The sequence below is a fragment of the Oryctolagus cuniculus genome, chromosome 15 (genome assembly GCF_964237555.1).
Source record: "Oryctolagus cuniculus chromosome 15, mOryCun1.1, whole genome shotgun sequence".
Classification (NCBI taxonomy): domain Eukaryota; kingdom Metazoa; phylum Chordata; class Mammalia; order Lagomorpha; family Leporidae; genus Oryctolagus; species Oryctolagus cuniculus.
The window spans coordinates 60,446,200-60,590,378 of NC_091446.1; the positions used below are offsets into that span (position 1 = coordinate 60,446,200).

The 144,179-nt window shown below is 43.3% G+C and overlaps 2 protein-coding genes across 10 annotated transcripts in view; both read left to right on the plus strand.

Moving 5' to 3' along the window:
* Positions 1 to 6,359: 6,359 nt before the first annotated feature.
* Positions 6,360 to 119,647, plus strand: TET1 (tet methylcytosine dioxygenase 1). Of its 9 annotated transcripts, XM_008270043.4 has the most exons (13): positions 6,360 to 6,770; positions 15,057 to 17,074; positions 49,192 to 49,245; positions 83,895 to 86,187; positions 89,111 to 89,201; positions 89,736 to 89,829; positions 100,375 to 100,586; positions 103,051 to 103,201; positions 103,517 to 103,603; positions 105,629 to 105,718; positions 107,455 to 107,592; positions 108,024 to 108,351; positions 113,127 to 119,647. In XM_008270043.4, the coding sequence occupies exons 2-13, from the start codon at positions 15,176 to 15,178 to the stop codon at positions 114,020 to 114,022; spliced, it is 6,333 nt and encodes a 2,110-aa protein (XP_008268265.3). In that variant the 5' UTR covers positions 6,360 to 6,770; positions 15,057 to 15,175; the 3' UTR covers positions 114,023 to 119,647. The 9 variants fall into 9 exon arrangements, with proteins under 9 accessions (XP_008268265.3, XP_017204227.3, XP_051679191.2 ...); XM_017348738.3 differs by lacking the exon at positions 103,517 to 103,603; XM_051823231.2 differs by lacking the exons at positions 6,360 to 6,770; positions 15,057 to 17,074 and adding an exon at positions 48,261 to 48,653.
* A 14,492-nt stretch (positions 119,648 to 134,139) lies between these two features.
* Positions 134,140 to 144,179, plus strand: part of CCAR1 (cell division cycle and apoptosis regulator 1) — a 51,811-nt gene continuing 41,771 nt past the window's right edge. The window contains exons 1-2 of the mRNA XM_017348736.3: positions 134,140 to 134,279; positions 135,301 to 135,422. Of these exons, the coding sequence (XP_017204225.1) occupies positions 135,350 to 135,422 (73 nt within the window). The 5' untranslated portion in view covers positions 134,140 to 134,279; positions 135,301 to 135,349. The remainder of the gene's footprint in view (positions 134,280 to 135,300; positions 135,423 to 144,179) is intronic.

Genomic DNA, 144,179 nt, shown 5'->3' on the forward strand with positions numbered 1-144,179 from the left:
GTTTCACGGTACCAAAGCCAGGAGGATTTGGTTCTCCCGGCAGCTGATTATGAAATCAAAGATTGTGCTCTCATACTCTAAAATAACTAAAAACATGGTAATTCCCCTTCCTTTCAAAATCAACTTTTTTCTTCCTCAAATTGATAATTAAGGGAGGCTGTGGTGCCACAGATAAGCCACCACGTCTGCATACTTTATCAGAGTTGGGGTTCAAATCCTGGCTACGCCCACTTCCGATCCAGCTTCCTGCTAATGTGCCTGGGAGGCAGCAGATGGTGGCGCAAGTGCTTGGGTTTCTACCACCCACGTAGGAGACCCAGACAGGGTCCTGGCTCCTGGCTCTGGCCTGCAGCAGCCTTAGCTGTTACAGCATTTTGGGGTAAACCAGCAGATGGAAGATTTCTCTCTGTGTGTGTCTCTTCCTATCTCTGTCACTCTGCCTCTCAAATAAAATTAAAAGAAAATTTTAGTAAGAATTTTGACAAATTATAAATTGGATTGCCCTTTTTTTCTCAGCTTTTGTTGTGTGTAGTGTGTAGTGTGTACCCTGTGTATTCTCAACGCTCTTCCAATTCATTTTGGACTTGAGTGAGAAAAAAGTTTAGGTTTGTGTCTGTGTAGTGTCCTATGAAATATTGTGTTTGCCCCCAGCTCCAGTCACAGAACTCCGAAAGCTCTAGGAATTTCCTGAGTGATAGGAATGCCTTTAGTTATTCAGAACAAAGCCCTTTATCTCCTTGGAGTTTGTTAATGAGGTGAATTAGGGTGGGGCCTGCGAGGCAGCCTCAGAATCCAGCTGGTTACCTGTAAGACCAAGTGATTAGAGGTTGCAACTCCCAGCCCATTCACCAACCTCCAGGTAGGGGGAAGGGGCTGGAGACCATGGTCTATAAAAACTTTCAACTCTGAGATCTGATGTACAGGATTGCTGGAGGCGTGGAAGTTCTGAGAGGCTGCTGGGTCCAGAGCGGGTATGGAAGCCCTTGGGCCTCCCATGCCCCCAGCCTTGCTGATCATCCTGTGTGATGTACTGGCTAATGTAAGTAAAGCATTTCCCTGGGTTCTGTGAGCCATCCTGGCAAATCATCATGCCAGAGGATGGGAGGTTTGGGAACTTCTCCTTTTTTTAAAAGATTTATTTTATTTACTTGAAAGAATTACAGAGAGAGAGAGAGGGAGAGACAGAGAGGGAGACCTTTCATCTGCTGGTTCACTCCCAAAATTGCTGCAACAGCTGGGGCTGGTTGTAACCAGGAGTGAGGAGCTTCATCCGGGTCTCCCATGTGGGTGCAGGGGCCCAAGCACTTGGGTTGTCCTCGCCTGCTTTTCCAGGTGCATTCTCAGGAATCTGGATTAGAAGTGGAACAGCCTAGCGGCGCCGGCACACCGGGTTCTAGTCCCGGTCGGGGCGCCGGATTCTGTCCCGGTTGCCCCTCTTCCAGGCCAGCTCTCTGCTGTGGCCAGGGAGTGCAGTGGAGGATGGCCCAGGTGCTTGGGCCCTGCACCCCATGGGAGACCAGGATAAGTACCTGGCTTCTGCTATCAGATCAGCGTGGTGCGCCGGCCGCGGCGGCCATTGGAGGGTGAACCAATGGCAAAGGAAGACCTTTCTCTCTGTCTCTCTCTCTCACTGTCCACTCTGCCTGTCAAAAAATAAAAAAATAAAAAATAATAAAAAAAGTGGAACAGCTGGGACTCAGACAGGTGCCCATATGGGATGTTAGTGTTACAGGTTGTGGCTTGACCCACTACACCACAATGCAGGGCCTGTGGTTTGAGAACTTCTGTCTACAGCTGGTAGGAAACAGGGACATAGCTAAGGTTTCAAGTGGGGGCGATCTTGTGGGACTCAGTCCTCAACCTGTGGTACCTGAGGCTCTTGCTAGGTAGATTGTGTCAGAATTGCACTGAGTTACACTGGTTCCCCTTTACCTAAGTGAGACAGTTCCTGGACCCCCAGTGGGTGTCTGAAAGCACCATATACCAAACCCCTGTAAGTGCTGTTGTGTCTGTACATGGATGCCTGAGATAAGATTCAACTGATAAATTAGGCACAGTAAAAGAAAAACAATCTCTAATAATAAAGAAGTTATTTACAACTTAACGACTTGTTTAATTCTGGAATTTTCCATTTTATGTTTTTGGGCTGTGATCCACCATAGGTAACTGAAGCTGTGAAAATTGCAACTATGTGTGGTCAGTCTCTGGATCTGTGGATAACCTCAGAAGATTCAACCAATTATGGAATTGAAAATAGTTTAAAAAATAACATCTGGGCCGGCGCCGCGGCTCACTAGGCTAATCCTCCGCCTTGCGGCACCAGCACACCGGGTTCTAGTCCCGGTCGGGGCGCCGGATTCTGTCCCGGTTGCCCCTCTTCCAGGCCAGCTCTCTGCTGTGGCCAGGGAGTGCAGTGGAGGATGGCCCAAGTGCTTGGTCCCTGCACCCCATGGGAGACCAGGAGAAGCACCTGGCTCCTGCCTTCAGATCAGCACGGTGCGCCGGCCGTGGCAGCCATTGGAGGGTGAACCAACGGCAAAGGAAGACCTTTTTCTCTGTCTCTCTCTCTCACTGTCCACTCTGCCTGTCAAAAAAAATAATAATAATAACATCTGTACTGAACATGTACAAACTTTTTTCTTACCATCATTGTCTAAGCAATACAGTATTGCTGTATTAGGTACTTGAAGTAATCTAGAGATTAGTCATAATATAAGGGAGGGGTCTGGTGCTGTGGCTTAGCCAGTAAAGCCGCCGCCTGCAGTGCTGGCATCCCATATGGCTGCTCCACTTCTGATCCAGCTCTCTGCTGTGGCCTGGGAAAGCAGCAGAAGATGACCCAAATCCTTACACCCCTGCCACTCAGACTGGAGACCCGGAAGAAGCTCCCGGCTCCCTGCTTCGGATCGGCACAGCTACGGTCCTTGCAGCCATTTGGGGAGTGAACCAGCAGATGGAAGATTCTCTCTCTCTCTCTCTGTCTCCCTCTCTCTGTAACTGTTTCAAATAAATAAATCTACAAAAATATAAGGGAGGACTGCAGCTGGGTGTGCTCAGGTTATCTGCAAATACTAAGCTATTTACACCGGGGTCTTGAGCCTAGTTCTGGGGTCATAGAATTGTGGAAACCCCATGAGTATTCCCTGCAGAACTGCTTGGCGTAAAGGGAGAAATTGCCTTACATTCTGTCACAATTGTCCCAGACTTGGCTTCACCTGCTTCTCCTCCCCCTTTTGGTAAGATTTATTTGCTTATTTATTTGTAAGCTAGAGTGAGAAAATATTTGAAAGCCAAGTGAGAGTGAGAGATCTTCCTCCCACTGGTTCACTCTGCAAATGGCCGTAACAGCCAGGATCCTGGAACTCCATTTGGGATTTGCATGTGGGTGGCAGGGGCCTAAGTGCTTGGGCCATCACCTGCTGCCTTTAGTCACATTAACAGGGAGCTAGCTGGATCTGAAGCAGAGCAACTGAGTTGCCTCTAATATGGTTTGGCTGTGCAAGCTGTGGCTTACCCACTGCACCACAACATTTGCACCTACCCATCCTTTTTGATGGACATTTAGTTAGCTTCCAATTTTTCACTACTGTGAAACACAGTGAAACTGTAATGTCACACAAGGTGGCCTTAGGGCTTTTCACTGGTTCTTTCTGGCTGTTCCCTCACCTGTTGGGATCTATTCAATGAAGTCTTCCTTGATTGCTAAATGTAAAATTGTAACCCTGCCCAACACTGTGTCTGCTTCTCTGTTTTTTCTCCTCCCTTTCACTCCTCACCACCCGACAAAGCATTACCTTGTTGATTTTCTGCTCCCCTCATCCCATGGTGGAGTGCAAGCTCCATAAAGGCAGCAGTTATGCCTTGCTCCCAGTTGAGAACTGCCTGGCACACAGTAGTCTCAAGGAGAACATCTGTGGAATGAAGAGAACGTGTGTTACTGTGGCATCCTCCTACATCATCCTATGATTTCCCATTTAAGTATATTTTTAAATGTTTATTATTTATTTTTCATCTAATTGAATGGCAGAAAAACAGGCAGAGACAGAGATTCCATTTGTTGGCTCACTCCCCAGATAGCCTCAACAGCCAGGGTGGGCCAGGCACTTGACCTGCCTCCCATGAGGTATTAGCAGTAAGCTGGGTGGGAAGCAGAGTAGCCTGACTCATTCCAATGCTCTGTTTAGAACAATGAGCCAAGATGCCCTCACCTTCCATACATTTTAAACAATAAGATGAGTTGACAACGGCCAGGGTATTTCTACTTCATGATAATCTTTTTGTTGTTGTTGTTCTTTATGAAAATAAATTTTTGAGTCAAACTCTCCCAACCTTCCTCTTTTTATCTAGGTCCAAGGAGAATGTTTCTGACAAGGTCTTAACAAGTAGGCTGGGAAGGGCTTGTGGTGCAGAGCTGGTTAAGTTGCCACATGGGATGGCTGCATCCCATATTAAAGTATGAGTGAATCCTGGCTATTCTATTTCCAATCCAAGTTCCTGCTGGTGCTGGGAATGCCACCCATGTAGGAGTTCCTGGTTCTTGGCTTCAGCCTGGCCTGGCCCCAGCCATTGTAGCCATTTGGGGAGTGAACAGCAAATTAAAGATTCTCTCTCTCTCTCTCACTCTGACTCTGGTTTTCAAATAAATAAGTTGAATTTTTTTTTTAAAGTAGGCTTTTGGAAGCATTGTGATTGAGAATAAGAGTCTTTGTTTTAATTTTTTAAGAAGAATTTATTTGAAAGGCAGAGTTACAGAAATAGAGGGAGAGACAGAGATTCTTCGTCCACTGGTTCACTCCCCAGTTGGCTGCAATGGCCAGGGCTGGGCCAGACCAGAGCCAGGAGCCTCTTCTGGGTCTCCCACATGGGTGCACAGGCCCCAGAATTTGGGCCATCTTGCCCTGCTTTCTCAAGCCCTAAACAGGGAGCTGGATTGGAAGGAGCAGACAGGACTGGAACTGCACACCCATCTGGGATGCTAGTATGGCAGGCATTGGCTTACCTGCTACACCACAGCGCCATCCCTTTCGTTTTCTTTAAAAGGTCAGAGAGACAATAAGGACAGAGGCCATGATTCATTGGTTCATTCTACAAATGCTCATGACAGCCAGTGCTTGGCTATGACAAACCCAGGAACTAGCATCTTAATGTGGGTCTCCCATGTGGGTGATGGGACCCAGGTACTGGAGATATATCCTGCTGCCTCTTGGGGGTGCACAGGAGCAGGAAGCTGGATCAAAAGCAGAGTAGCTGGGACTCTGAGTAGCCAGGCACTCTGATGTGGAATTCAAGCAGTGACAACCACTGTGACCCACCCCCACCCTACCTAGAGAGCCTACTTGGGCTGTAAGGTTTATTCCACATGCCACATTTGACTTTTTCTTGTCTGATTGTAGCATTGAAAGCAGTCCTGGGTTTACTCCACCTGCCAACTTGGAATTGCTCCATAATGGGTGGGAGGCAAATTTTGTTCTTTGGAACCCTAGAGCCTAGCTTTGTTCTTTATGAGCCTATAGAGCCTAGAGAATACATTTGAATGAATCAGTGTGGAAGGTTGAACGTTTAGGCATCTTTCTCAAAAGAACAATCCAGGTTAAATTTATAACATGTGCATAACAAAGAAACTGCAGTGCAGAAGGGGGGGTGGCACAGCTAGGAGAGACTGAATCTTTTCCATTGAAGTTGCACCTGGAAGGAATGAGGATTGCACCAACCGAGCCTTGCTTACCTCCATGACCCCATTAAAGCCCTGGATTCCCTCGCCTGAGTAATGACTGAGCCCTGGAAGAGGCAGCAGCCATCCAACATGTAGGGAGCCTTCATTTTGGAACAGGGCCACCTGCCCTTCTTCCCAATGCCGAAAGCCGATCTTTTCCCTCGCCTTCATTTCTTCATCCCCAAAGTGAATGTGGCCATCCTCGAGGTCCAGGGCCAAATAACTAACAGAAATATTATGATGACCTTTGCAGGCATCACGCGCCCTGCCAAGGAACACAGCCCTCATCTGGTTTCTCTCTTTGGTGTTGAGGGAGGTTTTCCATCGCTGGAGAGGCAGATGTTGCCCAATGGTGCCGGCTATGACCCGGCATCTATAAACATTCCCTTGAGCAATCCCAAAAAACTTTCTCTCCCTGCCTGAGAATACGTCGGGGGGAAAAAGATTCATGGCATGTCTCTCTCTCCAATACTTTCCTTTGACCTCCAAAAAAGAACGGAACTGGACAGGATATTGGGAGAGAGGAGGTCGAGGGGGACAGGGGGAGGGGTCGAGGGGGAGTCCAGCTCCAGTTTGGGGAAATCCAGCTCGCGTTTTGCCTGTCGCTCAGCGGTGCAGGGTCCAGCGGAGGCAGAGCCCCAGCTTCACTCCCTGAGGTCTGTCCTGGGGAGACACTGCTGCTCCGGGGGGCTGACCTGGCGGGGAGTGGCCGCGCAGTCCGCTCCGGCGCGGCTTTGTGCGCGCAGCCGCTGGCCCCTCTGCTCCCGGGTCTGCCCCCCGGGACGCCCCCCACCCCCTGGCCGCCCCAGTCATGCGGCTCTACCTGCCTCTCTGCCGCGGACCTTTGGCAAGCAGCCGCCCACCCCGGGGGCCCGGGCCCTGACCGTGCCGGGAGCTGCTAGGTGTCCACCGTGGGCCCGCCCGCCCCCTCGCGCCCGCCAGGGCCCGGGGCTCCAAAGTTGTGGGCAAGAGCGCCAGTTGCAAAGTTTGCCCGAGGGCTGGTGCAGGCTTGGAACCGGGGGACGTGCGCTGCCCTGCAATCGGGAGCCGGCCGGTGGTGAGTTGGGGCTGGGGCAGATGGCAGGGGTGCCGGGCGTCAGCCCTCGGACGCCGAGGCCCAAGGAGTTGCGGGGGCCCACGCTCGCCTTGGGTTGGACGCGGCCGATGCTCGGCATCCGCTGCTCCCGGGCGGCCACAGGGGTGGGCCCGCTCCCCGCCGCGACCCCTACCCCGGGCCGCTCGGGGCGCTTTTGTGGTGGGTGGTAAACAATGCCCCCGGCAGGGGAATCGCGCAGCCCGCTCGGAGGCCCCGCCGCGGCGCGGGTGGGGGAGCTGGGGTCCGGCCTGGGGGAGGTCCCTGAGCTGACCAGAGATTTCGCAGCCTTCGGGGGTCCAGGCGCCGCGGGCGGGGGAGACAAGGATGGCCGCAAGCCGCGGAGGGGAGCCTCGGTGTCGCCCCCTTCCCCGGTCCAGGAAAGCCCCCTGCATGCTCCCTCCCTCCCTCCGCCGCGACTTCCAGAGCCACCCGGCCCGGGGCGGGAGAGCCCGGGGGAGGGAGTTTGCAGGGGCGAAAGTTTCGTGGCGGAGGAGGTAGGGGCGTCTGCAAGGGTGGACTGGCGGGGCGCGGGTCTCGGGGAAGGGAGTGTAGGGGTGCAAGTCGTGTTCTGTCAAAGTGACTTCAGACGCTGTTTTACGAGCGCTCGGGCTGTCCGCCCGCGCTGGCCCCGCGTTGGCCTGCGTCCCGTTCCGGCGGGCCCTGGGGCGGGAGGTGCGCGGGGCCGGCAGCCTGGACCCGGCCGTGCCGCACGTGAGCGCCGTCCCGCCAGGGTGCAGGGCTGCGGCCGGCAGGGCAGGGCTCTCCGCAGAGCTCTCCCCCTCTCCCGCGGTCCCTGCCTCCTCGCCGGCCTCCCCACCCCGTGTCCTATCTCCTCCTCTTGAGGAACTCTGCAGTCCGTGCTTCTCCCTGAACTGGCCCACGCCAGGAACCTTGCCACGGGCACGGGGGAACCCACGCGAGGGCACTAAGGACCCAGGAGAGGAATTCGTGGGACTTCCAGAGAACAGTGAGAGCTCCAGCTAGGAGCCCCCAACCCCACCCCCACGCGTCTTCCTCTCAAATTAACCAACCATTACGCATCGGTCACTTGGCGGCCTCTTCCCCTCCTCCCGGGCTCCACGCTCAGGCTCTCTAAGAGCTGCACCAGGCATCGCGGTAATGACCGGCTAATGCACAAGTGCTGGCGAGGCCATCAGGACCTCCGTTCTAGGGAACCGCGAGCCTCAGAGCGGCGCGGGGAGCTGCGCGCTGCGCCCTGCGCCCTGGACGCCGCCTCGCGCCCTCTGCCTCCCAAGCCCGGTCCAAAGCAAACGGAAAGCGTCGCTTCATTAGGCCTGGTGGATGTTTATGTGGCATACATATCTGGAAAGGTGGCCTCTGTACCAGCAAGGGTTGTTTAGAGCACGCGAGGAATTTACGACTACAATTGAAGGGGGGGGGGGGTATGGAAGCGGGGCGAGGTTTCTTTCCAAGAACGAAAAGACTGAGGTGGGGATATTTTTGGTGTTGGTTACACGGGTTCAAACCCAAGCCTCCTCCTTCTCCCATAAAAGAATCTCCATTAGGTTGTCAACCTCTCTCTGTCCTTCAAGCCAAGTTGTGGTTTCCATTAAACTTAGGAATGAAGATTTACGGGAAGTGGCACGCAGTGTCGCTTTCTCTCCGCACGGATTCGGAGCCCAGACGCAGAAGCCTGGGACTCCCACTTGCTGCTTTAATGAGTAAACCATTGCTGCCCGCGCCGGCCAGAGGTGTGGGTCTTCATGGTCCTGCCCCTTTGTCTCCCCTCTTTCTCCAGTCTTCTTTATCTGCGTGTCCCTCCCCTCCCCCACTTTCTTTTCTACGTGTCTCCTTCCCTGCACGTCTAATTTCTCCTTCTCGTCCTTGGAGTTTCTACCTTTGGTCTTCAGCTGTTTGATCCCCGTTGTCTTTTTTGTATTCTAGCTTTATTGCTATAGATTTATTCCCCTTCCTCAGTGTTTGGGCTTTTTGTTTTTATTTTTCCTTTTTGGACATTTTCTTCCTTCTTAAGCCTTTTCCTTTTCTTCCTCCACAAGTGTTTTATGCCTTTCTTGGAAGGTCCGGGGCCATCCCCTCTCCATTTTAACTTCTTCCTTCCCCTTTCTTGGCCCTTTTTTTTTTTTTCTTGCTCTCTGCAGGGCAGCAGGCTATTTTACATATGGAAGGAGGCTTTGGCTAAATCTGCTGGCATTCTAGTGAGTTTCCCTGAACAGCCTTTCCCCTGGTGAGGGCTCTCACACTTCCTGTGTTAGAAAACTATCTAGGAACAGCAAGCAGTCCTTGGTCTCTCCCTTCAGATGTAGAGCCTAGTGCCGGGGGACACTGCCAGGTGTACCTTTTAAAGAGAAATGTGTTAAGCCTTGTTTTTTCTCAGTCAAGTGCGAGAGGCTTTAAGTTCTGCAGAGCTGAATGCAGGGACAGTGAAGCCAGAATCTTGCCACTAGCTTTCTGTTTGCAGATGATCATTTTTTGGGGGCCCCTACTGGTAGCAGAAAGGATTCTAATGTAATTTAAGATTGACTGTGGGCTGGATGGCTACCCCGGTTCAGCCACTTCCTGCTCAGGGGATTTGGGGAGATAGCCAGCTGAGGAGGGATGGAGGTAGGAGAGAATTTTCTGACAGGGTGCTGTCAGTATTGTAGGGGTAGTTTAGGATGCCAGCTTTTCACTTTCTGGGGAAGATGATTGTTTTTGCTCATTGTATTAAGAAAAAAGTTCTTAGGCAAGATTGTCATCAATGGCTTCGTAAGCTCAAGTAATATTGAAGCAGAAATTCTGAACCTGTTGGCCGATTGCATATTGAGCAGACCTTATACAAAGCATGATCAGCAGTGCTCACTCTGAGAGCTGCTCTTGCTGCTCAGTGCTCCATCTGCAACCTTTTATTCCCTGCTGGCTTTTTGTGCCTCAGATCATGCATAGGCCTCTTAATCTCTTGGCCTATAATTTTAAATTTCATAAGCTTTAGTTGCCTATGTTGTAGGACATTTGGTGGGGGGACATTCTGTTGTTGATGAAAAGATCTGTTAACTGAGCATGTTTTGCATCTCAGAGTTGATTTCCTACCCCCCTTCTAGGACAAGAATTCACAGGATGGTGTCAATTAATTGCACATGGTTCCCCCTCCTGGGCTCACCATGTATACTTAATAACAGTCAACAGTCTTGTTTTTTGGCTCAGACTGTTATCCTGTAGCCATTCCTGTAGCACTGAGAGTCTTGAAGATTTGGGTTAGAACAAAACTGTGAGAAATAGACAGTCCTCAGAAATGAAAGATGGGAGTGGAATTAGGGAAGAGAGTACAAAGGGAGATTTAACTGTTTTGAATGTGGCAGTTCATCGGAGTTGGAGGAGAGTATTCATTTGTAAAATACCTTTTTGTATAAGTGAAACTCTTTATAATCAAACACTCAGATTGGAAGTGGAGCATTTAATAATGTTTATAAATTAAAAAGGAAAATTACTCTCAGGAATCTTTGGCAATTCCCACATTTAAAAGTGGACCTGTTTAATAGGCTGGGCCTCATCTTTTCCCCCATACAGTCTAAGAAAAGCCTGCTGCTTCTACTCCAAGAGTTCTGCAGCCCTTGGGATGCTTAGTTTCTCACAAAAGGTTACATTTCATCAGTAAAGCCAGGGCTGATAAAATTAGGGTCTTTTGGGAGCTCTTATTTTCTCATTGTCCCCGATTCTTTGACTGGGTGGTACCCAGCAGTTTTTTCTCCTGCAGTTGGGTTTTTCAAGGGTCATTGGCCTCTTTCAGGAACTCATAAAAAGGCTGTTACCATTTAAAGAGTCCACATCTTCCCAATCCACGTTGCTCATACGTCTTCCATTTCTCCAGCAGGCTCCTTTTTTTAGTAGATAAGGTTTGCATGGTAAACATTATCTTAATTACAAGTCTGAATTTCTAAAGCACTTCAATTTAAAAATGTAAAAGAATATAGAAGAGACAGATCCATTTATATACTACTTTCAAAAGCAGATCCCATGACACCCTCTGGTATATCCAGATTACTTGCCTACATATATGAATTTTAATTTTCATGGCTGATTGTAATACTTAGATTGTGTGCTCTTAATACTTTTTCTAGTAATACAATCTTGATAAAAGATAGAAAGCACACTTATCCTGGTATTGTTAAATTTCTATCAATTGAAATGAGTTGCTTTCATAATGAAAAAGCATTCTTACAAAGATAATTGTTGATTTTTCTGGAGATTAGAATTGGAATGACTTTTGTTTTCTAAAAAAGCAGTGGTCTTTGGAGAAAATAGCCTACAATTTTTTAACAGCCAAAGAGTTACTAATGGAAGCCAAGACATTTTTGGCTTTTTTTAGAAAAATGGGAGAGCAGTAAGCATAGATGCCAAGAATTCAAGTGAAATATTCTCTGTTTGTATTTAGTACAGATTCATCAAAATGTTTGTCATGCAGTTAATGTTATCATTAATGTCTATTTAAAAATTCTTTTAAAGTGCTTAAAATTTATTTGTTTGAAAGGGAGACAGAGAAGCAGAGAGAAAGAGCCCCCTTTTTTTCCTCCTATTTCCTTCCCCAGATGCCCATAGTGCCTGGGGCTGGGCAGGACCTCACTTAAGCAATCTGGATCTCAGTCTGGATCTCCCCCATGGATGGCAGAAACACAAAAAGTGAACCAGGTCTGCATTAGCAGGAAACTGGAGTCAGGAGCTAGATCCAGAGCTGGGTCCTGGGACTGAACACAGGCACTCCCAGTTGGATGTGGTATCCGGAATCTTAACTACCAGGCCAAACCCCTGCTCTAAAACTCTTAGAGGCACAGCGCCGCGACTCAGGTGTGCTCTGAGAGCTCTCACTGTAGTGTATCACTTCTTGTGTGTGACTGGGAACAAAAGCTCTGTAGGATATGGCTGACCATGGGTTACATTGGTCCCATGATATTGGTAACCAGCACTTGCCTTGATTCCACCTGCTCTTTTTTTTTCTTTTTGCTCCTATTTATGAAGCCTTTTATGTATGTGCCTGTGCTAAGCCTCTACCTATACCTCATTTTATTCTCATAACCTAATGAGGTCCATACAATTAGGCTTCCTAGTCTGTTGCACATATGGGAGCTGAAGAGAGCAAGGAATTCGTCAGAAACACTGGTTAGGGATGTTTCTTTCTTTTTAAAAGATTTTATTTGTTTACTTGAAAGGCAGAGTTACAGAGGGAGAAGGACAGAGAGAGAGCGTACATGAGTGCGCTTCCATCCATTGGTTCACTCCCCAAATGGCCATAACAGCCAGGGCTGGGCCAGGCTGAAGCCAGGAGCTTCATCTGGGTCTCCTACATGGGTGTAGGGGCCCAAGCACTTGGGGCCATCTTCCACTGCTTTCCCAGGCACAACAGCAGGGATCTGGATCGGAAGTGGAGCAGCTGGGACTGGGACTGAACTGGCGCCCATTTGTGATGCTGGCACTGCAGGCTGTGACTTAACCCACTGCACCACAATGCCCGTCCCAGGAATGTTTCTGAACTGCAAACTAAAGTCTGTTTCCAAAGCCCATCTTACTGTGCCACTCACCTCCCCACTTCAACCTCAGATACCACAAGGATGCTCTGTAGGAGCTCATTGAAACCTCAAAACAACTTCATTTCAGATGAGGAAATGTGGGTTCAGATACGTAGTTTGCTGAAAGATGCACAGCTGGTGACCACAGGTTCACACGCAGGGCTTTCTGCTGAGACCATCCTCTGCCAGTAAACCATCAGTGGGGCTCAGGATTTATGTGGATCAGATCAGTAGAACAAAAATAAAATTTGATGATAATAAAAATCTGTCAACATTTTACTTCGCCAAGGAATTACCTACCTTTACACAAAAGAAATTACTTTTTTTAGAAAGATTAATAACTATTTTTAAAAACTTTTATTGTATTTGAAAGGCAGAGAGAGACATGACAAAGGTCTCCCACTTACTGGTTCTCTCCATAAATACCAGAACAGCTGGGACTGGGCCAGGCAGAAGCCAGGTGCCAGGGGCTCTGGGTCTTCCATGTGGGTGGCAAGGTCCCAAGTACTTGAGCCATCATTCTACTGTGGCCATCTGGGGAGTAGACCAGCAGGTGGAAGATTCTCTCATTCTCTCTTTCAAACAAACAAACAAACAAACAAATAAATCTATTTTTTTTTTAAATCCTCAGCTAGTCTGCTGTCATACTTGTGACTCTGATCTTCAGAGACTGTCCCTGTATCTGTATGGTGAGATTTTAGTTTGCTCACTGCTTTGCCTGTTTCGGGTCAGGGTTTTCAAAAGAAAATTGGTGCTGACTTCTGGTCAATGCGCTTTCATTTTCTCTTTTCTTATTTCTCTTTCAAATTAACAGCTGTTTTCCTAGAATGCTTTACTTAGCATTCTGAATATCTATCTCGTTTCTTTTTTAGCACATATAGCGTATAGTTGGTTTTTTCCCCCTAAAGTTATATTTAATTTGTGTGAAAGGCAGAGTTTCAGAGAGAAAGGCCTTCTACCCACTGGTTCACTTTCCAGATGGCTACAATAACCAGGGCTGGGCCAGGCTGAAGCCAGGAGCCAGAAACTCCATCTGGTTCTCCCATGTGAATGGCAGAGGCCCAAGTACTTGGGTCATCTCCTGCTGTTTTCCCAGACACACTAGCAGGGAGCTGAATTGGAATTGGAGCAGCCAGTGTTCATGGGATCCCAGTGTTACAGTGCTGACCCCTTATCTTGAGACATCTGGGACCAATGGTAGAAGAGATATTTAGAACCAGCAGTCTTTAGATTCAGTTGAGTGAAAGAGAAAAGAGAGACATCTTTTTTTGAGTGTGGGCAGTCCCCTTCTTTTACACAGCAGGTTCTCAACAGGTGTTAGACTATGGGTCTTACTTGTAATCTAATCTGCTGATGGTTGCTCTGGAGATTTTGTGCCATTTTTGTGTATTGTGGGTTGTTAGATTGAATGTATTAATATTGGATCTCCAGATGCTGGCATTGTGGTATAGCAGGTAAAAACTGCTGATAGGCACTGCTTCAAGTCCTGGCTGCTTCAGTTCTTTTCTCTTGTTGTTAAGGATTTACTGATTTATTTGAGAGGCAGAGTTACAGAGACAGAGAGAGAGGTCTTCCATCTGCTGGTTCACTCCCCAGATGGCTGAAATGGCCAGAGCTGCACCAATCCAAAGCCAGGAGCTTCTTCTGGGTCTCCCACGTGGCTACAGGGGCCCAAGCTCTTGGGCCATCTTCAGATGCCAACCCCACAGGCAGAGGCTTAGCTTACTACACCACAGTGCCGACCCTTGCTCCACTTCTGATCCAGCTCCCTGCTAATGTGCCTGGAAAAGTAGTGTAAGATGGCCCAAGTGTTTAGGCCCCTGCACCCAAGCAGAAGACCTGGATTTGACTCCTGGCCAGGCCCAGCCCGGGCTTGTTAAGGCCATTGTGGAGTGAGTCAGTGGATGAAAGACCTCTCTCTGTCTTGCTGTAATCCAGACTTTCAAATAAATAAATGAATCTTTTTTTTTTTTTTTTTTTTTTGACAGGCAGAGTGGATAGTGAGAGAGACAGAGAGAAAGGTCTTCCTTTTGCCGTTGGTTCACCCTCCAATGGCCACCACAGCCGGCGCACCGCACTGATCCGATGGCAGGAGCCAGGTGCTTCTGGTCTCCCATGGGGTGCAGGGCCCAAGCACTTGGGCCATCCTCCACTGTACTCCCGGGCTACAGCAGAGAGCTGGCCTGGAAGAGGGGCAACCGGGACAGAATCCAGCGCCCCAACCGGGACTAGAACCCGGTGTGCCGGCGCCGCAAGTCAGAGGATTAGCCTAGTGAGCCGCGGCGCCAGCAATAAATCAATCTTTAATTAAAAAAAAAAAAAAGGTTCTCTAGGGAGTAGAGTTTTGTGGATATGCAGCCCTCTCATTTTCTAGCTTTACCAGCATACCGTCGAACATCAGCCCTGCCTGTGTGGGGATGTGCTCAGGAAATTAGGAAATAATTTTTAAAGCACCCCAATGTGTAAAAGTTCGGATTTAAACTTTGAATCACACAGATATGGCTCCTTACATAGCTGCATACCTTATTTGACAAATTTCCTACTTAGTCGTCATCATAATTAAAGCAACTAAATAGGGAAGCCAAGGTTCAATGGATAGCTTAGTATTTCTTTGTCTATTGTATTTTCTGCTAAACACGTTCTCTAATTATTAATAATAAATGTTCTATTTCAACTTGGAGAATGCATAGGAAACAAGGCTCACTTGCAATGTGTTTTGCTATTTCAGACCAAACCCTTGTGACTGAGCGTGACCACCACTCTCCGGATTCTCCTCAGCAGCGAGCCTTTCCGAAGGACCAATGACTGTGTTTCCCGTGCTCTTTCATTTCTTCCTCCTGCGTAGCCATGTCGCAATCTCGCCATGCCAGGCCTTCCCGCTTAGTCAGGAAGGAAGATCCAAGCAAAAAGAAAAACAGCCAACTAAAGAAGACATCCAAGACAGCCAACAAAAATGCGGCATCGGTCAAGACTCTGAGCCCTGGAAAACTAAAGCAATTAATTCCGGAAAAAGATGTTAAGAAAAAAACAGAAAGCAAACCACCCATGCCAGTCAGAAGCCTTCTGACACGAGCTGGAGCCGCCCGCATGAATTTGGATCGGACTGAGGTTCTTTTTCAGAACCCGGAGTCCTTAACTTGCAATGGGTTTACCATGGCTCTCCGCAGTACCTCTCTCAGCAGGCGACTCTCCCAACCCTCCATGGTAGTCTCAAAACCCAGGAAAATTCCACCTTCTAAAAGTGTAGAAAAGCAGCCTGAATGTGATTATAAGGTACTCACTGACAAGGGAGTGCAGCACCCAGACAGTGATTCAGTCCCAATGCAAGAGGCCCCCATCCCTCCTGATGTAGGGAATCTAATTGGTGTGCAAAATGCATCTTTAGTTAAAAGTGAGAGCCAGGAGACAACCCAGTGTTGGTCCCAAATAGCTGAAGATTCCAAAGTAAATCTCCCTACTCCCAGTGGCCCTGCCCCAGAGATCTTTTCTGGGCAGTTGGAAGGGGCACGTTGTGGGGAAAGACTCTTTTCTGAAGACACATTGAATGATATCAGCAGCTCTCCTAGAGTGTTTGCTCAGGACACTGGGTGTGCTCCTTTGCCCCAAAGAACAGCCCCTGAAGTTACCTCTGAAAGAACCCCCAGTATTCAGTTAGAAGACTTGGGTTCACGAGTAGAATCTCTTAAGCTATCTGATTCATACCTGGATCCCATCAAAAGTGAACACAATTGCTGCCCCACTGCCAGTTTTAATAAGGTGGTACCTGAATTGGACCTGGGAAACTTCTTGTCTCTTGGTGGATCTATATATCCCACTGCATTATTAAAATTCCTCTTGGCACGCTCAGGACTTGGTGCTAACCCAGATTATCAAGAGGCCTTCAAGGCTATCCTAGGTGAAGAGAAAGTTCTTGATGGGACTTCTGTTGTAGGACAAGCCTTTAATACTATCCCACATCAATGGGGATTTCCTGGTGCTAACCCAGTTCATGGTGAGGCCCTGGGCGAAACCCTAGTCCCACCAGAAATTCCTGGTGCTATTCCAGTCCAAGGAGACATCTTTGGTACTGTCCGAGGTCAACAAGAAGCCCTTGATGTCAGTGAAGGTGCTGTCCTGGACCTATCTACCTTCCGTCCTTTTCCTCCAAACCCAAATTCTACCTACTGTGCTCCCCCCGAGAGGCCTGACCCCCTGAGCACAGTCTCACATGGGCCTGAGGTCCAGGGTGCTACACAGATTTTGCCTTTGGGCTCAGGACAAACTCCTCAACCACTCTCAAACTCAGAGTTAAATTCTATACCTCCAGAAATGGCAATCAGCAATGTAGAACATGAGAAGCAGGTTCATACCAGCTTTCCTCCAGCTAACACTCAGGGTTTTGCAAATACCCCTGAGGACGGACTCTACCATGCTTTAAGGGATGCTGTCCAACTCTCCCAGGTTGCTCCCAGCACCTGGGAAGGAGGGAGCCCCCAGGTCAGCATGGCCAGCTCCATCGATGTTGTCCACACTGCTGGAGTGTCAATTCCAGTGTCAGTTGCCAGTGCCTCCTCTTCCTTTACAACCCTGTTACCTACTTTGGAAAAGAAGAAACGAAAGCGCTGTGGGGTGTGTGAGCCCTGCCAACAGAAGACCAACTGTGGTGAGTGTACTTACTGCAAGAACAGGAAGAACAGCCACCAGATCTGTAAGAAGAGGAAGTGCCAGGAGCTGAAAAAGAAGCCATCCGTCCTTGTGCCTGTGGAGGTAAGGACACCGCCGGGCGGCTTGGAGGCACACATGTCACACCTGTGACATGTAGCACAGTGATGCGCAGAGGGACAGTTTGCCGCAGTACCACTGACATCCTTGTTGTTTGGTAAAATGCTGCTCCAAGTTATCTATAGGAATTTGTGGTCTTTCCTGAAGTATGTCTTGTGGAGTGATGCCTTGGCCTATTTTTAGAATTTGCCCCAGAAAACTAGAATATACAGTTTTTCCATTATAGGATTTGATGGAGACATAGTGAAATTGTATGAAGTGTGGTTTTCCAAAGATTTCCACTGTGCCTCAATTTGGCTAGTTGCTTGTCTTTTTTGGAAGTTACAAATTTAAAAAGTAAGAGTAGAACAAATTCATTAACTCCCTTGCAAGCCTGAAAAACCAGAGGAATTAAACTTCTTTCCTTTTGAAGGAACAAAATCATCTGCATCCTTAAACTTGAGACTTTCCGAGAGGCATAACAGCGATAATCTTCCATCGCACCATGTGGCAGGTCCCTTCTACCTACTCTAATTCTTATGGTGTTGGGACCAAGTGAAAATGGTTGTCAACTCCAAAGTCATATGCAAACATTAGTTGTTCTTTCCGTTCGTGAACTGTGGATAGTAAAATGTTATTTTAAAGATTTCATACAGCTTGATCACAACTCCAACTGTTCCTTTTCAAACTTTTGAAACTCTTCTTACCTGGAGTATGATTTGAGATTACTCATGTGAAGTCAAGATTTTTGCATCTACTGTGAATATAGAGTGGAACCCATTGACTTAAAAGTACATAAAAGCAGGTGGGCCATCCTCTACTGCGTTCCCAGGCCATAGCAGAGACCTGGATTGAACGAGGAACAGCCAGGACACAAACTGGTGCCCATGTGGCATGCTGGTGATGCAGCTGGACGTTTAACCTATTATACCACAGTGCCGGCCCCTGTAATCTTTTATTAATTCAACCTTTCCAATTTTGTTCTTGGCTTAATTATGGGTCTCAAAATGCTTGATTTCCTATTTGAGCCACTGCAAACCAGATACCAGGCAGTTAACCAATCATGTATTGATGGACATTGGAGATGTTTCTAAAATATGTTATTACTGCAGTGGATAGTCTTCCTTTACTCGAGTCATTTCACATAGGTGGGAGTAGATTCAACACAGCCAGTTACAGAATGGTTTAGCAACACCTAAAACAGTAGCCCCGTCTCTAACAGATCTAACAGAGAGACCATCACTCTAAGCTACTGGCTGTATCTTTGCTAACTGACTACTTGCCTTAAACACTATCTCCAGTAGGTATAAACACATGTGTTATGTTTCCCCCTTTCATATTGCATATTTGATTCAGTGCTCACCACCTACGTGGTCACAACAGATAGAAAATTCTGTCCTCTTTGATACCTCCCTGTGTCACCCCTCTAGCTTCTCATGTGCTACAATATCTGAGTACTTCTTTCCATTTTATTGGTCATGCTATCTCGGCTGTTATTTCTTACTCGGACATTTTCTGTATTCTATTTTTTAAAAATATTTTTATTTTATTTATTTGAAAAGTAGAGTTACAGAGGAAGAATGAGAGACAAAGAGAGATCTTCTATCTGCTGGTTTACTCTCCAAATTTCTATCCGCTGGTTTACTCTCCAAATGGCCACATTGGCCAGGGCTGGGCTAGGCCAAAGCCTGAAAGCCTGAAACTCCAACCAGGTCTCCATGTGGGTGCAGGAACACAGGCACTTGGATCATGTTCTGCTGCTTTCCCAGGCTCATTAGCAGGGAGCTGGCTCAGAAGTAGAGCAGTTGGGACTCGAACAGGGGCCCATATGGGATGCCAATGTTGCAGGTGGTAGTTTAATCTGCTGCACCAATATGCCAGCCTCAACAAATATTCACTGCACTACTTAGGTTATGCAGTGGGATATAGTCTTGGGCATAACAATTACCAGGAAAGTTGTAAGTTGAGAAATTGGTGCAGTTCTTGTTTTGATTCTCCTACCTAAATACCTTTATAAATGTGATAGTTTTCACTCAAAATAAAACAGATGAAAATAGATCAAAGCTTGCAGTGCCTTCCAGTTATAGATAGATGAACCTTTGATTCATTAGCGTGGAAAGCACACTTGGCCTGTCTTGTGCCTACATGTCTCTTAGAGTTGTGGTTGTAGCAGTGTCCAGCTAGTTACATTTTCCCAGCTCACAGCCCATGTTCTTGCCTCAGTCTCCATGCCTTTGGTGCATTTGACCCTGTTTGACAAAATGCCACTCATTCACTCACCCCTTACTGTGTATGCATGTGTATTCCCCAGATACCGTAGCAAGTGACTTTGTTTCTCTAAGTGCTTGGTTGGATTGACATAATTACAAGTGCTTCATAAATGCTTGTTCATTAAATGAAAAGAGAAGTCAAGGTGTTGTTTTTTTGTTTTGTTTTGTTTTGTTTTTGTTTTTTTTTTAAGAGTTGTTTATTTACTTGATAGAGTTAAACCAAGAGAGAAGGAGAGGCAGAGAGAGAGAGAGAGAGAGAGAGAGAGAGAGAGAGAGAGGTCTTCTACCTGCTGGTTCACTCCCCAGTTGGCTGCAACGGCTGGAGCTGTGTCAATCTGAAGCCAGGAGCCAGGAGCTTCTGGGTCTCCCATGCTGGTACAGGGGCCCAAGGATTTGGGCCGTCTTCCACCTCTTTCCCAGGCCATAGCAGAGACCTGGATCGGAAATGGAGCAGCCAGGACTCAAATTGGCACCCATATGGGATGCCAGCAATGCAGGTGGCCCCTTTACCCACTACACCACAACACCAGCACCAACCCAGTCAAGTTTTTTAAAAATGTTTATTAATTTGAAAGAGTAATAGAGAGAGGGAGAGATGAGAGAAACAGAAATATTCCATTTGCTGGATTGTTCCCCAAAACTGTGCACAACAGCCAGGTCTGAGCTGGGCCAAAGCGAGGAGCCAGGGACTCCATCCTGGTCTGCTGCATTAGTGGCAGCAGCCAACTTCTGTTTTCCCAGGCACCTTAGCAGAAAGCAAAATCAGAAGCAGAGTAGCTGGGACTCCAGCCAGCACTCCAATTCAGGATGCCGATGTCACAAGGAGCTGTTTAATCCGCTGTGCCACCAGGCCCCAAATAATGAGGTTCATAAATTTCAATAGATGTTGGCGTGTGGTTTACATCTGTAACTCTGACAAACAAGTGTGGTCACTGTTGTCAAGTCCCATCAGTGTAGGAAAAACCAATATTTGTTGATGGATGTTGGTCCTAATAACCTAACCATCACATTCTTTATTTTAGAAACATCTCTCATTTTGGCTTAATTTCAGATTTATAAAAAACTGCAGGAGTAGTACTAAGAATTATTTTTCATCCAGATTGCCCCAGTGATGACATTTTGTTGTATTGCTTCATTACTTTATCACATTTTTCCTTTTTTTTTTTTTAATTTATTCATTTTCAATTTGTTTGAAAGGAAGAAAGAAGGGCTGATGCCATGGCTTGGCAAGTTAAGCCACTGCCTGTGGCACAGTCATCCCATATAGGTGCAGGTTCAAGCCCCCACTGCTCCACTTCTGTCCCAGCTCTCTGCTAATATGCCTGGGAAAGCAGCAGAGCATGGCCCCTACACCTACATGGGAGACCAGGAAGAAGGTCCTGGCTCCTGGCTTCAGCTTAGCCCATACTTGGCTCAGCCCCTGCCATTGTGGGAGTGCGCCAGCAGATAGAAGACCTTTCTGCATTTCAAATGAACAAAATAAATCTTAAAAAAAAAAAAGGAAGAAAAATAGGAATAGAGAGATAGAGGGGGATATATCTTCCACTCTACTCCATAAATGCCCACAACAGCCAGGGCTGGGCCAGGCCTAAGACAGGAGCTGGGATCTCAATCTGGTCTCCCATGTGAGTGGCAGGAACCCAACCATTTGAGCCATCATCTGCTGCTTCCTTGGGTATGTGTTAGCTGAAAGTTGGAATTGGAAACAGAACTGGAACTTAAGTCAGGCTCTCCAGTATGGGATGTGGGTGTCCTAAGCAGGGTCTTTTTTTTTTTTTTTAAGATTTATTTATTTATTTGAAAGGCAGAAATATAGAGGAGGGGGGAGAGGGGAAGAAAGGAAGGGAGAGGGGGAGAAAAGAGAGAGAGAGAGAGAGAGAGAGAGAAAGGAAAAGAGTTCTTTTATCCATTGGTTCACTCCCCAAATGGCCACAATAGCCAGGACTGGGCTAGGCCTAAGCCAGGATCTGGAAGCTTCTTCCATGTCTCCCACATGGTTGCAGGAGCCCAAGTTCTCGGGCCTCCTCTGCTGTTTTACCAGGTGCATTAGCAGGGAGCTGGGTCAGAAATAGAGCAGCTGGTACTGTAGGTAGAGGCTTAACTTCCTTCCCCACAGCAGTGGCCCCCCAGCTGGGTCTTAACTGCTATGCCAAAAGCCCACTCCTTCCTTTCTAAATTAATTGAAAGGAGGGCCAGTGTTGTGTCACAGGGATTGGGCTACTGCCTGAAACACCAGCCTCCCAAATGGGCACCAGTTCAAGTCCTGGCTGCTCCATTTTTGATCACTCCTTGCTAATACACTGGGAAAACAGAGGACGATGGCCCCGGGTGCTTGGGTCCTTCCCACCCATGTGGGAGACCCAGATGGAGTTCCAGCTTCCTTGCTTTGGCCTGGTCCAGCCCCAGCAGTTGAGGCCATTTGGAGAGTAAAACAGCAGATGGAAGATCTTCCTCTCTGCCTTTTACTTTCTGTGTAATTCTGCCTTTCAAATAAATAAATAAATTGCAAGTAATTTTACAGACATGCTACTCCATTACCCCTAAATATCAGACAGTGTATTTCCTAAAAACATGAATGTTAGTTATTAATATTATCAAAATTAGAAAATTAACATTATTACCTAATCCATAGAAATTTTTTCATATTTTGCACTTGTTCTGTAAGAAAGTATCTTCTTGGTCTCCTTTAATCTGGAACAGTTCTTCAAAATAATTTTTATTTATTTGAAAGGCAGAGCAACAGAGAGTAAAGGAGCAATATAATTAATATAGAATGAACCACACGATTTGGTGACCATGACGGAAGTATACATCATGTATCCGTTTCCAAAATCAAAGTCCGGTGACTCCGGCATCCCATGTGGACACTGGTTTGAGTCTCTGCTGCTCCACTTCTAATCTGTTAATGGCCTAGGAAAAGCAGCAGAAGATGGCTCAGGTTGTTTAGACCCCCAACACGCACATGGGAGACTGAGATAAAGCTCCTGGCTCCTGGTTTCACTTGGCCCACAACTGGCTATTAAGACCATCTGGGAGGCCGGCGCTGCGGCTCAATAGGCTAATCCTCCGCCTCGTGGCGCCGGCACACTGGGTTCTAGTCCCAGTCAGGGCACCGGATTCTGTCCCGGTTGCCCCTCTTCCAGGCCAGCTCTCTGCTGTGCCCCGGGAGTGCAGTGGAGGATGGCCCAAGTACTTGGGCCCTGCACCTGCATGGGAGACCAGGAGAAGCACCTGGCTCCTGCCATCAGATCAGCGCAGCGCGCTGGCCACAGCACGCCGGCCGCGGCGGCCATTGGAGGGTGAACCAACGGCAAAAGGAAGACCTTTCTCTCTGTCTCTCTCTCTCTCCCTGTCCACTCTGCCTGTCAAAAAAAAAAAAAAAAAAAAAAAAAAAAGACCATCTGGGAATGGAACCAGCAGATTGAAAATCTCTCTCTCTCTCTGGAATTCTGCCTTTCAAGTGAATAAATAATTTTTTTAATAGAGTGTCCTATGCTTTGGCTTAGTAGGTTAAGTCTCTGCTTGAGACACTGGCATACCCTATGGGGGCCAGTTCAAGTCCCCGTTGCTTCTTTTCCAAACCAGCTCTCTGCTGTGGCCTAGAAAGCAGTGGAAGATGGCCCAAGTGCTTGGGCCCCTGCACCCGTGAGGAAGACCAGGAAGAAGCTCCTGGCTCCTAGTTTCAGACTGGGCCAGCTCCAGCCATTATGGCTGTTCAGAGAATGAACCAGTGGATGGAAGACCTCCCCTCTGCCTGTAACTCTACTCTCAAATAAATAAAAATCTTTAAAAAAAAAAAAAAAAAAGCAGCTTGGCTGCAGGTGAGAGGGATCTGTCACCATGAGCAAATCCCAATCCCTGGCTTGTCTTGACCTTATTGCTTTCTTTTTTTTTTTTTCCTTTTTTTTTTTTTTTTTAAGGATTTATTTATTTTTTACTTGAGAGTCAGAGTTATACAGAGAGAGGAGAGGCAGAGAGAAGTCTTCCATCCGATGGTTCACTCCCCAGTTGACTGCAATGGCCGGAACTGCGCCGATCTGAAGCCAGGAGCCAGAAGCTTCTTCTGGGTCTCCCACATGGGTGCAGGAGCCCAAAGATTTGGGCCATCTTCTACTGCTTTCCCAGGCCATAGCAGAGAGCTGGATTGGAAGAGGAGCAGCCAGGACTAGAACCAGCGCCCATATGGGATGCCAGCGCTTCAGGCCAGGGCTTTAACCCGCTCTGCTACAGCGCCGGCCCCAGACGTTATTGCTTGTGTACAACAAAAGATATCAATAACCCTGAGAGTCCATGCCTTGCAAAAGTTTCTTTTTGCTGCTTCTAGTTCCCTCCACCCCCAACATGTGCTTCCACCCTAGGCAAGCACTCTTTTGTATCACGTCAGCTTAGTTGGCATTTCCCATAGTTTAAATAAATAGAATCCTGTAATAGGTACTTTTTCCTGAAAGAGTCCTTCAATTTTTGATTTTTATGTCATTGCTATTTTTGAAAAGTGCAGGTCAGTTGTTTATTTTGTCTCTAAACTTGAATTTATTTCCTTGGATAAGAATAGGTTTGGGAAGTAATTTCTGTGTAGGAATGCCATCATATCAGGAGACAGCGGATGCCGGTTTTATCATTTTGACCACTTGGTTAAGGTAGTGTCTTCCAGCTTTCTCCATTGTAATGTCAGCATTTTTCCTTTTGTTCTTAGTAAGTACCTTGCAGGGTAGATTTTTTACCTGATTGCCAAGTGGCAATTCTATGTCTCCACCATTTGTTCTAACACTTCTTTTTTTTTTTTTTTAAATGTTTATTTTATTTATTTGAAAGAGTTATAGAGAGGCCGGCGTCGCGGCTCAATAGGCTAATCCTCCGCCTTGCGGTGCTGGCACCCTGAGTTCTAGTCTCGGTTGGGGTGCCGGATTCTGTCCCGGTTGCTCCTCTTCCAGTCCAGCTCTCTGCTATGGCCCAGGAGTTCATTGGAGCATGGCCCAAGTCCTTGGGCCCTGCACCTGCATGGGAGACCAGGAGAAGCACCTGGCTCCCGGCTTCGGATCAGCAAGATGCGCCGAGAAGAGAGAGAGAGAGATCTTTGATCTGCTGGGTTACAGGACTGGAGCTGAGCCTATCTGAAGCCAGGAGCCAGGACTTGGGCCCTCTTCTTGCTTTCTCAGGCACATTATGAGGGATCCGGATCAGAAGTGGTGTAGCCGGTACACAACCCTCTTTGCCACAGCACCAGCCCATTCTTTCTTAATTTTTTTAAAAAGCTTTACTTACATATTTGAAAAGCAGAGTTAGAGAGAAACAGCCACAATGGCTGCAACTGGGACTTGGGGAAGCTGCAATGAGATGAAGCCAAGGAGCGTGGAACTGGGAGCTTTTTACTCAATCTAGGTCTCATGGGTAGCAGTGACTCCGCTACCTGGGCCGTCACTACAGCCTCCTAGATCTGTATTAGCAGGCTGGAGTTAGAAGCTGGAGCCAGGACCCGCGCCGCAGCTCACTAGGCTAATCCTTCGCCTGCAGTGCTGGCACCCCGGGTTCTAGTCCCGGTCGGGGCGCCGGATTCTGTCCCGGTTGCCCCTCTTCCAGGCCAGCTCTCTGCTGTAGCCCGGGAGTGCAGTGGAGGATGGCCCAAGTGCTTGGGCCCTGCACCCCATGGGAGACCAGGAGAAGCACTTGGCTCCTGGCTCCTGCCTTCAGATCAGCGCGGTCTGCCGGCTGCAGTGGCCATTAGGGGGTGAACCAACGGCAAAGGAAGACCTTTCTCTCTCTCTCTCTCTCTCACTGTCCACTCTGCCTGTCAATTAAAAAAAAAAAAAAAAAAAAGCTGGAGCCAGATTCTGCAATATAGGACATGGGTATCTTAAAACACCCATCCCCATCATTTCTCCAAAATGTATTAGTATTAAACTCCTTTGTCTTATTTTGTATATTTGTTTTAGTATAAACTTTGATTTTCTTATATTCAACAGATTATGATAATTTATTGTCTGATTTAATTTGATGCTCACATTGTTCCAGAAAAGGCCAGCAGCCATTCTTTGAGGAAACCTTTATTTTCTGGCACAAGTTTTCTAGGCTTATATACTTTCTGTCCTGCATTGTACTTAAAGTCAGCTGTTTATCCAAGGACAATTGGTTCCTTTTAGTGGAGAATTGTGCTTGGGAAACCACAGTCTTGGTGATAGGTGTGATTCTTGTTACTGGCATGTTAGTGTTGTGTTATTTGAATTAGTTCTTTTTCTCTTCTACTTTCTCCTTCCCTTTTCTCCCTTTTCCCCTAAAGAGGTTACTTTTATTACTGACAAAGGTGATTCTGAAGAATGTCTGAAGTTCTTGTACTAAACTCTGGAGCTACCTAGACCAACCTATGCCACGGGTGCGTAGAGAGAAAGCAGAGAGCACAGGCTCTCAGTGGGAAGTTTATTTTGGGAAAGCAAGGAATAGTTGTGTTAATCAGCTTCTTATTACTATAGGAAATACCTGAAGTAATTAACATTGTAAAGAGTCAAAAATTTACTTAGCTTTTCTAAAAAAGTTTTGGAGGTTCAAGTCCAAAGTTGAATGCAACTGTTGGTTTGTCCTCTGTGACTACGTTGGGTAGCCCTGCAGAGGGAGGACCACATAGGAGCCAGGAAGCAGAGAGATCACTGTGCCCAGCTCAGGCTTTTTTTTTTTTTTTTTTTTTTTGGACAGGCAGAGTGGACAGTGAGAGAGAGAGACAGAGAGAAAGGTCTTCCTTTTCCGTTGGTTCACCCTCCAATGGCCGGCGCACCACGCTGATCCGAAGCCAGGAGCCAGGTACTTCTCCTGGTCTCCCATGGGGTGCAGGGCCCAAGCACTTGGGCCATCCTCCACTGCACTCCTGGGCCACAGCAGAGAGCTGGCCTGGAAGAGGGGCAACCGGGACAGAATCCGGCGCCCCGACCAGGACTAGAACCCGGTGTGCTGGCGCCGCAAGGCGGAGGATAAGCCTAGTGAGCCGCGGCGCTGGCCCAGCTCAGGCTTTTTATAATCAACCTTTTCCCAAGAATCACCTTCCAAGGGCAAACCCCCAGAGACTGAAGAACCTCTCATCAGGCTTCCCTCCTAAACACCATAATTCAGTTTGTACTGCAGGTACCGTTGACTTAGAACTTTGGAGTTTAAATCTCTGCCTGATGGGCTCCTGGATTCAAGTTGGCACAACCCTGGCTGTTGTAGGCATTTGGAATGTGAATCAACCAATGGAACATCTCTTCACATTCAAATAAAATGAAAATAAAAATTTGAAAACTCATGGGAAAATAAAATAAAAAGAAAAGCTTATCTAAGAAATAATGTTGGGAGCTGGTGCTGTGGTGCAGCAGTTAAAGACATAAAAAGATTTTTTATTTCAGAGGTAGTGTGGGAGAAGAAAAGACGGAGATCTTATATATGCTAGATGCCTCTCCAGATGGCTACAATGGCCAAGGCTAAACCAGCCTGAAACCAGGAGCCAGGCCCAAGTACTTTGGCCATCATCCTTTGCCATTCTAGGTACATTAGCAGGGAGCTAGATCAGTGGCAGAGCGTCTGGGGCCCAAACTGTTACTCTGACATGGAATACCGGCATGGCAAGCTGCAGCTTAAACAGCTATGTTGCATCACTGGCCCCAACATTTCTCTTGTGTCTTGTTTCTTTTGCTTATCTTTTTAATTATTCATTGTCATTGCAGTATAGTATTCCTTTCTCTCTCTCTGTATAAAATCACAATGTATTTATCCATTTTACTACTGTTGAGCAGCCACACGATTATGAAGATTATCATGCTTGTGTTGGTGAACATATGCATGCATTCTACTGGGTATATTCTAGGAGTAGAATTGTTGGGTCATGAAATAATACGTATGTCCTGCTTTTATAAACATTTCCAAGCAACCCTGGTTGTTCTAATTAAGACTTCCTTCAGGAGTGTATGAGAGTTCTACTTACTTCATGTCCTTGCTGCTAACCCTTAACATATATATTTTTTATTTTTAAAAATATTTATTTATTTATTTGAATGGAAGAGTTATGGAGAAAGAGGGAGAGACATACAGAGAGAGAGAGAGAGAGAGAGACAGATATCTTCCATCCACTGGTTCACTCTCCAAAATGCCACAACAGCTAGGACTCAGACAGACTGAAGCCAGGAGCCAGATGCTTCTTCCAGGTCTCCCACATGGGTGCCAGGGGCCCAGGCATTTGGGCCATCCTCCACTGTTTTCCCAGGCGTAGTATGGTTCACAAGTTCTCTGCTTTATGGCACATTTTTGTGTTTTGTTTAAGAAAATGTTGTAGATTTGTACCAGTTCTAAAGTGATGAAGATGTTCTTTTGTTTTCTTCTAAAAATTATTTTAAAATTATTCTTCAAGTGCAATTGCCTTCTGCTAAGTTTAGTTTAACTTACTGTTCTAAACATTCACAAATACAGATAGGGGCTGGCGTTTGACTTAATGAGTAAACTCTTGGGTTGGGCTGCTGTATCCGCTATATGGGAGTGCCTGGTTTTGAATCCTCACTCCCAGTTCCAACTTCTTGCTAATGTGCACCTTGGAGCTCAGGAGGTGATGGCTCAAGTTGCTGGTTCCCTGCCACCCACATGGGAGACCTGGCTGGAGTTCCTTGCTCCCAGCTTCTTAGTAGACCAGCCCTGGATCTTAAAGGCAGAGGGGAGTGACCCAGCAGATGGGAGAGTTCTGTGTGTCTTTCTAGCTTTCAAAAGAAAAAAAAAATACAATTAACACCACGAACTTTACCATGCAAATAATCATCTAAGAATTTGCTTTCAGCCAGACTGTTTCTCATGTGTATAATAATTTGGTATTTTGAGACATATGTGTTACTCTCTACCATGCTTCTGAGGGTGGGATCTGGAAATCTATGTCTCTAAGCCAGATGATTTTGGTCTAGCATTCTGCAATTAATTAAAAGTAATTGAAAGACTAGACAAGCAGTTTATGAGTTGGTATAGCCAAAGTGGAATAACCTATCTTGCATTTCTTCTGGGTAGTATTAATTTTTCCCCCAAATATTAAAGCATTTGGTTTAGTTTGATTAGAGCACCATAATAGCTAACACCATAAAGTGAGCTATGTTTATTATCATACTGTCATTTTAACTAATGTAGAGTATACCTGGAAAAATAGTACTACCTTTCTAGGTTGTGTTTGCAGTACTGTGCAGTTGTGCCATGTGATTCAAACAGAGCTGTCTTAGGGTGAGTCCTTCCGTGTGATAACAGTCTATTTCCACATGTGCCCTTCCAGGATTGGTTGACACACTCTCATTTTCACTCTTGGTGGGGGTGGGGGAGAATCTTGCCTCACTTAGCCCCTGCTTTTCTTAGTGTATTCATACAGCGGGTTCTCATTTTGGCATGTGTTGCTCAGGACATATGGAATACATTTTTGCTACCAACTCCTTCAATTGAGGGCAGATGTTATATGAGCCTTTGAGGAATCTCTTTGTATTGTGGCTGAGACTTCAGTAGTAGCATACCGCACCACAGAACTGGACACAAGAATACAAACCTTTCATGTCTATCGTACACGCATCTGTAAACTCCAACTGTGTCAGCAGAACTATGTGGATCTTGGTTGATTGTGACCTGTGGGTGCTAATTTCTGGAGTCTTGTCGCTGAGGTTCAGACCTTACCTTGCCATGTTGTGTATGTCCTATCTGGGAGGAAAGGTGTGTGGACCTGGCCAGCATCTTCATCCGGAGTTGGCCCAGATGAAGTTATACTGCTGTATGATGGTGAGCACCAGAGTAGGGTGCACGTTGGGTGCACCCTATGCTCAGATAGGGTGCCTATGCTCAGATAGCTTTTGTCAGTTAACCTCTTTGTATTTTATTCCAAATTAGGGTTTCAAAAGTTGATGGGAGTGGATGTTTGGCCTAGTGGTTAAGAGGCTTCTTGGGGCACATGCATCCCATGTGCGTGTGTCTGGGTTTGAGTCCCTGCTCTCTCTGTTCCCTATTCCAGTGTCCTGCTAATTCTCAGGGACCCTAGGAGGTAGCAGATGATAGCCACCCACAAGGAGACCTTTATTGAGTTAGTTTCCTGTCCTCAGCCTGGCCCAGTCTCTGATATTGCAGGCCTGTTTGGAGTGAACCAGTGAATGAGAGATATTGCTCACTCTCCCTCCCTCTCAAGTTAACAGGAAAAAAAAAGAAAAAAATCTTTTAAAGCAATAGTATCAGAGTTACAAAAGTTATTCTCCCAGGCCAGTCTGCAGTGCCAGCATCCCATGTGGGCACAGGTTCAAGACCTAGCTGCTCACTAAGAATCCAGCTTCCTGCAAATGTGTCTGCGATAGTAGTGGAAGATGGCCCGAGTGCTTGGACCTCTGTACTCACTTGGGAGACCCAAGCCTGGCTCCTGGTTCAACCTAGCCCAGCCCCAGCTGTTGTGGCCACTGGGGAGTGAACCAGCGTATGCAAGGTTTCTCTTTCTGTCACTCTGCCTTTTGAATAAATAAAATAAATCTTGAAAAAAAATTATTCTCCTTTTCATGTTGTCAGCCATTGAGGAACAATGATCAGTGTGTCACAAGGAAAAATGAAAGAATCCTTTTGTTGTTGTTTTGCTTTGAAGACTTATTTATTTATTTGAAAGGCAGAGTTACAGAGAGAGGACAGAGAGAGAGAGAGATCTTCTATCTGCTGGTTCACTCCCCCCATGGCCACAATAACCAGGGCTGGTCCAGGCCAAAGCCAGGAGCTTCTGGATCTCTCATGGGTGCAGGGGCCCAGGAACATAGGCAGGCCATCTTCTGCTGCTTTTCCAGGCGCATTAGCAGGGAGCTGGATCTGAAGTGGAGTAGCAGGGACTTCAACCTGGTGCTCATGGGATGCTGGCACTTCAGGCTGTGGCTTAACTAAGCTGCTACATTCTCTGCTATTATCATACTAAAGTAATATACAACTAGCAAATGGATCAAACTAATCTAAGCAATTAAGGAATTACATTGCTAATGAGACTCTGCTAAATTCTTGAGCATCTAGAAGGTGTTGGCTAATTATCATCAGCTCTCATGTCTGCTGTGATTGCAACAAAAGAGAAATTTTGCTTTCTCTGATTTAATTATGGCCTATTAGTACCACTTCACTGTCTTTAACAGAAAGCCTGGAAGGGCAGCTTTCTGGTTCACTCCCCAAATGCCCTCAACAGCCATGTGATGTGCTGGCTTGAAACCAGGAGCCAGGAGCTTGAGACTATCCTTTTTTTGTTTGTTTGTTTTTAAGATTTGTTTAGTTATTTGAAATGCACAGTTACAGAGAGAGAGAAAAAGAGAGAGAGAGAGATCTGCTGGTTCACTCCCCAAATGGCCACAACAGCTGGAGCTAGAATGATCTGAAGCCAGGAGCCAGGAGCTTCTTCCAGGTCTCCCACACAAGTGCAGGGGCTCAAGGACTTGGGCCATCTTCTTCTTTCCCAGACCATAGCAGAGAACCGGATAAGAGGGTGAGCAGCCAGGACACAAAGGTGCCCATATGGGATGCCAGCACCACGGGTGGAAGCTTAGCCTACAAAGCCACGGTGCAGGCCCCACTTTTCATTTTAAAGTACAAAGATACTAGGATCATGGGGTGTCTATAATAGGCATTCAAGTAGAAGGCTTAAGGAAAAGGTTTTCAGGAAGGTGCAGAGGATTTAGAAATATGTGTTAAAAGCTGTCTGCTTGTTTGAAATTGCTGCCCTAGGCTTTTGTGAGTTATATTAAGATGGTAGGTTTGGGAAACTGAAAGTTTTCATAAGAGGGAAAAGGGACACAAAAACTCAAAATCACGTATTTTCCTAACTGCAAGTGGTATTTTAAAGAAGAATTCTAAAACAAAACCTACCTCACCAAACTGTGGGACCTGTTTACATCTGAGAATTGGATTTTTTGAGGTATATATTAAATATGTTTTAAATATATTTTAAGTATATTAAGTATATTAAATATGTTTTGCTGAAATTTTTCTGTGTAGTTTGGATTTTTACATAATGAGCCTGTGTTACTGTAAAAAATAATAAAACATGCTAAACCAAAATATTGTGATTTGTGTTGTAGAAAACTTAGAAGTAGGAAAATATAAACCATAATTTTACCATTTAGAGGCAACCACCGTGGGTATATTGGCATATTTGCTTCCAGTATTTTTTCTGAGTTTAAAAAACAACATAGTTGAAGTCAAATGAGAGTCTTTTTCACTCAGTATATCATCAGGCTTTTCTCTGGAGATTAGAAGTTTGTAAAATAATTTTTTTTTTTTTTTAATTTTAAAAGTTAGAGATCTTCTATCTGCTGGTTAACTCTCTGTATACCAGCAACAGCCAGGAGTGGGCCAGGCTGAAAGAAGAAGCCCAGAACTCAGACTGGGTCTCCCACAAGGCTGCCAGGGACACACCTACTTGAGCCATCACCTGCTGCCTCTCAGGGTGCACGTTAGTAGGAAGCTGACCCCAGGAGCAAAGCCGTGACTTACACTCAGGGATTCATCCATGGGATACAAAGGTCCCAAAGTGCTGTCCTAACCACTGTGCAAAATGCCTGCCCCAATATATTTTTGTTTTTAAGATTTATTTATTTATTTGAAAGGCAGTGACAGAGAGAGGGTCAGAGGGAGGCACTCTGATGGGATGTGGGTGTTGCAAGCAAGCCGTAGCTTAATTTATTCTACCACAATGCCCAGCACTTGCCCCCATGATTTTTTTAAAATGGCTGTATAATATTCCTCTAGGTGAATTGTTTTCTGTTGCTTCAGTTTATTTTCTTTCTTTTTTTAAAGATGTATTTGTTATTTGAAAAGCAGAAAGAGAGAGAGAGAGAGGGAGAGAGACATCTGCTTGTTCATTCTCCAAATACCTGTAAAGGCTGGAGCTGGGCCAGGCCAAAGCCAGGAGCCAGGAGCTTCTCCCAGATCTCCCACATGGGTGCAGAGGCCCAAGTTCTTGGGCCATCTTCTGCTGCTTTCCCAAGCACACTACTAGCAGGAAGCTAGATGGGAAGTGTGGGGCGGGGACTCACACCAGCCTCCATAAGGGATGCTGTCACCGCAGGTTAAGCCTCTGCCGCAACACTGGCCCCGATATAATCTGGTTTCCCATATGATAGTGAATTTTTTCTGCATAAATTTTGTTTTGCTTTTAAGATTATTTTCTTGCACTGGAACTATTTATTTTGTGTTTCAAGCTAAAAGTTTTAAAACCTTGATATTTTGCTGATGAGTTAATTCCAAAGGATTTCTAAATCTTTACCACTTTTGGAAACTTGAAGTTTGCGCACAATATTTTTTTGAAAATGAGATCCATTTCTCTCCAAATGAGACACTGTAGTTTTTGTTATATTCCTTTCAGTAAATACATCTGAAAGTCCTCTCAAAGATGGTGATTGAGCCAGTTTTTCAGAGAAATCTAATTAATGACTGGATACCAGCCAGATCAGATTAGGAATTTGGTGTATTTTTAGATACCATGGAAAATCAGAATTTTAAAATTACTATTATTATATTAGCGCTTTATTACTGCTAAACTTTCTTGCTGTACAAGAATTTCTAAGGCCAACTAGATCCTAGTGTAAATGATCCCAACACTGGTCATGCATATTATGTTTGGAAATCATAAAAGTACAACTTCCACATCAGAGCTTTTAAAAAAAATTTGACTTGATTATTTAATTTCTTTATTGGAAAGGCAGCAAGGGGAAATAGAATTAGAGGCCCTCCCTCCATTCACTGGTTCACTCCCCAAATGCCTGCAACAGCCAGGGTGGGACAGGCCAAAGCTAGGAGCCAGGAGCTCAATCTGGGTCTCCTACATAGGTGGCAGGGCCCCAAGTTCCCAGGTAATCACTGCTGACTACCAGGGTGTGCATTAGCAGAAAGCTGCAATCTGAAGCTGCAGCAGAGCTCAAGTTCAAACTCAGGCACTGTGCTATGTGACCCCAGCATTCCCGATGGTATCTCCCCAAATGCCTACAAAGGCCAGCTCTGCGCCAGGCTTGAGCCAGGAGCTTTTTTTGGGTCTCCCGTGTGGGTGGCAGGGGCCCAAACACTTGGGGCCATCTTCTGCAGCTTTTCCCTGGCCATTGGCAAGGAGCTGGATTGGAAGTGGAGCATACAGGACATGAGTATGCCGATATGGAATATTGGCATCGTTGGTGGTGGCTTTACCCACTTTGCCACAATGCCAGCCCCCATAGTGGTACTGTAACTGCTGAGCCAAACACCCAGCCCATCTGAGGTTTTTCACCTGGTTGGGCTTCCGTGGTGTGAGATCCCACCCACTCACAGTTACATACAGCATACTGTTCTTATATGCGTTTGAGATGATCCGTAGCTTTTATTAGATTTTAGAGAAATGTAAGTTATGTGTCCCACTGCTCAAAAATAAAAACAAGTAAGAGAATCATGCAGGGTCAGGGAGAAGATGTCATTTTTTTTAAGGCTTTGAACAAATGGAATTTATGACTTGCATTAAGAATTTAGATTCTCTCCATGCGCTCATGATCAGGGTGCGAATGGAGCTAAAATGGAGCTACTTTAGCTATGAGAGAGTGTTGCCTGGAATGTCAGCAGAGCAGAGACGAGGATGCAATGGCTCCGGCACTGGCACTGTGCCTGCTGTATAGACTGTGCATCCTGGGAGAGATTTGCTCATTCATTTCATTACTCTCACCTGCCGGCTCTTTTGCCACTTGGTTCACGCTATTTACAGGAAAGTAACTGAAAGGCCTCAGAAGTAGCTGGTACACACCCTTTCTCAGTATCTGCAAAAGCGTTTTTCCTGCTGGGGGATTAAGATACACTATGAATGAATTGGCCTCACTGTTCCCATGTGATACACAATTATAGTTGTGGTTTCCAGTGAGACAACCATGCCACAGTTATTTTCTTGTCCTTGTATAATGAGAGGGTTTTGGTGTGTCTGCTGGGTTCTAGACATTTACACTCTACAGCTTATTTTCATATCGTATTTCATACGCAACACCAATTTGTGGTGAGTTTTCTGTTAAAGACCAAAAGTAGGATCAAGGCAGGAGGAAGTGGGTGAACAAGATGGTGAAGGCCATGGCTCATCCAAGCCGTGGAATTTTGGATGGAGCCGACAGAGGATAGATTTAGAAAAACGTGTGTGAGAGAGAATTTCTCCTACATTTGCAGGAGTCAGTGAATTCTTTATGAGTTACTACAGAATTACTGGGAGAGATGTCTGCTGGCAACAGAGAAATAAGGTTGCTTTCTTGATTCACCTATCTCCATTTTCTACTGACCCTGTGCATGGTGAGATTTTAGAACAAACAGCATTCAACTTTTTCTAGGCATCAACAACCAGGGGACTGTGTCTTTCATTACTAATTAGGCTCATGAACATTTTAATAAAATTTAAACTTCTCAAAATACAGGAAGGTAGCAAAGGAAGGAGAGAGGAAGGAAGCTAGCACTTGCTGAGGGGCCAGTGTGGGTGAGAGATGGTGATAAAGACGACATGGCCGGAGTGGGCATTGGCCCCACCTGGCACGCCTGCATCCCAGCCCAGGGTGCCTGCTTCTAATCCTGGCTCCTCAGCTTCTGATCCAGCTTGCGGCCAATGCTCATTCTGGGAGGTCGCAGGTGATCCCTTAATTCTTGGGTCCCTACCACCTCTCTGACAGATACAGATGGAGCTCCAGGCTGCTAGCTGCTTTTGCCTGCCCCAGCCCACCCATTGTGACCATTTAGGGAATGAACCAGTCCATGGAAGATGACTGTCTCTCTGCTTCTTTGCTCTTTTTTTTTTTTTTTTTTTTTTTTTTTTTTTTTTTTGATAGGCAGAGTGGACAGTGAGAGAGAGAGACAGAGAGAGAAAGGTCTTCCTTTGCCGTTGGTTCACCCTCCAATGGCCGCCGCTGCAGCCGGCGCACCGCGCTGATCCGATGGCAGGAGCCAGGATCCAGGTGCTTTTCCTGGTCTCCCATGGGGTGCAGGGCCCAAGCACCTGGGCCATCCTCCACTGCACTCCCTGGCCATAGCAGAGAGCTGGCCTGGAAGAGGGGCAACCGGGACAGAATCCGGCGCCCCGACCGGGACTAGAACCCGGTGTGCCGGCGCCGCAAGGTGGAGGATTAGCCTATTGAGCCACGGCGCCGGCTCTGCTTCTTTGCTCTTAAAAGAAAATGAAAATTACTCAATAAAAATTTTTAAAAAGAAGACTATGGTATTGAATCTTGACAGTTACTCATGAGATGATATTTAGATTTGGATTCCCATATTTACATGTCATTTTTTTTAAAAAGAAAAATTTATTTATTTATTTGAAAGTCAGAGGAGAGGCAGAGAGAGAGAGGTCTTCCATCAGATGGTTCACTCCCCAATTGGCCACAATGGCCGGAGCTGTGCTGATCTGAAGCCAGGAGCTAGGAGCTTCTTCCAGGTCTCCCACATAGGTGCGAGAGCCAAGGACTTGGGCCATCTTCTATTGCTTTCCCAGGCCATTGCAGAGAGCTGGATTGAAGGGGAGCAGCTGGGACTCAAACCGGTGACCACATGGGATACCGTCCATGTAGGTGGCAGCTTTACCCATATGCCACAGCGCTGGCCTCATCATTTTTTAAAAAAATATTTATTTGAAAGGCAGAGTTAGAAAGAGGAGAGACATGAGCCGGCGCCGTGGCTCAATAGGCTAATCCTCCACCTTGCGGCGCCGGCACACCGGGTTCTAGTCCCGGTTGGGGCGCCGGATTCTGTCCCGGTTGCCCCTCTTCCAGGCCAGCTCTCTGCTGTGGCCAGGGAGTGCAGTGGAGGATGGCCCAGGTGCTTGGGCCCTGCACCCCATGGGAGACCAGGAAAAGCACCTGGCTCCTGGCTCCTGCCAGGATCAGCGCGGTGCGCCGGCTGCAGCGGCGGCCATTGGAGGGTGAACCAGCGGCAAAGGAAGACCTTTCTCTCTCTGTCTCTCTCTCTCACTGTCCACTCTGCCTGTCAAAAAAAAAAAAAAAAAAAAAAAAAAAAAAAAAAAAAGAGGAGAGACAGAGAATCTTCCATCTTATGGTTCATGCCCCAAATGGCTGTACAGATCAGGGCTGGGCCAGGCCAAAGCCAGGAGCCAGGAGCTTCATCATGGTTTCCCATACGGGTTCAGGGGCCCAAGAAGGTGGGCCATCCTCAGCTGGAGTGGCAGCAGAGCAGCCAGGACTCTGATGCCCACAAGGGATGCTGGTGCTGCAAGTGGCAGCTTAATCCACTGTGCCACAGCGCCAGCCCCATGTCTTTTTTTTTATTTATTTATTTAAGATTTATTTTTATTTATTTGAAAGAGTAACACAGAGAAGATTTTCCATCTGCTGATTTACTCCCCGAATGGACATAACAGCTGGGACTGGGCCTGGCCAGGCCAGGCCTCTAGCCTGGGGCTCAAGTTGTCTGGGTCTCCCATGTGGCTGCAAGGGCCCAATTACTTGAACCATCTTTTGCTGCTTTCCCAGACGTCTTAGCATGGAGCTGGATCTGACTTGAACTAGCACTCTGATATGGGATATGGATATTGCAAATGACGGCTTAACCAACTGCGTCACAATGTCAGCCCCTGGATTCCCAATTTGTATGCTACAAAATAGAAAAACACATTTTGAAAAATCTGTGTAATTGTCCATGACTATCACCATTCTATTAGAATAAAGAACTAAATATTAAATCTTTTTTTATGGTATGTAATTCACATATCAATTTTTAAATGTACTATTTAAGGTGGGAATTTGGTGCACTGGCCATGATCCTGCCTGAGATGCCTGCATCCCATATTGGAGCCTGGGATTGAGTCCTGGCTCCATTTCATTTCTACCTTGTTCCTAGTGTGCACCCTGGGAGGAACCAGCTGATAGTACAAGCACAGTTTATCAGTCTTTTTTCTGTTTTTAAAGATTTATGTATCCTCCGCCTTGCGGCGCCGGCACACCGGGTTCTGGTCCCGGTCGGGGCGCCGGATTCTGTCCCAGTTGCCCCTCTTCCAGTCCAGCTCTCTGCTATGGCCAGGGAATGCAGTGGAGGATGGCCCAAGTACTTGGGCCCTGCACCCCATGGGAGACCAGGAGAAGCACCTGGCTCCTGGCTTCGGATCAGCACGGTGCGCTGGCCGAAGCGTGCCGGCCGCGGCGGCCACTGGAGGGTGAACCAACGGCAAAGGAAGACCTGTCTCTCTGTCTCTCTCTCTCACTGTCCACTCTGTCTGTCAAAAAAAAAAAAATTTATGTATTTGAAAGGCAGAGTTGCAGAAAGAGAGGGTAGGATACACATCTAGGAAGAGAGATCTCCCATCTGCTGGTTTACTTGCCTAAAGACTGCAATGGTTGGGACTGGGCCAGGCTGAAGCTAGAAGCCAGGAACTCCATCCGGGTTCCCCACATGGGTGCAGGAGCCCAGATATTTGGGCCATATTCTGCTGGTTTCCCAGATGCTTTAGCAGAGAGCTGGAATGGAAGTGGAGCTGCCAGGACTCGAACCAGTGCTCATATGGGATATCCGTGTCATGGGCAGCAGGTTAACCCACTACTCCACAACATTAGCACCTGTCCTTCTTCTCTTTTGACTTAAAATATGTTTACCCTCCCTGGACCTGCTTCACCCTTGAATCGTGGTCTGGCAATTCTTCACTGTCCTGGGAATTTTTCCACTCTCCTGTGCCTTCAAGCAGGTGACTGTCCGTTTTGTCCAGCTTCTCTAATTGTCATCAGGGGGAGGGTCATTCCAGATGATCAATTTCATCATTACTAGAAGTGAAAGTTCGATATTCTTTTTAAATTCATAAATGTGAGATGATGCCACCATGGTAGAATAAACATGGATTTAGCATGTCGCAATTCTGTCAGGACCCCCTTTTTTTTTGGAAATTTTTTTTTTTTTTTTGACAGGCAGAGTGGATAGTGAGAGAGAGAGACAGAGAGAAAGGTCTTCCTTTGCCGTTGGTTCAGCCCCCCAATGGCTGCTGCAGCCGGCGCACCGTGCTGATCCAAAGGCAGGAGCCAGGTGCTTCTCCTGGTCTCCCATGGGGTGCAGGGCCCAAGCACTTGGGCCATCCTCCACTGCACTCCCTGGCCACAGCAGAGAGCTGGCCTGGAAGAGGGGCAACTGGGACAGAATCTGGTGTCCCGACTGGGACTAGAACCCAGTGTGCGGGCGCCGCAAGGTGGAGGATTACCCTATTGAGCTGTGGCGCCAGCCCTAGGACTCTTTTTAATGTTAGATTTATCAAGGAGAGCTATGGTATCCTGAAATAATGTCTGTTACCGATGATACATGAGTTTTCATTGCTCATTCCATGTTCACTTGCACATCGTTTCCTTTGTTAGTGACAGCCCTGGTTCTCTGTGGCTGCAATTGCCCTGACTAGAAGTCCGGCCCAGTCATGTTAATAGCATCATTGGGATTTGGAGCCCAACAAGGAAATGCTGATCTTGTATAACATTTTAAGTTAGACAGGCCAGGAGGAAATATAAATTTTCAAAACCTTTCAAGCCATTTTCTTTTGGTGAGCAATCAAGAGAATTGTCAGGTATAGTCACCCTTCATCCCACACCAAAAACATTAATTCATACTCTAATATGCAGCCTAATCCTATAAAAATTATGGGTATAGGGGCCAGGGCTGTGACATAGCGGGTAGGGCTGCTGCCTGTGGTGCCAGCATCGTATATGGGCACAGGTTCGAGTCCTGACTGCTTCCCTTCTATCCAGCTCTCTGCTACGGCCTGGGAAGGCAGTGGAGGATGGCCCAAGTCCTGGGGACCCTGCAACCTTGTGGGAGACCCAGAAGAAGCTCCCAGCTCCTGGCTTCAGATTGGCGCAGCTCCTGCCGTTGTGGCCATCTGGGGAGTCAACCAGCGGATGGAAGACCTCTCGCTCTATGCCTCTCCTTTTCTCTCTATGTAACTGACTTTCCAATAAAATAAATGATTCTTTTATTAAAAAAAAGTATGGGTATGTATTTTAAATCAGACATGAAATCAGTGAATTCCATTGCACTTCTTTTTCAATGACATGCTTGAAAGAATTGATGTTCTGGATAAACAAAAAACAGTTCATGGTTTAGACATAGTGAGAACTATTTATTTATTTTACTGGTTTATTTTACAGGCAGATTACAGAGAGGCAAAGAGAGAGAGAGAGAGAGAGATCTTCTATCCACTGGTTCACTCCCCAGATGGCTGCAAAAGCCAGAGCCGGGCTAATCCAAAGCTTGAATCCAGGAGCTTCTTCCTGGTCCCCCATGCCAGGCAGGGGCCCAAGCACTTGGACCATCTTCTACTGCTTTCCTAGGCTATAACAGAGAGCTGAGTTGGAAATGGAGCAGCCAGGACTTGAACCAGCACCCAAATGGAATGCCAGTACTGTAGACAGCTGCTTTACTTGCCATGCCACAGTGCTGGGCCTATTGATTTTTATTTTAAACATCAAGAATTAACACTCTGGAGTGGGCACAGAGCCTCATGGTTAAGACACCCTTGTGCCATGTCAGAGTACCTCAGTTTGATTTCAAGCCCTGGCTCCGCTTCCTGACTATGACTACCAGTGCAGACCCTGAAGGCAAGGGTGATGGCTCAAATAATTGGATTCCTTCCACCCTTGTGAGAGACTGGCATTGAGTTCCTGACTCCCTGCTCTGGCTTCAGCCGAGCCCTGGCTATTGTGAGCATTTGGGACATGAACTGGTAGATGCGAGCTCTCTCTGTCTCCATATTCCATATAAATGTACAATATTTTAAAAACAGAATTAGTAGGCTCATTGAATAAGCATTTGAAAGTCAGCTAAAAATCAAACATTTTTGGGGAAATGATCACATTTTCTTCATTGTCATTAAGACTGAGTATCTATGGAAACATCAGCGTAATTGTCTGTGCTGTTCCAGATAAGGATAGGCCATGTTTTTTTTTTTTTTTTTTTTTTTTTTTTTCATTTAACTCTGTAGAGTGGGACAGGCATCTATCTGGTACAGCGGTTAAAATGCTGTGGGACACCTGCCTCCCTTATTGGAGTGCCTAAGTCTTGGCTCTGCTTCTGATTCCAGCTTCCTGATAATGGGCACTCTGGGAGCCAGCGGGTGCTGCTGGCTCAAGTGCTTGGGACCCTGGTTCCCCATCTGGGAGACCCAAATTGAGTTCCCAGCTCCTGGCTTTAGCTTGGCCCAGCCCTGGATGCTTGAGGCACTGGAACAGCAATTGGAAGGTCCTTCGGTGTTTGTTTCTCATGCTTGCTCACTCTCTCTCTCAGCTTTCAAGTGAAAATAAATAAAGATAAAATTGTTAATGATGTAAATCTGAAGAGTACCATGATTAGAAGCTTGAGCTCTATCCCTGCTGATTTTGGAGGGGATTGTCTTTTTATTTTATTATTTTCATTTTAATTTAAATAACAAGATGTGATGTGCTTTTTAAGTGTTTGAATATCAGCAAAATGCAATAGACTTTTGAAAAAACTTCAATTCTAGGGATTCTATTATAAATAGTTTGCGTTCAATGGATGCCTTGTTTTGTGGTTCCCTCCGGGGCGGGGGGGGGTGTAATTCTCTGAGTTAAGCTTCATGGAAAAGTTATTAAGTAGATCTCACAGGCATTAAACCATTTCTCAATCATAGTTGACGCCCTATGTTCTATTTCTGGAACGAGCGAGGGGCCAGTCTCTATCCCTTCAGTGGCAGAAGCATCTGCAGAGTTTGGGGTTTTCCAACTGAGGGACTCACCCCCTTTTAGGCTAACAAACCTTGCTTCTCTGTAGATGTTGTGATATTCTAGTAAATGAATTCAAAAGCTAAGCTTAACCTTTTGTGAATAACTGATCTTATCTGAACAAGACTGTCTTGCATATACCCACTCTCTCATTAATTGTACCAGGGTATTTCCTAGCTTAAAAACAATGATTTCCATTTTACAACAAAGTGATCACCTGTTCTCTCTTGAAAAGTTAGTTTAAAAGTTAGTTGTATTGGTCAGTCTATAAGAGGAGGGCCATTGTTAGCTTTTCAAAGGGACAATTATGGAAAATTGAAAGATGGATTAACAACCACCAGCAAAACCCCACCTGCAGTGCTGGCTCACTTCCTATTGAGCTCTCTGCTATGGCCTGGGAAGGCAGTAGAAGATGGCCCAAGTCCTTGTGGCCAATTGGAGAGTGAACTATTGAATGGAAGATTTTCTCTCTCTCTCTCTCTCTATGTAATTCTGACTTTCAAGTAAATAAATGTTAAAAACAAACAAACAAACAAAATAATAGCATTCAAATGAGAATGGCAGAGGTCTAAAAGCTGGTGACATTTCTTTATGCATGCACAATGACTCCTGGTAGTTTATCTGTTTATATGATTATCTCCCAACGTCCCTTCATCATAGTGGAGTGGATCTTTCATTTTTAAAAAAGATTTATGGTCTCTCTCTCTCTCCCCCTCCTTCCAGTTCTCTCTCCCCCTCCATCTTTCACCTCTTCATGAGAAAAAAATATAAAGTAAAAAAAAAAAAATTATTTGTGAGAGTTACAGAGAGGGAGGGGGAGGAGAGAGATACAGACATACACACACAGATCAATATATCTTCCATTCTCTGGTTCACTGCCCAGATGGCTGAAACAACCAGGACTGGAACAGCAGCTGGAGCCAGGAGCTTCTTCCAGGTCTTACATATGGGTGGCAGGGGCCCAAGTATTTGGGCTATCTTATGCTGCCTTTCCCAGGCCATTAGCAGGGAGCTGGATTAGAGTTGGGGTAACCGGGACTTGAACTGGCACTCACATGGGATGCTGCTGTCACAGATGGTCCCACCTGCCACGCCACAGTGCCAGCCCCAATGGAGTGTAACTTTCAGCGATCATAGTGCTCACCGTGTCCTTGCCCATGTTGGGCCCTCTTCCTTGGGCACACATATTTCTTCCTTCCTTGGTATCACCATGCATTACCTGCCAGTATTTAGTGGAAATGTCACTTCCTCTGGAAAGCTGCCTGCGTGTCCTCCAAAGCTTCCTGGGCTCATCTCCACTTTGCATCAGTAAATGATGATTGACGTACTTACTCTCTCATGAAATGGTGGGGTGGCAAGAGTGGTCTCCTCACTGACCCTTGTATGTCCAGCACCGTGCCTATGCAACGGAGGGGGCCAAAGTACAGGAGGTGGGTTTTTTGTTTGTTTTTTGAGAGACTTTGATCATTAACTGGCAGCTGTCTATGTGGCCCTCTGGCACAGTGGCTAAATCAAAATTTGGGGCACCTTCATTCCATATTGAAGTGCCTCATTCCAGTTCCAGCTACTCTGCTTCTGATCCAGCTTTTGGCTAATACCCATTCTTGGAGGCAGCAGATGGTGATGGCTCAAGTGCCTGGGTCCTTGTCACCTACTTGGGACACCTGCATGACAACGATCCCACATATGAATGGTCAGTTCAAGTCCTGGCTGTGCTCCCTGGTTCCAGCTTCCTGCTAATGCAGACCTTGGGAGGCAGCAGCAATGGTTCCAGCTTCCACCTGGCCCTGTGCAGGATGTCCCAGGCACTTGAGGAGTGAAACCAGCAAGTCGGAACTCTGACTGTTTCTGTTTTTCTCCTTCTCTCCCTGCCGCCCACTCAGTGCCTCTCAAATTTTTTAAAATGTTTTCTTTAAAATGTACTAATTCATTTTTTATAATGACATTCTCCATTAAAATCTTTTTTTTTAAATTAATTCATTTTCACTTTGAGAGGCAGATACAGAGATCTTCCATTTGCTGCTTCACTCTCCTAATGTCCACAACAGCCTGCGCTGGGCTAGGTTGAAGCTAGGAGCCTGGAACTCCACCCTGGTTGCCACCTTCCCAGGAGCATTAGCAGGAAGCTGGATGGGAATTCAAATTGGCACTCTGACATGGGATGCAGGCAGCTTGGCCTGCTGCTCCACATGCTGACTCCAGCATGTTTTGTTTTTGTTTTTAAAAGCACTTTTAATGTGATATTGAGGGACTGGTGTTGTGGTGTAGTATGAGTCTGTCACTGCTTGCTGTAATATGGGTATCCCATATCAGGGCACTGGTTCAAGTTCTTGCTGCTGCTTCCAATCCAGCTTCCTGCTAATGTGCCTGGGAAGGCAACAAAAATGGCCCAAATGCTTTGGCCTTTGCCATCCATGTTAGAGACCAGGATGGAGTTCTGGGCTCCTGATTTTGGCCTGGCCAAACTCTAGCCATTGTGACCTTTTGGGGAATGAAGCAGCAAATGAAAGATCTCTTTTCTCTCCTATTATTCCACTCTGCCTTTCAAATGAATGAATGAATAATAAATCTGAGTTCTTATTCTTCTGTTCAAAAAATGATGGCATTTTAATATATATTTTTTATTTAAAAGGAAGATATATAATTTTAAATATATTTATATATTTATTTAAAGGCAGAGGAGGAAAGTTAGATAGAAAGAAATCTTTTCATCTACTGGTTCACTCCCCAAATTGTCTTACAATGGCCAGGAGCCAAGAACTCCATCAGGGTCTCCTACAGGGTGACCGGGACCCAAGCACTTGGCCATCTTCTGTTGCCTTCCCAGGTTCAAAGTAGGGAGCTGGGTTAGGAGCAGAGTAGCTGGGACCCTAAGCAGTGTGCTCCAATAGGGGATTTGATATGGGATGCCAGTGTTGCAAACAAGCAGCACCTTAACCTGCCACAATGCTTCCCCCAACATATGTTGTGTTGTTGTTGTTGTTTTAAAGAATTTCTTTAGTTATTTGAGAGGTAGAATTACAGACAATGAGAGGGAGAGACAGAGAAAGGACTTCCATCCACTGGTTCATTCCCTAAATGGCCACAATGGCCAGAGCTATGCCAAACAGGAGCCAGGTCTCCCAGGTCTCCTACACAGGTACAGGGGTCCAAGGACTTGGGCCATCTTCTGCTTTCCCAGGCCATAGCAGAGTTTGATCGGAAGAGGAGCAGCAGGGACTAACTAGAACCAGTGCCCATATGGGATGCTGGTGCCGCAGGCAGAGGATTAACGTACTGCGCCACAGCACCAACCCACATACGTATTTTTGGAGGACATTTATTTAGGATTATTTTAGTTTATTTACAAATGTGTATTGTTAGATACTAAAAAGAAAAAGGAGTTATAGAGCAAGCAGTGTGAGTGGTTAAGAGCAGTTTCAGAACAAGTTCTAACTCATGTAAACTGAGTTAGATAATTTTTTTCTTTGTTGCCTCAGTTTATGAACTATGGTAGTTAGATTAAATTTTCTCTGATAGTCTCTGGTCTATAATCCTGTGGGGGTTTATTTGTTTTTAAGAGAAAGGAGATAGATACATATCTCCTTTTGTAATATATGAAAACCTTTATATATGTGAGTAAAATTTTTTTAAGATTTTTGTATTTATTTGAAAGGCAGATTTACTGAGGGAGCAGGACAGACACACATACACAGAGATTTGCCATCCACTGGTTTGCTCCCCAAATGACCACAATGGCCCAGGGCTAGGCCAGGACAAAACCAGGAGCCAGGAGCTTCATATGGGTCTTGTCTTCTGTATGGGTTGCAGTGGCCCAAGGACTTGAGTCACATTCAGTTGTTCTCACAGACACAATAGCAGGAAGCTGGATCAGAAGTAGAGCAGCCAGGGCTTGAACCTGCACCCATATGGGATGCGAGTGGTGCCCACCCCTACTTAAGTGATTGCAAAATCAAATAACAGTTCATGCAGTTAGTAGTCCTGATTTATTTCTTTTGAGGAAAAACAGTTAAGTGATAGCAAGTTCTGAATAATTAAGACTCTGATACAAGTTTTCTTGGTTTCTAATCTTGCTTTTCCTGGGACATAGTTATAAGTACTTCAGACTGGCCTCCAGTTTCTCTGCTAGTGATTTCTGTTTTCTCCATGAAAACTGAGTTGAGGCTGTCAAATTACTAAGTTTAGAATTCAAACAGACGTGGGCCAGCGTTGCCACTTGTGATGCTGGCATCCCATGTGGGTGCCAGTTCAAGTTCTAGCTGTTCCACCTTGGTTTTTTTTAATTTAATTTAATTTAATTTTTTTTTTTTTTTGACAGGCAGAGTAGACAGAGAGAGAGAGAGAGACAGAGAAAAAGGTCTTCCTTTTCCGTTGGTTCACCCCACAATGGCCGCTGCGGTCGGCGCGCTACAGCGCGCTGCACAGATCCGAAGCCAGGAGCCAGGTACTTCTCCTGGTCTCCCATGGGGTGCAGGGCCCAAGGACCTGGGCCATCCCCCACTGCCTTCCCGGGCCACAGCAGAGAGCTGGCCTGGAAGAGGGGCAACCGAGACAGAATCCGGCGCCCCAACCGGGACTAGAACCTGGTGTGCCGGCACCGCAGGTGGAGGATTAGCATAGTGAGCTGCGGCGCCTTCTGATCCAGTTCCCTGCTAATGACCTGGGAAAAGCAGTGGAGGTTGGGCCAAGTGCATGGGCACCTGCTACCTTCATGGGAATCCTGGAAGGCAAGCTCCTAGCTCCTGGCTTCAACCTGACTCCAACACTGGCTGTTGCAGCCATCTGGAGAGCAAACTAGCAGATAGACTCTCTCTCCCCTTCTCCCTCTCCCTCCCTCCCTCTCTCTCTCTCTCTCTGAGTTTCAAATAAATTAATCTTTTTTAAATAATTCAGATGGTTATAACCAATGGGTATATGTATGTTCAGACAAGAATGGATCTTCATGTGTAGCACCAGTTTGATATTTAGAGTTAATGCTAGCTCTTGTCATTTTCATTAACCCTCAATTCTAGCTGAGATGAGCTTTGGCTTTATTTATTAATTAACTTTACAGAGTAATGCACACAGACCTTTGCTTCTGCAATGTTGTGTGTCTCCGTGAGGATGCCATGCAGTGACAATCCCTATCCATGGGGCTCTTGAAAATATTCCATACTTGTAACTCCCCAAGACAGGTTGTATTTCACTGATGCAATATATGGAGTACATGACTAATGCATTGATTTAAATGTAAAATTGTATCATGGACCTCTAGTAAATGTTAAGTAATCAACCTGGAAAAAAAGTGTTGATTTTTTTTTATTGAAACATATTCATGTGTTTAGGAGGAGGGGCATACGTTATTCGAATGCAAGGGCTATCCTGTGTGCATGGGTGACAGGAAAGTGCAGCTGCTGTGGAGAAGAGTTTGGTGGTTCCTCAGAAAATTAAACATAAGACTTAGCATGTGATCTACTGATTCCATTCCTAGGTCTATGCATACTCAAAAGAATTGCAGACACTAACTCAAGTGACTGCTTGAATGCAAATATTCTTAGCAGTATTAGTCCCAATAGCCAGCAGGCAGAAGCACCCAGACTGTCAACAGAAAAATGGATAAAATTAATTGTGGTATATACATACAAAGGGACACGATTTGGCCATAAAAAGGAAAGACATTCTGACACATCCTACCACATAGCTGAGTCGTGCAAACATGCTAAGTGAAGTAAACCAGACACAAACGGATAAATACTGCAGGATACCACTTTTAAATGATGTACCTAGAGTAGTCAGATCCACAGACAGAAAGCAGAAGTTTCTTGCAGTTGAGGATAGGTGAATGAAAAATTATTGTTTGAATGATGACAGAGTATATGGGAAGGGGCTGATGTTCAGGAAGCAGAGTGGAGATGGCCACACTACTTGCTGAACGCACTTGATGATGTCACTAAATTGTACACTTAATAGTTGACATGGAACGTCGGTATTTTATGAGAATAAAAAAAATCGCAGAAAGAAGAGAAGTTAGAATCGCTGTAAAGCTAAAAGGTTTTAGACCCATTTCACACCTTAGTGTATTTGTGCTTGTTTCGTGGCTGCTTCATTCTGCACAGACAGCTCTCAGCCACGGCGTGGGCTTCATGGATTTGGAGTTGTGCTGGTGCGTGTGGTTACATCAGAATCCATTGGTTTTGCTACAAGTGTTTAAGGAAGAGTTGAGAACACCACACCCACTAAGGCTTTTTCCTTGATGTGAACTTGTTAAACACTTTGAGGGGTGGTGAGGGAGAGGGCGTTTAAAAGTGGGCAAACAAAACATGTTGGAGTCCCCGTCCCGACAAGGAAAGGCATGCTTTCGTGGCAAACCGAAAACCTAGGAACCAAGGCTGATAAAATGCAGGCCTTCCGGCCCTCACTCTGTTCCCAATTTCTGGTTGTGGGAATCTGTTCTAAATCCAACTGCAAGTGGAAAACCCATCTTTGGCTGAGCAGCCAGGCAGTCCGTCCTGCCAATCCCCCAAATGTGTTGCTGAAATGTTGGCCCTGCAGGGCTGGAGCTGGGGCTGTCTTCCCAAGACTGGAGCGGCTGTCAAGGTGGCTACAATGGGACGGTGACCTGCCCCTGCCCTGTATTTTAGCAGTGACCTTGAGTCCAGCCAGCTCCCGGCAGCTGCCCACTCCTCTGCTGCGCTGTTGTGACGCCGGGGGGCTAATGGGAGGGAAACTCCTCTGGCCCTGCCCTAGCAGTGTCTAGCAGGTGTCAGCCCCGGTGCCAGTTCTCCCCCCACCACTGAGCATGGGGGCCGTCCAGGTATGAGTGGGGAGGCGGTGGCTTGCGGGGGTCTGGGTCCCTGGGCAGTGGTGACTCCGTGTGACCACCAGGCTGCTGTGCAGATGGCTCCACATGGAGACCTGCTTGGCAGCTCTGCACAGAGATGCTCCAGTGACAGCTGATGGTCTTGGGAGAAAGAGGAGCCAAAGGTGTGCTTTTGTCCCAAAGGTACAAGCCCGGGTCCGCCTTCCGGTAGAACAGGGATTTCCTTGGGAAGTGAAGGTCATAGGGAATACCCAGAGAAATCCTGTCTCTTCCAGCTCTGAGAGTGGCAAGTGCATTTTGCAAACTCCTCCCCCTCCCCTTGTCCTCCTCCTGTCCTTTTTCCTTTTAAGTGGCTTCACGGTTATTTTTTAATCCGCCTTTGTCATTGGACATTTATTGACAGAAATCAAATCGCTGTGTTTCTGGGCAAAGCGCCTGCTGCAGAGAGGTGTGGTTCCCAGGAATGAGACACGCAGCCCAACAGCTGAGCCTACACTGTCCTCGCATAACCTCCCTGCCTTAAATATCGCCAATATTTAGCCTTGCCTTATAAAGTAAAAATGCACAATACCTTCCAGAGTTGCTGGAGCCCGAGTGCCCCCCGAGGCTCCCTTATGTCTCCTGTAGGTTGGAGGCAGAGCCATGCACCCCTCCCCCGCGCGGACCTGCCCTGGGAGCCGCCAAGAGGTTACTAATCAGGGAGACTGGGCCATCGATCCGATGGCGGCGACCTGGGGGATTTGTGTGCATTGTTTTTGCGAAGCCTCCTGTGATTTCGGCGCGACCAGATCCTGTGCGGCGAACTCCATGTCGCAGCTTGTGGCTGCCTGTGTCCTGTGGTGAGAGCCGAGCCACACAGGAGATCCTTTGTCTAGGAAGGACTAGGCTGAGAAGATCACTTTGGAGTTGCTAAGCTCTGCATTGCCATTGGCTGCACTCTTTGTGGGGCTGTTTTTGCAAAAGGCATGCCCAGCACGTCTACAGTGCTGGCAGGCCAGGGCTGCCTTTAAACACCATGATAATAATACCAAAAAGCAGTTTGCAGGAGTGCTCCACTGTAGCCGCTTCCTCTGCAGAAGCAAGCAAGATGGCTACCTCGTGGGCTTCGCTGTGAAGAATGCAGAGGCTAATTAAGACAGACTTTAAGGGGAGAAAAGGGTATTTCCCTGCTTCATCTTTATGCGAGGTTTTTTTTCAGTGACTTTGAGAGTATACATTTTACATAAGCTCCTTAGGTGCTGCCTAGCAAACATGGTGATGATTTTAAATGGTATAAGTAGTTTTACAGAGACATAGCCAGAAATTTGGGGGGAGTGGGAGCTATTTTTTTTTTTTTGCTTAAATGGAGGTTCATTTTGCAATTTGATTTTTTTTTAGGTTATAAAAGAAAACAAGAGGCCCCAGAGGGAAAAGAAGCCCAAAGTTTTAAAGGTAATCAGCTGTTGATTAAATAATATTTAATTTTTTTCCATTTCATATAATATTTTTCTGTCACTTGGGTGAATTTGAAGTATAGTGGATGTGGATACTCCCAGATTTTCAGTAGATAAATGAATTTTCACCCAACTAAAGTGTTTTCTCTCCTGTTTTTTTTTTTTTTATGTGCTGCATAGTGTGCATATTAGCATCCTTTATTTTCAACTCCACACAAGTCTGCAGAAGGAAAAGTTTATATGCAAAGTATTGTGAATAAAATTCATTTTTCTTTGCAGCATCTGCATTTGTTGTGTTGCACCAGTGTGTAAACTTAAGCTCTTTAGGAGAATGGCACTATTTGAAGTTGACAGCTATGATCGATTGTGATTTTAATAGACCTTACATTAAATACTATTTGAAAATGTGTGATTTCTTTTTTCATCCAGAGATAAAGGGTCCTCAGAGATTTTAGTTCAACTTAAAATGTGTAAGTCATTGAAATATTACAGCCAAATTATGAATGCTTAATCCAAAATTCTCAGTGTAATCATCTTTTAATTTGGGCATCAGGAATATATAGGAATATTCATGTTTATTTTCTTTATTTTGCCTAGTGAATATTTAGTTGTAACCTAATTCAGTTATAAGCCAGTAATCTGTTGTTGTGAGCTGTGTACAGCATTTAGAAGGGTTAATTTAAAAGCATATGGCATCACTAAAAGTTCAAGGCTAGCTTTAGTCTAGCAAATAGGTGCTTGTGTGTTTAAAATTTCAAGTGGTGGATTGCTATTATAAACATTAGCAACCTTAGACAACCTTTTAATTCTAGAAGAAATGTTAAGCAATAAAATTAATGCTCTCTATATTGTATACATTTAATTTAAAATATTTTAACTTAATCATAGCTTTTCCTGGCAAAGAAAGTTTTAGCCCTCAAAAGGAGCAACATGTTGAACTGTCAATGTGGCAGAATTTTCTTGCATTTGTTTTCCCTGTCATAAAGCTTGAAAATGTTGACTTGAAGAACCAAGCCTTGCATTGCTTTCTCATTTGTCTGACCACCTTGAGCTTCCATTTCCTGTGTGTACCCAGCATTGCTATATACATGTTTCATCAACCAACAAGTATTTATTTAATCTTTACCACTTAGTCAGCCTTGTGCTAGGCACTGTGAAATGAATGAAATTGCCTGGCACAAACTTTCATTGAATCTGGACAAATAGAATAACGATCATTTTCTTTCTTTCTTTCTTTCTTTCTTTCTTTTTTTTTTTTAAGATTTATTTATTTTGAGAGAGAGAGAGAGAGGTCTTTCATCCACTGATTCACTCCCCAAATGTCCACATTGGCTGGAGTTGAGCCTATCTGAAGCCTGGAGCTTCTTCTATGTCTCCCACTTGGGTGGCAGGGACCCAAGGACTTGGACCATCTTCTCCTGCTATTCAGGCAGTACTTTCTCAGGCACATTAGCAGGGAGCTGGATCAGAAGTAGGGCAGCTGGAACTCAATGGGTGCCCATATGGGACACCAGCAGGTCAAGACTTCAATCCACTGAGCCTCAGTGCTGGCCCCCATTTTCTTTTTCTTCAAGATTTTTTTTTTTTTTTAATTTGGGCATCAGAGAAAGATAAACCAACCAGCCACCCACTGGTTCATTCTCAACAGAAGCTGGGAACTCAGTCCAGTACTCCCTGTGTGGATGGCAGGAACCAATCACTTAAGCTGTCACCTGCTGCTCCCCAGGGTCTGTATTAGCAGGAAGCCAGAGTCACCAGCCAGAGCTGAGTGAAATACAGTCACTCCTAGCTGGGGTGTGGGCATCTTAACTGTAGAACTAAATTCCCATTCCTGCTTTTCTTTATTGATTCATCCACCCCTTCCCCAACTATAGGAGTGTATTAGCAACAGCCTTACCTAGGTTTCCTGATCTCTCCCATATATATAGTGTATTTTATTTATTTGAAAGTCAGAGTTTCAAAGAGAATGAGAAACAGATCTTCCATCCACTAATTCACTCTCTAAATGGCTGTAATGGCCAAGGATGGACCAGGTAGAAGCAAGGTGCATGAGACTCTGTTGGGGTTTGCCCAAGTACTTTGTGTTCCTCTGCCTTCCCAGGTGCATTAACAGGACTGTATCAGGAGCAGAACAGCCAGGACTTGACAGCTGAAGCTCTGATTTGCGATGACAGTGTCACAAGCGGGGAGCTTAACCTACCCCACAACAACACTGGTCCCATAATCTCATCCTATACTAGATGTACTGGTATATCCACTTCAGGCATTTTTTAAAAAAAAAGATTTATTTACTTATTTGAAAGAGGTACAAAGGGACAGAGAGTGAGTTATATATCTAATACCCACTGGTTCAATCTTCAGATGGCTGCACACAACCAGGACTTTGCCAGACTGAAGCTGGGAGCTAGGAATGTTGTCCCAGTCTCCCACATGGTGGCAAGGGCCCAGGCACTTTGTCCATCTTCCACTTCTTTCCCAGGCCATTATCAGGGATCTGGGTAAGAAGTGGAGCAGCTGGGACCTAAACCAGCACCCATATGGGATGCCAGCATTGCATTGCAGGCAGCGGCTTTACCCATTCCTCCACAATTCTGGTCCCCACCTCAGGCGTATTTGTCTTGAATTCTTTAGGGGAGGAATAATTCTAGTCTCACTGTTACATTGTCAAATTTAGGGAAGCAGTAGGCAAAAGGCGCCATCTTTGTATTTAGTTTAGACTATACCTGGCAGCCAAGTCCTCCCACCTTTGCTAGGAGCTAGAACTGGGCTTTGGAAGTGCTGTTTAGTACTATGTTTATTTTGCTAGTCTGTGGGTGTCTGTCACCTGGAATACATTTCAGAAGTAAATATGATTTGGGATTCACGGCAATGGACTCTTTTAATAAGTGCCTGTGGGTAGCCGAATTTCATCTGGTATCACAAACAGCTGAATTCTTAACTCACTTTCCCTCTACAGGTGCTGATGGGTGCTCAAGGATAGGGATGTGCTTGAAAAGGAAAAATAATTCTGTTTTCTGGTGTTTGCATTTACAATTTTTTAAAATTTTGTTAATCATAATATTTCAAAGAAATGCGAATCACTCTCAAGCAAATGTAGAATACAGTGTGTAGCCAAAAAGGACGTGAAGTTAAGAAAGGGAAATCTGTGTGTTGTGGGGGAGGGTAGGAGAAGAATACACTTGGAACTTAAGGTTTAACGGGTGAAGTTCCAGCTGGATGCTACCCAGGGGACTGACAGGTGACAACTTGGTGTCTTTTATAATTCTCTGTCTTTGCACTTGGCGTTGACTAGAGATCTAGCCTACTTCCTTTGATTATTTATTTGAAAGGTAGAGTTAGAGGGAGAGGGAGGGAGGGAGGGATAGAGAGGAAGAGATAGAGAGAGAGAGATCTTCCATCTGCTGGGTCATCCCCCAAATGGCTGCAAGAACCAGGGCTGGGTAAGACTGAAGCGAGCAGCCAGGTGGTATTTCTGAGTCTCCCCTGTGGGTGCAGGGGCCCAGGCATTTGACACATTAGCAGGGAGCTGTATCCAAATTGGGACAGCCAGGACTCATGGGATAGTGGCACTGCAGATGGAGGCTTAACCCACTGTTCTACAGCGCTGGCCCCAGCAGAGTTTCATTCAGGGATTGTTTTTAAAGGGTGTGGGCAGAGTTAAGGATAAAACTAGGAATGGAAAAGAACCACTAAAGAAGGCAGAGACCTTGGGCCGGCCCTGTGGTGTCGTGGTTATAGCCGCAGTCTGTGGTGACAGCATCCCATACGAGCACAGGTTCCAGTCCCTCCTGTTCCACTTCTGATCCAGCTCCTTGCTATGTGCTGGGAAAGGAGTAGAGGATGGCCCAAGTCCTTGGGCCCCTGCACCCATGTGGGAGACCCTCTGGAAGCTCCTGGTGGATGGTTTCAGTTCGGCACAACTCTGGCTGTTGTGGCCATCTGGAGAGTGAACAGTGGATGGAAGAACCCTTCTCTCTCTCTCTCTCTCTCTCTCTCTCTCTCTCTCTCTCTCTTCTCTTGCTGTCTCTCTGCCCCTCTGTATATAACTTTTCCTTTCAAATAAATAAATAAATCTTTTAAATTAAAAAAAAAAAAAAAAGACTGAGTCCTATTACCGCTACCAAGCCCCAACAGGAAAGAGGGTGGGAGCAGGAACCCAGGCCAACTAGTTGTAGGTAGATAAAGGGAACACAGGCTTTAGCTGTGGCCTTTGGTAGAAGGATGCTTCTGCAAGCAGTCATTGTGTGTGTTCAGTCTCCTGCTGCTTTCATTGGTTAATCTCAATGGGAAGCCCAAGGAACAGGGAACCCTCTGGTGGAGTATATCCTGGCTAGCCTCCTGGGGCCGGGAAGAAGGTGTATAAGGTAGAACATGTGCCTGGAAAGGCATATAGCCCAAAGTAGCATCTGCAGTGACCACACAGCAAAAACAGTCCCAGAACTACAGTAGGGACATGATGGCATGGCTAAGTATGGGTGGTTTTTGCAAATCATCTCATGTTCAACTGCATGGACATATTTGACAGGGGACACATTTATATATTCTATAATTAGATAGTCTTGTGGCTAGCAAGGGATATTTTCTATATATTTTATATATTTGTTCACAATATGCCATCCAAATGATACAGTATTTGGATGAACTGAGTGAACAAATATGAAGAAAGGTCAGTGGATATTAAACCAGGAAACCATGCGTGGAGGTTGATTGGTGGAATAAAAGCGGAAACCCCTGCTGGGGTCCTCACTGGCCATGCTGCTCTCCTCCCTCCCTCCCCTCTTACTTCCCCTCCTTCCATCCTAATACTGACCAAGGACAATGAGCCAGGGTGCTGGAGGACTAGGACCCTATCTCACCAGAAGAGAACAGAACACTTGCAAACAGCTATGTGTGAAGGTCTTTGAAATAGGTTTTAAACTGAGAAGTGAGTCTTGAATGAATCACATTCACAGGTGATTTTGTTTGGCATGACATACTGACAATGTTTAGTGCCATCGCACCTATTAAACGCTCCTAAGCTGGCCTTTGTGAACAACATTAGTATTAACATTCAGTACATATTTTTTGAGTACATACTAAATTCTGGGCTACAATGATCTTTAAGAGCAAAATGAAAGTCCTGCCCTCAAGGAGATTAAATGCTGTTGAAAAACAAGAGGGACAGGCCGGCGCCGTGGCTCAATAGGCTAATCCTCCACCTTGCGGCGCCGGCACACCGGGTTCTAGTCCCGGTTGGGGCGCCGGATTCTGTCCCGGTTGCCCCTCTTCCAGGCCAGTTCTCTGCTATGGCCAGGGAGTGCAGTGGAGGATGGCCCAGGTGCTTGGGCCCTGCACCCCATGGGAGACCAGGAAAAGCACCTGGCTCCTGGCTCCTGCCATCGGATCAGCGCGGTGCGCCGGCTGCAGCGGCGGCCATTGGAGGGTGAACCAACGGCAAAGGAAGACCTTTCTCTCTCTGTCTCTCTCTCTCACTGTCCACTCTGCCTGTCAAAAATAAAAAAAAAAAAAAAAAAAAAAAAAAAAGAAAAACAAGAGGGACAAAGAATGTACAAATAAATAGCTCCAAATAGTGGTAACAGAACCAGTCATTTCTTTACTATGTTGTTATTATGTATGCTACTGTTGGTTTAAAAAGACTAAATTATATGTCATTGAATTACCTTGTTTATCTTTGAAATCTATTAAGCTATAAGAAATGGAAGATAACAGAGTTGCTAAAGATTTTTGTCTGCATACTTATCTATAACTTTGTTTCCAGTTAGTAAAAGAAATAATTGGGAAAGTGATCATTTTCTTAACTCAGTTTAAAATGCAACATTCCATCACCTGTAGCAATATGTTGCAAATTTAAATGCTAAATTAAATAGTAAGGTTGACCTTTGTTCAGGGGAAAAACATTCCATTTTGGTAGAATCCTTCATAGTGCTGGGCATCTAATCCTGGACTTCTGGATGTATAATAGGTTAGTGGGAGAAATTTTGGAGATGGTGGTAAGACTAACCACAGGCCAGCGCTGCAGCTCAATAGGCTAATCCTCCGCCTGCGGCACCGGCACACCAGGTTCTAGTCCCGGTCGGGGCACCAGATTCTGTCCCGGTTGCCCCTCTTCCAGGCCAGCTCTCTGCTGTGGCCAGGGAGTGCAGTGGAGGATGGCCCAAGTGCTTGGGCCCTGCACCCCATGGGAGACCAGGAAAAGCACCTGGCTCCTGGCTCCTGCCATCGGATCAGCGCGGTGCGCCGGCCGCAGTGCACCAGCTGCGGCGGCCATTGGAGGGTGAACCAACGGCAAAGGAAGACCTTTCTCTCTGTCTCTCTCTCTCACTGTCCACTCTGCCTGTCAAAAAAAAATAAATAAAAAAAAAAAAAAAAAAAAGACTAACCACAAAGGGATAGCAGCTTAAATAAGAACACACAGAGAAACATATAAATTGGAAGAAGATATTTTCAGAATACAGAAAGAGCCTATCAATTTAATAATTTAGTTTGTTGACTCAACACATGGTCCTTATTTTGCTCATTATGTCATAAGCTGGCAAAAACTATTAAAGACGTGTGCTCACGCATCAGTGTTTATTCACACGATCAGAGGAACACATGGGGCTTCTGGTTTCATACCCAGAGTTTGTAATATAGCATCTTGCCTGGGGATGATCCCACTGATCTCAGGGCAGGGCTCTCCAGCTTTCACTGGAGCGTGTGCATTTCCAGGGACTCGAGACTCACGTCACGTCCATTCTATGATTTCTAGGAATGATCCCAGAGAGTCAGTGAATAAATCCAAGTGGGGCTGGATGGGCTTGAGGAATGTTTCACTCAAGCTACAAAAAGAAGTCTGTTGAAATTTTCCTAGTCCACAGAAGAACATATGCCTTCTGTCTTGAATACATATGCTCATACTGTGCTTATGTGTTGACGGTGCTGGATTCGTATTTCTGAGGTCTCCCTTACATCTCAATAGATGCCCACAGACTGACTGGAATCTGTTCCTGTGTGTGAGACAAAAATAGCCAAATAACTATTCTATTTTTCTTAAAACCATATATTCTATAATTAGAAAGTTTTCTATATATTTGTTCCCAATATGTCATCCAAAGGATACAGTATTTGGATGAACTGAGTGAACAAATATGAAGAAAGGTCAGTGGATATTAAACCAGGAAACTGTCTGTGGAGGTAGATCAGTTGATTAAGTATTGATCTTAATTCTTTTTCATGGTAATTCTTTTAATAATGGATTCCCTTTTAGTGTCCATAATATATCGTTTATTTTTATGTTTTCAAAAATGTGGTGGAGGGTTTATCTACAAGAATGGCCATAGTAAGAGAATGCAGGCTGCCTTTTTGAGAAGTGCTTATGTTTCAGAGTTGTAAATGTTTTTAGTATTTACCTATAGTCCTTTTCTGTATATAAAAAGGAGTGAAAGGATGAGACACTACAATTTGATCAATAAAATTTAGTGTTGTCACAAGAATTTCATTAAAGCACAGGTTCTTGCCACAATTCAATATACAACAAATATACTTATTTTTAGCAATGTGGTTATTCCACTAATATAATATTAACTAAATTAATCAAAATTATTTAAAATATTTAATTTATGAATGTATAATTTGATATGCATACACATGCACACATGACCATGCAATTGTTTTAGAGTTGAATGATTTGAAAACACATAAAATGTTTCAGACAGCTTTAGCATATTCTAATCTCTCAATAGTGATTATTTAACTATTTACTTATATAATTTTTGTTCTTTTGAAAGATAGAGAAACAGATACACAGAGAGATCTTCTATCCATGCACTTCAATATGGGATATGAGTGTCCCAGGTGACAACATCACTGTGCTAATGGCATGGTCCAGAAATAAGATTTTAAAAGTTGCACATAGGAAATTTTTCTTTCTCTTCTATTTGTAAAGTACATCTTTTATAGAATTAGCTCCAGAATTAGGCTAGAATACCATCTCTATGAGAAATAATCTCACAGTTGATGGGTAATTTGAATTAGAGATCTCAGTTGCAAAGGCAAACACAGGGATGAACCCTTTTGTAATAGGATAGAGCCAAGAGTGTCGCTGGCAAGGTACTTAAATATTTCTTCCCAATAAGATCCTCCTGAGGAGTGCCTACCAGATTATCAAAAAACTGATTTTTTAAAAGATTTATTTGATTTATTTGCAAGGCAGAGGTACAGAGAGAGAGAGAAAGAGAGGAGCTTCTTCCTGGTCTCCCATGTGGGTATAGGGTTCCAAGCACTGGGGCTATCCTCTGCTGCTTTCCCAGGCACATGATCAGAAGTGGAGCAGCCCGTGGAACACCTAAATGGGATGCTGGTGCTGCCGGTTGGGGCTTTAACCCGCTGCACCACAGCGATGTCCCCAACATGGGGAAATTTAACTGAATTCTTTGAGACCTATTTTCTGTGGAATGGGAATAGTGACAAAGCCATAGAATTCTGGGGTAGGATACACAATGTATAACTCATTGAATTCATCCCAATCAGTAGTAGTTGTCATCGTTTTTTTGTTAATTATTAATATAAAATAAAAACCTTTAAAAAATATGAATGTATTGAGATTTTGAATTGCTTTTATTACTCTATTTTTTTTTTTTTTTTAGACAGGCAGAGTGGACAGTGAGAGAGAGAGACAGAGAGAAAGGTCTTCCTTTGCCGTTGGTTCACCCTCCAATGGCCACCGCGGCCAGCACACTGCAGCCGGCGCACCACGCTGATCTGACGGCAGGAGCCAAGTACTTTTCCTGGTCTCCCATGGGTTTGGGCCATCCTCCACTGCTCTCCCTGGCCACAGCAGAGAGCTGGCCTGGAAGAGGGGCAACCGGGACAGAATCTGGCGCCCCAACCAGGACTAGAACCCGGTGTTCCAGCATCGCAGGCGGAGGATTAGCCTAGTGAGCCGCGGCACCGGCCTATTACTCTATTTTTTTTTTAAAATGTATTCATTTTTATTTGAATGCAGAGTTAGAGAAAGACAGATCTTGTTAGGAAAAGTTGCAGATTGGTGGCCTCCTCACACTGGGCAGAATAGAGAGGAAGCAAGCCGGCGCGGGGGCTCACTAGGCTAATCCTCTGCCTTGCGGCGCCGGCATACCGGGTTCTAGTCCCGGTCTGGGCGCCAGATTCTGTCCCCGTTGCCCCTCTTCCAGGCCAGCTCTCTGCTGTGGCCAGGGAATGCAGTGGAGGATGGCCCAAGTACTTGGGCCCTGCACCCCATGGGAGACCAGGAGAAGTACCTGGCTCCTGCCATCAGATCAGCGCAGTGCGCCGCAGTGCGGTGGCCGTTGGAGGGTGAACCAAGGGCAAAGGAAGACCTTTCTCTCTGTCTCTCTCTCTCTCACTGTCCACTTTGCCTGTCAAAAAAATAAAAAATAAAAAGAATAAATAAAAAAAGAATAGAGAGGAAGCAGTGTAGGAATTTACAGCCAGACCGGATTTATTCAGAGAAAATAAATTCATGGAAGTGGGTGACCAATTGTCTGCGTGCAAATTGATGGAACACAGGGCAGACAACCCAGACCCCCCAGGGGCCTAGACTTTTTAAGGTGGGCTAGGGATGGTGATGGGGGTGGGGGTAGAGGGTAGCAGGGGAATTCCTGAAAATGGGTGGGCCTTGGGAACCTGGAAAAGAATGCAGGGTGGGTATAAAGGCAATAGGGTGTGAGAGGCCACTGAGATTCAATGGGAAGGAGTACATTCCAATGTTTATCTTTCTTTTGTGCAATGAGCAAGAATGGCTGATGGTTATATCTTTATTCCATTAGATCTTCCATCCATTGGTTCAGTCTTTGATCTGTTGAGTCATTCCCCAAATGGCTGGGGAAGTTGGTACTGGCCAGGCTGAGGTCCAAGCACTTTGGCCATCTTCTGCTGCTTTCCCAAGCATCTTAGCAGGGAACTGGATCCAAAGTGGAGCAGCCAGTTCGTATGGGATGCAGGCCTCTCAGGCAGCTGTGCCACACTGCCAGCCCTGCCTTTATTATTCTTTCTCCTAGGATGTGAACTCTTTGAACATGGAACAGTAGTCCCCTCTATTCTCGTTAGTCTCTTAACAGGATATCTGCGTCTACAACTCAGTCAATTTTTCAATTCGGTGAATGATTAAATTAAGGCTCTTCATGGCCCAGGGTTATTCAGTTAGATCTAAAGTATAGATATTAATGTAATGACATCTGGGTATAAAGGAGAGACCATTTCCTCAAATCATCAAGCCAGTCTTAATATTTTAACAAATTGCTATGGAAATCAGGATACATTTCTTTAATGTGATTTATTTGTTTCTCTGTGTTTTTCCTTACAAAATCCCAGGAACTACAGACAAGTTCCAATGTTCTTTTGGTGTAGTTCCCCCCCACCCCCAACCATTTGACATTTTATCTTTAAGTACTGGAGCATGTCTCTCCTAAGATAAGGAATATTTTTTCACATGAGCACAATGCAAATTATCATACTGTCAGGGTTTGATAATGGTTCTTTCTACCAAGCATATGATAGACTATCCATCTTGCAGTCAGTCAGTTCAATTCCTCTGCTCCTAATCCTTGTAAGCTGTTTTCCTCCTTAGCCAGCATCAGGATTATACCAACACTGGGTCTTGGATTTGCCTGTTATTTTCTTTGGTCATTTGTTACATTTTTATGAACTCTTTTGATTTGAAGATCCAGTGATATAAATAACTAACAGCAAATTTCAGGTTTCGTGTAGTATTTCAAGCAATCCATGTTGCAGCCTTTCTGGACGTTGTCCAGTGCCCCCATGATCTGAAATTTATAATTAGAGGAGATTAGCAGTTTGGGAAAAATACATATGGATAAAGTCAGGAATTAAACTGATCTGCTGCAAACATACCAGGTGGTAGCAGGGAATGGAAGATAAAGGGGTGCCCTAATTATTGGCTCCCTGAAAAATAAGATGAAATAATGTGTACCGCTACAGGGCAGTACAAAAACAATATTGTGTTGAAGTAAATGTTTCTGTGAACCCTATGAAAATGTGAAGTTTATTTGCTGATGAAGATAATAGAAGCTATTTCCAAATGTTAATTTTGTCACTGCACCCATGAAATCATCTATGCCCTCACTTAATGGAAAGGATGAAATAGCTGCTCTGCAGGATAGAACGTTTCATCAGAAATTGAATCCAGCTGCCCAGGGTTTATTTAAAGCCTCTGATATTTGAGTACTTGAGTACAACAAGTTTGGACCATCTGAACGCTGTTACCCAGGCCATCTTTCGTAAGATACAATGAGCTGTGACAGACTATCATTGTCATGTGAAGACTGGATTGGCTAATTTCTAGGGGAAAATTGTGAAAATTCATTCATGTGCTGCTCATAGTCAGAAAAAGAAAGAACACGACATTTAAGTCACCAAACTGAGTCAAATTCATTGTCCAAGAAATTTAATCTATCTACTCAACTCTGAAGGGGGAAAGCATTCTGTTATCCCCCATTTTTCTTTATGGACATCACAAAAATTAAGAAATATTTTAAAAATTTTATTTATTTGGGGCCCGTGCCGTGTCTCACTTGGCTAATCTTCCACCTGCAGTGCGGGCATCCATACGGGCACTGCTCCTCTTCCAGTCCAGCTCTCTGCTGTGGCCCAGGAGGGCGGTACAGGATGGCCCAGGTGCTTGGGCCCCTGCAACCGCCCGGGAGACCAAGAGGAAGCACCTGGCTCCTGGCTTCGGATTGTGCAGCGCCAGCTGTGGTGGCCATTTGGGAAGTGAACCAATGGAAGGAAGACCTTTCTCTCTGTATCTTTCACTGTCTAGCTCTATCTGTCAGAGAGGCAGAGAGAGAAAGGATGGATTTTCTGTGTACTGGTTCACTCCCCAAATGGCTGCAACAGCCAGATTTTGGCCACACAGAAGCCGAGATTCAGGAACTCCATCCTGGTCTCCTACATGGGTGGCAGGGCCCCAAGCACTTGGTTCATCTTCCATCTTCCCAAGCACATTAGCAGGAGGCTGAACTGGAAGCCAAGTGGTCAGGCTCAAGTAGGTGGAGCAATGCGGGATATGGAATGCTATAACCCTCAGTGGTGGCTTAACCTGCTGCACCACAGTTCTGTCCCTGTGTGCATTTCTTACAAGTGACAACATCTTACCAAACTACTGCAGGACCAATCTAAGGAAATAAACATTGCTATGTTATTGCGCTGTTGCTATCTTATCTACAAACAGAGTCCTATTCAATTTTAATGATCCTTATAAAGCTTTCTACAACAAAGAATAATCCCATCATGCATTGCATTTATATTTCCTCATGGTTAGATTCTAGTTGTGCATTTTTACAAAAATATTCAGTTACTCTTCTTCATTTTGTAAATAAGTAACCTTTTATGGAAATACATTGAGCGTGGAAGTTTTCTCTTATTCTCCTTGACTTTTAGCATCCTTGAGGCTTTTTATCTGAATGAAATACTAGTATGTTAGGCTGCATTTAAGTTTTAAGTAGTAAATTAACAGAATTGTTAATGGTAAGTAGTAATGAAAGCTGTCTATGGTTAGTCAAATGGATAATCGTGGTTGAGAAAGTTGAATTCAGGTTACTGTTTGGGAAAAGGTAGACATAGTAATGGAGATGTTGAAAAAGTAGACACTGTGGAATGAGGCTAGCTAGATACAGAATTTCAGTGGAATGTGAAATAGACTGCATTCTTTCTTTATCTTAACATTACCCAGTCCTATCTTCTAAGGTTATAACCTTATCTCACCAGGAACTTGAGAGGAAAAAGAGAAAGAGTGTGTGGGGGGAACTAAATGGAGACAAAGTAAAATAGATAACAAATCAGTGACTACTTACTTGTCCAATCTGGGACTAAGAGCTCTGAAGAAAAGAAAAACACTTTTCTATTGACATGATAGGAAGTCAATAAGCTTAAAATGTCTGTCCTTCAGGGTATATACAAAAAAGAAAACCCACAGTTATTATTTGATAACCTCTAACTAAAATTTCCAGTTTATCAAGACAACAGCATAGGTGTACTACAATCTTGTGATTCATGGGCAGCATATCAAAGTGTCACCACAGTTAAGTTTTAGCAGAGGAAAATGCAAAGCAAATCTGTAGGACTCAATAAGAAACCTTCTTAACTCATGTAAAAATGCCGTAGTTTTAAATTATAAAAAATTTCTTTAAAGAAATTAAAGCAGATATAGGCATTGAAAACAGGGTTCCTGATTCTCAGTGTTCCTTCTTGCAATGTTATCAGAGACACATATGCTCCAGTTTTGTAGTTATCCTTCCAAATATAGTTTCAATACATAAAAGTATGTCTATGATTAAGTATGGGAGTACCACAGCAAGTATATTATGAAAACTATGCACCAAAATAATTATCTTTAATTCCCTTTTAATACAAACTTTGAAGTTTTCTTATATATGTAGTATACATTGAGATATAAAAACTGACTTTTTTCATGGTAACATTAAATTACTTTAATTATAAATTGACAAATTATAGTTGTTTGTGCTTATGGAGTTACATATTGGCATGATTTATGAAGACAGAGTGGAATAAATTGAGCCATGCTGATAAATATATCACTTCAAATACTTATCATTTACTATGGTAAGAACATATACAATTTTCTTTATGGATTTTCAAATGTGCATTATTGATATTATTATAGCTGTATTTAACCCCATGTAATTAGCACCATTTAGTATATTATACATGCAGTGAAATACTCAGAGTATAAATATTATTCAACAACTTTTGCAAAATACATGGTAAGTCACCAGTCATTTCTATCACTCTAGCAAACACCTTTGTGGCTCTTTCTGTTAATTTATTCTTTCTCCAAACAAGGATTGATCTGAGTTTTATTGGTATAGGTTAGTATTTTCTGTGTTTTTTTGCCTTGATATATAATTCGTATATATAATTCAACCTACTCATTTAATTGCTACTTTCAGCAACTTTTTATATGCTTACAATTGTGGATCCATCACCACAATCAATTTTGGAACACTTTTGTCACCCCAGAAAGTATTTGTGCTTGGAGCTGTCACCACCTAATCCCTTCATGTATCCTGGTCCTTGGCAACCACTAATCTACTTTCTGTCTCTGTGGATTTGTGCACCGTAGAGGTTTTGTGTCAATAACATCACAGAATATGTGATACTTTGTGGGTTTCTTTCACTTCCATAATCTATATTCAAGGTTCATCCGTGTTGTTGCATGTGGCACAATGTCTTTCTTTCATTTTTCCTCACAGAGTAATGTTCTTCTTCTTTTTTAATTACAAAGGTTTATTTATTTATTTGAAAGTCAAAGTTTTTCAGACAGAGAATGAGAGGTAGCGAGAGAGAGGTCATCCATCCGCTGGTTCACTCCGCAATTAGACACAATGGCCGGAGTTGGGTCGATTCAAAGCCAGGAGCCAGGAGTTTCCTCAGTTGGCAGCCATTCCTCCCCGCCCCCTCACTTTCATTATGGTCACTCATGGACAAATTTTGGGGTGGAGATGTTTTCATTTCTATTGAGTCTATACTTAAAAAGTGTGGAATAAATAGGTCATATGCTTATTCTATGTTTAGCTTTTAGGGGAACTGCCAAATTTTTCCAAGGCAGCTGCATCGTTCTGCATTGCCACTAGTAATGTAGGAGGGATCTGATTTCCCTACATCCTGGCCGACACTTGTGAATGTCCGTCTTAAAAAGTTTTATTCCTGCTGGTGGGTAGGCAAAGCAGAATCTCAGATGCCAAATGATATTCAACATCATTTCTTATTCTTATTTGCCATTGTATATCTTCTTCAGGACACGTTGAGCTATTTGACCTTTTATTATTGTATTGCTCTTAATTTTGTGTATCCTAACTCCCATCCCTTATTAGATGTGTGATTCTTGAGAATGTTGAAACACAAACATTAAAAATGTTATGCCTAGTTTAGGTTTTTCTTTGATTGCCAATGCTTTTTGGTTCATTTTAAAGATTATTGCTTAATCTAAGGCCACAAATAGTTATATTTGTGTTTTTTCTTTTATTTGTTTACTTGAAAGTCAAAGTTAAGAGAGGCAGAGGCAGAGAGAGAGAGGTCTTCCATCCATTTGTTCACTCCCCAGATGGCCACAGTGGCTAGAGCTGCATGGATCTGAAGCGAGGAGCCAGGAGCTTCTTCTGGGTCACCCAAGTGGATACCCTGGCCTAAGCACTTGTGCCATCTTCTACTGCTTTCCCAGGCCATAGCAGAGAGCTAGATAGGAAGAGGAGCACATGAGACTTGGGCTATCTTCTGCTGTCTTTGCAGGTGTATAATTAGGGAGCTGGTTTGGATATGGGATCCCCAGCCTCTGTCCCAGGCAGTGGCCTAACCTGCTACCTATAATGTTGGCCCCAAATTCATTTTGTTGTTCTATATGTATTAGTCATCTCTTCCTTTTTATTGCCAAGAAATATTCCATTGTCAGAATATACCACACTTTGTTTAGCCATTCTGTTGTAGTTAGACATTTGAATTGTTTCCAATTTTTGTCTGCTTTGAATAATGCTGCTAGGAACATTCTTATTCAAGTGTTTCTGTGTGTAGACATATGTTTTTATTTCTCTCAAATAAATAGTTAGAAGTGGAATTGTTGAGTCATGGGAGTAGGTGGGTGTTTAAGGATCTCTACCAGCAATTATGAGAGATTTCAGTTGCTCCACATTTTTTCCAGGATTTTATTTTTGCTACTTTTAAATTTTGCCATGCTAATGATAGCTATTTTCTTCATTTTTACCTATTGCATGACTCTATAATATCTGTTCAAAATTTTTTATTGGATTTTGAGAGGCAGATCCACTTCTCAAATTGCTGCAATGGCGGGAGCTGGTTCAATCCAAAGCTGGGAACCAAGAACTTCTTCTGGGTCTCTCACATTGGTATGGGGCCCAAGCACATGGATCATCTTCCACTGCTTTCCTAGGCACCGTAGCAAGGAGATGAATCAGAAGTGAGCAGCTGGAACCTGAGCTGATACAGCATGCTGGTGCTACAGGTGGCAGCTTAACTATCTCCTCTTTACCTCTCTGTAACTCTGCCTTTCAAATAAATAAATAAATAAATCTTAGGGAAAAAAAATTAGAAAAAAGTTACACAAACAAAGAGATGGAGAAGCAGAGAGAGATGTCTTCCATCTGCTAGCTCATTGCCCAAATGGCTGCAGTGGTCAGAGTTGGGCCAATCTGAAGCCAGGAGCCATTTTCCACTGTTTTCCCAGGCTGTAAACCAGTAGCTGGATCTGGAGAGGAGCAGCGGGATTTGAACCGGTGCCATATGGGATGCGGGCCCAGCAGGCGTGGCTTAGTCTATTATGCCACAGTACCAACCCGTAATCTACAGATTATATAATATATAATATATTGTTTAAGAGAAGTATCAGATATATCATGATGCATGTGATGTTTTTGGGTTTTATTTTGAAATTACAGGGAATAGAATAGATTAAATGGGAATGGGTCTACTACATACTAGTTTCCTTTGTGCTCATTTGTCTGCATCTGCTAGGTTTTTAGATCTTTGCTATAACGGTTAGACAGGTATTTCATGCAGTGGCTGAAACCCTTGGGAGCCCCCATCCCATTTGGGCATGTCTGGGTTTAAGTCTTGGCTCTATTTCTGATTCCAGATGCCTGCTATTGTGCACCCTGGTAAGAAGCCGGTCACAGGTAGCTCAAGAACTTGGGTGCCTGCCACTCATGTGGAATGCCTAGATCGAGATACAGATAGCAAGATTCCTTGCTTCTGCCTGACTCAGCTCTGGTTATTGAAGGCATATAGAGAGTGATCCAACAGATGGAAGGTCTCTGTCATTCTGTCGGTCTCTCTGCATTTCTCTATATATTTAAAATAAATAGGAAAAAAAGACACTTCCTATGAGGAAGAATTTTTATTTTATTACTAGTGTAATAAAATAAAGGAAATTTCCAGTTGAAGACATGAAGAAGTTGAAGAGCAGAGTGGTGGACATAGTAAACATATGCTAGCAAGTCCCTATCTGTCATAATTACAGTGAATTAAGCCTGAGGGAGAAAAATGCCTTGGGAGAGGCACATGGGTTGTGGGCTATGAATGATACGTGTTTGATTATATTATTTGGATATTATTTTAAACTTATGAAATTATTGGCAACAATTATAGAATTATTCATATCCTTTAGTTGGCCATAATCCTCAGATGAAAACACACATTCTGTATTCTTAACCATGTAACCATATGACTATGATTAAAACCGGAATATTAAAATTCCCACAATGTTAACTATTCTGAAGTCCTAATTCCCATTTGGCTGCTTTTACCCTTTTTTGAGTGTGAGTGTCATTCTATCGTCTCCTGTTGCATTTGGTTATCATTTCTCTTCAGTTTTCCAGCTGCAGTTGCTCCTCCTTGTTTGCCTTTTCATGAAATTGGCACTAGTTACTTATTTTGTAAAACATGTCTCAAATTGGGTTTGCTGGATTCTTTCTCATGACTGAATCTGTGGATATGCATTGGAGAAGGATCTATAGCAGTAATGTGCCCGGTCTGAAAGTTGCACTTTGTTCTCTTTGCTTAAGTATCTGTTGGGTTTCTTCTTGGTAAAAATTGTATTTTGCTTTGTAATTAAGAAATATACCTGGAATGCAAGTGTCCTGTTTTCTATCATTTTTAACCACTAATCTTAACATCCGTTAATCACTCATTAGCCATTATCAATGTGGTGTGTAGTAAGTAGGCAGTTTATATCCAGTATTCCTTCTACATCTGTTACTGAGAATTCTACTGGAAGGCAGTACTGTCCCATTTCTTCCAATTATTCATTAATTTAGCAACTTACTCCTTCAGTATGGACTCAGAATTATTAGCATTATTCTATAGACTATAATCCATTATCAACAAATCTTTGAAAGTATTAAGGAAGACGAGCGAGTTTGCTTTGCCATGGCTCCCTCCAGGGTGATTGTTGGGGAACCTGGATGGTATGGCTTGGTGACCTGTTTGGAGGTAGTTCCTATTCCCTTGGGTATTTAGCAATAGTTGAGCAATCACTTGAGGGAGGTCATTCAGACAGTGTCCAGACCTATGGTCCGTAGATGGACCTGCTGCCCTGGAAGGTCTCTTCCCAACTTACAGACACTCTCAGTGGCTTAAGTAACAAACAGATGGCAACTTCATAATTTAATTAATTAAACTTGTGTAGAAAAGGTCTTGCCTCAGAACTGATTTAGCCTCTGGTATAACTGTCAATCCCAACAGGCACCCCAGGCACATTGTGGTGCACAGAACCTCCGTGTTAAGTAAACTGAGTTTTGTCTCCTCTTTCATGAAGCTGTGACTATTGCAGTGACACAAACTTGTAGCTCTAGATGACTTCTTGGAGTCTATATAGGAGGTATTTCAGGTGCTGAGGTTGCTTTCAAGGACCAAGCACACTGCTGTGTGATTTGTCGCCTGCTGCCACCTCAGATCCTTGTTCCTTTGAACTTCAAGCTCAAATCATCTCCCTGGCTGCCAGTTCCTTCCATATTTCTCAGCTGAAGTCAACGCATGTCTGCTTCCCTCACCATTTGCGCAACTGTTATTCTATGCAGTTTTGGAATCCCACTGAAATCTTCTCACCTTTCAGTAGCTCCTGTCATTGGTCTCATTCGTTACTGGTCCAACCTGTGGTTTTTGCTGTGTTTTTCAATTGATTGTTAGTTGGGTGTTAGATCTTTTTGGCCTCTCCCTTTGCCATGCGTGCTCCTGGCTGGGCTCTGTTGTGGACCACACTTAATCCACCTCTCAGTCCTGTGATGGCTCTTTTACAGACTGATTTGTTTGAATCAGTTTTGCAAGGAAAATACCAAGAGCCCTTGCAGGAATTGCTTCATGATTAATGTCCAAATGTCTCACATCTGCTCGGGGCGTTCATGTAGGATCCCTGTGTTCTCACGAGTCCCATTTGTTTCCACTGCTGTCATCTCAATTGTTAGTGGCCATCAAAATGGTTTCAGAACTGGTAGTGAAAGGCAACTTGGCAATGTTCTAGGGAGGTGCAGAATAGAAGCATGTTAGGGTCAGGTTGTAACTTTGTCATTCATCAGAGTGGTGAGAATAATTCAGCAGTGATAGAAAAGAAATGTGGTTTTCTGGTGATCTTTTATTTTCAGTAAAAGTCTCATACTCAGCTGTGTTAGTCTTCATACCCTTCATTGGTTGTATGATTATAAAATTTAGTTTTCTTCTTTTTTTAGGGTTTATTTTATTTATTTGAGAGGCAGAGTTAAAGAGAGAGGGAGAGACAGAGAGAAAGGTCTTGTATCTGCTAGTTTACTCCCCAAATCACTGCAATGGCTGGAACTGGGCCCCCACTGGAGTTCTTGGGTCCTGGGTTTGGCTTGGCCCAGCCCTGGATGTTGTGGCCATTTGGGGAATGAGCCAGCAGATGGAAGATCTCAGTCTATGTCTCTTCCTCACTCTTGGTCACTCTGCCTTTCAGATAAAAATAAATACGTCAATATTTAAAATATGTATCATTTAAAGAACTGAAGGGCATCACTAGTAAACCTTAAATGTGGTTTCATATGTTTTAAATTAATAGAGGAGAGGGTCATTTTAAAAAGTACATATTGCAAGAAACCTGCTGCAGTCAATATTTATTATTACAGTAATAAATATCTATGAAATATGGTCACCAGCTAAAAGAAATGACTCAGATTGCATTTTAAAAAAAATCTATATCAGTAATATACTGTCCCCAAGAGACACTCCTAAATCAAAGAGAGTTTAAAAATGTTATCAGTAAAATATTGGCCAAAGAAACTCCACAGTGATGTAAACAAAAGCAGAATGCCTTTCTACGTATAGAGTTAAAAAAATTATTTATTTGAAAGTCCTATTTACAGAGGGAGGGAGAGACAGAGATCTTCTGTCTGCTGGTTCATTCTCAAATGATAGCAATGGCTAGGCCAAAGCCAGGAGCCAGGAGCTTCATCAAAGTCTCCCACATGGGTTAAGGGGTCCAAGCACTTGGGCCATCTTGCGCTGCTTTCCCAGGTGCATTGGCAGGGAACTGGATTGGAAGTTAGCAGCCAGAAGCCAGCGCAGGAACCTCACACGTGTGATCTCAACATCGCTGGTGGAGGCTTTATCCAATACACCACAATGCGAGCTCTTTCTCTTTCTGTTCTTTTTAAAATAAGATTTATTTATTTTCTTAGTCACAGTTAGAGGGAGAGACACAGAGCAAGATTTTCAGCCTATGGGCTCCCTCTCTGGCTCTCTGGTGCATGATATAGATATCCTCACAGATACCTCCCCCCCACACCCGCCAAGATGTAGTAATTTAATTGAAAGTCAAAGAGAAGGAGAGATGGAGAGGGATAGATCTTCCATCCACTGGTTCTCTTCCAAGATGACCGCAATGACCTGTGCTGTGCCTGGTCTAAGCCAACAGCTTAGAAAGGAAGAGATACAGAGACAGAGCAGGGTCTCCTGTATGCAGGTTTACTCCCCAAATGCCCACATATGTATGTCTGGCTTAACCCAGGAGCAGAGAGACATCACTCCATGTGTCCCATGTGAGTTGCAGGAACCCAGTTACTGGAGATACCTCAACATGGCACAGGTGTCTTATCTGGTAGGCTTAGCACCTCAGGATGTTGTTCAACACATCCTTCAACAAACATTGTTGTGTGTATATTCTTTCTTTTTTCATAATAGGAAGTCCAAATGTGGAAGTATTTAAAATTATTACTTATAATGAATAGGAAAGAATAAGAGGAAATGTGCATCATTACAGATATCTGTGAACTAAGAGGAAAAGAGGGGCCAGCATTGTGACATAAGGATTTAAACCACTGCCTGCAATGCCAGCATCTCATGTAGGCTGCTCCCATATATGCGATGCAGCTCCCTCTTAAGGTTCTCGAGAAAGCAGCAGAAGGTGCTCCCAAATGTTTGGTCCCTGCCACCCACGTGGGAGACCTGGATGGAGTTGCAGGCTCCTGTCTTCATTGTGGTACAGCCCCAGCTATTGCGGTCATTTGGGCAGTGAACTGGAGGATAGAAGATCTCTCTCTGTCTGTCTCTCTGTAACTCTTTCCAATAAATAAGTAAATTTTCTTTCTAATACGAAGGGTAGGAAAATAGAGTGTGAAACCACTGTTGAATGGGCTTCATGATGCTACTGTAATACCTGTCTCAATTTTTCTGCCTGACTCGCCAGGATTGAGTCATGCAGTCCAAGAAGAGTTGGAGCTCTCCTCCTAGATAGAGAAATGCCAGAGATTTGGTAGGGCAATGATTTTGTAAACAGTGAGAGGTGATGGATGACAAAGGAGTCAGTCTAGTGATGCTCAATTCTATAGTCAGGGTGAAAAGACCAAAAGTGGTGCATCCAATGTAACTTTTTTTTCCCCCTAACCAATCCTGCGGCTTAATGCTTCTGGTCCAGGGCTCAATATTGTAGCTTAACAGGAAAAATCTCCCACTGCAATAGCAGCATCCCTTATGGGCACCTGGCTGCTCCACTTCTGGTCCAGTTTCCTGTACCCTTTTGGGAGACCCAGATGAAGCTTCTGGCTCCTGGCTTTGCCATTCACAAGTGGGAGATGTTTCTCTCAGTTTCTTCTGCTTTCTTTGTAACTCTGACTTTCAAATAAATAAATAAAATCTTAAAAAAAAAAAAAAAAAAAAAAAAAAAACTCTGGTCTTAAAGAACTCATCTTCAGAAAACAAAGATTACAAAAATCTGAAATAGAGAACTATACAGATTTATTCTAAAATGACATTTATAAATAAATATAAGCTGAGTTTGAAAACATCCCTGTGTAAATGGGAGTTCTATTTTCTTTTAAATTTATTTATGTGGGGGTAGGTGTTGTCTCAAAATGGTTAAGCCGCCCCTTGTGTTGCCTGCACTCCATATCAGAGGTCCTGGGATAAGTCCCACCTCCTGTCCATCTCCTTGCTTGTGCTTCTAGGAGACAGCAGATGATGGACAAGTACATGGACCCAGATGGAGGCTTTGGCCTGGTCTGGTTTAGCCCTTCCTTAAGCAGTCACTTTGGAAGTGACCCAGTCTCATTCTACCTTTCAAATAAATAAATGAAACTTTAAGTGAACCATCCAACTCTTTACTTACCTATTTTTTTTAAAGATTATTTATTTATTTGACAGGTAGAGTTATAGACAGTAAGAGGAAGAGACAGAGAGAAAGGTCTTCCTTCTGTTGGTTCACCCCCAAATGTCCGCTACGGCTGGAGCTACGCCGATCTGAAGCCAGGAGCCGGGTGCTTCCTCCTGGTCTCCCATGCGGGTGCTGGGTCCAAGCACTTGGGCCATCCTCCACTGTACTCCCGGGCCACAGCAGAGAGCTGGACTGGAAGAGGAGCAGCCGGGATTAGAACCCGGTGCCCATATGGGATTCTGGCTCTGCAGGCGGAGGATTAACCAAGTGAGCCATGGCGCTGGCCCCCTTATTTATTTATTTAAAAGTCAGAGTTACAGAGCGAGAAGGAGAGATGGAGAGAGGTCTTCTATCCACTGGTTCAATCCCCAGATGGCTACAATGACCATGGCTGGGCCAGGCAGAAGCTGGGAGCCTGGAGCTTCTTCCAGGTCTCCCACATGAGTGCAAGGGCCAGAAGACCTGGGCTGTCCTTCCATGCTTTCCCCATGCCATTAGCAGGGAGCTGGATGGGAAGTGGAGCAGGAAGTGGAGTAGCCAGGACTCATACTAGCATCCATATGGAATGTCCACATGGCAGGCTGCAACTTTTACTGCTAAACCAAACATCCAGTTTCCTTAATTGAAATTTTTAATTTAAAATAATCTGAGAGAATTACGCAGTGAACAACACTGTACCCATTATCTCAATTCAACAATTTTCCTCTTGTGTGTGTGTGAATCTTTGGAAAGTGGAATGTATTTTCCTTAAGATTAAATTTCTTAACAAAAAAGAGCTTACTACATGACCATACTATTTCTGTAATTCCCTCCAATTAGCTACTGCCCAATCCACACTCAGAGGTCCCCAGTTATCTTCCCAAATGAAAGAATTTGAGTTTATCCACAACCCCAAGATGTGATTCTGGGGCTGAAATTCTAGATGGAGATGACATTGCAAACAAAGAAGCACAGTGAATACATTTGAGATAAAGATCTGTGCGGGATAGCAAAGGAAGGAGTGTCCAGTTTTATCTGGGTGAGGCTGGTAAAGAAATGCCTAATTCTATTGTTGCCTTTTGTCCAGTTCTGGAGAGATGAATGGGTTGGGGGGGGGGGGCTATTGGGACAAGGAAGGGTTGAATGACTGAAGGGCACTCTAGGATGAAGCTTCTGCTTACTGCAAGATGGCTAAAAATAGCCTGGTGGAAGGATTTGGCCAGGCTGGGGGTGGGGATAGGGAGGGGGAGGAGAAAGGTGGCTGGAGGCCTTATCTAAGATTTGCCCTGAGCCAGAAACTGGAGGGTTTACTCACTGACCTGACCATGTGGGTTTTGCTGGTGGATTAGTGGTTCCCAGTTCCCCTTAATCATTATTTAGAGTTTGAGCCTCCAGACCACAGGGAACTTGCAGGAGCTAGTTTAGGATCCGTAATTTCGAAATCTCCCTGGGCAGTGCTGATGTTTAGCTAGGTGCAGAAGGGAGATTTGCAGCTGTGCATGAATCCCTTACAATTGTGTTGTCTGATGCTTGAAGAAACTTCAGTGGATTCATTAACAAACTGAGTGATTGCATTTCTTTTCAACTACTTGACGTTTTAAAACTGAAGCATTGAGGCTGGCATTGGGCCTCAGTGGGTTAAGCTGCTGTCTATGCTTCCCATATCTCATATGGTTGCCAGTTCAAGTCCCAGCTTATCCACTTCTGATCCAGTTCCCTGTTAGTGCAACTGGGAAAACAGCAGAAGATGGTCCAAGTGCTTGAGTCCCTGTCATCTATGTAGGAGATCTGAAAGAAGCTCCTGTTTCAACCCTGGCTCTTGTGGCCATTTGGAGAGTCAACCAGCAGATGGAAGACCTCTTTTTGTCTCTCTGTGCGGCTGCCTTTAAAATAAATAAGTAAATCTTAAAAAAACAAACAAAGTAAAACAGAAGCCTGAGCTGCGCTGATCCGAAGCTAGGAGCCAGGAGCTTCCTCCTGGTCTCCCATGCTGGTGCAAGGGGCCCGAGGACTTGGGCCATCCTCCACTGCTTTCCCAGACCATAGCAGAGAGCTGATCGGAAGAGGAGCAGCCCCTGCTCCCACATGGGAGACCCAGAAGGGGCAACTGACTTTTGCCTTGACCAACCATGGCTGTTGTTGCCATTTTGGATGTGAACCAGTAGATAGAACACCTCTCTCTCAGTCTCTCCCTCTCTAACTCTGCCTTTCAAAGTTGAGCAGCCCAGACTTGAACCAGCACCCATATGAGATGCTGGCACTGCAGGCAGCGGCTTTACCCGCTATGCCACATCACCAGCCCACTGCTTCTTTCTAACAACAGAAATGGTTAGAAGTTCTGCATACTTGAATCCACTCTAGTTCTGAGGGTTTGAGGCCAAAGAAAGCTAGGTTCTGAAAATCTGTGTCCTGTCAGCCATTAGAATGTAATCTCCAGACAAGTTTCCATCTTTCTTTCCTCTCAAAGATCCTGAGAGTACTTAAATATTGTCCAGCGTGTCCTAAGACAGGTGTGGTTGGATTTTAATTTGCTGATGATATCTCTGGCTGTTGAATGTGAGAGTTTGTTCTTTAGGACAGAGATACTGCCCGCAAAGAAATCTTGTCTTGATGCGGGAGGCATCAGCACAGGGGTGTGGTTGAACCAGCATGTAGGAAATGGGGAAACTGGAGCAAAGGCAAAGGGGAACTCCAATGTTTGTAAGTGTGCAGAGGATCCAGCAGGGCTAACTAGAATAATGGGGTAGAGTATTGAAGGGAGGAGCTTAATGAAGTGAGCGACTGTGCTAAGAGATATTTTGGGGTTTGCATTGGGCTTTCTGGCTAGGGGAGTGTTTGGGATGCCTACATTCCACATCAGAGTGTGAGATTAGCTTCCTGCTTGTTTCCACCCTGGAGTCAGGTGATGGCTCAAGTGGGTTGGATCCTGGGGGTCCGCTTTGTGACATTCCTGGTTAAGTTGCTGCCTGCAATGCCACTTTCTGTCCAGCTCCCTACTAATGAGCTTGTGAACGCAGCCAAAGATGACCCAAGTTCTTGGGCCCCTGCCACCCTCCTGGGACACCAGGCTCCTGGCATCCACCTACCTGGCCCAGCTCAGTGGTTGCAACCATTTGGGGAGTGAAGAAGCAGTTTGAAGCTTTTACTTTCTTTCTATAACTCAACCTTTCAAATAAATAAAAAGAGGTTGGATCCCTGCCACTCTCATGAGAGGCCTAGTTTAAGTTTCCAGCTTCTGACTTCTGCTTGACCTGGTCCTGGTTAATGTGGGCATTTGGGAAGTGAGTCCATGGATGGCAACTGTCCATTTGTCTGTGTCTCTCTGCCTCACAAACAAATAAAATAAATACAAGTAATTTTAAAAACTGTATTCGACTCTGAAAACACCTGGTTGCAGTGGGTTGAAGTGTCCAGGTTGGGCAGTTAATGCCTGCAGACAAGTGTTGGGAATTCTTGAGTTGCACAATGGTTTGGTGACATAGGGAGAGTGCTAAGGACTCTGGAAAGTCTTGTTTGCTCAAGATTGAAAAGATGTGAGTGTGTTAGAGCCTATGGGAAGGGAGCCAGGAGGGGAAGATTTATAGATTTCAAAATATTGGCTCCAGAAAGCGCTCTGATTTTTCTGTTAGGAATGTGTAAACACCTCTGAGCATAGCAACACCAGCTAAGTGCTGAGCATGGTGAATGCCCAATATTCTTAGAGCTTATGTTCTTAGAAAGCTGCGACAGAGATGCACATTGTTTTTCTATTTAAGGGGGAACATTGCAGAAATTGACTGGAGACCCAAGGCTGCATAGGCAATGTGGAAAGTCCAAACCTTTATTGCTGCCTCATGGGATTGAGAATTAACTAGTTATCTGATAACCTGGCTGAAATACCAAGGTCTCTGAATATTATCTGTGATCAGCAGGGAGCATTCCAGGCAGGATGACTTGTGGGGGTCACACATAGTAGAAAACAGAGCTTTTCCTAGAACAAGGCTCCTGAAACATTGAAGACTGTTTAAGTTATTGTTAAAAATGGGTTTTTGGAGCTTGCCATCTGTTTTACAGTTTTTACAGTATTTATAAACCTGACACGTCTGGATCTTGTCTGATTGGATTCCATAACCTGGAATTTTCAGGGCATTTTTGTGTTTTATTTGGAAAGCAGTGATATATATATATATATAGAGAGAGAGAGAGAGAGAGAGAGAGAGAGAGAGAAACTGAGCCAGAATCAGAGAGACCCTCCATCCACTGGTTTAATCCCCATATGGCAGCAGCAGCCAGTGCTGAGCCAAGTTTCGCTTGAAGCCTTGGAATCCTTTTGGGTTTCTCACTTGAGTGGCAGAGACCCAATTGTGAGCCATGATCTGCTGCCTTCCAAGGTACACATAAGCAAAAAACTGGATCAGGAAGCTTAGTGGGGATTGGAACCAGGCCGTCTGGTATGGGATTTTAGAGTCCAAAGGAACATCCTAACTACTATGCCAAACATCTTCCCTAAATTATTATGTAACTCATATGGAGAAATTGGTTAATACCAATGAATTTTCACTAGATCTCAGTGTGCCATAAATATGAAACCAATAAAATTGTGAAACACATTAGGCAAAAAGATTAGGTATATCAGGGTTATTCAGAAATCAAGGTGATTATAGTTCGGAGAAAATTTGTAAGGAAAATCGACAGTGAGTGTATTGGATTTTTTTTTTTAAAGATTCAATTAGTCATTTAAAGGGCAGAGTTACAGAAGGGGAGAGAGAAAGAGTTCCTTCATCCGCTGGTTCACTCCCCAAATGGCCATAACAGGTGAACCTTGGAGTGTTACTGGGCTTTTTTTCTTTTTTTCAAATGGTGAATGCAGCATTAAGATCCACCCATGTGTAGAAATACTCACTATAAAGCTGTTCAGTCAGCTCAGGAAACTGCAGGCCTAAGAAGTGCCAGAGATCTAGAACATGCCCCCGGCCACACTGCTGGCAAAGCTGGAGCCTGCATAGGGGTCATTGCTGTCCCATCCCATCTTGAAAATATGTGAAACTGTCGAAACCCTGGAAGATAAGAAGAATAAAACATGCTGAACTCCAGGGCTGGTTACTCACAGAAACAGGGATGGGATTGTTCCTGAACAATGGGAAGACTGGGAAGCTAGTGGGCTTTGCTCTGGGGGTCCCCTGGAAGTGGACACCAGGAGTTCCCCATGGTCAGTACATCCAGAGTTGTGGGCGTGCAGCTGTGGGGAAGCCACAGAGTTTTCTACAGAATTTCTCCTAAGGGGCAGCTCTCAAACCCAGCAAGTCTGGTATTTAAGGAATGGTGAATTTGGCAATTGAGAATTCAGTTATAAGCCTGAGGGCAGGGAGTTAAAGATATTTGAATAAGAAGGAAGTTGATGGGGCAGTAGCTTGAGGCAGACCTGGGAGTAAGATCTGCTGACACAGAGCTCCAAAGGAAGAGGGTGGTGGGCCAGTGGGGTTTCTCTTTCAGATCAGTGTTGATTTCCATACATTTTGAATCTTTAAGTTTCACTTTTTTGTGATTAAATACTGTTCAACCCTCCCTCTTTTAACTGCCTGTGCAGCTCTCCCCTCCCTCCCTCGAGGTGAGCTTAGCTATTTGGTTATTAAGACCCCTTCCCATTGCACCTCCACGAGGGAAGCTGCAGCAGACACGAAGGCTGAATCTAGTGTGGAGGTTTTTGGAAACTTCTGAGGAGGCTGCCACAGCGCTGGCATCCAGCCCAGGAGGCCCCAATGTGGCAGGTAGGAGAATGGTGTGGAGGGCTCCCCAGCACTTTGCTGGCCCTGCCTTTCTGTTCTGTGTGCATCTTGCATCTGGTGGTTGTGGGCAGGGTAGGAAGAAGAAAAACACAAAGAATATTTTGGCTATAAAATTAGTGCAGGTCCTGGCGCTGTGGCGTATGTGCTAAGCCATCTTCTGTGGTGCCAGCATTCCATATGGGTGCACCGCTTCAAGTGCCAGCTGTTCCCCTTCCAATCAAGCTCCTACTCATGTGCCTGGGAAAGTGGCTGAGTGCTTGTGCCCTGCACCCATGCAGGAGATCCGGATTCGGCTACTGGCTCCTGGCTTGGGTCTGGCCCAGTTCTGGCCATTTTGGTCATATGGGGAGTGAAACAGCAGATGGAAGATCTCTCCTCTCTCTCCCCTCTCTCCCTGTAACTCTTTGAAGTAAGTGAATCTTAAATCATAGAAAATAAAATAAACAGTACAATAATCTTTTTATCTCTTAAAAGTTGGAAAGAGAATATGGTGACTGGAATTTGTGAATAGTCTAAATTCATTTTTTTAAAGATTTATTTACTTGAAAGACAGAGTTACAGAGAGAGGTAGAGACTGAGAGGTCTTCCATCTGCTGGTTTACTCCCCACATGGCCGCAATGGCCGGAGCTGCACAGATCCGAAGCCAGGAGCCAGGAGCTTTTTCTGGGTCTCCCACGTGGGTGCAGGGGCCCAGGGATTTGGGCCATCTTCTATCCCAGACATAGCAGAGAGCTGGAACAGAAAAAGAGCAGCTGGGACTAGAACTGCGACCCATATGGGATGCTGGCGGCTTCAGGCCAGGGTTTTTAACTCGCTGTGCCACAGCGCGGGCCCCTAATTCTTGAATTATAAGTTGGAAAAAGAATATGAGACTGGAATTTGTTAATAGCCTAAATTTTTTTGAAGATTTATTTTATTTTTTTGAAAGACAGTTACAGAGAGAGGTAGAGACAGACAGAGAGGTCTTCCATCCAATGGTTCACTCTCCAGGTGGCCAGAACGGCCAGAGATGCACCGATCTGAAGCCAGGAGCCAAGAGCTTCTTCCAGGTCTTCCACATGGCACATGGGCCCAAAGACTTGGGCCATCTTCCACTGCCTTCCCAGGCCACAGCAGAGAGCTGGTTTCCGAAGAGGAGCAGCTGAGACCCGAACCAGCACCCACTTGGGATGCCGGCACTTCAGGCCAGGGCTTTAACCGGCTGCACCACACCACCGGCCCACTTAAATTTATTTTTAAAAATTTAATTATTTGGATAGCAATGGAAGATGGCACAAGTCCTTGGGCTCTTATAACCACGTGGGAGACCCGGAAGAAGCTCCTGGCTTTGGATCGGTACAGGTCTGGGCGTTGACAACATTTAGGGAGTGAACCCGCAGAAGCAAGACCTTTCTCTCTGTCTCTCCCTCTCACTGTCTGTAACACTACTTCTCAAATAAATAAATAAAATCTTTAAAAAATTATTTAAATTATTTTATTTTTAATTATATTGCTTCATTGATTTCTGTGAAAGCCAGAATCTCCTTCCTCGTGGGGGCTTATGACATTGTCTTATTCAATCATTTGTTTTGTTAACTTCTTGTATTCTCAGGGGTAGTGAGTATTAGGAAACTGGCTCAGTGATAGCCAGGTGACCACATGGCCCAACCTCTGTGGTCAAGCTCCACCCCATCCTAATGGGATTCACTGCTCCTGTTTCCCTGCCCGCCCTCCAGCTAACTGTTCCTGAACATGTGCTCTCTTGGTTCCTCTCTTTAGCCTCCTCCTCCTTTGGTATCTAGGCTCTCTCTCTCAGTTCCTCTGCTCTCTCCTCTCTCTTGGCTCCTCTCATCTCTTCTCTCCTTGCTAGCTCCTCTCCTCTCTGTTTCTCTTATTCTCTCTTTCCCTTTGCCACCCCTTCACTCGGGTCTGTTGGGTGTTCCCCAATAAACCCTTCCCTTACTCGTTTGTTCGGTGTGTTTTGTGACGGCTAACATTCATATATAACAGTGAGAATTAGTATTGTAGGCAGAGGCTGTGTGACATACTCTTGGATATTACAATTCTATAATTACAAATAATTTATTTGAAAGTTAAGACAGAGGGCCAGCGCCGTGGTACAGCAGGTTAATGCCCTGGCCTGAAGTGCCAACATCCCATGTGGGTGCCTGTTCTAGTCCCGGATACTCCACTTCTGATCCAGCTCTCTGCTGTGGCCTGGGATAGCAGTAGAAGATGGCCCAAGTCCTTGGGCCCCTGAACCCACGTGGGAGACCTGGAAGAAGCTCCTGGCTCCTGGTTTTGGATCAGCCCAGCTCCAGCCATTGCAGCCATTTGGGGAGTGAATCAGCAGATGGAAGACCTCTCTCTCTGCCTCTGCCTTTTTTTTCTCTGCCTCTGCCTCTCTGTAATTCTACCTTTCGTGGGAGACCCGAAAGAACCTCCTGGCTCCTGGCTTTGGATTGGCACAGTTCCAGCTGTTACGGCCAATGGGGAGTGAACCAGTGGATGGAAGACTCCTCTCTTTCTCTCTGCCTCTCCTCTCTCTGTGTAACTCTCAAGAAAAAAAATAAATAACTCTTAAAAAAAAAAAAAAGAAAAAAAAGAAAGTTAAGACAGAGAGGTAAGGACAGAGAGAGAGGTCTTCCATCTGCTAGTTCACTCCCCATTTGGCTGCAACAGCAAGATCTGCACCGATGCGAGGCCAGGAGGTAGGAGCTTCCAGGTCTCCCACACAGGTGCAGGGGTCCAAGGACTTAGCCATCTTCTACTGCTTTCCCAGGCCACAGCAGAGAGCTGGATCAGAAGTGGAGCTTCCAAGACTCAAACTGGCGTCCATATAGGATGCTGGCTCCTGGCTTTGTCTTGGCACAGTTGAAGAATTCCCCAATTCCTTCTGTTTTCACATTGCTAAGTAGTGTTCCTGGCCCATTGTATTGTATCCCTCTATACATGTATTTCCTTATATATGTGTAGTTATAATATTTTCCCATAATGTTGTACAGCAAGAAATATTCCATGTGTTGGGTCTAGATCCCCCTTTAACAACAACAACAAAAATAATATATCCAGAACATCTTTGCCTGTTGACAACAGAAAGTGTTTTTCACTCTTTTAAAGCTACATGGCGCCGGCGCCCCAGCTCACTAGGCTAATCCTCCTCCTGCGGTGCCGGCACTCAGGATTCTAGACCCGGTTGGGGCGCCGGATTCTGTCCCGGTTGCTCCTCTCCAGTCCAGCTCTCTGCTGTGGCCCGGGAGGGCAGCGGAGTATGGCCCAGGTCCTTGGGCCCTGCACCTGCATGGGAGACCAGGAGGAAGCACCTGGTTCCTGGCTTCAGATTGTCACAACGCACTGGCTGTAGCGGCCACTTGGGGGGTGAACCAACTGAAAAAGGAAGAAGTTTCTGTCTTGTTCTCTAACTCTGCCTGTCAAAAAAAAAAAAAGTTACATGGCAGAGCCGGCACTGTGGATCACTTGGCCAATCCTCTGCCTGGGGGCTCTGGCATCCCATATGGGCACCAGGTTCTAGTCCCGGTTGCTCCTCTTCCAGTCCAGCTCTCTGCTGTGGCCTGGGAGTGCAGTGGAGGATGGCCCAAGTGCTTGGGCACCTGCACCCACGTGGGAGACCGGGAGGAAGCAAGTGGCTCTTGGCACAGTGCCGGCCATAGCGGACATTTGGAGAGTGAACCAATGTAAGGAAGACCTTTCCCTCTGTCTCTCTCTCACTGTCAAATAAATATTTAAAAATTGAAAAGAAATTTTTAAAATCTGCATGCCATTATGGATCCAAGTACTATTATTAATGTACTATAATGATGAACATTTTGATATTTTCCAAAAGCTATGAAGACATGTCTTAGTTAACAGGTGAAAAAAGGCATAAATTCCCAAAATTGAAATTGCAGTTTCAAAGGGTAAATTATAAACCTGACAAAGGGGAAGATTCCATTGTAATTCTGACAAACATTGTCAAATTAACCTTAATAGGGGCTGCTCCATTTGTACTCACACCAGCATTGTGTAGAGTGTGTATCTCCATAGCTTTATCGTTGTTTTCTAATTGCTAATGTAGGACAAATGCTTAGGCCCCTGGCACAGCCCTGGCTCTTGTGGCCATTTGGGGAGTTAAGCAGCAGATGGAAGATCCCTCTCCTCCATAACATTGCCTAACAAATAAAGGAAATAAGGGGCTGGCACTGTGGGATAGTGGGTAAAGCCGCCGGCTGCTCCACTTCCGATCCAGTTCTCTACTAACGTGCCTGGGCAAGCAGTGGAGTTTGGCCCAAGTGCTTGGGCCTCTGCATCCGTATGGGAGACCCAGAAGAAGCAGCTAGCTCCTGGATTTGGATCAGCTCAGCTCTGGCCAAGGCAGCCAACTGGGGAGTGAATCAGTGGATAGAAGACCTCTGTCTGTTTGTCTCACTCTCTCTGCCTCTCTGTAATTCTGCCTTTCATATAAATAAGCAAATCTTTTAAAAAAAGACATAAAAATAAAGAGTGGCAGCCAAAGAGAGAGAAAGAAATTGAGCCTTCTCTTCCATCTGCTAGTTTGCTCTCCAAGTGCCCACACAGCCAGGGCTGAGCCAAGTGGTGGCCAAGAGCCAGGAACTCCTTCTAGGACTCTTACGTGGCTGGCAGGGTCCCAAGTATTTGGGCCATAATCTGATGCCCTCTCAGGTACATTTGGAGGAAGCTGAATTGGAAACAAAATTGCCAGTCCTATTTTGGATGCAGGTATCTTACAGGGCCATAAAACGTGCCCCTCCTAAATGTTCTTTATTTTTTAAAATTAATTAATAATTAATGAATTATTTAATTAATTTAAAAAGCAGAGTTATATAGAGGGAGAGACAGATTTTCCATCAGCTGATTCTCTCCCTGAAATGGCCAGGAGACTAGAACTCCATCCAGGCCTCCCGCATAGGTGGCTGGGCACCAAGGTCATGGGCCAATTTCTGCTGCTTTCCCAGGCATGTTTGCAGGGAGCTGTATCAGAAGTGAAGCAGTTGGGAATCCAGCTAGTGGTCATAGGATGCCTGTGGCACAGTTTGGGGCTTCACCAACCACACTACAGCGCTGGCCTCTCCCCAGTGTTTTCTGATAGATCATGTAAAACAAACCGAATGGCATAGACACCTCAGTGTTCTTGGATAGGCATGCTGTAAAATGAAAGCCTCAAGTAAAGAACTGGGGCCCCTCCCCCTTGCCTTACTTCTGTTTTCCAGCAGTAACTACTGTTAATATTGTGGACTTTTCCTACCAGCTTTCCTAAAGTGCTAGACAAATGTGTGCTTTAAAGGAAAACCGGCGCTAAATCTCATCAAGAGTTTGTTTCCTTGCATTATTCCCTGCACTGTGCATGGATTCTAGATATCTTGCCATGCAATGACGATTGACATTTAGCATCATGGCTGCGCAGGATTTCACCGTGAGAGTGTCAGTTTATTTCTCACTTTCCACGTTAGACGTGAAGTGCTGCATTAACGAGTACATTTCTGCTTTATAATGTTTATCATTTAGTTGGTGGGAAAGCTGCATTTTTCCTTCTGGAAGTTTTTAGTTGCATGGCATGTAACACTCTTTTCCTATCTTTAACCTTACTCTTCTATTGAGTCTGACTCCTTTTCGAAGCCATTTTATGGTATGAATATTAACTCTTTATCAATTTTTTTATATTTTCCTTGATCTCATAGGAAATACCTCTGGTGCTGCCATTCCTGTGGTATAACACTGGATGAGCTATTTCCAGGTTTTACAAAACAGGAACTGGAAGAAGGAATAGAGAGTGAGGCGTCACTGGATATAGGGTTTCCTTTGGGGGTGATGAAGGTGTTCTAAGATTCATTAGTTGTCAGTTATTGTTTTGTGTTGCAAATACTCTAAAAATCAATGTAGTACACAATTTTAAATGGCAATGATGACTTTTATGTGCATTTGACCTCAGTTTTTACAAAATAGGCATTACGTCCCTCTCTTAACTCAAATAGCTATGTGAGAAATCAGGAAATGCTAACTGTTCATTTGAATGTACAACAATTACAACTCTGAGGATATATTTTGCTAACTTTCTAAAGGAAATTTTTTTACCTGTCTAACAAATCCAAATATACACATACGGCAACCTAGTGCTTCCTTTCTTGCTATTCATTGCATGCGTGTACACCAGAAGATAACACTGTGTTATTGCAGTGTGATTAAAATAGCGGAATACTAAATAACTCCAATGTCCATCTCCAGGAAGATACACTCTCTTGGATATCTCTGTGTTGAGTAAATACACATCAGTTTTGTAACATTTAAAAAGCCAAAGGTTACCTCTTGGGATGACTGGAGAGAGAATTTTATGCTTGTGATTTTGGTACATAAATGTTCATTTTTTGAAAATTACACAGCTATATACGTAATCTGTACATTTCTATATATTTTCTACTTCAGTAGAGTTTACACTAAAATGATGGATATTGCCCATTGAATGGTACCAATGTAATAATATTTAATTGTTTTATTTGAAAAAGAATGAATATTCCAAGGTATTAATAGTCATGGCATCATGATCAGTTCTAGTTCTCATCTTTCTTTATGCATATGCACTCTGGTTTGTCATTTTATGACTTCTGGACACGTAAGCCCAAAAATAATATCCTTTTAGCTTTTTTCCAGGGGTTTCGCATTTAGTTACTCTCAATCATGAAGTTTCTATAGTGACTAATCATATATTTGAGCAGGTTGTGAGTAATTTTGTATTTATTTTGCAGGCAGATATTGGCAACAAATTAGTAAATGGCCCCCAGTCAGAATTCATGGAATACAGTAGTTGTGGTCATGGGGAAGAAAAAAGATTGGAATTGAATTCAAATCCCCTTGAAAATGTAACTAAAAATGAAGAAAGCATGACAGGTATCGAGGTGGAGAGCTGGACGCAAAGCAAGAAATCACACTTGACAAATCAAGTCAAAGAAGAGCTTGTCGCAAGCGTGTCAGAAGCTGAAAATTCAAAAAAATCCCAAGATGACAAGAAAACTACAAAACCTCCTAAATCTTTTGCACAAACAATAAGAAATGGCATTAAAAATGTACCCTACATACCACCTGAAACAAATGTGTCATTTAAAAAATTCAATATTGAAGAATTTGGCAAAGCCTTTGAAAACAGTTCCTATAAATTCCTGAAAGATTCTGTAAACCACAACAATGCCATGAGCTCCATTGCTTCTAGTGCAAGTTGTGATCATCTCAAGGGGAGAAGTAACGTCTTCCAGAAGCCAGGCCTGAACTGCAAATCTGCTTCCGATTCTGCAAACTTCAACTTAACTAGTCATACCAGTATACACAATGAAGGTGATCAACCAAAAACTCCTGAGAACATGCCAAGTCAAGAAACAAAAGATGGCTCTCCAGTCCAACGAAGCCTTTTATCTCTAATGAAGGATAGGAGACTAACACTGGAACAAGTGGTAGCCATTGAGGCTCTGACTCAGCTCTCAGAAGCCCCATCAGAGAATTCTTCACCATCAAAGTCAGAGCAGGATGAAGAAACAGAGCATAGAACAGCTAGTTTGCTAAACAGCTGTAAGGCTATCCTCTACTCTGTAAGAAATGATATACAAGACCCAAATTTAGAAGGAGAGCCTCAAAGCCTTCCTCATTGTCCATCTTTGGAACAGCAAAGCTCAGGCAACCCGGTGGTATTCAATGGCCAAAATGCCCTTTCCAAATCACACATCAGCTCCGTTACTGACCAAGCTACCGCAAAGTTACATGAACATTCAAAAGTTGCAAACTCAGTGTCTCTTTTTATCCCCAAATCAAATCCATCTAAAATTGACACCAATAAAAATGTTGCTGAAGGTAAAATTACTCTTGCTGATTGTTCCAAAAATTTGCCTCAGTTGCCAACAAGAAATAATAACGTGGGCTATTATAACCAGTTATTGGAAAGCAGCAAAAATCTTAGTTCAAAGGAGGATCCATCCTGTCAGGATGTATCATATAGTCAAATTGAGGAAGACGTTGCAACACAATTAACCCAGCTTGCATCAATAATTAAATGTAATTATATAAAACCAGAGGACAAAAAAGTTGAAAATGCTGCAACAAGCCTTGTTGCATATAATGTCCAGCAGAAGTGTGTTCAGGAGAAGAGCATAACACAACTGAAGCCACCTTCAAGTGTACAAAGTAGTCATGGCTCATCATTAGCAAAGCAAAAGAACCCAACCCAGAAAAAGACAAAATCCACCCCATCAAGAGATCGAAGGAAAAAGAAGCCCATAGTCGCAAGCAGTGAGGAAAATGATAAAAAGAAGCAGGAACAGTTGGCATATGAGTATCGTAAGTTACATGACATTTGGATAGCGTCCAAGTTTCAAAGATTTGGTCAATTTGTTCCTCATGATTTTCCTGCTCTGTTGGGGAAAATTCCTCCTTTAACCAAAATGTGGAAACCACTGACTCAAGCCAGTTCAATCCAACACAAGAAAGTATTTCCACCACTCAGTCAGATAAAATTTGAGAGATACCCTGAGTTAACCCAGGAAAAAATGATGAAGGTTGAACCATCAGATTCCCTCCCAGTATTTCCTGTCAAAATGGAATCCAACGGGCAGGCATTGCCAGACAGAGCTTCCAATTCTCAGGTGCAGGCAGCAGTGAATGTCAATCAGAAAACTCATCCTTTGCCCCAGCCCTCTGAGCGGTGTGCTAATGTAATGACTGGGGATGACCAAACACACATCCACCAGGATGTCGAAGCGCAACTCCCCCATCAGAGACTGCCAGCGTTGCCTGGTGCCTCTCAGGAGACACCCTCACCAGACCCAGCAGACCTTCTCAGGAATGTCAATGTAGTGAGTTCAGGTGGAATTACGGTGGTTTCTCCCAAGAACGAAGAGGAAGTATGTTCAGCCAGTGTTGGACCATCCCAGTCTTCCCCTGGAGAAAGTGCCCAGAAGAGCTTCAATGATTACGCCATGAACTACTTCACGGAATCTACAAAAAGGCTGGTGGCTACAACGAAAGATACAGAAGTGCCATCCTGCAACTGTCTTGGTAAGTACTTGTGTAGATGTCTTCTTTTCACCTGCATAAATTGTTTCGAGTCATCACAGAACCAAGTTCTGATTCATCTTTTCTTGTGTGATATTTTTGCCCCATTCCTGTTCTAGCTGAGGTGGACTAAGTAATTTATACCCATTTTTCTGTTGGACCTTTATTGATTCTGCTCAGAAAAATGGAAAATTCAGCTCATAATTTGGACAAACAAAGGTAAACTTTCTCAAGTGGAAAATATGCTCATTTCTCTCAAGGCAAAATGCTCTCAAATTGTATATTGTACATATAGCATAAGAATGAATTCCCTTATAATTTGAGTTTGTATTTTCTTCCCATATTCAAAAAAGAGTTTCAACCCACAAGCCTTTCAACTGTATTTTTATTTTTTATTGTGAGATAGCACTTGAAACAGATGTAAACTTAACAAATAAATACAAGAGGTTTCTACGTGCTTCACAGCTTGGATAAGAACTGGCACTACAACAAGTAGTTTTGTGCTAATAGCTGCGTCCCATACTGATTTCTAATGAATGTATTTATGCAGTTTATGCTTTTGGAATCACTGAAAGAACATTTAAAAGCTTATAGTTTTATCAGTTTGTTCAAAGCTCTGAGGACTTTTTGACTGGAGTGAAGATTGTCAGAAGTTTGCTCGATATTTTTAAACTAAATTTGAATCCTAATGTTTAGTTTTTATCTATGGTCAGTACACAGATATGAGAAAGAAAATCTGATGTTTGTGTTAAAGTACAAGAAACTAAAATAGACGGTATCATGGAAGTTTGGTAGGCTGCCTGAAGTCTATACATACAGCCATTCTGTGATTGTGATAAGACAATTTGTAAAATAAGCTGGTTTTGAACCCATTGAATTAGGTTTAGTTATTGAAAGTCTCATTTAAACTAGGATCCCGAAACACAAAGACTAGGAAGAAGTGGTACAGTAGTACTTACTAAGCAGGATTTTTTGGAAGGATTAGTATTTCATCTTCATTTTTTCTATTCAACCACCATGGAAAAAATTGCAAAGCGATGACTTTTAGTTCTTAGTTATTTAAAGTGCATTTAATTGTCTGATATAAATAATATCCTTCAATTTCTCTTATCACCATTCAACACCCAGCCTAGACAAACACCTTGCTTAGTGGCAAGGATGTGCTCTTCTGAGAAGGATCTCTCCATGTGGATAGGGTGACAGTGCTCTGTGAGTGGAGTTGAATTGAGACGATGAGAGGTTCTTAGCCCAAGGAGAGAAGAGTGTAATAATGACAGTGGCTCCTATTCTCACTCTATGTCTGGGACTGGGCCTGCCCTTGGCTGGCCACAAAACACAACAAATCTGCAAAGGGTGGCCATTTTATGAATGACCAATCTGAGGTGCAGAGAAGTGCATGTAAGTGACTAAACATAATCTCAATTCCAGAGCTTACTCTTCTCTTGCTTTAAAAATCTGAGTTATAATATTTGGAACTCTTTTCTGAGTATCATTACAAAAGGGGGGAAAAAGACTTCTGCTTCAAAAATGAGTGCCATTGAAGTTTATATCCTTGAGCTAGAGTTTCTGCTATGTGCATGATTCTAATCGTGTAGTTTTAAGATTGTTTATACAAAGTCTAAGTATGTAGGAAGCAAAAATAGCCAGAATACTTTCAGTGTATCTGTGACTGTTTAAGCACTCAAATTCATGGCTTCTACCATGTGTAGAGAAGTTATCATAAAGACATAAATAAAAAAAGCAAACAGCACCCAGAAATCATCCCAAGTAGGGCCAGCATTCCTGAGATTGCTCAGCTTAGCACTGTTGTCGTTGTAGACCTACTTGTTCTTTGTTGGGGGGGGGAGGGGGTTGTCCTTTGTGTATCTGGGTATTTAGCAGTGTCACTTGCCTCTACCCACTAAATGCCAACAGGAATAGTATACATATACCTGCTCAGTAATGCCAACCAAAACCATCTTCATTTATTGCTAAAGCTTTCCCCTGGCTGAGAACCACTAGTTTAGAGCACCAAATATAAGTTTACCTCTACTGAGTGTATCTTGCTTAAAGATGCTGCAGTAGTAATTTTTCCTTGTATTTGACATCCATTCAAAATGAAGACTGTCATATTTGGTGTAGCTATACTGAGTTCCCTAGATCATTATACTCACACATTTTAAGAAGTCAAGTTAAAAATACTGTTTTCTAAGAAATATATAATTCCTTTTCAAAGCAATTCAAATGGTCCAGAAATAGGATGCAAACATCTTTTCATAGTCTCATTCCCTATATGAATTAACATTGTCTCTGATTTTAATTTTGTTCCATTTTTTTCAGAATGTACCTTTTAACTTAATGAAATCATACCTTTTTTAAATGTTTGTAAATATCATTGTCTTAATTGACTTATTCTGCTATATAAACATCCCATATTTTATTTAATGTATGACTTACTGACAGATGTTAAAGATGTTACTTTCTGTTTTTCTCTTTTCTTTTGGTAATTATAATAAGAAATATTCTTACAGCGCATAATCCATAAACAATTGTGGAGGTATACAATAGGATAAATTCTTTGCAGTTAAATTACTAGACTCAATTTGAATAGGATTCTGAGGCCAAGATTGGAAGATTTATTGCTCTTGAAGAACTTTTAATTTTACACTTATTAAATAATTTTTTTTTCACATAGGAGATGAGAGAATATATAAAGCTAAGATCTTAAACTAATTTTTTTCTCTGATTCTTTGAGGAAGAAAGGAACATTAACAAGACCAATTCCAGGGCCTAAGTCCTTGACTTTAATTATCAAAGCATACCAAGACCTTGTCGAGATTCCTGGTTCTGAAGTGAAAGGGGAAAAAAGAAAAAGCAAGACTAGCTTCTCCTTGCCCCTCTGAAATGCTGTAAAGCTTTGGGTCTAATAATCTTATTCCTTCCACAGATCGAGGTACACAAAAAGACAAAGGCCCATATTATACACACCTTGGGGCAGGACCCAGTGTTGCTGCTGTCAGGGAAATCATGGAGAATAGGTGAGGAAATATGCTTCCCTGTTAAAATCATTCTGTATTGTGGACCTGACTCAATGCAAAGACATTATCTCTGAGAACCTGCAGGATGTGCACGGAGAAACGTTGAGGAGTATGAGTGTCCAGGCGTCTCTCCTGAGTCACTCATCACATGAGTTGTCACTCTGCGAGGCACTCAGCAAGCAAAGCTAATGGTCTTTGATCAATTCAGGAATATTTATTTTTCTCTTGCTGTATACTGGGAGAAATAGTTCCAATGACCGCCTTCCACACCGAATAGCCCTAATTCCCTTTGCTTGTTTTAGAGCCAGCCCATGATTAGAGCAAGCTTTAAGGGTAAAGAAGCAGAGCTAGCTGACAAATAAAAATATCTGCCACACAAAAGCAAATTTCTAACAAAAGTAATTCATGAGGCGTGTTTGATGTTTGAACTTTTGTACACCTATGTCATATGCAAATTTAGAGATTAGAAACTGGCAACTTCAAGAATAGATTGCAATTAATTAGTACATTCCCTCCACTGTGTTTTTTACTCAGGTATGGACAAAAAGGAAAGGCAGTAAGGATAGAAGAAGTAGTGTACACGGGAAAAGAAGGGAAAAGCTCTCGTGGCTGTCCAGTTGCTAAATGGGTAAGTGTTTTGTATTTACGTATTTTCTCAAAATGCATTTATGCCATATGTAAAAACTTTTTTTTTCCTCCAAGGAAAATGTAGATTAGAAAAACAGCCACTCCCACAAGAAGATGCTTTCTGCCTTAACCTGGGTTCTGGATTACACCTTTAGAATGTTTATGTATTTATGTAAATGATGAAAGGGTGTTCTTCTTCTCTGGTCACCATTTTCACCAGACGTGTGAATATTTAATGTCTTTATCATTCGGTAGCTTTTACAAATGTTACTGAATTAATGCCTTTTATCAGTTCATATTGAAGGAAAAACCGGGTCTACAACTTTTATAAAACCTTTCGTATCACTAATTTGATATTTTTCAAAAATCCATGATTACTAACAAGTCAGAACTGATTCAGCTTCTTTAGGAAGTTCGTTGCCCATTATATCATTTCAAAAGGATACTCATGTCTGCAAAGATACACAGACACAGTGATGTACAATTTTTTTAAAGACGTATTCATTTGAAAAACATCCGCTGGTTCACTCCCCAGACGGCCACAATAGTTAGGGCTGGACCAGAGCGAGGACTGCAGCCTGGAGCTCCATCTGGTCTCTCGCATGCCAGACAAGGTCCAAGCACTTGGGCCTTCTTCTGCTGCTTTTCCCAGGTGCATTAGCAAGGGGCTGGATCTGAAGTAGAGCAGCCAGGACTCAAACTGGCACTCATAGGATCCTGGCGTCCAGGCCAGTGGTGTAACCAGCTGCACCACAATACTAGCCCTTATTTACAGTTCTCCAACATAGAATCTTTTGAGATTCCTCCTGTTGTTGCTGTAGTGTGTAAAGCCGCTGCCTGTGATGCCAGCATCCCATATGGGTACTGGTTCATCACCTGGCTGCTCCTTTCTAAAGCACCTGGGAAAGGAGTGGAGGATGGCACAAGCGCTTAGGACCCTGCACTCATAGGGGAGACTTAGAAGAAGCGCTTGACTCCTGGTTTGGCCTGGACTAGCCCTGGATGTTGAGGCAAACTGGGGAGTGAACCAGCAGATAGAAGATGTCTCTCTCTGTCTCTAACTCTGCCTTTCAAATATATAAGACTAATTTTTATTTATTTGAATTACAGAGTTAGAGAGTTAGAAAAACAGCCACTCCCACATGCTTTCTGCCTTTACCTGGGTTCTGGATTTGATTGGTTATCTTACACCTTTAGAATGTTTATGTATTTATGTAAATGAGGAAAGCATCTTCTTCCTCGCTGTTTGGTCACCATTTTCACCAATCATGGGATGCCAGTGTCTCATGCAGTGGCTTAACCCACTAACCCACAGTACAGGCCGCAGCCCTGGGAGCTCCAGCACTGGACATTGGACATTAATTGCTTTCTTGACTCCATGTATTTTGAGTGCAGTTCCCTCTAAAGTGTAAATGATCTGTGAGATCTTAGAAGGCCAAATCCAGGTGCCAGGAACTTCCTCTGGGCCTCCCACACAGATGCTTTCCCAGGCCATAGCAGAGAGCTATGGAGCAGTGGTTCTCGACCCGGCACCCATATGGGATGCTGGCACTGCAGGCGGTGGCTTTACCACAGCACCGGTACCTGAAGGCCTTAGTTTTCTTAAATACAACAACATGCACAAATCTTCAGTGTACATATCAATGAATTTTTCACATGCAGAACTTTTCAATGTTGCCACCCGCTACAAAATGATTTAAAATACTCCAGCATACTAGAAGCCTTGTGGCCCTTGCCATTCCATGACTCCCGACATGTAAACCTTATTTTGACCACAGATTACTCTCGCCTTTTGCAGAATCTTCCTGCTATAGTCCCATAGTCTATTCTCTTGCTTCCATCGTCTCCTTTTACTCAACATTTATGAAACATGAATTTAATGGCTGAAGTCCAAACAGCCATCTGGAGCCGTGAAATGAGTTGACAATGGAAGACATGTATAGTATGGTGTGAAAAAATACAACAGCCTGAATTCATGTTGGTACTAGTAGCAGACTTATTTATAAACTAGAAGTGGGCAAGAGTTTTCTAATTTAGGTACAATACCGCTAAAGATATCTATAAAAAAAGAAGTTGACTACATTTTAAAAAATCTCAGTGGTAAAACTATTATAAACTGAAAAATATATCTGCAGATTTTATCACAAATTGCCAATTTTTTAAAAAAGCTACTATTGAGTCAAAGAATTATAATCCAATGGAAAACCTAATTGGAGAGCCTATTTTATTTATTTCTTCATGTCCATGCGATTAGATCATAACTCTTGGATTTCCCAGTCCTAGCCCAGGGCCTGAAAACTAATCAGTAAGCACGCTCTTTTGCTTATCTCGATATGCTGGTGGTGATGGTTTTGCACTAAAACTTACTCTTAGTAAATTTACTCTTAGAAATCTTAGTTGAGACTTGTTCCTGATGTATATAATAGGAAAGTATTAAATAATATGCTTTACTCAGTAAAAGATTGATAAATGCAAACTATTCTCAGGTTAAAGAAATCCATACTTAAGAAGGCCTGAATTCTGAAAGATCCCACTTCAGGACTCTTTTCCCTTCTTCCCGCTTGAAATTCTTTTTTGTCAAATAGTTTCCATCTGTGGTTTGTTCAGTTCTCTGCTTGGGAACCTGTCGATATGGAGGGCTGACTGTAATTGTTTAGCATTTTCCATGAAACACATAATAGCAAAATTGCTTTCTTATTTCCTCTTGTGCAATATTTCTTTTCAGATTGAATAGACCATCTCAGCATATAGTAATGCATTTCTGGTTCTTTTCACAAATACAAAAATACTGCAGAGATAAGGAATGAAATAAAATACTCCTGCTGAGTAGTTTAATGAAAATTTTTACAACTGTTAACAGCAATTCAATATTACATCTTGATAAAACCAAATATTAGTATTGTATGTCTAAGAAAAAAAGTAGGTTTCATTAGTGATTATGTATATTAGAGAAATCAATGTTCACCATATAGTCAGCACTCAGTAAATTTATTTTGAGTGAAAAAATGGAGCTTAAATAAAACCAAATTAGGGAACTGAATAATTTTGGTATATTAAAATAGTATTATGGTGGTTTTTATTAACTTTTCTAAGACATGGGGATCCTAGAATATTAGAATTAAGTCCATAGAAGTTCAGGTAGAGTTTAAATATTAGAACTAAGGAATTTAATAAGCATTCAACTGATGGAATACGTAGTTTGAAATTTACTTTTTTTTAAGACTTATTTATTTGAAAGAGAGAGGAGAGGAAGAGAGAGAGGTCTACCATCTGATGGTTCACTCCCGATTTGACTACAATGGCTGCAGCTGCGCTGATCCCATGTCAGGAGCCAGGAGCTTCTTCTGGGTCTTCCCATGCTCTTGCAGGGGCCCAAGGGCTTGGACCATCTTCCACTGCTTTCCCAGGCCAGAGCAGAGAGCTGGATCTGAAGTGGAGCAGCTGAATCTTGAACCGGTGCCCGTATGGGATGCTGATGCCGGCCTCCTAAATTTACTTTTAAACTTGCATTCTGTATCTCCATATGCTGACATTTGTTAGTGGTGTAAAATTCTGTTCCATATACTTTTTTTTTTTTTTTTAATTGAAAGGCAGAGATACAGAGAGAAAAGTAAAGAGAAAGAGATCTTCTATCTGCTGGTTCCTTCCCCAAATGGCCAGGGCTGGGCAAGGATGAAGCCAGGAGCCAGAAGCTTCTTCCAGGTCTCCCACATCAGTGGCAGAGGCCCAGCAACTTGGGCCATATTCTGTTTTTCCCAAGCATCCTAGCAGGGAGCTGGATAAGTGGAGCAGCTTGAACCCGACCTGCGCCCATGTGAGATGCCAGAACTTCAGGCCTCACTTTTTACTACACAGCACATCAGATCACTCCTTGGATGTTACTATTGTGACCTAAAAAAAGCTAGTGCACTTGGCTTCTTCTTTGGTGCCTATGTTTGTGTAATGGAAGATGACTTTTTTAATGTTCCGGTTATCAAATTAATACAAATGGAAAGAAATTGAAATATTTGGTAGGCAGAATTAGACAGAGAGGGAGACACAGACCTACCATCTGCTGATTCACTCTCGCAATGGCTGCAATGGCAAGCTAGACCAAAGCCAGGAGCCAGGAGCCTGGAGCTTCATCTGAGTCTCCCTCGTCAGTGCAGGGAACCGTGCATTTGCACCATCTGCTGCTGTTTTCCCAGCTGAATTAGCGGGGAGCTGGATAGGAAGAGGAACAGCCAGGACTCAAACTGGCACTCATGGGATGCTGGTGCTGCAGGAGACTCAGAACAAACTCCTTGGTCCTGGCTTTGGATTAGCTCAGTTCCGTCTGTTGCGGTCATTTGGTGACTGAACCAGTTCTTGCTCACTCTCTCTCTCTTTCTCTTTTTTTTTTTTTTTTAAGATTTTTTATTTGTATATTAGACAGGTAGAGTTAGAGACAGAGAGAGAGAGAGACAGAGAGAAAGGTCTTCCTTCCGTTGGTTCACCCCCAAGTGGCTGCTGCAGCGGGCACACTGCGCCGATCCAAAGCCAGGAGCCAGGTGCTTCCTCCTGGTCTCCCACATGGGTGCAGGCGGCCAAGCACTTGGGCCATCCTCCACTGCCTTCTCAGGCCACAGCAGAGAGCTGGACTGGAAGAGGAGCAACCAGGACTAGAACCCGGAGCCCGTATGGGATTCTGGTGCCGCAGACGGGGGATTAGCCAAGTGAGCCATGGCGCCGGCCCTCTTTCTCTCTATCAGTATCTCTGCCATTAAAATAAATAAATAAATCTGGCAATGTGATATAGCAATTTAAGCTGCTAAGTGTAACCAATATGGGCATTGGTACAAATCCTGCCTGCTTGACTTCCAATCTTTCTCCATGCTAATGCGCCCAAGAAAGCAATAGTGCATCGCCAACTACTCAATCCCATGTAGGCAGCAGGAAAACAATTACTTGAGCCATCACTGCTGTGTCTGAGGGTTAAAACTGGCATGTAGCTGGAGTTAGGAGTAGAACTGGATATGAAACTCAGTGACATCCTAAGAGTTTTGTATGAATATGTTTGATCTTCTATTCACTTTGGATTATAAAGTCAGGTTCTGTTTTTTGCTTCCTTTCTTTCATTGTTATGATCATAACAGTATTTTTGATCTTGTAAGTTCTGTGAAGTTCTTTGGAGGATTAACCCTTTACAAATTTAATGTAATTTTCATGGTTAAGTAATTGAAACAGTTTAGTTATTGGCACAAGGCTAAGTATATAGATACTCAGTCAATTTTTTTTAAGATTTATTTATTTGAGAGACAGAGTAACAGAAATGGGGAGGTTTCCCAATGGGTACAAGGGTCCTAGCATTTGGGCCATTTTGTTCCACTTTCCCAGGTACATTAGGTGTCGGTCAGATCTGCAGGTGGCAGCTTGAACGACTACACATCACTGACCCCAGTCTATTTATTTATTTAAGCAGAGGTAGAGAGAGAGGTCTTCCATTGGCTGCTTCACTCTCCAAATTGCTGGAGCTTGGCAGATCCAAAGTTAGGAGCCAGGAGCTTCTTCTGGAACTCCGTCATAGCAGGGGCCCATGTCCTTGAACCATCTTTTCCTGCTTTCCTATGCCATAGCAGAGAGCTCAATCAGAAGTAGAGGAGCCAGGATCCAAACTGGTCACCCACGTGGGTGGCAGGGGACCAAGGGCTTGGACCATAGCAGAGAGCTGTGGCTCGAACTGGTACCTATATGGGATACTTGCACTGAAAGTGGATGCTTTACCTGCTGTGCCACAGTGCCGACCTGCACAATTTATTTTTTATCTAGAATTCCAATACAATTTCATGATAGTAAATGATACTAGGCAACATAAATGTCCAAAAATAGTTGCGAAAAGATAAATTGCATGCCAGCAGTATTAAAGTTTTGCGCTCATGAGATTATTATGAAAGAGGGGTTGGCACGGTGGTATAGCAGATAAAGCCACCGCCTGCAGTACCGGCAACCCATGTGGGCACCTGTTCAAGTCCCAGCTGCTCCACTTCTGATCCAGCTCTCTGCTATCCTCTGGGAAGGCACTAGAAGATGGCCCAAGTCCTTGGGCCCCTGCACCTTTGGTGAGAGAAATTATTTACAAATCATATATCTGATAAGAATCTTTCACACAGAACAAAAACAAAACCTCCCAAGTCAATTGAATACATTGACAATGCTAACTAAAAATAAACCAGGAGGGGGGGGCAAAAAGTCATTGTAATCCATAAACTGTAATAAATTTATATTTATTAAATAAAACTTAAAAAGAAAAAAATAACCAGGAAACAATTGCTCAATATCATTTGTGATCAAGGAATTGAAAATCAAAATCACTATAAAATACTGCACATTCAGTTACCTAAAGTAACTGCATTGGAATGTTATTTAATATTTAGAAGAATGAAGGACTAATAAATACTACAGAATATATAAACATTTTGGTATGTGAATGAAGTAGGCAAAAAGTCCTATACAGGTAGAAAGTAGACTAGTGGTTAACATGGCCTGTGAAATTGTAGAAATTTTCATGGTCTCCAGTTTGGAGCCTGCTAATGTGGGGATTCCTTTAGGGGGATGAGTATTTCTAATAATATGTTTTGGTCATACTAATGCAACTGTGAATATACTAAAATCAAGTGATGTGCCAATTATATCTCAATGATACTCTATTTTCAAAGGCCTTTCATTGAAAACATCTCTCTTTCTTCTTTCTTTCTTTCTTTCTTTCTTTCTTTCTTTCTTTCTTTCTTTCTTTCTTTCTTTCTTTCTTTCTTTTTTGAATTAGCTTCAAGGGATGTAGTAAGATCTTTTAGTTTTTTGACAGGCAGAGTGGACAGTGAGAGAGAGACAGAGAGAAAGGTCTTCCTTTTGCCGTTGGTTCACCCTCCAATGGCCGCTACGGCCTGTGCTGCGGCCGGTGCACCACGCTGATCCGATGGCAGGAGCCAAGTACTTATCCTGGTCTCCCATGGGGTGCAGGGCCCAAGCACCTGGGCCATCCTCCACTTCACTCCCTGGCCACAGCAGAGAGCTGGCCTGGAAGAGGGGCAACCGGGACAGAATCTGGTGCCCCGACCGGGACTAGAACCTGGTGTGCCGGGGGCCGCAAGGCGGAGGATTAGCCTAGTGAGTTGCGGCGCCGGCCGAAAACATCTTTCCTTTCAGCATCATTCAGTTTGGGTCATACTTCAGCCCAGTAACTGAAATACTATAAGAAGTTTAATAAGAAAGGATAAGCATGACTACCTGAGGGGCAGGCATGGGTGCCCCTGTGCCATGTTGAAGTGTCTCGGTTTGAGTCCCTAATCACAGCTCCTGGGAATGCACTTCCTGAAAGGCAACAGTTCGTGGATCTGGTGGTTTGGTCCTTGTCACTCATAGGGGAGATCTGGACTGCAATTTCAGCTGCTGGCTTGGTCCTGTCCTTGCTGCAGACCGTTGTGGGTATTTGAGTAATGAACCAGAGGAAAGGAGCTCCCTCCATCATCTTTGTGTCTCTAGAATAAATATTTAAAAATTACAGCACAGTGGTTGTGGACACCATTTGTGAGCACTTGCATACAGCATTAACCATCCGCATCAGCAATTTATAAAGCAGTACTTATGTGATTCATGAGAAAAAGTTTTTATTTTATGATGTATGGAACATTTTAAATCTGTTTCTGAAATGTCACATTTCATCTTATTAATTAAGTGTAAATTGTAGTATTTGGAATTTTCATAAAATGCAACCACACTGGGTTTTTGTGGTTTTTGACCATTCATTCAACAAATATTTGATGTGAGCCTCCTATGTGCCGAGTTCTGTCCCTGGAAGCCAACTATGCAGCAGTAAAGCAAACACACAGAATGGTTTCTCACATTTCTCAGATCCTAACTCAGCAACTATGGAAAATTAAGAAGCTTGCCACAAAGTCCTGAGCCAGAAAGTAACGAAGCAATTTCTGCTTTATGTGTTTTAGATTAAGGTAAACCTTTTATTAACCTAACCTATCCACAGAAGACTCCAGATTTTTTAATGTCATAAAGTTTTTACATAATAAGCAGACTTGGTTACACAGCATCCAATATTAATAGCACCTCAGGATCATTCCTCTGGTTCCCTTCCAGTTACAAGCTGCTTCCTAAAAAACCACTTCTGCCTTCCATCCTTCATCCTTTTTACATTGGCACAATGTTCTTTAGTTTCAGTTTCTCTACATTTTTCCAGAATTTTGTTTTTGATATCTTCATTTGAATGTAGAGTTCAAAGAGACAGAGAAGTTCATCTCCTAGTTCTTTCCTTTTTTTAAATTTTTTTAAAAATTTATTTATTTGAAAGAGTTACACAGAGAGAGAAGGAGAGGCAGAGAGGGAGGTATTCCCCAATTGGCCAGAGCTGAGCCAATCCAAAACCAGGAGACAGTAGCTTATTCCAGGTCTGCCACACAACACAGGTGCAGGGGCCCAAGGACTTGGGCCATCTTCTGTTTTCCCAGGCTATAGCAGAGAGCTGGATCGGGAGTAGAGAAGCTGGGACTTGAACTGGCACCCATATGGGATGCCAGTATTTCAGGTTTCTGCTTTACCTTATATACCAGTGTGCCAACCCTGAGCACACTCTATACCCATTAAAAAGCAACTCCTTTTTCTTTCCCAGCTTCTGGTAATCACCATTCTGCTTTTTGTTCTTTAAATCTGTTATACTTACTACAGTAGAGATTACAGTGGCCCATCCCATTTTGTTTAATGTCATTTGGATTCATCCCTGCTCTAGATGTGATAGAGTTTCCTTTCTTTGCAGGGTAAATTACATTCCATTGTACATTTTTGCTCCATTTTTTTGATCTATACATAATTTGTTGGACCTATGGTTTTGTTTCTTGGTCTTGAGTATTGTTTATAGTGCTGCCATGAGCATAACTTTGCAGGTAACTTAGCAGCTTTGTTTTATTTACCCTGGTTAACTATTAAGAAAAGGTACTAATGGATTGATCTGATCCTATTCATAATTTTGAAAAATTTTCATTTTATTTTTAATATGCAGTTTTAAAAATATTTATTTATTATGGCCAGTGTTTTGGCAAAGCTAAGACATGACACCGCCATTATCCCATTTGGGTGCCAGGTTGAGTCCCTTTTACTCCACTTCTTAAAAGCAGCAGTAGATGGACCAAGTGCTTGGGCCCACACCTATGTAGGAGACCTGGAGGAAGCTCCTGGCTCCTGGTTTCATTGTGGCCATTTGGGTTACAGAGAGAGAAGGATCAACAGAGAAATATCTATCTGCTCAGGCTCAAATGGCTACAATGGTCAGGGCTGATTCAAACTGAAGCCGGGAGCCAGGAGCTTCCTCCAGGTCACTCATGGGTGCAGGGGCCCAAGCTACTTTCCAGGCACGTTACCATGGAGATCAATCAGCAGTAGAGCATCTTGGAATCCCCATTGCAGGCCAGCTCTCATTTCCTATTCCAGTTGTATTATTTTACACCCCCATTAACACATTGCTAAATGGCTATTATTGTGCATATTTTATTACTCTCATGTGTTTGCATATTCCCTTGGTTTTTTTGAAAGCAGAGCAAGATTGAGCTCTTCCATTCCTTTGGGGGACCGGGCACTATGGTATAATGGCTAAAGCCACTGGTCTGCAGTGCTGGCTTCCCATCCAGCTTTCTGCTATGGCCTGAGAGGACAGTGGGGGATGGCCCAAGTCCTTGGGCCCTGCACCCATGTGGGAGACCCAGGTGAAGCTCCTGGCTCCTGGCTTCAGGTCGGGATAGCTCTGGCCGTTGCGGCCAACTGAGGAATAATCAGCAGATGGAAGACCTCTCTCTCTCTCTGCTTCTCCTTCTCTCTCTGTGTAACTCTAACTTTCAAATAAATGAATAAATCTTAAAAAAAAAAAAAGGAGCACTTGGAGAGAGCTAGCACATGAAGCACTCTGTCTCTATCTCTTTGCCTTTGTAATAAATAAAAGCAGTATTATTTTATTATTATTTAGTATTATTAATCATTCCCCTTGATTTAATTTTCATTTTTTTTTTAAATTAAGTTGAAAGAGTAAGAGGATTCATTCATTGCCTAAATGCCTTCAAGACTAGTTGTGGTAAGGCAGAAGCTAGAAACCCAATCCAGGTCTCCCATGTCCTGCGGCCTGTCTTCACGGGTGCACATTAGCTGGAAGCTGGAACAACTCATATATTCAAACCTAGGCACCTAAATATGGGATATTGGCCAGTCACACCTCAATTTTGTATTTAATGTGATTTCATGGTTCCTTCTATCTAGCTACTCTTATCATTTATGGAAGAGTAGAACAGTGCATTAAGGTTTCCACCGGATTCTCTGTTGTCATTTGTGCAAACTGTAACACTGACATACAACACAGCCTGTTTTTTGCATATAAAACAGATCTCTGTTCTGCTCATTTTTCCCCCCGTGTTGACTCTAATGGAAGCAGCTAGTGGGAAGGTTCTGTTGCCCTCTGAGTTTCACCCCCTTGAGAACATGCTTTATGTTTGAATGTAGGAAGTCGCATTTCAGAGATGAATGCATTCTGATTTTGCAGGTTTTGAGAAGAAGCAGTGAAGAGGAGAAAGTTCTGTGTTTGGTGCGGAAGCGTCCAGGCCACCACTGTTCCACAGCTGTGATCGTGGTGCTCATTATGATCTGGGAAGGCATTCCCCTGCCCATGGCTGACAGACTGTACTCGGAGCTCACAGAGAACCTCAGGTCATACAACGGCCATCCCACAGACCGAAGATGTACACTCAATGAAAAGTAATCACATTTCTTTTGTACTGCTTTACTTTTCAGATCTCTGTTATTGATGGTAAATTGTTAATTAACCACGTAATAAGGCATTTCCATGAGAAAGGATTTTAGGTGGCGACTTCCTTGTAAGTTAGGGCTATGTTAAAATATTCTCCTTGAGAATATTGTTTCATTGCTTCTTGCTCTGGTAGCTGAAGCCACCCATTCCTACAGTCTGCAGGAAAAGGACTTTTGGGGCTAGCATAGTGGCGCAGTGGGTTAACACTTAGAAAGCATTTTTTGGGGGCCGGTGCTGTGGCGCAGTGGGTTAATGCCCTGGCCTGAAGCACCAGCATCCCATATGGGTGCCGGTTTGAGACCCAGCTGCTCCACTTCCAATCCAGCTCTCTGCTATGGCCTGGGAATGCAGTAGAGGATGACCCAGGTCCTTGGGCCCCTGCACCCATGTGTGAGACCCGGAGGAAGCTCCTGGCTCCTGGCTTCGGATTGGCACAGCTCTGGTCATTGCACCATCTGGGGAGTGAACCATCAGCTGGAAGACCTCTTTCTCTGCCTCTCCTCTCTGTGTAACTCTGACTTTCAAATAAATAAATACATCTTAAAAGGGGAGGGGGGCTTTCACATAAAGCAAAGGTCTGTCCCTGGCGAGTGACCATTTTGCATTTCCTCTTTGCATTGTGACAGTTTCCCTGTAGTCTTGCCAGTGACCACAATGGAGAATTTGAATTTTTGACCATTAAGTAGTGAAATGGATTAGTGTCAATTTGACTCTCGTGAATACTTTTTTCATATGGTTGAGCCATTTGCGATTCCTCTTTCTTGGCAAGACCGATCAATTAATTATTGTGAATGATTCTTTTAAAAGGATTACTCTTCATATTTTTTCTAGATATTTTGTGATATGATTTGCAAACACTTTATTAAGCTGTCTATTTACTTCCCTATGCTTTCTTTTAGTACTTGTTTAAAACATAAATATCTGAAACATGTAATATGTTTGCCTTTCTTTTGGCTTAGACTTGAAATTGTGACCTGATTGTATAAAAACAATTGTGTATTTATATCTGACTCATCTCTGGAATTTGAATTATTTATCTGTTGAGACTATCTTTTTCTTTTTGAGAGGACATGAGAGACATATAGACCCACTGAAATAGAGAAAGATGGTTCACTCCCTAAATACCCACAACAACCATGGTTGAACAAGGCTAAAGTCAGGTTCAGAAATTCAGTCAAGGTTTCCCCTGTGGGAAGAACAGCCAGGACAAGGGGCACTGACACTTCATTGACTTTTAAGGACAAATATAGTTATATAGCCAAACAAATGTATTTTACATTTTATATATATATATACACACACACTATTATTATAGATTGGTCCACTTGAGAGCCAGACACATGTATTATGCCTTTTAAATAATACTTTAAACTGTAGTTAACCTTGAAAATCAGGATATTTTCTTATATAATACCATTATAATGATCAACAAATCCTAGTTGCAGTGGATTGGCCATGAAGGTACAATGTCATGAAGTTGATGGTAACTCCTTCTAATATACTCAATGCATTTCAGTTGCCAAAGACACCCCCCCCCGCCCCCCTTCCCAGGCCATAGCAAAGAGCTCAGTCAGAAGTGAAGTAGTCAGGGCTTGAACAGGTGCCCAAATGGGATGTAGGCACTGCAGGTGGCAATTTTGCCATGCTTTGCCCCAACAAAATATGGCATCTATGTTTGTTCGTGGCTTAACATTTTTATTGACTTACTTTTATTTTCTTTGAGAGAGAAATAGTTAAGATGTGTTATTTTCCAGTAGAGATTGGAATATAAATGCCCACAACAGCCAGGCCTGCAACCAGGACCCTCGAGCTATAAGCGGGTTTCCCAGGTGGCTCACATCTTTCTGCCCTGCATTATACACAGCAGTAAGAAGCTGCTTCCGGCCGGCGCCGCAACTCAACTGGCTAATCCTCCACCTAGCGGCACCAGCACACTGAGTTCTAGTCCTGGTCGGGGCGCCGGATTCTGTCCCGGTTGCCCCTCTTCCAGGCCAGCTCTCTGCTATGGACCAGGAGTGCAGTGGAGGATGGCCCAGGTGCTTGGGCCCTGCACCCCATGGGAGACCAGGAGAAGCACCTGGCTCCTGCCTTTGGATCAGCGCAGTGCGCTGGCCACGGCGGCCTTTAGAGGGTGAACCAAGGGCAAAGGAAGACCTTTCTCTCTGTCTCTCTCTCTCTCACTGTCCACTCTGCTTGTCAAAAGAAAAAAAAAAAGAAAAGAAAAGAAAAAAGCAGCTGCTTCCAAAGCAGAACTCAGACTTGAACCCAGGCACTCAGATTAGAGATGTGGGATCCGAAAGGATGTCTTTAATGCTGTAATTTAGATAAATGTTAAACCATTCACTAACCATTTGTACCTGAAATGTTTTGTGTGAGGCCTTGTCTTACTCCTTTGCAATTCCTGTCTCACAGTCGTACCTGTACTTGTCAAGGAATCGATCCTGAGACTTGCGGAGCCTCATTCTCTTTCGGCTGTTCCTGGAGTATGTATTTCAATGGGTGCAAATTCGGGCGAAGTCCTAGCCCCAGAAGATTTAGAATTGATCCCAGCTCTCCCTTACACGTAAGTGTCCTTTTTATGTGTGAGTGAGGCATTGAGGATTTAAGTACATTCCTTTAAAATTTTTAAACACTGAAAATGTAAATATGATTAAGTAGCATTAAAATAGTGAATATATATTTAAATAAAAATTCTAAATAACGTAGGTAAAGTCTTCCACTATCAACCCCAAATTTCAATTGTCCCTGGCTCCCTTCTATTGCTCCCCTACCCTAAAGGAAATCCTTGTTAAAGAGAACCTAGATTTTTATTCTCAACCAAAGTAGGAAAAAGCCATTTGCCAACACTTCCAAGACTCAGAAAGTTTACTACCCACAGACCTACTATGAAAGAATTACTAAACGACGTAATCGACAAAGAAGATATGTGAAACCGGAACCAATCTGTCCAATACACAAGGCCATGGTGAGCAACACAATTAGTCAAATTTCCTGTAAAGTTTAGTAATTAATTTTGTAATTAAAATAAATTCCATAGTCTTATAAACTTGTGGGAGGAGGTGGGGTACCCATAGACACTAAGTATGGTCATATATGATGCTCTGTTTGGGGGAAAAGATTTACATAATTCTAACATTTGTGTTTTCAAACTTTGAGCAGTGACCAAGAACTTAAAAAATTTTCTTTTGTATTATGACCCACTATGTGAATACATGTACACAAATAAAACTTTCAGGAAATAGCATTTAGTCTTATTTCATTTTAGAGAACTATTATAAAAGGTTTTTAAAATATTTTTATTTTGATGTTCTCACAAAAATGTGCATTTTATATGGAAAATTTTTCAAATGATAGAGAATTTATCTTTTTGAACTACTTATGCAGTCCATTCATAAATTGTCAGAGGGAGGTATAAAAATCACTAACATGCAGTATAAAGAAATAAGACAGCAGGAATTAATCTAACCATACAAATAATGCAATTATTATAACATTTGAAAAGGTTCAAATTATAAATAACAATCCCTTTGATTTCAGAAAGGGAACTGTCTTTGCAGATAGTTTTAAAAACCTATAAAATTATTACTATTAGTTTTAACAAGATGACTAGTTAGAAGTCTATCTTGTTAAATATCATTATCTTAAATATCTAGCAGTGGTAAACATTTAAAGATATAACATTTTTTAAAACCTTCCATTAATATCAAATTCTGTGAGTTACCTAAGTAAAAGTCTAAACAAAAGTCTTATTTGACCTTTAGGTACGAAGCTGTGACCCTTTGCTAATACCCCAAATGATCATAAAGAACAGAACACTTGATACTGTGATGTCAGTTCTCCCTTAAAATGAACCAGTTTTCTTACTCCATATTATATGATGGATATATGTGTCAGTATAAAAATACGTTTGTAATATCAACATGCCTAGCAGATTTTCATCCTTTTAACAATAGCACTGTAAAGTGGTTAATGAGTGTAAGATGAGTTTTTGCTTATGGTTGTTATTAATCACAGGAAGATGCTTGGCTCATTCCAGGAACTGTCAGAGGCCAGTGTGGCTGAAGCTCACCAGGCGAGGGAGCGTTTAGTGCTTGCTGTACCTTCTAAGCCATGTCATGAATTTTGGAAGACAATGGAAGGGTTTTGAGGAGAGGGACATTGATACCTTTGTCCTTTCATGAGATGTCTAGATGCTCTTTGAATAATGGCCTGGAGAGTGGATTTAGCCAAGTGAGCCGTGGCACCCGCATAGATGTTTTGTAATCAGACAGAAGAATTTTTGTAGTTTGAATAATGAGGCTAAGATTAGAAAATAATACCAACAGACAACAATACAAGTTGTACTTAATTTGTTTCTATTTGGTTAAGTTGTTTTAAACATTACACACATTTAAACAAGATTTCAGGATGATATATGTCTCACTCTGGACCCTGTTGACATAATTTTCTCAGAGAGAATTAGCATGCATTCCTCAGGTGAACTGATCTGACTGGAGCTTACATATAATCCAAAACCATCCGCTTGGTGGTCCTCTCTTTGTTGTGCCTCTTGGTCTCGTTCATTTGACTTAGTTAGTTATCACCATTCATTCACTGAGTCTCTAACTGAACTGCAGCATAATCATTTCAGGAAAACTTTTTTACAACTGTTCTTCCAAAACCTCCCTTTACTCCCTTCTGCATTTCTCCTTGTCATTGCTGACCTTTGGGATACTCCATCATGATGACAATTTCCTTAGAAGTGTCACGACTCTGTTATCAGTAGCAATCCTGGCTGTTGGTATGCTGTTGATGCCCCTCAGAGTCCTATCAAATAGTCTTCATTTTCTTGCCATTCTGGTGTAGAAAGGAGAACACTGGGTTGATATAGCCTATTTCACATTTGTTGTACAATAACCACTGGTCAGCAGTGTTGTGTAATCCAATTTAACACCTTAAACTCTTTATATGTCATTATAAAATAATCTATGTGGACTATCTTTTCCTATAGGAAAAAAACCTTGAAGATAATTTGCAAAGTTTGGCTACAGAATTAGCTCCAATTTATAAGCAGTATGCTCCTGTTGCTTACCAAAATCAGGTATGTTTTTTACACTTATTCATAGCATTTTCAGAATAAGATAATCTTTATTGATGCTGAAAGGGCGTTTGACAAGATCTCATTTTTTCAGATGAAAACATTTTTCAAAAAATTATGTATAGATGGGAGCTACCTTCTGTTGAAGAGAAGGTACAAAAAATTGACCAGTAACATAACAATTGATCATGATAAGCTTTTCTCCTAAGATTTGGATGTCTACTCTCACCATTGTGCTGGAGGTTCTGGCAGGGCAATTACAATCATAAAAGTAGTCTGGGCTGAAACCCATTAATGCCACTTGGAAGAACTGCATCCCATATTGGAATCCCACTCACATGGGATACCATGATGGAGTTCTTGGTACCTGTCTTTGGCCTGGCCCAGCCCTTGCTGTTGCCACCATTTGGGAAACAGATAGAATATCCAGTAGATATCTCTACTGGATCTCTGTATGTGCCTCTTTTTCTGTTATTCTGCCATTCAAATAAAACTTTAAGAATGATGCCATCAAGAACACGAGGAGACAAGGTATAGTTTGTAAGGAAATACTTCCAAATCATAGCAAAGCAAAATATAAATGTGTTATGAACAGAGGTCTATTTTTAACTATTTAATACAATACATATAATAGAGCCGGCGCCGTGGCTCAATAGGCTAATCCTCCACCTTGCGGCGCCGGCACACCGGGTTCTAGTCCCGGTTGGGGCGCCGGATTCTGTCCCGGTTGCCCCTCTTCCAGGCCAGCTCTCTGCTATGGCCAGGGAGTGCAGTGGAGGATGGCCCAGGTGCTTGGGCCCTGCACCCCATGGGAGACCAGGAAAAGCACCTGGCTCCTGGCTCCTGCCAGGATCAGCGCGGTGCGCCGGCTGCAGCGGCGGCCATTGGAGGGTGAACCAGCGGCAAAGGAAGACCTTTCTCTCTCTGTCTCTCTCTCTCACTGTCCACTCTGCCTGTCAAAAAAAAAAAAAAAAAAAAAATACAATACATATAATATGTTCTATTAAATTCCAATTTCACATGAAAAACCAGGTTATAAAATCATTGTTATGGTTCATAAGTGCATGTATATTTAGAAATCTGCATGTATGGTTAATGCAGTTTTACTTGCCTTCGTTTCTAATAACCTTATTTAGGTTCCAATGTTTGTTTATTCATCACCCACATACGTTAGTATCCTCTCTGGTATTCCAAGGCTCTTTATCTCAAATGTCACTCAACTCTACAACGATAGCACTTTACAATCTAGATAATCCGGGACTCTCAAAGTGTGATTAATTTAACTGCTTTGCCAGAAATTAATTTTCACATTTTTCTGAAGGCAATTCTTTTTCTTTCTTTCTTTTTTTTTTTTTTTTTTTTTTTTTTTTTTTTTTTTTTAAGATTTGTTTGAAAGTCAGAGTTACACAGCGAAGGAGATGCTGAGAGACAGAGGGAAGTCCTCCACTTGCTGGTTCACTCCCCAGTTGGCTGTACCAAGTGGAGCTGCTCCAGGAACCAGGGCTTTCTTCCTGGTCTCCCATGTGGGTGCAGGGGCCCAAGCACTTGGGCCATCTTCTACTGCTATTCCAGACCAAACCAGAGAACAGGATCAGAAGTAGAGCAAGCGGGCCTGAACTGGCTCAGATTAGGGGTGCTGGCACTTTAGATAATGGCTTTACCCGCTTCACTACAGAGCGGCACCCTGAAGGCGATACTTTTTGTCTTCTAACACTGTGTCTCACACTTTGTCTTTACAGGTAGAATATGAACATGTTGCCCGAGAATGTCGGCTTGGCAGAAAAGAAGGTCGTCCTTTCTCTGGAGTCACCGCCTGCTTAGACTTCTGTGCCCATTCCCACAGGGACATCCACAACATGAACAATGGAAGCACTGTGGTATGTCCATGGGCAGCTTCTGTTTGTAACTACTTCCTCACAATGCATGCACAAACAGAATCTTAGATACAAATATAAGATCTAACAACATTTCACAGATAATATGTACTCTATGAAAAACCTGTACCTGGATTTTAAATTTTGCACTGAAATAAAATTTCAATTTCTGTGAATTTCCCTTTTCCACAAACTTGATGGAAATGTTCTCTTTTTAAAATTATGTCATACCTGGCTGTTGCCATTTGTAGAGTGAGACAATGCATGCAAGACCTCTTTCTCTCTCACTCTGCCTTTGAAATTAATATATTTTTTGGAAAAGAAAATCGAATTTCTGTTCCCTCTCACACTGGGATGTAGGCATATAATGAAGATAGGGCTAACTGATATTTGTGCAGGACTTCAGTTTCCCACTTTATTTTCTCTTCTATCAGGTTTGTACTTTAACTCGAGAAGATAACCGTTCACTGGGTGTCGTTCCTCAAGATGAGCAGCTCCACGTCCTTCCCCTTTATAAACTTGCAGATACCGATGAGTTTGGCTCCAAGGAAGGCATGGAGCGCAAGATCAAATCTGGGGCCATCGAAGTTCTCACGCCGCGCCGCAAACGAAGAACCTGTTTCACCCAGCCCGTTCCTCGCTCGGGGAAGAAGAGGGCAGCCATGATGACGGAGGTTCTGGAGCGGAAGGTTAGGGCCGTGGAGAAGAAGCCTGTGCCTCGCGGCAAGCGGAAGAATAACTCGTCGGCGGCAACCCACAACGGTAAGACTTGGTCCCTGCCAGTTTTTGGTGAACGCTGTGGAACCTGTCCGTTGTCTTGGCACACCTTTCATTGAAAGAAGGGGTTGCACCTTGCTTTTTCTCTCCTATATCTTTGCTGATGCCTCGGGGATTAAGCATTATGAAAAGAAAAATTGCGGGGTAGATTATACATTTTTATGGAATCTACATTTGTCTGTATTCTTATGGTGTGTTAGAATATTGAATATATTTCTAAATGGGTTTTAAAACTAAAAGCCAACAAAAAGTGAACTTCCTAATAGTAATTTTCTCCAATTTTTTATCTCATTTAAAATAAACAGATGTATTTATTTATTTGAAACACGGGGTGGCAAAGAGAGAGGCAGAGTTCTTCCCATCTGCTGGTCTACATCTCAAATGGCTACAACAGTCAGGGTGAGGCAGGCCAAAGTCAGGATCCTGAACCTCCAACTGGGTCTCACACGTGGGTAATAGGCTTCCAAGGCTTTTTATTGGGGAGCTAGATCCAGCAGAGTAGCTGGGACTAAAACCAGAACTCCATATGGGATGCAACATCCCAGGAAGTGGCTTAACCCACTCTTCGGGAACACTAGGCCTTTTCTTGTCTTATTTTTGAAGGAATTATCATCTTTGTCTTTGTGAATCCCCCATCTAGTTTGAAGACCTGGTGATTCTTGGCATAGATGAAATGATATCTTTGTGAAGGGCTTCCTTGACCATTGTAAACATCAATTTAAGTAGTCAACAAATATTACTCAATGTCACTTAAAGCTGGTTGTATGGGAATACTTATCTGAAAGTGATGGGGCATAGTGTTTAGAAAGGATTTCATTTGCGTATGGTAGTCAAAGAAGGATTCAGTGAGTGGAGGTTTGGAGAAATAACTAACATAGCAGGTGAAGCAATAGCAGGTGCAATGTTGCAGAGGCCAAAATTCACCGATTGCTTGAAGAAAGCCAACAGGACAGCATGACCAGAGCAGAATGGAAAGCAGAACAGCAGGAGCTAAGAAGAGAGAAGTTCAAATTTGCCTGCGACATTCATCCTAGGCTGTGTAGAACTTGGCCTATGTTGTGAGTGAGGGGAAGGTTACTCAAGGTTTCAAAGCAGAGGAAAACTCTGATTTGTTTCAAATGTAGCTCTCCAGTAGCTGGGCTGAGTCACAAATAAAAAGGGCCAGAGGATAGAAAAGTCTTGGGACCCTGTAGAATCTATGCTCATAGAGAGTATTGGACTAGATTGGCTAGTGAAAATGTGAGAAATGCCTCGTTCCAGATGTGTTCCTGAATCAACAGGATTTTGGACAGACTAAAAATGGAGTATAAAGCAAAAATTATCATGTTTTCACCCCAAATTTTTGGCCTAAGGAAATGGAAAGGGTACAGTAAGGGTAAGTTTAGACAAACAGGTGGGGCAGGAGTGGGTTGAGAAGATCAGTATTCAAGAAGTGTGTGTGTGGTGGTGGCAGATGGGCAGTTACATAAGAAATTCTGACAGAACGTATAACTTGGAAATCAACCACATAGGTTGTATTTAATGCCAAGAACCTTAAACATATAGTAAAGAAATAGAGTTCAAGAGCTTCATTCGGTCAATTCCCAAATGCCCGCAATTGCCGCAGCCAACATGGCCTTTGCCAGAATCTACAAACTCCATTCTGGTCTTCCAACTGTTGGAGTCATCACTACTGCGCACCCACACTGCGCATTAGCGGAAGCTGGAATTGGGAGCTGTAGCTGGGTCTCGACCTCAGCACTGATTATGGGATTAAGGTTTCCTATTCAGCAGCATAGCCAACCACTGGGCCAAATGCCCACTCCAGGTTTTAAAGCCACAGCCTTCAGCAACAAAATCCATATGGACATCGATTTGTGTCCTTGCTGCTCCACTTCCCATCCAGCTCCCTGCTAATGCACCTGGGAATACACAGGATCATTGCAGCCATTTTGGAAGTAAACCTGTTGATGGAGGACCTTTCTCTCTGTCTTTCCTCTCTGTAATTCTGGCTCTTAAATAAATAAAGAAATGTCAAATAAGTAAAGATGCATTTATATAGAAGGGGAGAGAGAGAGACAAGCAAGCTTCCATCCACTGGTTCACTCCCCAAATTGCTGCTGCAGCCAGGTCTCCCATGTGGGTGCAGGGGCCCAAGGATTTGGGTCATCATACTGTGCTTTTTAGCTTCATTTGCTCCAAAGTGGAGCAACCCTTGCCCATAGAGATATCAGCACTGCAGGTGGCTTCTTAACACCGTCAGCCTCAGCACTAGCACCAATGAATATATGCTATTTTTAAATTTATGTTCTCTTCAATATCAGCCATCTCAGACCTCCTCCTTGCATTAATGTTGTTTTTATTCATTGTAAAAATGAAAGTATTGAACTATTTATAATAGTTCCTGACCTATTGCAGATACTAGTTTGCTCTATGGGATGTGGGCATCCCATGTGGCATCTTAAGCATGATATCCACTGTCTGCCTCCCTGCTTTTCTTTGATACCATCCCTAGCTCTGCCATGTCAGGTGTTCCAGACTCAGCCGTATCTCTAGGGAGCTACAGGCGTTTCTACTGCTTTTCAAACTTAGAATGACAACATTCCTTAGCTTCTTTCATTTTCATATTTGTAAGACAGTTCCTCTTAATAACAGGATTAAAATGACAGTACAGGCATTTATGTGATGCTGGAAAAGATGCAATAAAGACAAAAGCTGAAGAGTTACTGTGAGAAGCTGATCATTCCATCTTGCATGCAACTTCATTTTACCCATATTTGATTTGATTTCCATTTGTGTTATGATTCATATGTCTGGGTCCTTGCTGCCTGTAAGGAACAACCATCTCCTTTTTATCCTTGGCTGTCATGTTTTAACTTTTCTCAACATTTATTTTTATATACTGGTAACCATATACACAATAGTTGATCTATGATCTATCCTTTTGTAATCCTGCCCATAAGAACTTTTCAAAATTCTTTTTGTGACTTAAATTTTTATTAAAATTTTATTATTTTTTTAAGATTTATTTATTTATTTTAATGTCATAAAGAAGTCTTCCATCCTCTGGTTCAGTCGGGACTTGAACTGGTGCCATATGGGATGCCGTCACTACAGGCAGCGTCTTTACCCGCTACGCCACAGCGTTGTCCCCAATTTAATTAGTTTTTCAAAAGGCAGAGTTGCAGAGAAGGAGATCTTCCATCTGCTTGTTCTCTCCCCAGATGGCTGCATTGTTCTGTGTTGGGTCAGGTCACAGCCAGATACTCTGTCCCTGGTACCCCACGTGCATGGCAGTAGCCCAAGTACTTGGGCCATCTTTCATTCCTTTCCCAGATACCTTAGCCGGGTATTGGATCAGAATTGGAGAAGCTCGGCCTGGGTCAAGCACTGATAATTTAAATGTATTTGGTTTATTTGAAAGGCAGAGATAGACAGACATCTTTCATCTGCTAGTTGAATCTGAGCTATCACCTTTTCAGGGTAGACAACAGGAGGAAGCTTGCAAAGGCTGTAGATCTAAGACTTGAATCCAGGTACCCTGATACAGGATCTGGGCATCCCAGGCCACATTTTACCCTCAGTGATGAACATGTACCGGTTTTCATCTTTCATTCCCATTAGGTACCTTCTGTTGGGAAGCTAAACCTCTGTAAAAATAGATATTTCCGCAGATTACAGTGATGGTTTCCTGCTGTGCTACAACAGGATTGGTTATTATGCATAAATTCTCTTTGGAAACACAAATTGTGTTGCCTTCTGCTTGTGGCATCAGAGAGAATTGCATGTGTTCAGCGAATCAACGTTTACCATCACATCATGACTTTCTTTTCCTCATTTCTAAACTTCACTGCATTTGCACTTCCAAAAACAATGATAAAACAAAGCTTCACAAGATGTACAATGTCCCTCGGAATAGTGTCACCATTTTTTGTGATTTGTGTGGGTATGCTAGAGCAAATGACTCTTGCTTGCCATTGTTTTTTAAAAGATGTATAAAAAAAATGGCTGCAATGGCCATTGCTGGGCCAGGTCAGAGCCAGGTGCCTCTCCTTGGTCTCCCATGTGGATTTAGTGGCCCAAACACCTGGGTCATTTTCCTCTGCTTTTCCTAGGACATTAGCAGGGAGCTGTATCAGAAGCAGAGAAACTTGGCTATGAACTGCTGCCTACATGGGATGCCGCTGTCTCGGCCGGCAGCTTTTACCTACTACACCGTAATGCCGGCCCAACTTGCCTTTTTTTTTATATGACTTCCTTTTGCCTAGTTATTTACTTTGACAATTACGATTCCTTGATTAACCGAGACACATTACTTTTTACTTTTTCAAAACTGAGGTCATGCAAAACCTAAAAATGCATTAAATGCATTTAAACCTCTTTTTTTTTTTTTTTTTGCAAATTCCATGTACTTTACTTCATAGTCAATGAGCACATTTCTATTATTTTTCTATGTTAAGAAATGAATTTCTATTGTTCAAATCTTTTTAAAGGAATAATATTTATGAGAAGTCCTTGGATGGAAAGCTATTCCAGACCTTACACAGATTTTAATTCCTGGGTGCATTAGATTTTAAATAAATTGAAAAAACTGGCCAGCATTAGTGTTTTCTCATATTACTGTATATATTGTTTGGTTATTCTTTAAAGACAAGCACTACCAAAGTAGTTTGTGTTTATTTTCACACTTTATATCCTTTTCTGTTTAGGAAATAAAACTCAGATGATACCACATGACATAACATATTTAACTAAATTGCATTTTCTCCTCAAAAATTCAGAGAACATTAAAAACGTGGCGCTCCAATCCATTCCTCACGAAGTGAGGGCAAGCCTGTCTCCATTCTTGGCCTGGTCCCCAAAGACTGGTTCCAGCACGACAGCTCCGTTCAAGAATAGTGGAAGGGCCTCGTCTGGGTTTTCTGAACGAAGTAGCCCGATGCCTTCCGGAAGACACCGTGGTGCTGATGCAGCTGCTGGAGCATGCCCCGGCGTGGCACATCCCGGGGAAGCGGCTGCTCCGCACAACGGGACGGTTTATTCTGAGCCTCCCGCTGGGCCACCCGAGCAGCTATCATCCAGCCAGTCAAACCAGCAGTCCCCCTTCGTGCCCACTGCTCAGGAGCTTGCCTCCTCTCTGGGGGAGGAATATGAACAGCATTCTGAGGCCGATGAGCCCCCATCAGACGACCAGCTATCCGACGACCTGCTGTCACCTGCCGAGGAGCCCCACATTGATGAGTATTGGTCTGACAGCGAGCACGTCTTCTTGGATCCCAACATCGGTGGGGTGGCCATAGCGCCCACGCACGGCTCCGTCCTGATTGAGTGTGCCCGGCGAGAGCTTCACGCTACCACTGCTGTCGCCTTCCCAAATCGGAACCATCCCACTCGCCTCTCCCTCGTGTTCTACCAGCACAAAAACCTGAATAAGCCCCAGCATGGTTTTGAACTGAACAAGATTAAGTTCGAGGCTAAAGAACCTAAGAATAAGAAAACGAAAGCCTCAGAGCAGACAGACCAGGCAGCTAATGAGGGTGCTGTGCTGGCCCCGGAAGTAAATGAATTCAACCAAATTCCGTCTCATAAAGCATTAACGCTAACCCACAATAATGTTGTCACCGTGACCCCTTATGCTCTCACACACGTTGCAGGGCCCTATAACCATTGGGTCTGATGGCTTCTCTCCCCTTCTCTATGCCTTTGGTAGTGCAGTGGATTTTTTTCAAGGTGCTGTTAAAGAAAGTCATGTTGTCGGTTACTATATCTTCATCTCACCCATTTCAAGTCTGAGGTAAAAACAAAACAAAACAAAAATCCGGGGTGGGTACTTAACTGTGACTATATCTTGACAATTGGTAGAAGGTGCACATTTTAAGCAAAAATAAAAAGTTTTATAGTTTTAAATACGTAAAGAAATGTTTTGGCTAGGCGTTAACCTTGATAGAATCACTCAGTTTGGTGCTTTAAATTAAGTCTGTTTACTATGAAACGAGTCATTTTTAGCAGATTTTACCAGGTTCATGTTCTATGATGTTAAATCAAGACCCACAGTGTTAACTCTACACAGCTCCTGGTGCTTCTCCACATTGACACAGTTCAACATAAGCTGAATTATTATTTCATGGTGCCATTGTTCCAACATCTTCCAATCATTGCTAGAAAAGTGGCATATTTCTTTGAAATAAACCAATGAAATACTTTCTCTCAAACTTTCTCCTCTATAAAATAATTCATTATTGTTAGTAATGGTTGGAGGCTGTTCATAATTGTAAATATATATTTTAAAAGCACTTTCTATTTTTTAAAGTAACTTGAAATAGTATAGTATGAGAATCTTATTGTCTATTGTTTGTGCATATTTGCATACAAGAGATCATTTATTCTTGCTGTGTAGAGTTCCATCGTGTTAACTGCAGTATGTATTCTAATCATGTATATGGTTTGTGTTCTTTTAATGTGTCCTTTCACATTTACATACTAGCTACTTGTATAAAATAGATAATGCAAAGATTATTAATTATCTCTATGACTGGGATTAGAAAACATATCACCAATATTGATTAACTTTGTCTTCAGAACTAAGTAAGAGTGGTCTCTTCTGATACATTGAGCAACATTGGCCTCAATTTACTTTCATCCCAGACTTTCCAATATGATCCATGAAATGTGTTTTCAAAAACAGTTGCAAGGAAATAGGATTCAGAAGGGTCAAATGCTTCTAATGTTTCAAGGTGATAAAATACAATAATTCAGTTGCCAGAACCCTCCCCTTCCTGAATTGCCTTATTTTTCTGAAAATGGTTCTGACATCAGAATAAGAAAAAATCCCATAGAAAAATCTCCTGCGAAAGCAAATTCCTTATTGCCATCTCATGTCCTCCCTGCCCCAGACAAACAGCAGGAATGGAATTAAAAACAATTTTGTCCTTTAAGAACTAATTCATCCATTCACCTTAGCATATTAATTTGGGGAAATGAAAACTCATCTTCCCTAGTAACTGCCTGTGCTCTAGTTAACAGGAAAATAGGTTTTCTGTTTATTTTAGTCTTCCCAGTATATTTTCCCAGTTACTTGATTGACTCGTTTTTACAGAAAACACAATAGGATTACCCCAAAACTTGTTTCGAACATGAAGAACCTTCAATGAAATACTTGAGTCCTTTAATCTGCAGAGGTGCTATGACATTTAAAGTGTCAGATTCCTTGGGAGTATAGAAAACCTAATGGTGCTTCTCCCTTGGAAATGCCATAGGAAGTCCACAAATGCTAATTTTGGTGCAAATGCAAACAGTTCCAGTAAGCTCTCTAAAGAAAAACTCATTCTAACTTATTAAAATAATATATGGTGCAAAGTATCAGTTTAAAGCTTTTGACTAATTCAAGTAAAGGAATATGAAGGGATTGTAAATAACGACTTGTCCATTGATAGACCATCATCTTGTACAAGTAGATACCTGCTTCTTGAATATGTAAAATAGGGTAATTCATTGACTTGTTTTAGTACTTTGTGTGCCTTAGATTTCCGTTTTAAAACATGTATTTTCTTTTTTGAGCCTAAGGTTTCTTATACATATAAGTATATAAAATAAGTGATTGTTTATTGCTTCCGCTGCTCCAATAAGATATTTCCTAGTTTTAGGCTATCTGGAATACACCCTTGTGATACTGTATGTTAGACTTTAGGCCTTAGTTCCCACTAGAAATTATTTCCTCACCAGATTTAATGGATAACGTCTTAGGACATTTTATCTGTCATCCATTCTTCCAGTCTACACTTCATTGAATTTGAATCCCTACCTATGATGTAGTAAGCTTAAAGAATTAACATCCTAAAGGATACTTTTGCAAATATTTTTCAAAGACATAACAAATGACCTTCAAAACAATCCATGATGCTATATCTGCAGTCATGCAAATCATTTTGCTTCCAAGTTTAAATCAGTTTCTTAACAATCTAATGGTTAAACACCAATGTTGGTTTATGGGACTACTGGGACTTGTGAAGCTTGGTGCAGCGAGAAACTGAAAATACTAAGTCTCAACTAAAACATTTCCATTCCATTGTTGTAATTAACATCATGAATGGACTGCCTCAGCTGACATCCCCACTATGGGAACTCCACTCTATTCCTCCCTTGTTGGACTCTATTTCCTAGTTTCTGCAGTTCACCGTCCCTGTGCTTCTGCTAGTTCATTGTTCTTTAGCATTGTAATTGTATGCTGGCCACACTGCTTTTAGAATGCTCTTTCTCATCAAGCAAGAAAATAAATCGGTTTGAAATGACATTTTCACTCACAAAACTGGTCATCTAACATTATTTCTATACTCTTATGTTTTACTTATAAATATCAACATTTTTATTACCTTTCATACAGTATTCAAATTGGGTTTTAAATCAGCTCTGCCTTTAGTTTTGGTATGATCATTGAATTCACTCATTCATGACATCCAAGTTAGCCCAACTGGTTCATATATTGCAGATTTGCCAGCTACAATGAGAGTAATTCCTGCCTATTGTAGGATCTCATTAAACATCATGATGCCCCCTTTAATGGCTCCAAGGCTGTTGGTGAATCTTTTCCCTCCTCTTAGGTTTGTCAGCCTCATCTGCATCTTCTTTTCTAGTTCATCCACAAAGTACCAAATAGAACATATCCTAAACTTAATTGAGATATTATCACTGGGAAGTGAGGCTATCTGCAAGTGTATCACTGTAGGTAAATTTTTGCAACTTCACTACATCTATTTCTTTATTAGTCTGCATGTGGATGATATAATTTCATTTCTTAAACTTCAACTTCAACCAGTTGAGATCCATTAGCAATTTTCTTAGGACATAACCTCGATACATACTTAATTGAATGCATCCCTGTGTGTACATGTGCTGCTGACAACTCATAGGAAGTAACCTGCTTATCAGTGGTGTCACAGCAGTGGATTTGCACATATTATCGTTTCACAATAGCATGTATGAAAATAACCCCAAACTAGTCTTTAACAGCAAAAATTTGTATTGAAACTTTTTATATGGGGCGAAGTTATGATATTGCATAACAACTTCCATCAATAATAGGCACAGCATTTCCTTTGAATGTGTCAACTAAATCTGCAACTTTTAGTAATACATAGTTACCTTCAATTTCATACCTTAGTGCACAGAAATCCTTTTTTTGTCTAAATACCACTGTGAGTTTATGACAAGAGAATTGTGAAATAAGGGGACATGGGAGTGGCCTCTCACATCAGTGGAAGCCACACTAGGAGTCACATAGTTCAGCCAGTGGGGCCCAAAGAGTAGATGTTGTCATTTTGTAATTATGTTTTGTGTTTATCAGAACTGTTGGCAAATGAAGTTGATTTTTCTGATCCAAGGATATTTTGTCATTGGGAAGTAGCTTTATTTTGATACAAGTCAAAAATAAAATGGTCTCTTTTTTTTTCCAGAGAGGTTCAGGGAAAGTTCTCAGTAAAATTGGGTCAAGATTTCCCTTGCCTGCAGTTTTGTGACCTTTGTGGGAAAACTTTTACCTATGAAAGTCTCTGTAGTGCATCCTATAAAATGTGACAATGCTATTTCAATAAACAAATATCAAATGGAGATAGAGTATAGGCTTTTTATTCCCCTGTAATTAGTGTTACTCATATACTTAAAAAAGATTGGATGATTCAAATTATTGAAGACAGTATTGGTGTTTCCATTATGAATGCAACTACCTACCATAGTTGTACCATTCTTTTCAGGCCCAATTGACCTCACAAGTATGTCCTAGCATAGTTTTGTGTTTGGGAGCTTTTGTTCCTTTTTTTTTTTTTTTTTTTTTTTTTAACTTATTTTCAAGACAACGAGTTTCTGCCCACAGCTTAAATCCCCATTACCTGCACTGGCCATGGCTGACCAAATCTCACCGCCAGGAGCTAATTCCAAGTCTCCCATATGGGTGGCAGGAACTCCAGCATAGCTGTTTGGTGTCACCGTCTACACGTATTAGAACACTGTTTTCTTGTGCATAACCCCTAAACTTGTTCACAAATGCACTGAATTTGTTACTTCAGCTTTCTCATGTGGCACACTGAACCTAGTGATATAATCCCTGTCTGATTGCCAAAGGAATTCAACCAAATCAAATTGTGTTCCAGGCAGAGCTCTTTGAGCTTTTGAGAATGATTGCATCCATAGCTAGGAATGCAATCCAGAAAGTCAGAATTAGTATGTCTTTCCTAAGCAGCTGAACTTGCAATTCACTGTCATGCTTTTGCTTGTCTTGTCTGTATAAAATACAGACTGTTCTATTAATTTCTGAAGTGGTAGAGCTGTCAGGGCATCACTATTTTTGTCCTTGTAGAACTCTACAAACTTTAATCCTCTACCTTCCAGTATCTGGATTGCTTTGTTTTAATCCCTGTTTGTACTGGGCATCCAATCAAATACCATTGTCTGCTTAAAGCATGTATTTTACTGCCTCAAGTAATCCAAAGGTATTCCTTATTTTGCCACTCCTCATGTTCATGTTTCTCGGTAGTGTGCAAGATTTACTGTTTCTAGCTTTAAAATTCCAACATTAATCTTGTTGGTTATACTCCTTTTCCACCCACTACCGTAATACTTATGATCCTGCTGTATCATAAGTTTTCTGCTAGTTTGCTCAACTGTAGATGTCTTTTATGTTAAAACAAAACTTGGTTCATGGTAATAATGCTGTCACATATAAACCAAGTTATCTGATTTAACTCCTTTATGTTTGAGTAAGACTTTGGAAAACCTTGGTTAGCATTATAAACCTACTTTTCCTAAAACAAATTTTCCCCTAGCTGTGATTATATAAAGCATCTGTCTTATTCATAAGGGAAAAAAAAAAAAACTCCCAGATTTCAGAAAGATTCTCATTTCAGGAGAAACAGTGTTGAAAATTTGGTTTCCTCTCCATCTGGCAGGGTATGAATTTATAATCCTTGACCAGAAACTCAAATTGTTACTGTTTGTCTATTCTGTTTTTACTGAAGCTGCAATGTCACTAAATGCACTTTCAAACTTTTTTACCCGGTGGTTCTCCCTCTGGCGGTCTTGTCTCCAACCTCCAGGTTCCCAGCACAAATGCACATGGTTCATTTTAATAATAGCAGTGATATTGGTCAAGTTGTCTTTTCTTTTAAGGCCTTTTAGATATGATGTACAAAAGGATCAAGAGCGTTTATATTTATCAGAGCTTTTCAGTTAGAAGCAATTTGAGTTTTTAGGAGTAGGTGATACCACAAGACTGAGCTTCCTATCCCAGGGGCCTTTCTATCATCCCAGCAATGTTTGCTATTTATTAGTGTTTGAGTTTTTTATCAAACAAATAAACCTATAATACACTAATTGTTCTAAAACATTCAGAAAGACTTGGCTATTTCTGTATAAGGCATCATACTAGTTATAAATTGGTTGGCCAGTGAGTTTGAATGAGTGATAAGTCTGACCTATAAAACAGTTTTTCTTTGCATATTTTCTCATCTCCCATTCAAATTTTAAGGATGATATTTATCTTGGAATGTACACTTAACCACTTTGTGATTTCTTTGATTGTTGGCAATAGTGGAACTACTCTGTAATCTAGGTGAGATAAGTTTGAAATGAACTGAAAGTAATTGGAAGAGTTCTTTAATACGTGATAAAGTGATAAGTAAGCCTTTGGAAATGCTTTTGAGCACAAGTTAAAGGGCAGAAAGGAGGGGAAATTATACTCCTATCATCTGAGTCTCCACACCTCCAACTGGAAACTAAGAAATACTTTCAATATTCTCTCCATTCCACATTAATTTTATTTTTAAAATAGCAGTTAAAAATGAAGAACCATTTTGAAAGAAAATCTGATAATAAATAATCATATTTTATAATGTTTTAGGTAGTCAAACTGTTACAATGTGCAACTTTTGAAGGTCAGTAAACTTTGTTCCCATAACAGATGAGAAACCTGCAGATGACAAGAATCAAATAGCTTGCTGCCAGTCATTTAGCAAAGCCAACCAATTTGAGATTGAAACTTTGAATATCTTAAGACTGCTAAATGCTCTGCATTAACAGCTACCACTTAATTGTTTCCACATAGAAATATTATCAGATCTGATCTAAGGATAGTATAAAGCCTTATGGTTTGCAAAATATGTATCTGAAGTCTATTTCTTCCATGACTTATTGTCATGCATACTAAACAAGGTCTCCCCACATTCCCAGGACTTCTGCGTTAGGGCTTTGATTTATGAAGTTTTGTAATTTTTCTCCCTTGAAAAGCTTTTTATAAAAAATATCCCTATGCTAATAAAAGAGGGAAACCTAAATAATTTTTGAATATACTACTTTTAAAAAAAGACTAAGATCAACTCATTGCAATCAAAGTTTAATATATTTATTGAAGTTTAGTGAAATACAAGTGCACTGAAGGAAAGGTGCTAGATAAGCAGTTTTAGTTCCCAGCCCCTCATGATAAACATGCACAATTATTGGCATCTCTAAGAGATAGTATTCTCACTTATTTCAATTTGTTTTGTTTCGATTCTCTGTTTCTAACCACATAAATCTGTGAGTCCAATGTTAAACATTCCTTTCTCCCACACCGTTAGGAAAAGTGATCAGATATATTTGTAAAGCTTTTAGTGACCTCTTTATATAACATATTTTGGTGACCTCTCTGTATAAAGAGGTAGAATATTTTGGCTATCCCATCAGTATATTCTGTCTCACTTAAAAAACTCAGGACAAACAGTCTTGAAGAGTCAAATAAGCCCCCATTTTGGTGAGTTCACTAACTGCCTCTCATCACCAACACCTATTTGTGCTTTGATCACATGGCTGATGACAATGGGACTTTACAAAAACAATAATTAAATATTTTTATTGCAATGTATCATCATATTTTTTTTAACTTTTATGAGATGACATTGTGATGGGTGCTTTAAGAGAAATATTTTTCCAGAAACGGTTTTATAGTAAAGACTAAGGGCAGGTTTTGCATTGTGACGTATGGGTGGGTTGTCATATTTGGGTTAGTAAGAAGTCATGAAGTGTTCCCTACACAAAAACTTGCAAAACTCCTTGACAGAAAGAGAAACATTGAATTCTAGTTTGTTGGTTTTCTCTCATGCTATCTTGTGAGCTACCAAGTCAACTCAAGTGCATATCATTACCTTGGTTCAAAGGAGAAGCCAGAATTCTTATTGGTGGGAGTAACACATTCACAGTTTCTTCATCATGGTGAAATAGAGTAGTACTGAATTCCCAATTAGAAACATCAGTTTCATAAATTAATAATTCCTATCTGTAGCTGACTGTTCTCTCCCTGGATGTATTTACTATTTATTTTTTACCTCTGATTTTTTTTTTTTGCCGTCCTACTGTATTAAATATTCCCAACATTGAAATAAGTTAGTAAGGAAATGCTTTTAAAACTCCACAAATATCCATTTTAGTTCTTAATACATGGAGGAAACAATTCAAAGAAAAGCACTTCACCATGTAGAAGGGAAAGGGTTGATCATGATTTCAACTCATGGTCAATATTTAGTCCTCTGCAGCAAGGGAACACTTACTAGCAGTACTTGAAGATTTGTGAGTTGGAATTGCATGTTACTTGAAAGATCTAATTAAGCTAAATCTTGGTGCACAGCAGTTGTACATGATTTCATGTTTATGTAGCAAAATGCATTGAAATGTACTAGTATTGAAACATACATGTAAAGATAGTTGTGGAAATTGTCTATTATATTTTCCTTGTGTGTCATTTGTTTAGAGCATAAAGTTTCTTTTTCTTAATTGTTCTAACTGAATAAGGCTAAATGAATACTGTAATTGAAAATATATTTTAAATCTTTGTCATGAGTTTTTAAAAAAAAAAAAACTATTGCAAATTGTATCATTCCTGATTACACAGAACTTTGTGGGTGGTTTTAAATAAATTTTATACTTCTATTTTGCACCTGGTAGTCTAATTCTTCTTTCCTCTATAAGATAATATTTTAAAAAGTTCAGGGGACAAGTGTTGTGGTGCAATGGGTTAAACCTCCACTTGGGACACCTCCACACCATCCTGGAGTGCCTGCTGATGTACCTGAGGGTCAGCAGATGATAGCCCAAGCCCTTGAGTTCCTGCCATCAACATGGGAGGTCTGGATGGAGCTCCTGGCCCCTGGCTTGAGCCTCACCTAGCCTCAGCTGTTGTGAGCATTTGAGGAGTGAACCAGCAGGCGAGAGATATCTCTTTCATTCTGCTTTTCAAATAAACAAGTAAATCTTTAAAAAAAAAAAAAATTAAAATGTTCACATCCAATAAGGTTCACATATTGTAACCACAAAGTACTGAGATTTAGTATTTGGAAATGGCCAGGTGTATGGAAAACATTAAGCATAGAACAAGATGGTGAGCATTTATGGATTCCTTGTGTGCCAAAAAATTTGCATTTTATGCAAATTACTTCATTCCCACTGTGATGCTTTTAAATAAGGACTCTCAGCAACCCCCTTTCTACAGATCCCTCCTGAAGCTTGCAGTAGTTCCCAGTCCTAGGGACCAGGAGAGCTGTCAGTCAACTCAGGTCTGGCTGACTTCTTCCCTCCCTCGGGTTTATCATTTTTCCAGTAGACTGAAACCTGAATATAGGATGCCAATATAATTTTTTTTAGCACATGAAATGAAACCAGCAAAAGAGTTGTAGTGATATTATAGCAAGTATCACAGAATGTTACTTCTAAATTCATATCGTCTAAAGCCTTACTCTCTTATTTTTTTAAAAAAAGTTTATTTATTTGAAAAGTAGAGTTACAGAAAAAAAGCAAGGCAGAGATTCTCTATCCACTGGTTTAGCCAAATGCCTGCAATAGCCAGAGCTAGATCGAAGCCAGGAGCCTAAAACTCTGTCCAGGTCTTCCATGTGGGTAGCAGGGGTCCAAGCAATTGGGCCATCTTCCACTGCTTTCCCAGGAGCATTAGCAGGGAGCTGGGTCAGAAGTGAAGCAGCTGGGACTCACATGGGATGTCTGTATCACCGGTGGTGGCTTCGCTCACTGCTCCACAGTGCCTGCCCCCTCCCTCTCCTTGGTGTGGCCATCTGGGGAGTGAACCAGTGAATAGAAGACCTCTCTCTGTCTCTCTGCCTCTGCCTCTCTGTTACTCTGCCTTTCAAACAAATTATTAAACCTTAAAAAATAAAAAGTCACAACTTCGCACTCTCCCCCTCCTCCACACTGCTCCTACCTCAACTCCTTTCAGGTTTTAGCTGTGCAGCTGCAGCCTACATTTTTCAGTGAATGAAATTTGGCCCTCTTCTCGCTAATTAGAAGGAAGACAGTATCAGGTGAGTTAGGATGACCAAACAGAAATGGGCAACACTCAAGAATGGCAGAACAAGTGGGCTGGCCCTGTTGAATAGTAGGCAAAGCCTTCACCTGTGATGCTGCCATCTCATATGGGTAGCAGTTAGAGTCCTGACTGCCCCACTTCTGATCCAGCTCCCTCCTGATGGCCTGGGAAGCAGTGGAAAATGGTCCAAGTGCTTGGGCCCCTGCACCCACATGGGAGATCAGGAAGAAGCCCCTGGCTCTTGGCTTTGAATTGGCCCATCTCCAGCCTTGTAGCCACTGGGAATTGAACCAACAGATGAGGACCTCTCTCTCCCTCTCCCTCTTTCTGTAACTCTGCTCTCAAATAAATAAATCTTAATAATAATAACAAAGAAGGAAGGAAAATAGAAGGTACCTCATTCCTTGGATGATCTATACCCCTGAACTGCCTATCAATTTGGTTATATATATATATATATATATATATTCTTTTCTATTATCTTGCTGTGTGATAGCTCATCTAACATTCTAATTAAACATCCATCATGTAAGAATTAAATATTCTAAGTAAGCATCCATAACTATAAAACATTTATCTTGATAATCTTCTCCAGGCCGCAAAGCCAGGAGTTATGAGCTTCATCCAGGAGCCAGGTGCTTCGTCCTGGTCTCCCATGCGGGTGCAGGGCCCAAGCACTTGGGCCATCCTCCACTGCACTCCAGGGCCACAGCAGAGAGCTGGACTGGAAGAGGAGCAACTGGGACTAGAACTAGCGCCCATATGGGATGCTGGCACCACAGGCACGGCAAGTGAGCACAGCAAGTGACCCATGGCGCCGGCCTCCCAAAAACAGATTTTAGGTTGTGACATTTCTCTGCTTAAAACACTACAATGGTTCACCTTTGCACTTGATACGAGGCAGATACCTTACTTGGTCTACAAAGTTCTGGGGAACCCAGCTCTTGCCACCCTGTCTGCTTTCATTTACCTTGCTCCAGCCACCCTGAGCTTCTACAGTTCCTAGAAGAAGTTGAATTGTTTGACTGAAAGCTATTGTCCCTACTACTTGGAAAAGTCATGATTCTCTGAGCATCTGCAGCCATTTTTCAGGCTATGAGAGATAGCTCTGAGAACCGCACAGATCTGGAACTCTGATACTGAATTGCTGAATCAGTGAACCCTAGAATAACTCATCTCTGGCCCCCTTGTTATGCCATAAAATGCACTACTTATTATTCAAGTCAGTTGGTTATTGTACCGCTAATAACCAAGACCATCTTGTCCTGAGCAATAAACACTTGACAATCAGAAGTAGGGAGATCATTAAATTTTTCTCCTAATACCTTTTGCACTTCTTTGAATTTGTACTAATGGCATGAATTCACTATTAAAGTGTGTGTATATATATAATATAATTTTTTAAAAGATTTATGTATTTGAATTCAGAATTACAGAGAGAAAGAGACAGAAGATAGATGGAGGGTTATCTTCCATCCGCCGGTTCGCTCCCTAGATGGCCACAATAGTCAGGACTGAGCCAACTCAAAGCCAGGAGTCAGGAGCTTCATTCCTACATGGGTGCAGGGGCCCAAACACTGGGCTGTCCTCTGCTGTTTTCTCAGGACATTAGCAGGGAGCTGGATCAGAAGTGGAGCAGCTGGGACCCAAACCTATGCCCAGTAGGGGATTCTGGCATTGAGAGGTGGCAACTTAGCCTGTGCACCACAATACCAGCCCTTCAGTCCAGCACTTTAGGTTTATTACAGTAAAAAATTGGAAAAAATGAAAATATTCAATAATAGAGTGATGAAAGTATGGAATATGGGATGCCAACACTGCAGGCAGAGGCTTAGGCTACTTCTCCACAGCACCGGCCCCTCCTTCACACTTGAGACTAGTAATGATATTTATTTAATTTTACTTTCTTTGTTGGATTACTGACAGGTAGGACTTTTAGTGCATAATGTAAATTCAGGAGGAAACACCCTCTTTTTCTCTTTCCTTACCTGTTGCATATAAATTCTTTCATGAATGGAACTGGCGAGGCTTTGCTATTCTGTACCCAGAGACAGATTATTGAATCTGTATGTTCAAAGCTGAAAACAACACAGTCACGAGTTATATGGTCATGATGCCTTCTTATCTAGTGAGACTGAATGGTCCAAAGTCCTGTGGCATAGTGGCAGCATCCCAACCCTCATTTACAAAGAAGGTGGGGTAGAGGAGGGCCAGTTGCAAAGGCACAATTCTCAGTGTTAACCAGGCCTGTGTCACTTCTCAGTGTCAACCATGCTGACACTTGATCGTGGACTTTCAGCCCCTAGAGCTGAGAGAAATAAATTTCTGTTTATTAGAAACTAATCGCCTGTGTTACTTTGTGATAATAGCCCAATCTGACTCAAAAACCAAGGATCTGTGGAAATCAAATCCAAAAAAGAAAAAGGAGAGGAGAGGTCAATGTAACACAGAAAAACTGTGAATTAAAACTTTAAAAGGTGGGGGCCAGCATGGCAGCATCCAATATAGGTGCTAGTTTGAGTCCCAGTTGCTCCACTTTTTTTTTTTTTTAAGGTTTATTTTATTTATTTGAAAGAGTTACAGAGAGAAATAGAGCCAGAGAGAGAGAGAGAGAGCGATTCCATCCACTGGTTCACTCCCCAAATAACCGCAATGGCCAGAACTGAGCTGTTCCAAAGCCAGGTGCTTCTTCCTGGTTTCCCATGTGGGTACAGGGGCCCAAGGACTTGGGCCTTCTTCTACTGCTTTCCCAGGCCACAGCAGAGAGCTGGATCCGAAGTGGAGCAGCTGGGACTCCAACTGGTGTCCATATGGGATGCCAGTGTTCAGGCTAGGGCTTTAATCTACTGAGCCATAGTGCTGGCCCCTGCTCAACTTCTGATCCAGCTCTCTGGTGATGCGCCTGGGAATGCTTGGGCTCTTGCACTCACATGGGAGGCCTGGATGAAGCTCCTGGCTCCTGGCTTCAGCCTGGTCCAGTCTCAGCCATTGCAGCCATTTGAGGTGAACCAGTGGATGGAAGATTTCTCTCTGTGTCTCTTCCTCTCTCTGTAACTCTGCCTTTCAAATAAATAAATAGGGCTCGGCACTGTGGCACACTAGGTTAATCCTCCGCCTGTGGTGCCAGAATCCCATATGGGCACTGGTTCTAGTCCTGGCTGCTCCTCTTCCAATCCAGCTCTCTTCTGTGCCCCGGGAAAGCAGTAGAAGATGGTCCAAGTGCTTGGGCCCCTGCACCCACATGGGAGACCAGGAAGAAGCACCTGGCTCCTGGCTTCGGATCGGGAGAGCTCCAGCCATTGCAGCCATCTGGGGAGTAAATCAACGGAAGGAAGACATTTCTCTCTGGCTCTTCCTCTCACTGTCTGTAATTCCACCTCTCAAATATAAATAAAATCTTTAAATAAATAAATAAATATTTTTTAAGAAGCTGAAAACATGGGGCCAGAGTTGTTGCACAGCAAGTTAAACCGCAACTTGTGACATCAGCATCCCACACTGGAGTGCTGATTCAAGTACCAGCTGTCCTGCTTCTGACCCAGCTCTCTGCTAAGGTACCTGGGAAGGCAAAGAAAGATATTTCAGTTATTCCTGCTGCCTACATGGGAGACCCAGATGAAACTCTGGGCTCCTGGCTTTGGCCTGGCCCATTCCTGCTAGTGCAGCCTTTTGGGGAGTGAAACAGTGGATAAAAGATCTCTCTCCCCTCCCCTCTGTCTCTCTCTCTCCCTCCATCCCTCTCTGTCACTCTTTGTTTCAAATAAATAGTCTTTAAAAAGAATTTCAAGAGGAGGGGACATGTGTGGTACAACCATTTAAATTATCATTTGGGATGCACATATCAAAATGCCTGCATTTTAGTTCTGCTTCTTCTTCCAACCCTGTTTCCTGCTAATGTGCACTCCAGGAGACAGCACAGGATGTTGGTTCAAGTACTTAAGTCCCTGCCACCCATGTGGGAGACCCTGTTGAAGTTCCTGGTTTCTCGCCTCAGCCTGGCCCTACCAAAACTATTTCAGGCATTTGTGGAATAAACCAACAGACAAAAAAATATGTCTCTGTTTTTCAAATAAACTGAAAACCAATAAGTAAAAATTTAAAAGTAGTTGGGGTCTTGCCCCCCCCCCCCCCAAGGTGGGAGACCTGGAATGAGTTCCTTTCTACCAATGTCAGGGCGGCCCAGCCCCAAGCATTATCAGCATTTGGTTAGTGATTTGGGAGATGGAAGCTCTGTATCTCTGCTTCTTAAACAGATAATTAAAGTCAAAATTTTTCAATATGAAAATAAATGTGTATTTATTTCTAAGAAAAGGAAAAAAAATGAAACTTTTTCATTAGTTTTCTAATTTACTTCATAAAAATGCCATTACATTGAAAATAATCTGTATGTTGGGTTTTTCTTCTTTTCATTTCTAAGATTTATTTATCTTATTCAAAAAGCAGAGTTAGAAAAAGAGAGAGAGAGACAGAAAGAGAGAGAGAGCTTTCATCTGCTGATTCTCTCCCCAAATGCCCAAAAGATCCAGAGCTAGGCCAGGCCAAACCCAGGAGTTAGGACCTCATCTGGGTCTCCCATGTGGGTGGTGAGCACCCAAGCACCTGGGCCATCTTCCACTGCTTTCTCCGGGCACATTAGCAGGGGTTCTGGATCAGAATTAGAGCAGCCGGGACTGGAACCATTGCCTATATGAGAGGCTGGCATCGCAGGTAGCAGATTAATCCTCTGCATCACTTCACTGGCTCCCTGGATTTTTCTTACTTCTGAAGAATTGCCATATTTTCCTAAAGATTAAAAGGAAATGTGATTTGATTATAATTTAGTTGATGTGGCAAAATAATTTCAAAAGCAAAAATATAAAGATCCTTTAAAATTCACATTGCGGGTATTGTGGTGTGCAAGTTAAGCCCCCTCTTGGGATGCCTGAGTCGCACACTGGGGTGCTGGTTTACAGTCAGGATGCTCTGCTTCCACCCCAGCTTCCTGTTTGTGTGTTCTGACAGGCAGCAGCCCAAGCACTTGAGCCTTCTGGCTTTGGCCTAGCCTAGCCCTGGCTGTTGTGAATATTGGGTGAGCAAACTGGTGGATGGAAGATCTCTGTATCACTCTGTGTGTCACTCTGCCTTTCAAGAACCTAAAAATAAATAGACATTCACATTTACATTACAAATTATGTATTTTGTGTAAAATTATATATAGTTGAGTATATTTTAAGATATTCACCTGATAAGAGATCTCTGCTTTAGCAACACTTGCTGAGGTCACCAGTGACTGCCTCTCCCACGTAGCCAGGCAACTCTTCATTCTTTAGGATTCAGTTGAATGTCACTTCCCCTGGCTTAAGGGCCCATGTCTGCCAGTTTCCAAACAAATGCACTTTTTCTGTTTCCAAGAAATCAGGGTACTGATATAAATTTTAGACTGGGGCCAGGCTTATAGTGCAGTGTGTCAAGCCATTGCCTGTGATGCTTGTATTCCATGTGAGAAATCGTTTGAGTCCCAGCTGCTCCACTTCCGATCCAGCTCCATGCCAATGTACCTGGGAAAGCAGAAAATATGGCCCAATTGCCTGGCCCCCTGCCATCCATGTGGGAGACCCAGATGGAGTTCCAGGCTCATGGCTTAAACCTGACCCAATCCTAACCATTGAAGCCATTTGGGGAGTGAACCAGAGGATGAAATATCTCAAGCTCGCTCTCCCTCTCTGTCTGTCTCTCCCTTTCTCTGTGTAACTCTGCCTTTCAAATAAATAAGTAAATCTTACAAAGCAGTTTTTAGGTGGATGAGATGCCAAAACACCATATGCACGCTGTCAGTAGCCTTATACTTACCATTCCCACTCATGGCCTTCAGCTCATGCGTGCTGAAGATGCTGCATCTGCCAAGCACAGGTTTCCAGACATAAAAACAGTGAAAGAGCAGCTGGGCTTTCACAAATTCAACAGCTGAAGTGTATCCCTTTCGTAAGGATAAGTCAAAATATAAATGATGCCAAAGCAAGTCACTTAGTGCCAAAATAAACAAAGAAAAGCTTAGGTTTAGAGACGATTCCATAGTGGCCTGTATTCCAAATGTGAGATATTTCCTAGGATTCAGTTTTAAAATGTGGCCATGGATGTTGGGCTCATATCACACGCATGGCCTCTAACTGTGCAGCTGTTGTTATGGAACATGTGATGTTTTTGGGAAGTGTAGGTACAAGAGTAATGAAGATCTAATAAATGATTTTTAAAATTTTTTGTTTACTTATATTCATCTACTCGAAGGATAGATCGATCAATTGATCTATCTTCTACCTACTTGTTCACTTTCCAAATGCCCACGATAATCAGAGTTGGCTCAGGCTGAAGCCATGAGCCTGCAAGTCCATCTGGGTCTCTCATGTGGGCAGCAGGGGTCCAAGCATTTAACCATCATGTTCTGATGACCAGGCTGTACTAGCGTGATGGTTAGATCGGAAGCACAATAGACACCCTTAAACCAGCACTCTGATATGAAATCTAGGTGTCCCAAGCGGTGGCTTAACCCACTGTACCATAACACTTGCCCTAGGTGGCATTTCAAATTATTGGGGAAAATGAAGGATTTTTCAACAACCAGAACAACCAGGTAGCCAAAACAAACAAACAAAAAACATTGGACTCTTACCTCACTCCTTACCCTAGGATTATTTTTTTGTTTACTTTTTAAAGATTTATTTTTATTTTATTTGAAAGCAGTTACTAGGGCTGGACTTGTGGCATAGAGGGTAAAGCTGCTGCCTGCAATACCAGGATCCCATATGGGCACCAGTTCTAGTGTCAGCTGCTTTACTTCCGATCCATTTCACAACCTTCTTTCCCAGGTGCATTAGCAGCGAGCTGAAACAGAAGTGGAGCAGCCGGGACTCAAATTGGAGCCCATATGGGATGCTGGCACTGCAGGTAACCTTCTATGCCACAATGCCAACCTCATAAATAAATCTTTAAATAAAAAGGAAGGAAGGAAAGAAGTACGAAGGAAAGAAAGGCAGTTACAGAGAGAGGGAGGGAGAGAGAGAGAGAGAGAGAGATACAGAGAGCAATCATCTACCTGCTGACTAACTCCCCATATGGCTCATTGGTCTGGGCTGGGCCAGACCAAAGACAGAAGCCTTGAACTCCTTCTGGGTGTTCCATTTAGGTGCAGGAGCCTAAGTTCTTGGGTCCTCTTCCACTACTTTCCCAGGCATGTTAGTAGGGAGTTGGATCAGAAGTGGAGCAGCTGGGAGTTGCTTTGTTACCAATATCTGATACAGGCACTGCAGACTGCAACTTAACCTACTGTGCCACAGCACCAGCCCCTAAGATAAAATTTTTTAAGATTATTTATTTACTTGAAAGGCAGAGTTACAGAGAGGCAGAGCCAGAGGCAGAGAGACAGAGAGATCTTCCATCCAATGGTTCACTCCCCAAATGACCACAATGGCTGGAGCTGGGTCCATCTGAAGCCAGGAGCCAGGAACTTCTTTCCAGGTCTTCCCACGTGGGTGGAGAGGCCCAAGGACTTGGGCCATCTTCTACTGCTTTCCCAGGCCATAGCAGAGAGCTGGATCAGAAGAGGAGCAGCCGGGACTCAAACCAGTGTCCATATGGGATGCCGGCTCTGAAGGTGGTGGCTTTACCTGCTACACCACAGTGCCAGCCCCAAGACAGGGTTCTTCCATCTGCTGGTTCACTCCCCAAATGGCCAGGCCTGGGGCAGGCTGAACCCAGGAGCCTAGAACTACACTGGAGTCTCCCATGTGGGTGGTAGGGCCCCATGCACTTCGGTCACTTTTCGATTTTTTTTGGCACATTAGCACGGAGCTATACCTGAAGTGGAGTTGGTGGGGTTGGAACCAGTGCTCATATGCAATGCCAGTGTGGCAGGCAGCAGCTTAACCCACTGTATGATAATGCTGACCTCCCAAGAGCAGAATTTGATATTCACGTGTGTGTGCCCTAGCTTTCCCATTGTAAAGTGTTTTCTCTTTACAAACACTCCATAACAAAGATATTCAAGGTAAGATTAATTTGTTCACAAAATAAAGGTAATCTCATTAAACATGGCCCATTACATGACTACAAGAATAATTTTGGATCATATAGCCATTTTAAAGTTTTCTTTGCTGAAACTTTTCATAAGGAATATCAGACTTTTTTAAAAAAAGATTTATTTATTTATTTATTTGAAAGGCAGAGTGACAGAGAGGCAGAGGCAGAGTGAGAGAGAGAGAGGTCTTCCACCCACTGATTCACTTTCCAAATGGCCACAACAGCTGGAGTTTGGCTGATCCAAAGCCAGGAGCTTCTTCCAGGTCTCCCATGCAGGTGCAGAGTTCCAAGGACTTGGGTTATCTTCTACTGCCTTCAGGCCATAGCAGCAAGCTGGATGGGAAGTGGAGCCACCCAGGACTTGAACCAGCACCCATATGGGATGCTGGCGCTGCAGCCCGGGGCTTAAACCCAGTGTGCCACAGCACAGGCCCCTCAGATCAGACTTTTAAAAAGCCCTTGGGAAGCCAAGCTTTGCCATCAGACTTTGCCTTCAATAACCTATAGATTTGGAGGACTCTTAAATTCCAAAGTATTCTAGAAAGTGACATTCTTTACCCACTGGTAAGGTAACCATGCAAGGGAATCATGTATACAAACTATCATCTGGCGTTGGTTATTGTGGCACAGTGGGAGAAGTTACTATATGACCAGAAAGGAGAAACATGGAGACAGAGATCTTCCATGCTCTGGTGTACTCCCTAATAGTCCACAGCAGCTGAATCTGGGCCAGCCTTTACCCAGGAGCTAATAACTCCTTCCCAATCTCTTCCACATGAGTGGTAGGTACCCAAGAACTTCAGCCATCACCTGTTGCTGGTATCCCCTATGAGCACTGGTTCCAGTTCCACCTGTTCCACTTCAGATCCAGCTACCTGCTAACGCGCCTGGAAAAGCAGTGCATGATGGCTCAAGTGCTTGGACCCCTGCTACCCATATGGGAGACTGCAATGCCGTTCCAAGCTCCTGGGATTTGGCCAAACACCAGTCTGGCTGTTGTGGTCTTTGAGGGGTGAAACGTTAGATGGAAGAGTCTACCATTCCTGTCCCCTGATTCTTGGCATCCTATCCATCTTTTTGTTAATTCACCTGGGAAGGCAGCAGATGATGTTCCAAGTACGTGGTTCCCTGCCACCCACATGGGAGACCTAGATGTTGTTCCTGGCTCAGCTCCAGCTCTTGAATCCATTTGGGGAGTGAACCAGTAGATGGAAAGGTCTTCCTGTCTGCCTTGCAAATAAGTAAAATCATCAAAAATAAAATAGCACCAGTCTTTTTTTTTTTTTTTTTTTTGAGATCCTTTTTTTCCCCTGAGAGTTTTTTTTTTTCTTTCTGAGAGCTCCTAAGGTCAATCTTAGTTTCATAACGTTGTTTAGTCTGTATCTGAAATTATGACTCGCCAATGAAAGCTTTGCTATTATAATCAGTGTCTTTATTTGTGTACTGTTTCAAAGAGAACAGATTCCAAATAAATTGAAGCAAATTACTGTATTGCCACTAAAATAAGAATGTCCACTAATAGTTTCTGAATTCTGGCTAGATCTTGCCATGAGAAAAATTGCTTCTTCATCTTTGCTCAAAAACATTACAGAATTGTAAGTTACAGATAGTTTACATGGAAGGGGAGTTTCCTTACATCTGGAAGGAAAAACAAGAAAGAAGAGGAATATAGGCCATAAAATGGAATGAAACACTGATACTGGCTGCAACATTGATGAATGTCTAAAGAACTGGAAGACCACATATTGAATGATTCTATTTAAATGAAACGTCCAGGGTAGGCGAATCCTGAGAGAGAAAGAAGGTAGAGGTTATCGGGGCTGTGGGGAGCGGAGGGCAGGGGCATGAGTTTATTTTTCAGGTGGTGCAAAGGTTCTGGTAGTAGTGGTGGTGATGTTGGCACAACCTCATGTTTACACTAAAAGCCACTGAATTGTACACGTTAGAATACTTATATTTTAAATACTAAGTTCAATGTTATGCAAATATCCTTTGTATTACCCTAAAAAGTGTTAGGGTGCTAACGGGATGTGTTTATTGTTCCAGTAAGTTTAACTGGAAGGGGGGAAAAAAAATCACAAAATGGCGGCTGTCCTCACGGAGTCACGTGACCGCCATTACTTGCTTTGCCACCCTCAAGGAAGCCTTTCCCTCCCCTCGCTAGCGCAGAGACGTTCCCTGCTCATTGTTTAGCGAAGCCAAGGTAACCCTTCCAAGGCGCGCTCCAGATCCGGCAGCAGAGTCCAAGGCAAGTCGTCTTGAGGGCGGCCGGGGAGCGCGCACGTACAACGTCGCCCCGTAAGCGCCGTTCTTGCGGGAGATGTGGAGGAGGGGAGCGCGCAGAGGAAGAGGGGGAAGTCGGCGCATGCGCCTGAGGCTGACGGGTTTGAAATGGCTTCGGTGTTAGCCGGGACCCGACTCAGGTGAAGGTCTGGTACGCGCAGTTGAAGCGTTGGGCGGCCGAGCCGGGGTTCTCCACGTCCTATCGGATCCGCGGAAGGGCTGGGAGCGATCGTCTCGGTGGCACGGCTTCCGCGGGCCGGCGACGGTGGGGCTCTCGTGGGGCTGGGGCGGGAGGGACGCGGTCCCTTTTGTGCGGGTCGGAGCAGGCCCCGCGCGGCCGGCCCCTCCCCCACCGCCACGCTCCTGCCCCGCGGCCCCGCGGCCTCGGCCTGGCGGGGCTGCGGCCAGTCGTCCCGGGCCGCCGAGACGGCTGCGGTTGTAGTCTCCCAGCCTCCGGGCCTGGGGCATCGGGGCGGCCGGCGGTGGTGCGGGTTTTGGGGGACGGAGGCATTTTGCGACCTGCCTGCGGGTCGAGGCGACGAGGGCTCGCAGTAGCCCCCTGTCGGCGCTTCACCCCATGTGGCGGAGCGGTGGGTTTTGTCTCCCGAGGCCTGCGGCCCGCCGGGAGTGAAGACCGCAGGAAGATGGATGGCCGGGGGCTGGCCGGCGGTGCTCGGCGGAGGGGGATGCGCGGGCGGAAACCTTCGCCTCTTCTGGCCGGACTTTGGGGGGAGGGGTCCTCGCAGCGGTTCTTGAAGAGGCATCCGTTATCTCAACTGCCTTTCCCCTCGAGGGAAGGGAGAAAAGAAGCGCCCCCAGCCCCTTTCCCTTTGCTACTCGAGAAAGTACGGCGATGTTCGTTAGATGAGATCCTTAAATCCCTTTACTTGGGGTCTCGTCCTGTTTCCGTTATTGATCTCAGCGCTGCTCTAACCTTGGCCTTCCCTCCTTAACTCATTGCCAAGAGAAACACGCAGGCTGTTTTCCAATGTAGAGTTGTGAACTTAACTGTAAGCAACTGGGTCGAGACCGCGGATGGTCTTCGGTTTAAATGTGACAGTCCATTTTTTTTAAAAAAAGAGTGTAAGTCGTTTTTAAAAAAACAGTGTACTTTTGGTGATCTGCTTGATGTAAAAATGTTTTTGCTGCATTTCAAATTTTCATTTGCTCCCCGTCTTCCAGTTATTTCTTTTTGGGAAGATATCCTTGATACACGGAGCATTTTCTTTCTTTTTGTGACATCGATAGTTTGGTTGAACTTTAAAATGTGGATCTTTTCTTAATAGGACGCTGCTGTAGAAGACAAACAAGCAGAGGTTTTTTCCCCCTTGCATCATGGCTCAGTTTGGAGGACAGAAGAATCCGCCATGGGCTACTCAGTTTACAGCCACTGCGGTATCACAGCCAGGTCAGGCTACTGAACTCATGTACTGTAAAGGTGGAGTGAGGCTATCCATGGGATGGTGAAATGCTTGCCAGTGCTGTGTTTGCAAGTGTGGTTTCATGGTTTTTAAATACCTTAAGTTGATTACGTTTTCATTCTAAGTTAGCAGCCACTCATTGTACTATATTTGCCATGCTAAGATGTCTGTATTCAGAAGGTACATTTAAAAGTAAATGTATTTAAAAGCCATGCTTCTTGAAGAACTGTATGTGACTATTCTGTTTGAATTGAAAGTAGACAAACAGACTAAAGAATTTTATTACCAGGCAGAAGTAAAAGATAAAATAGTTGTAAAGGCAGTAAATTAACATTTACATTGTCAAAATAAGGTCAGAAGAATTTCTTTTTCAAAATAAAGTCAATAAAAAATGTTGAATCTGTTTTAATAAATTTCTTCCTGATTTTCTTTGGAAGAAAACGTTTATTTATTTGGAATGCAGAGTGACAGGGAAGGAGGGAGGAAGAAAGATCTGGAAGAATTTTTTTAAAATTTTTTATAGGTATAGTTACAGAGATGCAGACAGAGAGGACCTTCAACCACTGGTTCACTCCCCAGATGGCCGCAGCAGCCTGAAATGAGTTGATCTGAAGCCAGAAGCCTGGAGCTTCTGGGTCTCCCATGCAGGTGCAGGGGCCCAAGGACTTGGGCCATCTTCACCTCTTTCCCAGGCCATAGCAGAGACCCGGATCAGAAGTGGAGTAACTGGGACTTGAAGTGGAGCCCATGTGGGATGCTGGCACTGCAAGTGGTGACTTTTCCTGCTACGCCACATTGCCGGCCCCTAATTTTTTATTTTTTAAGATTTATTTATTTACTTGAGAGAATAAGAGAAACTCTTCTTTCTGCTAGTTCAATCCCCAAATGGCCATAGTGACTGGGGTTGGTCTAGGCTGAAGCCAGGAACTTGGAACCCTTTTGGTGCCTCCCACAAGGGTGGCAGAGACCCCAAGTACTTGAGCCATCATCACTACCTTCCCAGACTCATTAGCAGAGAGCTGGATTGGAAGTGGAACGGCTGGGACTTGGTATTCAGATATGTGGAATGCTGTCATTGGAGAGTTTGGGTGGGGAGAGAGGCTTAAGTTTGTGTACCACAATACCAGCCCCCCCCCCCTATCCATTTTTAACCATTTTTTGACTTAGTGATTGAGTCTTAAAACATTAAGCTCATCTGTAGCTTTGCACTTATTACTTAAAGATAATAAGCCAGTAGTGTTTAGGAGTTTGAATTATGTTTCTCAAATACTGCACAGAATCAGGTTTTGAGTTCCCAGGGAATTTGCAGCTTATTTTGTTACTTTGAATATATTTTTACTTATACCAGTTCTTTGTTGCCTCGTACTTATCAGTTTTGTAATTTGAGGTCAGTTCCTGAGACACTGGTCTTTGACTACAGTGTTCTAGTTATCTAGGTGACCTTTTTTTTTTTTTTTTTTTAAATAGATACCTTAGGGTTTTTATTTTAATTAATTATGCTTTGGGGGATTAAAGGATAGTAGTTGAAGCAGTGGAAAATACTATGAAATAATTATTATAGATAAATATAATTTAGAGCTCATTCGCTGTGTTAAATAATGAGAAAACTGGGGTTGACTAAGTTTTGATTAAATAGGACTGGGAATTATTAGCAACTACTTTGTGTCCAGAAGCAAATGCTATATTCTTGTAGTTTGGGAAACTAAACATGTTTTAGCTGGTTTTTACTGCATAGTATTTGCTTTAGATTCATGTCTGTAATATACCAATAAAATAGGTATTATGGTAGAAATCTGTTATCTGTGGCTCTTAATGTTTGCATTGTAATTATTTGGATGTATGGTGTAGTACTTATGTTTATTTTAAGATTGAATAAGGGCAGGCGCCACGGCTCACTAGGCTAATCCTCCGCCTGCGGCGCCGGCACACCAGGTTCTAGTCCCGGTTGGGGCGCCGGATTCTGTTCCGGTTGCTCCTCTTCCAGTCCAGTTCTCTGCTGTGGCCTGGGAAGGCAGTGGAGGATGACCCAAGTCCTTGGGCCCTGCACCCACATGGGAGACCAGGAGGAAGCACCTGGCTCCTGGCTTCAGATCAGCACCATGCACCGGCCGCAGCGGCCATTGGAGGGTGAACCAACGGCAAAAAGGAAGACCTTTCTCTCTGTCTCTCTCTCTCACTGTCCACTCTGCCTGTCCAAAAAAAAAAAAAAGATTGAATAAGATGACAGTAATGTTTATAAACTTGTCAGAGGGCAGAGTTGTTAGTGAATGTAGGTCTTACCTTTCTGTATATGGCAAAAGAGATCCCAAGTATGAAGGTTCTGTGAACAGAATTTTATTTGTGCTGTATGAAATATGTAAATTTTCTTGGACTTGCCATTAATCAAAATTTTTCAAAACCTCCAATTTGGCTGACGAAGCGTGACTTCATTAAGTAAGCAGGCAGATATTTTGTTAGTATCCAGTTTTAACTTTCCTGTAAAAATCCTGGAATAGGTCCTAAATGAAACTGTCTAGTGATGTTGTTTTAATTAAAATGTCTTAGTTTCTAAGTGTTGTATCTTGGGCTACTTTATGAAGGTTTTTTTTTTATATAAAGATTTATTTATTTGAAAGAATTACTGTGAGATAGGGAGATACAAATATTTTTCATCTGCTGGGTCACTCCCCAGCTGTCCACAATGGCTGGGACTGGGCCATGCCAAAGCCAGTAGCTTCATTTGGGTCTCCCACATGGGTGGCAGGAGCCCAGGCTCTTGGACCATCTTCCCCTGCTTAGCTAGGTCTGGAAGTGGAACAGCTGGAACCGAACTAGCACCCATATGGGATGCTGGTGTTGCAGGCAGCAGCTTTACCTGTTACACCACAATGCAGGCCGAGGCTTTACCCGCTATGCCTCAGTGCCAGCTGGCCTCCTTTCTGTCCTTTTAAAGCTGCCTTTGTAGCTAATCATTAGGTTATTAGAGTTGATTATCAGTTTGAAATTTCTGTTAAAGTTAAATTCTTTTTATTCTTGGGTCAATTAAAGTATGTGTTAACTACATGTATTCGGAATAGAAAACTTTTTTTTTTAAAGGATTTATTTGAAAGGTAGAGTTAAAGAGAGGCAGAGGCAGAGGGAGAGAGAAAGGGAGAGAGATTGAGAGAGAGAGAGAGGTCTTCTATCCGCTGGTTCACTTCCCAAATGGCCGCAATGGCCAGAGCTGGACTGATCTAAAGCCAGGAGATTCTTTTGAGTCTCCCATGCAGGTGCAGGGGCCCAAGGACTTGGGCCATCTTCCACTGCTTTCCCAGGCCTAGCAGAGAACTAGATTGAAAGTGGAGCATGGGCCGGCACTGTGGCATAGTGAGTAAAGCCACCGCCTACAGTCTGGCATCCCATGTGGGCTCTGGTTCAAGTCCCAACTGTTCCACTTCTGATCCAACTCTCTGCTATGGCTTGGGAAAGCAGTAAAAGATGGCCCAAGTCCTTAGGCCTCTGCACCTGTGTGAGAGACCCAGAAGAAGCTCCTGGCTTCCGATCGGCACAGCTCTGGCCATTGCAGCCATCTGGGGAGTGAACCAGTGGATGGAAGACCTCTCTCTCTCTCTCTCTCTCTCTCTCTCTCTCTCTCTCTCTGGGTCTGCCTCTGCTTCTCTGTAACTCTGCCTCTCAAATAAGTAAAATCTTAAAAGAAAAAAGAAAATGAATTTGCTACCAGTTATTTGAAAAAAAAAAAAAAAAAAGGAGGAGCTGGGACTCAATATGGTGCCCGTATGGGAAGCTGAGGCTGTAGGTGGCAGCTTTACCGGCTGTGCCACAGCACCGGCCCCTAGGAAACTTTTTCTTTTCAGATTGTAACAGTATCTGGTGATTTTATATTTATATAAATATATAAATACATAAATAAATATATAATATAAATAAATATATAAATTAAATAAGTAAATATAAATAATATATATAAATCATATATATATATACACATACTCTGCAAATGAATAAAGAAGCTGGGCAATGGTTGGAGACTAGTCCACTCAGGTACAGGTCTGTTAGGAATTCACCAATGTTCCCATTGTTGGCTAAGCAATTTGCTAAGGCAAGTCCACTTCAAAAGTTCAAAAGGAGTTAGCTTCTACTACCTGTTTTCCTCCACAAAGGTTTGTGTTTTTTTTTTTTTTTTTTTTTTACATTTTAAAATTTCTGAATAGTTTTCAGTTTACAAATGGAAATTGTGATGCAATACAGAGTTCCCATATACTCCACACCCAGATTCCTCTTTAAATATAATTGGGGAGCAAAAATTCAGTAAAGAACATTAAAAAGACTTAATGAGGATAATAGTATAGGTGTCAATTTTACTCTGTTAAAGAAACACACCTGGGGCTAGTGTTGTGGCATAAAGCTGCTGCCTGTGACACCAGCATCCTGTATGGGTGCTGGTGGGTGTCCGGGCTGATCCACTTCTGATCCAGTTCTCTGGTAATGGCTTGTGAAAAGAAGCAGAAGATGACACAAGTGCTTGGACCCTTGTATCATGTGGGAGACCTGGAAGAAGCTACTGGCTTTGGCCAAGGCTGGTTCCTGGCCAGTGCAGCCATCAGGGAAGTGAACCAGCAGATGGAAAATCTCTATCTTTCTCTCTGGAACTCTTTCAAATAAATAAATCTTAAAAAAAAAAAAAAAAACAAAAAAAAAACAAAAAAAAAAAACCTATTGAAATACTGCCAGGTATATATGTATCAGAGACCAGTGTCACATCAATGATCATACCACAGAAAAACATTAATTATTCAATTTCAATGAAGTATTGTAGTCTTCATGCCTGTATTTCTGATGAAGTTTCTCCTCAGGCCAATACAAAAATTGCCACTGTAATTTTTTCTATGTGTATAACTTCTCATGGATTTGTTTAGTTAATCCGTTTAATCTGTTTGCTATTTGATCTTATTTTGCATTTCTGCTAACTTTCTGAAAACTCCTAGCTAATTGATATGGAACTATCAGTACATTTATACAAGATGATACAGTAAAACTAAAGTGAAAACCCTTACAGTAGCAGTTCATTGCTGATTTTTGTAAAATTGAAGATTTGAATATTCTGATTGATTTTAGTCTTGAGCTTAATTCGGTTAAGGACAGTGAGGAATTCCTAGGTGTTGTCACATGGCATCTTCAATTTTCTTTTCTGTTAACCTTCATCCTCAACTATGAAACCTTGACCTTCTGAATTTCTTCTCCATTTTACAGTTAGGCTCTGTGAACTTCATATTTGGATGACTATATATTAGTAGCAGGTTTTTCTTACAGCTTTCATGCCTTTTAGGCGCCTCCATACCGTTCCCAAAATTTTACGTCCAAATTTGCAGAATTTGGCATATAACCCTCACTTCAATTGGAAGCTATTTTTGTTCTTTTCTTTCGTTATATCTGCTTGCTTTTACTTGCTTTCCTTTCTTGATTACACTGTATTTGCTACTTCTTATTTCTCCCCCTACCTTAAATGTATCTGTCATATGTGATAGTCCTAAAGTGTAAATTTTGTTGCTGTCACAGAATTTTTCAAAACTGAATGGAGTGTGAGCTAGATTCTGTTCCAGGTCCTTTCTGTACCAGATGAAGAAATTGAGACACAAAGGTGGAAAATCTTTAGGTTTCTTAGAAAGCCACGGGATAGTCAGTATTAGGGCCTCAGAGCTGTGGTTCATTTTATGTCTCATTAGTCTCTTTATTATTTGGCTGCAAAAATAAGGAGTTTTAGAATACAGTTCAAATTCCTTGGAATGGTATTTGTGGGACTCTTTTTAAAATTTTTTTAATTAAATTTTTTAAATTTAAAAAAATTTTTAAAATATTTATTTATTTGAAAGAATTATGGGGAGAAAGAAAGGGAGGCAGAGAGAGAGAAGTCTTCTATCCGCTGGTTTACTCCCCAAATGGCCATGATGGACAGGGCTAGGCCAGGCTAAAGCCAGCAGCTTCATCCAGATCTCCCACTTGGCTGCAGGAGCCCAAAGACTTGTGCCATTTTCCACTGCTTTCCCAGGTGCATTAAGGAGTTGGATTGGAAGTGGAGCAGCTAGCCCATATGGGATGCCAGCACTGCAGGTGGCTTAATTGCTACATCACCATTGGCCCCAAGATTTATGTTTTTATTTATTTGCAAGAGTTAGGGAATCTTCCATCTGCTAGTTCACTCCCCAGATGACCATAACAACCAGGGCTGGGCCAGGCCAGGCCGAAGCCAGGAGCCCAGAATTCCCTCTGGGTCTTCCCACATGGGTGGCAGGGGCCTAAACACTTGGGCTATTTTCTGCTGCTTTCTGAGGTACATTATCAGGAAGCTGGATCAGAAGTGGAACAGTTGGGACTCAAAATGGCATTTGATGTGGGATGCTGCCATTGCTAGGTGGTGGCTTAACCATCTGTGCCACAATGCTGGCCCCAAGGAGCCATCCCATTTTTCATTTTTCCCATAATTGATGTGCTAGTTCTTAATATTTAGCTATTTTTCCATATCTTACCTGAATTGCTGTGATAGGTCTTTGTTGTTAGTCATGTAAGGCTGAACGTTTAACAGTTTTCATTATGTAAAGAGGTGTTGAGAGAAAAAGTTAAAGACCTAAGCAAAAATTGAATATAAAGGTATCTTCAATATATTTGACTCAATATTTAGATGTATGTATATCATTGAAACAGCATTATATGGTGAGATAGGTTTAGCAGATTCAGAACTATGCTCACATCCATTTTTTTTTTTTAACCGTTTATTTATTTATTTGAAAGGCAGAGTAACAGAGAGAGGGAGACACAGAGATATTTTCCATTTACTGTTTTACTCCCCAGATGACTGCAACAGCCAGGGATGGACAGGCTTCAGTCAGGAGCTTGGCACTCCATCCTGGTCTTGCATGTGGGTAGCCCAACCATTTGGACCATCTTTGCTTTTCCCAGGCAATTAGCAGGGAGCTGGATCACGAGTGGAGCAGCCTGAATATGAACCCGCTCCCACATGGGATGCTGGAATCGCAGGCAGTGGCTTCACTGCTGCACCACAACAGCAACTCTCTATATATGTGCTTTTTCTTTTTCTTTTTCTTTTTTTTTTTTTTTTTTTTTTTTGCGTGTGTAAGAGTTATAGAGACATTAAGAAAGAGAGAGATCTTTCATCTGCTGGTTGACTCACCAGATAGCCACAACAGCTAGGGCTGGACCAGGCAGAAGCAAGGAGCCAGGAGCATCGTCCAGGTTTCCCACATGGGTAGCAGAGACCTAAGCACTTGGGCCATCCTTTGCTGCTTTCCCAGGTCCATTGGCCGGGATCTGGGTTGAATGTAGAGCAGCTGGGACTCCATATGGGATGGACCCCATATGGGAAGTTGGTGCTGCAGGCTGTGGCTGCACCACAGCGCTGAGCTTTTTCTGTCTAGTGGAGCTAATATGATAGACTGTCTTGCTTATGTTTGATCAGTGAGCATTTTTTTTTTCAAGATTTATTTATTTATTTATTTGAAAGGCAGAGATACAGGGAGGCAGAGGTAGAGAGAGAGAGGTCTTCCATCTACTAGTTCACTTCCTAAATGGCCGCAACAGCCGGAGCTGTGCCGATCTAAAGCCAGGAACCAGAAGCTTCTTGTGGGTCTCCCACGTGGGCTTAGCAACCCAAGGACTTGGGCCATCTTTTACTGCTTTTGCAGGCCATAGCAGAGAGCTGGATCAGAAGAGGAACAGCTGGGACAAGAATGGGAGCCCACATGGGGTGCTGGCACTGCAGGCGGTGGCTTTGTCCGCTGTGCCACAGCACCAGCCTCCCATCTCTGTCTTAAACTGAGTGCGCAACTCATGTTTGTGTAGCTGTGGCTTTTTTTGTATTTTTGCTTTATGATCTGGAAAATAATTTTGATTACTATAGATGACATGTATTGGAAGTCATGCTGGAGGTATAAATAGTAAACTTGAGTGATGTAAGACTGCTTAAAAGAAGTGAAGTGGGAAACAGTAAATATCAGTGGCAGTTAAGTACGGAAGTAGTATGACATTGTGAATGGTGTCTTTTTTAGATTTTTTTTTTTTTTTTTTTTTTTTTTGACAGGCAGAGTAGATAGTGAGAGAGACAGAGAGACAGAGAGAAAGGTCTTCCTTTTTGCCGTTGGTTCACCCTCCAGTGGCCGCCAAGGCTGGCGCGCTGCAGCTGGCACACCGCACTGATCCGAAGGCAGGAGCCAGGTGCTTCTCCTGGTCTTCCATGGGGTGCAGGGCCCAAGCACTTGGACCATCCTCCACTGCCTTCCCGGGCCACAGCAGAGAGCTGGCCTGGAAGAGGGGCAACCGGGACAGAATCCGGCGCCCCGACCGGGACTAGAACCCGGTGTGCTGGCGCCGCTAGGTGGAGGATTAGCCTAGTGAGCCGCAGCGCCGGCCGTGAATGGTGTCTTAAACTGCCTGAGAGAATTGATTTTTTTGAGTTGTAGGTAGAAGAGACTGTGGCCGGAACACTAGCCCTCACTTCCAGTGACCTTTAGGAGAGTGGAAGAGCCACTGTCTACTAGGATATTATCTTTATAGAGAGTGTGACAATGCCACCTAATACTGATTTGAATAATGCTTACCTTTATTAATTTTTAAAATATTTATTTATTTATTTGAAAGGCAGAGTTAGAGTGCGAGTAAGTGAGCTTCTATCTTCTGTTTCACCCCTCAAATGCCGCAACAGCTGGGTAGGCTCAGTCTGGGCCAGGAAGAAGCCAGGAATCTAGAACTCCATC

Bases quoted from the DNA above. Each gene is read 5' to 3' on its own strand.
- TET1 (XM_008270043.4), top strand. From the start codon at position 15,176: ATGTCGCAATCTCGCCATGCCAGGCCTTCCCGCTTAGTCAGGAAGGAA. The intron at 86,188-89,110 runs GTAAGTACTTGT...TTCCTTCCACAG, and splicing joins GCCATCCTGCAACTGTCTTG to ATCGAGGTACACAAAAAGAC. The intron at 107,593-108,023 runs GTATGTCCATGG...CTCTTCTATCAG, and splicing joins TGAACAATGGAAGCACTGTG to GTTTGTACTTTAACTCGAGA.